This window comes from Pistacia vera, unplaced genomic scaffold (genome assembly GCF_008641045.1).
Source record: "Pistacia vera cultivar Batoury unplaced genomic scaffold, PisVer_v2 Contig1055, whole genome shotgun sequence".
In the NCBI taxonomy this organism is placed as follows: Eukaryota; Viridiplantae; Streptophyta; class Magnoliopsida; order Sapindales; family Anacardiaceae; genus Pistacia; species Pistacia vera.
The window spans coordinates 117,526-256,620 of record NW_022195088.1 but is presented as its reverse complement, the minus strand read 5'-3'; the positions used below and the strand labels follow the sequence as shown (position 1 = coordinate 256,620).

At 37.6% G+C, this 139,095-nt stretch overlaps 20 protein-coding genes and 5 pseudogenes across 25 annotated transcripts; 21 read left to right on the top strand and 4 right to left on the bottom strand.

Moving 5' to 3' along the window:
* Positions 1–10,343: 10,343 nt before the first annotated feature.
* On the bottom strand, positions 10,344–11,860 carry LOC116128704 (bifunctional dihydrofolate reductase-thymidylate synthase 2-like). Its single transcript, XM_031414460.1, has 4 exons — positions 11,830–11,860; positions 11,368–11,484; positions 11,100–11,209; positions 10,344–10,457 (listed from the first exon to the last, which is right to left on the bottom strand). Exons 1-4 carry the CDS (start codon positions 11,858–11,860, stop codon positions 10,344–10,346), a joined length of 372 nt encoding a protein of 123 aa, XP_031270320.1.
* A 20,304-nt stretch (positions 11,861–32,164) lies between these two features.
* Positions 32,165–35,943, bottom strand: LOC116128371 (annotated as a pseudogene).
* A 1,396-nt stretch (positions 35,944–37,339) lies between these two features.
* LOC116128487 (probable thimet oligopeptidase) lies at positions 37,340–45,153 on the top strand. Its single transcript, XM_031414204.1, has 20 exons — positions 37,340–37,673; positions 37,760–37,881; positions 38,100–38,263; positions 38,462–38,552; positions 38,803–38,982; positions 39,635–39,715; positions 40,102–40,182; positions 40,589–40,681; positions 41,260–41,340; positions 41,423–41,585; positions 41,716–41,836; positions 41,939–42,011; positions 42,992–43,099; positions 43,223–43,320; positions 43,400–43,445; positions 43,667–43,763; positions 44,056–44,129; positions 44,212–44,316; positions 44,526–44,609; positions 44,886–45,153. The coding sequence occupies exons 1-20, from the start codon at positions 37,523–37,525 to the stop codon at positions 44,994–44,996; spliced, it is 2,124 nt and encodes a 707-aa protein (XP_031270064.1). The 5' UTR covers positions 37,340–37,522; the 3' UTR covers positions 44,997–45,153.
* Positions 45,154–47,302: 2,149 nt separating this feature from the next.
* Positions 47,303–51,205, top strand: LOC116128526 (serine/threonine protein phosphatase 2A 57 kDa regulatory subunit B' theta isoform-like). 4 transcript variants are annotated; one of them, XM_031414265.1, is made up of 3 exons: positions 47,303–47,502; positions 47,741–49,402; positions 50,196–51,205. In XM_031414265.1, exons 2-3 carry the CDS (start codon positions 48,188–48,190, stop codon positions 50,553–50,555), a joined length of 1,575 nt encoding a protein of 524 aa, XP_031270125.1. In that variant the 5' UTR covers positions 47,303–47,502; positions 47,741–48,187; the 3' UTR covers positions 50,556–51,205. The 4 variants fall into 4 exon arrangements, with proteins under 4 accessions (XP_031270125.1, XP_031270119.1, XP_031270101.1 ...); XM_031414259.1 differs by having other exon boundaries at positions 47,303–47,506; positions 47,746–49,402; XM_031414241.1 differs by having other exon boundaries at positions 47,303–47,506.
* Positions 51,206–53,274: 2,069 nt separating this feature from the next.
* LOC116128354 (serine/threonine protein phosphatase 2A 57 kDa regulatory subunit B' theta isoform-like) lies at positions 53,275–56,446 on the top strand. Its single transcript, XM_031414069.1, has 2 exons — positions 53,275–54,676; positions 55,552–56,446. Exons 1-2 carry the CDS (start codon positions 53,459–53,461, stop codon positions 55,858–55,860), a joined length of 1,527 nt encoding a protein of 508 aa, XP_031269929.1. The 5' UTR covers positions 53,275–53,458; the 3' UTR covers positions 55,861–56,446.
* A 1,426-nt stretch (positions 56,447–57,872) lies between these two features.
* LOC116128698 (acylsugar acyltransferase 3-like) lies at positions 57,873–59,171 on the top strand. The gene is given in 3 exon segments (XM_031414457.1): positions 57,873–58,691; positions 58,694–58,826; positions 58,963–59,171. Coding segments are annotated over 3 exon segments (1,161 nt in total).
* A 9,370-nt stretch (positions 59,172–68,541) lies between these two features.
* LOC116128406 (serine/threonine protein phosphatase 2A 57 kDa regulatory subunit B' theta isoform-like) lies at positions 68,542–72,037 on the top strand. The gene is given in 3 exon segments (XM_031414125.1): positions 68,542–70,386; positions 71,262–71,549; positions 71,551–72,037. Coding segments are annotated over 3 exon segments (1,551 nt in total). The 5' UTR covers positions 68,542–69,168; the 3' UTR covers positions 71,596–72,037.
* Positions 72,038–72,755: 718 nt separating this feature from the next.
* On the top strand, positions 72,756–74,069 carry LOC116128689 (stemmadenine O-acetyltransferase-like). The gene is made up of 2 exons (XM_031414447.1): positions 72,756–73,402; positions 73,835–74,069. The coding sequence occupies exons 1-2, from the start codon at positions 72,756–72,758 to the stop codon at positions 74,067–74,069; spliced, it is 882 nt and encodes a 293-aa protein (XP_031270307.1).
* A 2,924-nt stretch (positions 74,070–76,993) lies between these two features.
* Positions 76,994–78,337, top strand: LOC116128681 (stemmadenine O-acetyltransferase-like). Its single transcript, XM_031414439.1, has one exon. It carries the CDS (start codon positions 76,994–76,996, stop codon positions 78,335–78,337), a length of 1,344 nt encoding a protein of 447 aa, XP_031270299.1.
* A 1,786-nt stretch (positions 78,338–80,123) lies between these two features.
* On the top strand, positions 80,124–81,510 carry LOC116128667 (annotated as a pseudogene).
* Positions 81,511–82,989: 1,479 nt separating this feature from the next.
* Positions 82,990–84,850, top strand: LOC116128580 (annotated as a pseudogene).
* A 1,191-nt stretch (positions 84,851–86,041) lies between these two features.
* LOC116128659 (GRAS family protein RAM1-like) lies at positions 86,042–88,040 on the top strand. Its single transcript, XM_031414424.1, has one exon. The coding sequence runs from the start codon at positions 86,042–86,044 to the stop codon at positions 87,584–87,586; it is 1,545 nt and encodes a 514-aa protein (XP_031270284.1). The 3' UTR covers positions 87,587–88,040.
* A 101-nt stretch (positions 88,041–88,141) lies between these two features.
* LOC116128235 (protein HHL1, chloroplastic) lies at positions 88,142–89,568 on the top strand. Its single transcript, XM_031413961.1, has 5 exons — positions 88,142–88,483; positions 88,568–88,705; positions 88,984–89,070; positions 89,228–89,275; positions 89,405–89,568. The coding sequence occupies exons 1-5, from the start codon at positions 88,217–88,219 to the stop codon at positions 89,549–89,551; spliced, it is 687 nt and encodes a 228-aa protein (XP_031269821.1). The 5' UTR covers positions 88,142–88,216; the 3' UTR covers positions 89,552–89,568.
* Positions 89,569–89,908: 340 nt separating this feature from the next.
* On the top strand, positions 89,909–91,523 carry LOC116128650 (probable carboxylesterase 11). The gene is made up of 2 exons (XM_031414413.1): positions 89,909–89,978; positions 90,468–91,523. The coding sequence occupies exons 1-2, from the start codon at positions 89,909–89,911 to the stop codon at positions 91,028–91,030; spliced, it is 633 nt and encodes a 210-aa protein (XP_031270273.1). The 3' UTR covers positions 91,031–91,523.
* Positions 91,524–92,505: 982 nt separating this feature from the next.
* On the top strand, positions 92,506–94,539 carry LOC116128771 (GRAS family protein RAM1-like). The gene has a single exon (XM_031414525.1). The coding sequence runs from the start codon at positions 92,541–92,543 to the stop codon at positions 94,083–94,085; it is 1,545 nt and encodes a 514-aa protein (XP_031270385.1). The 5' UTR covers positions 92,506–92,540; the 3' UTR covers positions 94,086–94,539.
* A 104-nt stretch (positions 94,540–94,643) lies between these two features.
* Positions 94,644–96,745, top strand: LOC116128780 (protein HHL1, chloroplastic-like). Of its 2 annotated transcripts, XM_031414535.1 has the most exons (6): positions 94,645–94,982; positions 95,067–95,204; positions 95,499–95,585; positions 95,744–95,791; positions 95,921–96,063; positions 96,232–96,745. In XM_031414535.1, the coding sequence occupies exons 1-6, from the start codon at positions 94,716–94,718 to the stop codon at positions 96,236–96,238; spliced, it is 690 nt and encodes a 229-aa protein (XP_031270395.1). In that variant the 5' UTR covers positions 94,645–94,715; the 3' UTR covers positions 96,239–96,745. The 2 variants fall into 2 exon arrangements, with proteins under 2 accessions (XP_031270404.1, XP_031270395.1); XM_031414544.1 differs by lacking the exon at positions 96,232–96,745 and having other exon boundaries at positions 94,644–94,982; positions 95,921–96,067.
* A 3,514-nt stretch (positions 96,746–100,259) lies between these two features.
* Positions 100,260–101,766, top strand: LOC116128640 (annotated as a pseudogene).
* A 1,445-nt stretch (positions 101,767–103,211) lies between these two features.
* Positions 103,212–104,705, top strand: LOC116128632 (annotated as a pseudogene).
* Positions 104,706–105,638: 933 nt separating this feature from the next.
* On the top strand, positions 105,639–106,988 carry LOC116128623 (BAHD acyltransferase At5g47980-like). The gene has a single exon (XM_031414379.1). It carries the CDS (start codon positions 105,642–105,644, stop codon positions 106,986–106,988), a length of 1,347 nt encoding a protein of 448 aa, XP_031270239.1. The 5' UTR covers positions 105,639–105,641.
* Positions 106,989–108,830: 1,842 nt separating this feature from the next.
* LOC116128823 (BAHD acyltransferase BIA1-like) lies at positions 108,831–110,301 on the top strand. The gene has a single exon (XM_031414588.1). The coding sequence runs from the start codon at positions 108,893–108,895 to the stop codon at positions 110,222–110,224; it is 1,332 nt and encodes a 443-aa protein (XP_031270448.1). The 5' UTR covers positions 108,831–108,892; the 3' UTR covers positions 110,225–110,301.
* Positions 110,302–110,836: 535 nt separating this feature from the next.
* LOC116128834 (probable carboxylesterase 16) lies at positions 110,837–111,765 on the top strand. The gene has a single exon (XM_031414600.1). The coding sequence runs from the start codon at positions 111,011–111,013 to the stop codon at positions 111,638–111,640; it is 630 nt and encodes a 209-aa protein (XP_031270460.1). The 5' UTR covers positions 110,837–111,010; the 3' UTR covers positions 111,641–111,765.
* A 1,485-nt stretch (positions 111,766–113,250) lies between these two features.
* On the top strand, positions 113,251–114,445 carry LOC116128734 (small heat shock protein, chloroplastic-like). Its single transcript, XM_031414490.1, has 2 exons — positions 113,251–113,621; positions 113,805–114,445. The coding sequence occupies exons 1-2, from the start codon at positions 113,387–113,389 to the stop codon at positions 114,272–114,274; spliced, it is 705 nt and encodes a 234-aa protein (XP_031270350.1). The 5' UTR covers positions 113,251–113,386; the 3' UTR covers positions 114,275–114,445.
* Positions 114,446–115,905: 1,460 nt separating this feature from the next.
* On the top strand, positions 115,906–120,998 carry LOC116128203 (protein WVD2-like 7). The gene is made up of 10 exons (XM_031413900.1): positions 115,906–116,255; positions 117,044–117,697; positions 117,778–118,086; positions 118,207–118,265; positions 118,374–118,448; positions 118,765–118,867; positions 118,961–119,032; positions 119,342–119,452; positions 119,749–119,859; positions 120,163–120,998. The coding sequence occupies exons 1-10, from the start codon at positions 116,187–116,189 to the stop codon at positions 120,520–120,522; spliced, it is 1,923 nt and encodes a 640-aa protein (XP_031269760.1). The 5' UTR covers positions 115,906–116,186; the 3' UTR covers positions 120,523–120,998.
* Positions 120,999–121,350: 352 nt separating this feature from the next.
* LOC116128210 (two-component response regulator ARR11-like) lies at positions 121,351–127,003 on the bottom strand. Of its 2 annotated transcripts, none has more exons than XM_031413911.1 (6): positions 126,956–127,003; positions 126,595–126,767; positions 123,857–124,009; positions 123,338–123,724; positions 123,136–123,212; positions 121,351–122,526 (listed from the first exon to the last, which is right to left on the bottom strand). In XM_031413911.1, the coding sequence occupies exons 2-6, from the start codon at positions 126,725–126,727 to the stop codon at positions 121,522–121,524; spliced, it is 1,755 nt and encodes a 584-aa protein (XP_031269771.1). In that variant the 5' UTR covers positions 126,728–126,767; positions 126,956–127,003; the 3' UTR covers positions 121,351–121,521. The 2 variants fall into 2 exon arrangements, with proteins under 2 accessions (XP_031269771.1, XP_031269765.1); XM_031413905.1 differs by having other exon boundaries at positions 126,929–126,998.
* A 2,413-nt stretch (positions 127,004–129,416) lies between these two features.
* LOC116128615 (two-component response regulator ARR11-like) lies at positions 129,417–130,283 on the bottom strand. Its single transcript, XM_031414368.1, has 3 exons — positions 129,974–130,283; positions 129,692–129,844; positions 129,417–129,559 (listed from the first exon to the last, which is right to left on the bottom strand). Exons 1-3 carry the CDS (start codon positions 130,104–130,106, stop codon positions 129,417–129,419), a joined length of 429 nt encoding a protein of 142 aa, XP_031270228.1. The 5' UTR covers positions 130,107–130,283.
* Between the last annotated feature and the right edge of the window lie 8,812 nt (positions 130,284–139,095).

Genomic DNA, 139,095 nt, shown 5'->3' with positions numbered 1-139,095 from the left:
TTCCTTTGTGAAAGTCGTGTATAAATAGCCCCAAAAGCAATGAGAAAGGGGTTAGCAAATTATTTTAGGCTGAGATTACTATTCTTTGTAATTTCCATACTCAATAAGATAACAATGGATGTAAGCTCAAGATCAAACTTGCCGAACCACTTTAAAAATTGTTTTTGTTCTTATTTCATTGCTCTTATATTATTTCTTTGTTAATTTTTGTTAATCACACACATATCTGTTCCGATTCCATTACGGTCAATCAGATCTCTCTAGTTGGTGCAATTTTTTGTATCAATAGAATCAATCTTGAATTTTGAAGCTTCTCATATATATCTACACGTGCATCTATTTCTCCTAAACGATATAAAATCTGAGATTTCAAGAGCATGGCAACAAAATTGCTCTCTTGTTTTTTCAATAACTCCAATGCTTCATCTAACTTGTTTTGCCTGTAGAAGCAGTATACCTATTTAGAAATAGCAGAAGGAAAATTAAATTCAACATGCAAAGTTTATGTCCACTTTAGAAGCATCTAACTCAGCCATGAATGATCCAAATTTTTTTGGCTTTTATTGGTGTTGCTGAGTGCACATTAATATTTTTTTTCATACGAAAGGACACACCTATTTTAAACTGAAAAAAAAAAAAAAAATTGTGAAGCTATTCAATTCATATGACCATTTAAATTTGCTCGATTGCGGGAATTGCATATTATTTTCTTGGTTACCAAACATATGAGGGAAGAGGCAAGTTTGGAGGGTTGAGTATCGAAAGCTGGGGGATTTAGGTTGTATCTGTAATATTGGCTATGGTGTTCATACAACATCTCTTCGGGTTTCTTTCTAGACCTGTGAAGCTTTATTATATAACCCGAATGAGGGATGAAACGGTTAATTAGATTCGTGATGATATGTCATAATATGTTTATTAAACCCTATTTGCCACTAGTGTTGGCTTAAAGATGTTAGAGGTATAAGGCCAGATCCAGAATTTGATGTACACTAAAAACAAACATCTATGTTAATGCGTGATTTTGACACCAATGACTTCGCATGTGTAAAGTGCTATGAAATTTCACATGAGATGATTATGAGAGTTGATTATGGTGCAATGGTGATATATTGTCAAAGAAATATAAGTAACAGATTGACAAGAGAGAATTTTATAGTGGTTCGGATGCTATAAGCAAATCCTACATCCATTGTTATTTTATCATTCTTTAGCTATTTTTATGATATCGCCTATAAGGTATACAAAGATGGAGTAATGCTTTGTTTACAGAGAAAAATAATGGGTGAAGCTCAAATGTATGTCCAGCTCTCATATGCCTCGCCCTCTCTTCCATGAAGAGAGTTGCTCATTTATACCTTTGAGCTCAATGTAATAAGTGTTTTTGTAAGTTGTCTTGACACGTAGAGAGCTCTCATTCATCTTGATCCTTTATTTTGATAAACTTCAGACAAGTGTTATATAATATCTTTTTGAGGTGGTTTGGGTTTTGACAGCTAATACCATTTTTTCTTTGGTTTCTTGCTAAACTTTGATTGGTGGGACTGCAGCTCATTCTGATTGGTGGTGCTAATGTCAGTGTAAATTTATCCATAACAAATGCCCCACAATTTTTGGAATTCAAAAATGAATTTCAAGAACTCAAAACTTGTGTTGTGATCTGGGAGCTAGGAACAACCTTATTACTGAGAATGATCTAATAGCTGAGAATGATCTAAAAGCTGAGAATGATCTGATAGCTAAGAGTGATATGATAGCTGAGAGTGATCTGATAGCTTGAGATCTCTTTGCAATATGAGAGCTTGAGATCTCATTGCGATCTGAGAGCTTGAGATCTCTTTTGTGATCTGAGAGCTTGAGATCTTACAAAGAGCTTGAGAAGCTTGAGATCTCTTTGAGCTTGAAATCTCTTTGAGATTGAGGTCTACATGAGAGCTCGAGAGCTTGAGAGCTCTTTGCAATTTGAGAGCTTGAGATCTTATTCAGATCTGAGAGCTTGAGAGTAGCACATTGAGATCTCATTATGATGACAGTGCCCGAAGGTATTAAGGCACTGTCATCATAATGGTTTTTTTTTTTTTTTTTGGGTGATAGTATACTATTTAATACAATACTGGAACTTTATGAATATATTAATGTTTCTAGATTTTGTATTAGTCTTCAACCTTATATTAGTAGTATTATAATAATTATACAAAGAGTAGACGACATTTTCTCACCCAAATAATGGCTTAATGATACTTTCCCACCCACAAACATTTAAAATACTACTTTACTACCTAAATTTATAATCTATTTCTAATTTTGACATTGTTGCAACCCCACACCACCACCATTCTCTTCCCCGATCATCACTTACCAAACCCCTCAAACCTTACTCCTGTCAACCCTGCCAATCTTTGACAATTGAATGATTAGGGTTTACACAATTGCCCCTCCTAAGTCAAATTTTGATCGATCCCAACCACCAAAATCCAACCTTCCACCATCAAAAGACTCATCGGCCTCCCCTCTTCAAAAACCCTAATAGTCTAGAGCGAGTTTGTTCTCTGTTGAGTGCCAGAATATAAATTTGGACAGTAAAGTAGTATTTTAAAAGTCTGTGGGTGGGAAAGTGTCATTAAACCATTATTTGGATAGGAAAAAGTTGTCAACTCTTATACAAATGGCATTTGGGTTGTGAATTCTGTACAAGTGTGAAAGTCAACTTATGGATATTTAGTTGATTTTAACCATTTTTAAGTAAGAAAATGTCTATGGAGGTAATTTGAGAGCAATGTCAGAAGTGCAAACTTTTGATGCAGCAATGCTCAGCAAACCCTTCATTAGATGTCATATTATCTGATTGTTGTTTATAAAAATAACTCAAAATAGAGCCCACAGCTTCTTGTGTTAGTTTCCAGTATGCTATCTTCAATATGAGCTGATTTGTCGTAAAATTTAAATGGTCATAAAGACGGTTCCCTTTGGCATCTACCTGAGCTTCATTCATGGCATGATAGGTTCGGGCATCGACAATGAAATTCCACGCTGATTCTGAGTTCATGCCATAGAAGAGAGTTCACAACTGTCTTGTAATTTAGCATCTAACATTTACTTTAATTGATCACTTGTTTCGGCTTTATCCTTTTTGGATAATTTTTTTGGTTTTTATTGGTGTTGTTGAGTGCACATTGACATTTTTGTTTTCATACGAAAGGATACACCTCTTTTTAGCTAAAAAAATTTTATCTAACAAGTTTTAATGGCCCTCCCTATTCATATTCTCGCAGTTACAGAGCCACTTGCTGAAATTAACTTTGAAATACAAAATATCGAAGACGATATTCAAAGAGGGCAACATAATATCGAAAGTCGAAACTTGGTGGATTAGGATCTAGAATTTGATATATCATAAAATAACTAAATTATAATTATAAGATAATATTTATAATTCTGCAATTCCAAGTAAATGCATCAACTACACAGCAAGGTCAAATTTAAACAGCAAGGTCAAATAGACAGTAATATTTGTTTTTGTTAAGCAGTGCACATAACAAGTAAAACTAAACAAACAAAACTAAAAACAGATAATTAACATAGATAGGAGTCTGATCTCCTCCAGTAAGCCCCGGAGTAGATATACACTAAGAAAAGACACAGAACACACATGAAAACAAACGTCTACAAAGACTTATTTAATTTAAACCTTCTAAAACTAAAAGGAGTCGACAGACTCTTCTATTCTAGTCTCTCCGGTCACGGAGGGTGGCAGCCCGCACAATGAGTGCTTGCTGCTCTTGGCGTAATGCCTGGATTCTTTCTTCTCGTTCATCAATTCTTTGATATTCTGCTTGAACTAGGCCTCTATAGTGTTGTCGACGTCGGGCGTTCAATGCATCGCTTACGTCTTCGCGACGTTGACGCTCCCTAATCCGCCAAGTTCCGATATTCTGTTGCCCTCTTTGAATATCGTCTTCGATATTTTGTATTTCAAGGTTAATTTCATCAAGTCGCTCCGTAATGGCGAGAATCTGAGCAGGGAGGGCCATTAAAACTTGTTAGATAAAATTGAAGAAAAGGTTACTTGGAAGAAACTTCACTCACTTCTCTATTTATTTGAAGAAGTTGAAGAAAATGGTAGTTGAAAGCAATTAAAATTCCATAAATTAACTGAGCTTTGCTGTTTGAAGTTCTGATGCAGTCTTTTTCTCCGATCCTCTATGTTTAACATTCTTGGTACGAAAGTTTCTAAAAACGTGATTGAATGGAGTAAATAGCTGCAATAACAATATATACCTGTCATGCCATAGAAGAAAGTTCACAGCTGTCTTATAATTTACCATCTAACATTTAATTTTATTAATCACTTGTTTGGGCTTCATTATTTTTGGATTATTTTTTTGGTATTTATTGGTGTTGCTGAGTGCACATTGACATTTTTTTTCACACAAAAGGATACACCTATTTTTAACTGAAAATTTTTGATGAGTTTCTTCTGAGGTTTTGAAGCTATTAAATTCATATAATCTTTCCCTTCTTATATATATATATTGTCATGCTTATCATAAATTTTTGGCTGGTGGCTTCTATTTTCTTATACTTTATGTGTGAGTCGTTTAAGTTTATAACTTCTTGTAAAGGTGGAGAGTTGAACTCTATGGATACTGATTTACTAGTTTTTTCAGAATTGGTCAGGAAACTCTGATGACAACTATGCTGAGGATGTCATAGAGACTAAATTGGCTCCTATAGCTGTCCAATTAGCGTATGTTCAGCGGGTAAAATAACTGGATTGTGCAAATATTGTACTGGCAGTGTGATGCCATTATTGCTTCAAGCTGCTGTCTTAGTGAGGAGAACAAGGCTGCATGAGCTGAAGAAATATTAGGGCAGCATACTGAGAAGTTTCCTGACCAGTCCAAAGTTGTTCTTTTGGCAAGGGCACAGGTTGCTGCTGCTGCCAACCATCCTGATATTGCAGTCGAGTCCCTGGCTAAGATACATGATATCCAGCACATGCCTGGTACTGTGGCCACCCTTGTGGCTCTTAAAGAGCGTGCTGGAGATATCAATGGTGCAGCAGCTGTGCTTGACGCTGCAATCACTGCTTTCTGTTTGGATATTTTCTCTGTTTCCTTGATTACCCATCGCTGCTTTCTTTTCTTAACTTTTTAAAAATTTTCTCTCTGGCCAAGCGGTATTCAGCCAATTGCTCAGTTGGGACTTGGAGGTAAATTTGTGTAGGTCTGGCGGAAAAAGCAAAAATGAAAAATTAAGCTAATTTATTCAGATATCATGCATAGGTTAGGTAAATATTAATCGACTTCTTTATTGATTAAATCAGAGTACATTTAAATGCCTTGAGGTTTGACTGATTAATAAATCGGGCGAAGAGTAGCAATAATAACTAAATTGTGGGCCTGTGTGCAAATTGTGAGGAGATTTGCCGTCGGAGAAATTGGTTTTCCCTATCATAGTCTAGGACTTATAAAAGTACTGAGAACTTGAGTTGAAGCAACCATTTGCTTTATTATCTACTACGGCCATTGCCGACGTGTCATCCACATTCTTGAAAAAGGAAATTTACACAGTTTTGCCTCTATCAATGAATTAGTTTTTACACAATGTGTATACAGAAGAAGTTAAGAGGCATGCAATATAGAAGATATTTCCCATGGGGGTTTTCCGGTTGCAAGCAGGCACCCAAAAAGATATACTAAATAAATAATCTTAGTGACTACTTCTCGTAGTATATACTATAAAGGAGAATAAACAAGTCCATTACTTTCCTATGAAGATTAGTGATGTGTGACATTGAGTAACAATAATTCATAAACGTAAAAAGGAATGGGGGAAAAATCAACCTTCAGGAACTCCGGTGGCAATCCAACAAGCTCAGCCTCCCATTGCAAGACTTATCCTTTACAAAACCCATTCTCCCACCGCCGATTCTCTTTGACCACCATCGTCGCCAGCTATCGTCTTCCACCACCAGTCGCAACCGCCATTTGCTCTTCCTCTTCCACCGCAAGGCTTATCCTTTACAAAACCCACCACCGCAGCCAACTATCCTCTACCACCACCACCGCCGGCTATCGTCTTCCACCACCACTCGCCACCGTCATTTGCTCTTCCTCTTCCACCGGAATCTGATGTGAGAACAACACTTCAAATATATTGGCAAACAGGTTACTCTCTCTGGGTTGTTGAAGTTCATTAATGGGTTGTGGTCAAGCAGCGTTGATGAGCGGATAGTAGTGTTGACAACTAATTACAAGGATCGTATTGACCCAGTGCTGCTAAGACCAGGACGAATGGATATGCATGTACCCATGTCCTACTGCTCGTTTAGCGGTTTCAAGACACTTGCGTCGAGCTACTTGAATATTCAGGAGCATTACCTCTTTGAAAACATTGAGAATTAAGCTGCTTCAGAAGGTCCAGGCATCACCAGCTGAAGTTACCTGTGAGCTAATGAAAAGTGCAGATGCCGAAGTTGCACTTCAAGGGCTTATCAGTTTCCTGCAGAACAAGGTTGCACCAGTAATACAGTGAGAAGGCTGAGGGCTTTAGTTCAGCAGGGGCGGTTGAGGAATTTAGTGTTTATGTCTGTTTGTTTTTCTGGCTAGGGTTGATTAGATTGAGTATCCTTGTGGTATTTTCTTGTTTGTTTGATTGCATAGCTTTTAACATAGGGAGTTAGAATGTCATCTTCATATGGAAAAGCCAACTTTCATTACATATTGCTTTGAACAGTTGCTGACAATAGTCGGATTAGAATGCCAAGAGAATGTTTCATCATATTTGTTATGCCTGAAGAATGCAGGGCCGACGTAAGACCCAATCAACATGCAAAAGTCAAAAAGTCAAAACATGGGTACACCCGCAGCTGAGTCATATGAGGAAAGAAGCAGCATGCTCCTGTCAGTGCAGTGGGTGCGCGTCAGACCAGCCAAGAGCTAGAGAGCTTTCATATGTCCAATTCTTGCACCAAATCGCGTAAATCACTCTGAAAGGTGAGCAATGAGACATAGAGGAAGATTTGTACGAATAATCCCACCAACTCACAGATTTAGTAACCATAACCTTAATCTATCCTACTATAAATTGAGGGTTCCTCTCTCAATTTGGGGATTAGCTAATCTCTTGAAAAACAACATATACTCTCTCCCTCTCTCTCACATTCTCTTGTAATCACTTTGTAAAAGTTAGGTCGCAGAACGCGACCTGACCGCTATCATTAAAACAACATTAGTGGATGTAGGACTTGTTTCCTTAAGCATCCGAACCACTTTAAAAATTGTCTAGTCATTTCATTCACTCTCATTTTTCTCTCATTCAGCGTGTGTCTTCTGAGCCAGCTCAGCATTTCACACGTGCGTTTGGTTGATGTCAAAATCACGTATCAAGAATATTCTTACCAATTATCTGAATCACACAACCAAACCCCGGAGAGATTGTAAAAGATGCTAAACTCACAATTTGAGTGCATTGGTCAAAATTACTTGAGACTGTTTTGAATGACAGCATTTACATAAGAGTCCTGATCAAAACCCTCTACAAAGGTGATGTGGTAGTGGGACTAGCAAAGCCGTTCAGGCTCGTGTTATATAGCAGGTGAAATCAAATATACAAGGAAAAGGATAAAAGAACCGCCTGAAAAGGGAACCAAAAAAAAAAAAAAGATACACATAAAATATATTGTTGCGCCTAAAAAATCGCATTGATGTCAGCACCAACCAATCAGAGTTTAGAAAGGTTTTGTGCTGTCTAAGAGCTACCACGTCACCCCAAGACAAAAGGGATAGGGCTATCCAGGGGTGGACCCAGGCCCCCAAGGGGCCTGCCCAGCTTTAAAAAAAAAAACTGAAAAGTTTTAGTAAAAGGTAAAAAAGAAAAGTTAAAAGTTAAAAAATTAAAAAGTTAGGTTTTATCTTTTTTATATTCAAGTTTTTCTTCCCCAATTCCCAACTTCTCTCTTACATGCGGATCTGAATTTGGAGTGATTGTTATCCATCTTTTTGTAAACTTTTGTGCATTTTATTTTTGTTAGAGTTGTGATTGAGCTCTAAATTTGTGTAAAATATTTTTGGTAGATTTGTGGCTGTTGCAAATGATAATCATATTTTTTCCTATGATTTTGCATTAAATTTCGATAGGATTTAGGATATTTCCATACAATTTGGGCCTTAATTGTTACCTAATTCTATTAATTTGTCTTTGTAGGCCTAATTGATGATTTTGAGCATAAATGACAATTTTGAGCATAAATTGCGTAACTTGAGGTTGGAAATTCAGAATGACCTGATTTTAGAAGTTTTGGAAAGCTAAGAACCAGAGCTGCAACTTTAATGTTTTGGGTTTCTCCTAATTCTGACTGGACAAGGGTGAAAACTTGGCTTGAAGTCGTGAACAGAATGTTGGAAACGGAAGAAAAACGTCTTTGAATGTGCTTTAGTATTTCTGCCATAACTTGAGCTTTAGACCTTGGATTGTGCTGATTCTTGAACGATTAGAAAGATAATTTAAAGGGCTATAATTAATATGTTTAACACTTTTCCAGATTCAGACTCCTTCATGCTCAAATTTGGCCCGAAAGATTCTTGTCGATGTAAGGAAAAAGCTTCGTCGCGGCGAAACTACGTCAGATGTGAAAAATAAAATGACGAGTTTTGGCTTGCTAAGGCTGCATCCTTAAGTAAAAGGGGTATAAATTAGCATGAAAATGAAAGAAAAAGGGTCTTGGTTCGTCATTTAGAAGGCAACTCTTGGAAGGAAAAGATTATTGAAGATTTGGGCTTCAAATTAGAGAAGTTTTCTCCATCTTTTGCTTGTTTTTCAATGATGAATCTTGATTCGGTTTGTTTTTGTTATTTTATTTTGTTTTTGAGTATGAATTGAGTTGTTTAACTAGGGTTTGATGTAACCTTGATACAATGATTCAAATTTATATGAATTGATTTATTTTGAGTTTTAATTTCATGATTGAGTGTTTATCTCTTTGCTTAATGACTTTTGGATACTTGATCACCATTCAAATGTGTGTTGTTGACAATGAGACTAAGAAGTGATTGATTATGCCTCTTGGGATAAATACCGTAGATTAAGCAAACGTTAGAGATAGATTTACCGATTTATGAAATCTAGATAGAATTTCATAAAGCTTAAAAAACTTTGAACTATTAATATTCATTTTGTTGGGTTTGAAAGCTTAATAGGGATAAGTAGAAAAAGATAGCTTGAGAAAGTATGTTTACAACTTAGGGAATTCGATTTTCAATCAAGGAATTAGAACTTGGGTAATAAATTCTATGATTTGGGTTAGCGTATCTAGGTGAAATCAACACCCTAGCATTTTTTTTAGCATTTTGTTTAATTAGTTAAGTTGTTGAGTTTTGCTTTAATTTCATTATAATTCATTTATATTTTCTTAAATTGTATTTAGTTCATTAATTTTCCATCAATCCAATTTATTGTTGCTTCAATTAGGACTTAAACTAGAGAAATCAGTACTTAGTAACACTATCCTCGTGGGAACGATACTCTACTTATCACTTTATTAATTTTTGCAACTAGTGCACTTGTTACATTTGCATGTTTGTCAAAAATACGCATCAGTAAACTCTTTTAATTATATTGGATTTAAGTGGATCGTTAGATTCCCGTGGTGTTTTTATCTCTTCACATTAAAGAGGTTTTTCCACGTAACAATTTTCTTGTGTTTCCTTGTAATGTTATTTTCTTATGTTTTCACTAGTTGATTGGCAACCAGTGGCAGAGCGAGGGGGCCTCCCCTGGGCAAAAATCCTAGGTCCGCCACTAGGGTTATCACCAACCCAACAGATTCACGTTTTATCTATGAGTGGATGAGGACTGCACACCTGTCCCAACTTTATCAAAATAAAGTTGTAAGGATTAAAGAGTGGTTCTCACATGTCAAGGCAATTTGCAAAAGCACTCGTTGACCTCAAATGTGTATAAACAAGCACCTCTCTTCACGAAAATGGAGGTTGGACATATGAGAGCTACACATAAATTTGAGCTTTATTATTTCTCTCTGTAAGCAAAATATTTCTTCATCTTTGTATGTCTTACGGGCAATATCATAGAAATATTCAGAGAATAATAAAATAACAATGGATGTAGAATTTGCTTTAAGCATCTGAACCACTATTACAACCTCTCTTGTCAGTCTATTATTTATGTTTCTGCAATATATATAATCTCAGCACCATATTCAAATCTCATAGATCCATCATATGTAATTTCTAAGACTCTCTTAGCACTTTACACGTGCAAGTCATTGGTGTCCAAAATCAAACATCAACATATATTATTAGCAATATACGCTTCCCGTCTTTTCAAAACTCCGGACAGCCATTTTCATCTCCTATCTTGTGAAGATTATAACCAACTAGTTCAAAGTCAGATGCCACAAATGAAACTATGTCCTTCTCTGGATTGATCCTCAAGATCTGCAGCGCAAATTGCACAAATTAAAGAAAGGGAAAGAGAAATTCCTTGTTTTGCAATATAATAGCAGCATGAAGGAAAAATTAAAATTGCCCAATACATTGGAATAAACAATAATTTCACTGTAAGTGCTACTTTTGTCGTTTTCGAGCTTCAAGTTATCTGATACCCTCCGTGACTGTTTTCCTAAAAATTGAAGGGGATGTTTAGAATCTCTATCAACAAGAGATTTATACTGAGGAGCTTCCTGTGTAAGCTATACATGCTCCTGGAAAAGTTGGGAGGGACAACGTCATTCTTTGCTGTTATTAATTAAAACTTCTCTCTTCACAGAAATATATATATTTTTCTGAAAGAAAAAAAGCAATGTAACATTGCTGAAGATTAAGAGTGTATTAAGGGGTATAATGTCCATGAATATGAAGAGCGAAAAGTAGTTCTTTCTGAGACCACAGGATTTCATAGGGTGAGATACTGAGATTATGACGAAAAGATTATGGCATCATAACAGAGGGTGTGTTCAACTATTGGCCTAGGGCCATGCTATTTAACAGAAACAAATTGAGAATCGTAAGCAAAAAGCAATAGTGGTGAAGCTATTTAATGTTACTATATTCATCCAATTCAACTGGCAGTCTACTTACAGGGAAGGCTTTAGGACGCTGCTGAATTAGCTGCTCCTGCAGCACCCTGATAAGGTTGTCGTGAACATAACCATCCCCAATAACACGAACAAAATCACCCGGAATAAGATCTGTACAGGAAAATTCACGTGGAAAGATTCTTTATGAGGTCATGAATGAGATCATCTTGAAAAAGCAAGCTACAAGGCAAAAAGAAAAGGAAACTAGCAACTAGAATTAAAAGCACTTAAAATACGTCAAATACTCAATAGTGAAAATAAATACACACCACAAACATGAGCAATCATGGATGTTAATAATGCATAAGATGCAATATTAAATGGAACCCCGAGAGCCATATCAACTGATACATTTGACAGGATAGCTCTCCATTGGCTATACAGAACTGCAAAGTAAAGAAATATAGCATTAAATAGAAAATAAAGGGAAAAAAATACTTAAAGAGAAGTAACGTGTCATGTCCCAGACCTGTGCAAATATGTGAGAAGGTAAACGGTTCATTAGTTCGAGGTCTGATGGATTCAATGCCGCGAGGATAATTCTTCAGTCATCCGGTCTATTCTTGGTTTTATCAATAACATCGAACAACTGATTATATCCATGGCCTGCGTAGTCAGCGTGCGTGTGTTGGTATATCTGCAAATTAAAACCATATATAAGAGAGGATGGTTGGAACTTGACTACTTAACAAAGAATTGCGATTCCTTTAAAAATAAAGAAAATAACTAACCTGGCACCAAAAAGTCTTCCCTGGAGTCCATCTATTGGTCCCAGGTCACCATCTTCTCTTTCTGACTGAGAAATATAAATACATCAATTGGGATTGCAAGGACAAAATATTATTTAAGTATGTGAAATCACATAGTCAAGTATTTGCCTCTCTAGGTGGTCCCTGGATTCTTTTCCATTTCATATATCAATTAGATGGAAGGGTCGCGCTTGATTATTGGATTTTTTTGAAACAGTTTGTAAACAATTTTATTGTAATAAAAGAAACCAATTATATTCAGCCATAACAATTGTTAAACATATTTTTTCCATAGGTAATATCATAGGTGTTGTTGGATTTGGTAATGAGTAACTCTGAGAGCAAAATAAAGTAGGATATAGAGAATCAAGTATTGAGTTTAATAGTGAGTAATCAGTAACTAGAAGTGAAATTTATTTAATATATTTTTTATTAGAAAGGAAATATGTACATGTTTTTCACTCTGTCAAGTAGGTTTAGATGATGTAGATGGTGTTTATTTTTTCATTTTTCTTAAGATTTTTCAGTTCATAATATTCATGACAGATTGCATGATGACTAACATTTGGTAAATGACTCTTTTGAATATTTGTCTGGCAGCATGTAGATCATCTAAGTTGGTGTCAACTTTTTGGAGAATGTTTGTCAATTCCGGTGTCCCTTTAACAATTGCTAAATCAATTGGAGAATAGAATTCAATCAAATTTTATAAATATATGAAAGTGGTAAATTTACAATAAACATAACATGAATTTGTAAATATAAACATGAAATGAACTTTCAAAGTACCAAGCAAGAATTTTTCTTTTTGGTTTTTACGTTACTAGAAATATGTATTACTATTTCGTTTGACGTTTTATTATTTTGTGTTCATACCTTTTAGTTTCTTTGGTAGAGAATTAGAGTTGTTACTGATATTCGTTGCAAACTCTTTTGGTTGCGATGTTTTGTTAGCCATTGTCAAATTAACCTAGGGAGAATCCATGAACAATGAAAGTGTAGAATTTTTGAAGCAAATTGAATGGTTGATTCTTTATCCTTATCTGTAGATAAGTGTCAAATGATTATTTATATGAGAATAGGATACGAAAAGGTGGAAAATGATATGACCTATCCCGTCCAGACCCTCCCTATCCCATAGGCTCCAGGCACACCCATGAGACTCAGGTGACCAAGACGTGCCATGTGGGAAACTATAAAACCTGTTTATGAATTAAAACATCATAAAACTCTTCTAGCAAAAAATTTATAAGCACTCATTTTTGTTTCTCACAAATAAATATAACATCATTTGTAAATAAACAAATGAAATTCAATTTTTACAAAATGAAATGTATGGTATCAGATTTTCCATATCTTTTACAATCCAAAACACAAAATAAATACATGATGAAGAAACATTTGCAACGAAAAATAAAACATGACTATGGCACATATGATGAAATGAAGTCGTGTGGCCAACCTTGAGTGGGATTCACTCCTTTGCACAATCTCCTTCTTGACCTGGTGGAAAAAACAAAAAACATTTGAAAATGAGGGGTGAGCTAGAAATGCTCAGTGAGTGGGGAATGAGTTCGTATGCAATAAATCATTTCAATATGCAATAAAACATTCATACTTATAAAATCTCATTTCCATATACGCATTTTATAATATAAATCATCTTTCATAACTAATGTTGAAATCTCTCATTACAAAACTTCTTTATAAAAACTTTTATGGTGAACAAATCAATACTCATGTTTCTTTAAAAATATCCATTCTGAAAACATTTATGTTTGTAGTTTTTGGGTTTCTTGGGTACATCTCTACAAGAACGGAAAACACGTCAACGCTTTATGAAGGGAAACAGGGGAATACATGAGAAAGCGAGTTAGTATACGCTTCTACCTTTCTCAAAGATAGTCCAAAAATTTGCAGAACCTGGACAAAACCCAAACTCAATCAGGCGAGGAAGCATGATTAGTTTGGTCACGTCACGATGACTTTCAAGTAGGTCGTTGAAAATTTTTAACTGCCTCCTATAGTCTTCTCCAACGAAGTTTTGGTTGACGTTCTCTACAAAGAAAGAAAAAACATAATTAGCAATCGACTAGTGGATACTTAACCACAACAGAAGGACAAGGATACCTACAAGCTTCATCTGCAAAAGAGTCGTTACCCCTAGAAAAGTAGGAAAATATTCGGAATCCAAATTTTCAAGTTTCTTGGGGACTCTGACCAATCCATTTAAATGGGTCTTTCTCGCTTTGGAAAGATAATAGGTTTGGTCCTGACTTTTTTTTTCTATACAGGTAGAAGAGCTTTTCTAAAGTTAGCTTGCCAATATCATTCAACATATAAGCTGTGTACATACCTACTATAATTATGTACGAGTTCCCTATCAACTGAAGGGGAGCAACATTGAAACGATTCAAAACGTCGGCAATAATGTTATTAGGTGGGATAGACATGCCACACCTCAAAAGGTCTCAGAGATAACCACCCAGTTTTTGGGGGGATCTTTTAGCAAGAACTTTTATGGAACGCGAAGAGAGTTTGGGTCGCATAACTCTCCTTTATGCACTCAAGGTCCTCTAAGACGATCGACGAAGTTGGATCTGTCCTAAACTTAATTGATCACGAGATCCTTGCATTAGTGGCTTCCTCGCTTATATTCCATGAGATTTCAATCCCACTACCTGTGCTCCTCTTAAGGACTTCGGTACTGAGCTCTTCCTGAGCTCTTGATAATCCCTGAATTATACACTTTTCATTATACCTTTTTGTTGGATTTCAGGTACTTTCTAGTGCATTTTGACCTGAATTGTTCCTTAATTCGTTACTTTTCGTATTTCAGGTTAAAATGGTCATTTTGAGCAAATAAGAACAAAATTGGATATTTTTTTACTCAGAAATTAGCAAATCTCAGAAGATAGGAGAGTTCCGGAGCAGGATAAAGCACAATGAAGCTTGTTTCCAAGGAAGAGCACCGAGAATCGAAGAATCAAACGAAGAAGCAAGCGGAGTGGTAGTTCTGTAATTTCAGAACTCAGGAAGAAGCTTCGCCCCGGCGAAGAAAATGTCTTCGCCGTGGCGAAGTAAGCCAGGGACGAGATTATCTGCTTCATTCTTCGCCGCAGCGACAGTCACTTATTCCAGTTTTGTTAAATGCACAGTTTCGTGCTGTGCGTGTTTTGGCTGGGTTATTTGGACGAAGTATAAAAGAAAAACTTAGTCTTTTTGCCCAGGATCTTCGTCTTTATTTTAGGTTTAGCCACTTTTGCATTTTTCTAAGAACTTTGAGCGGTTTGGGTTGTAAAAGGAAGAAGATTTGATTTCCAACTAGAGGATTCATCTTTTGGGGAGATTTCTAATCTTTATTCTCATTTTCATTATGTTGAACATGTTTATTTCCTATTTTCGTTTTTGTGTTATTGATTTAATTATGAACTAATCTCTTTTGGGTTAGGGTTTTGATGGTAGTTTGGATTCTAAATGGCTTAAGGGTTTGATTGTGTTATTTTCATATGAATATGATTTGGTTGTGTGTTACTCTGATTTTTAAAGTTGTATGTGATGAACATGGTGAGATTGAGAAATGAATCATGTTAGGCTTCTTGGGTAATCACCGTTATAGTATTGGATGCTAGAGATAGATTCAAGAAATAATGAAATCATTATAGGATTCTTATGAATAATGAGTTTGAAATTATTAATCTTCAATTTGTTGGGTGCGGAAGGTTAATAAGGAAGAATAGGAAGGCATAGCCCGAAAGGGTATGTCTACATGTTAGTGAGTTTGATTTACAATCATTGCGTATGAATATGAGTTTAGTGTAATTATAGGCTTACCCCATAAAAGTCCAAATGAAGTCAAAACCCTACCCGTTTTACTTGAATTGATATTCCGTGTTTTCATATTGCTTTCTTAATTAAGTTTTAACCTTAGTAAATTTCATTTTGTTGTTTTTAATTTAAAATTTGCTCCCACCAATCCAAAGAATTCCATTGCTTCAACTAGAAAACATTAGGAAACTCAATGCTTTACTTACAATCCTCGTAGGAACGATACTCTACTCATCAATATATTACTTGTGCGATTAGTATACTTGCTACATTTGCAAGTTGTAGGAGCTCTCTCCCTACGATCAGCGAAAATTGTTAGGGAGCCCTCTTCGAATAATGTTGAGGTCAAGGGATGACATGATTGGTTGGCTCGCTTTTGGATACCTGAAACATGAAGAAACAAGTGTTATGACAGGTAACCTATCCATGCTTGCCTTCAGTTCAGGCATACAGAAAGCTCGAATGCAAGTGACCTAAAGTTAAACCCAGAAACACAAGCGAACTATAACGATTCCTAGCAACCAACCAAGAATTCTGGTGGAGGATTCTGGCAGCCACTTGTCTAAATGCTCTTAAAACCCAACTTAGTGGGTTTAAACCCCAGAACTAACTAGGCCATGGCAATGGCCATCCCAACAAAAAAAACTCAAGAACTCAAACAAAGAAACCAGAGAAAACAAGAGTAGAGTACTTACTTGTAAGTAGATGACAAAGAGGTTTGCCAAAAAGTCACCATGAAAAGAGTGAACAATGGTTTGCAAAGAAAAATGGAAATGACAGCCAAATAAGCTCAGGCAAATAATTTTCAAGTAAGGGTGAATTAAGGGTGAAAGAGCCCGTTTTATAGTGTTAAAAAGGTAGTCAAAATGGTGGTAAGCAATCTAAGCCATCTGTTTGTGACGAATCTCAACCCTCCGTTCGTTGAGCTATCTAGACCATTCAACGGTGACATGTGGTGATGATCTGTGATGGGCAATCAACTATTGGATTGAGTAATTATAATCGTCGATGCAAGTTGCCTCAACTTCGCGAGTGTCAAACATACGTCGCTTTGATTCCGCACGTCATCAGTTGTCACAGCGTACACATGACAAAAGTAACTGCAAAATCTGGCTGCATTTAATGCATGACATGCCAGCTCGAATACCCTTATGTTCTCCATTTCAAAATTCGAATTTGACATCATTAAATGAGAAGCCAAGTCTCGATCACATCGGGTGAAATTAAGGTTGCGCAATAAAGCTTGAAAAAAAATTCAACAACTTATGTGCCAATTAAGTCGACGAAAGAATTTAGTATTAGTGGCAAATCAAACAACTACAATTTTTAAAGCTCGTCACGACCTCCAAACACTGGAGGGCAAATATTGTGTGTGATTTTGCCAAAGCTCAAAATTCTTAGATCTCGCAGAATTATAGTTTGACCCAAAATCAATGCGGCCCAGAATAAGCGCAAGCCAGCAAAAGCTCGTCGCAACGACCAATCTTGATAGTTGTTCGACAAATCAGAGGATAAGCATCAATCTCTGATATTTCAGATAAGATAAGACCAGCATTGATTGCAACACGATCTCAACACACAATAGCAGAAATCATGGAATGCATACCAAGTCTGATCACAATCTTGGATTTATCTCTATTTCCTTTGTAAAAATCGTGTATAAATAGGCCCAAAAGCAATAAGAAAGGGGTTAGCAAATTGTTTTAGGCTGAGATTACTATTCTCTGTAATTTCCATACTTAATAAGATAACAATGGACGTAGGCTCAAGATAAAACTTGCCGAACCATTTTAAAAAAAAAATTGTGTTCTTCTTTCATTGCTCTTATATTATTTCTTTGCTGATTTTTGTTAATCATGACATATCTGTTCCGATTCCATTATGATCAATCAGATCTCTCTGGTTGGTGCAATTTTTTGTATCGATAGAATCAATCTTGGATTTTGAAGCTTCTCATATATATCTATACGTGCATCTATTCCTCCTAAACGATAAAAAATTTGAGATTTCAAGAGCATGGCAACAAAATTGCTCTCTTAATTTTTCAATAACTCCAATGCTTCATCTAACTTGTTTTGCCTGTATATGCAGTATAACTATTTAGAAATAGCAGAAGTAAAATTAAATTCAACATGCAAAGTTTATGTTCACTTTAGAAGCATCTAACTCAGCCATGAATTATCCAAAATTTTTTGGCTTTTATTGGTGTTGCTGAGTGCACATTGATATTTTTTTTCATACACAGGATACACTTATTTTAAACTGAAAAAAAAAAAAAAAATTATGAAGCTATTCAATTCAATCAGTTCTTGAACTAAACTTGAGAAAAGAAAGGAAAAAGTAAGTAAAAGGAAAGTAAAAGAAGCTTCACGAAAATGTATTTTATTCAGCTTAAAGATAACTGTACAGTAAGTAGCACTTTTATAGTGCTCTGTTAACAGAATTGTTGAAATGTAACTAAAACTAACTGTTGTAACAGATTGCTAACAACTTAGTAACTTAACAAACCTAACTGTAACAGATTAACAACTTAGTAACTAGACACATTTTACCTTTTCATTAACATCCTTCCGTAAACTAAACTGGGAGTTCTCATTGCTTACTTAGCTAACTACCTTAACATCCTCTCGTAAATTGGACTGGGAGTTTACATTGCTCACTTATCAACTTCCAGGTTGGTTTTTCGCACAACTACTGCAATTTACAACATCCTGTAGAAATCAACTCAGCAATCATTCATCAGGAAACTTGAAATTGAATCTACAGATCATTCATCAGGACTCTTGAAATTGAATCTGCAGTATCATTCAACACCTGTAATACACACCACATCAAAGCAGTATCATTCAACACATGCAACCACATCAAAGTAGTATCATTCAACACTTGCAACCACATCAAAGTAGTATCATTCAACACCTGCAATACACACCACATCAAAGTAATTCTTTTACACACCACACATATCAGACATTTCTTCTCTGTAAGGACAACCAACCAGTAGAGTACTTAATACAAGTAGAATCAAAACGGCACGTCACACATATCAGTAGATTCTTGCACTGGAGTAACAATCAACCAACCGAGTACTAATGCAACATTCAACCCCTACAATACACATTACATCAAAGCCATTCTTCTCTGTAGTAACAATACACACCACACATATCAAACATTTCTTCTCTGTGGTGACAGCCAATCCAACAGAGCACTTAATACATCCAACAAAAAGAAAATTAGCAGAACAATTAACCAAAAAGAAAAACAACAGAGCTCAACAGCAAAGCACTTATCACTGCAAAACACTAGCTTTTCATAATACTGCCACTTTTTCTTCAGAACAATATCACATCTTCTCTAATCACTGCATTTTTTTTTTTTTTTTTAACTAGTAAGTAAAAAATCATCAAAATACTTTTAGAGCACTATCACTTCTTCTTTAATCACTACAGTTTCCTTCTCCTCTAATAACTGCAGTTTCTTTTACAGAATTGCAAGTTTGAACACCAGCTTTCACAGGAGAAGCAGCTACTGTCAATTTTTCTCTAAGAATTTCAAATCGTGAGGCTGACAAAGATTTGGTGAAGATGTCAGCTTTTTGGTGTTTAGTTGGAACATATTGGACTTTTAAGTTGTTAGCAATAACTTGTTCTCTGATGTCGTGAACTTCCAGCTCAATATGCTTGGTCCTAACATGAAATACTGGATTTGAGGCAAGAGATCCAACACTCTGATTATCACACCACACAATCGGTATGGTAAGGAAACTTAAGTGCATTTCAGAAAATAGACTTTTGAACCATGCTATTTCTATAGCTCCCTGAGCAAGAGCTCTGTATTCTGCTTTTGTGGAGGACAAACCACTACCTTCTGCTTTCTAGCACTCCATTGAAGGAGATTAGGCCCAAGAAAAATGCAGTAACCACTGGTTGACCTGTGATCTTGAATATTTCCTGCCCAATCTGCATCAATGAAACACTCTAGACTGAATTTGTGAATTCTATGAAACTGAATCCCAAAGCTGGTTGTGCCTTTAAGGTATCTCAACAATCTCTTGCAAGCTTGCCAATGTAATTAAGTAGAAGCCTTGAGAAATTGACTCAACTTGTTAACTGAATAGGCAATATCAGGTCTGGACGAAGTCAAATACTGTAGGGCCCCAATGGTGCTCTTATACAGGGATGGTTTATCAAATAATTCACTATCTTCAAGAGTGAGTTTGTTTCCTAACACCATAGGAGTAGAGCATGGTTTAGAGTCTATCATGCCAGTTTTTATCAACAAATACTTGGCATATTTTTCTTGACACATATGGATATTAGAGGCTGATCTGCATACCTCAAAACCTAGAAAATATTTAAGGGATCCCAAGGTTTTCAAGGCAAATTCATTCTTTAGCTTGTGCACTATTTCTTGAACTAATTGGGAACTACTTCCAGTTAAGAGAATATCATCAACATAGACTAATACATAAACCACCAGATTATTGAGCTTGTAAATAAATAGACTTCGATCAGCTACTGAACTAACAAATCCCCATTTTAGAAATGCAGTTTTGAGTTTTTCAAACTAGGCTCTTGGAGCCTGTTTAAGTCCATACAGAGCCTTGACCAGTTTGCATACATGGAGTGGTTTGGCAGGATCAATAAAACCAGAAGGTTGAGTCATATACACTGTTTCACTGAGTTCCCCATTCAAAAAGGCATTGTTTACATCAACTTGTTGGATGTCCCATCCATAAGTGACAACTAGGCTAAGTACTACTCTAATTGTGGAGGATTTGATGACAAGACTAAAGGTCTCAAGATAATCAATCCCCGGAGTTTGTTGGAAGCCTTTAGCCACTAACCGAGCTTTATATCTTTGAATAGGACCATCCAAGTTGTGTTTAATTCGGAAAACCCACTTACAACCCACAACATTCATATGAGATTCTGTTGGAACAAGCTCCCAAGTGTTATTTGAGAGTAAAGCAGTAAATTCACTATCCATGGCAGCTTTCCAAGAGGGATGAGAGAGTGCTTCAGCAACACTTTACTGGTTCACTAGTGTCCAGGTGAGAAGAAATAGTGATAGAAAGGACCAACATAGAATTAAGAAGCTTGGCTTTGGACCTAGTAATCATGGTGTGATTATTTAAAGGTTTTGATTCAATTGGTAGGTCAACGACAAGGTTAATGCCCTCAGGTGAATCTGAATGTGAGTCTGGCTTGAATGATGATGTAACCAAAAGGAAGATCTACTGTAAGATGAATAGGTTCAGGTGATTTATCACAAGAAGAAGACTCACTAAGTTGATTATTGTGATTTGTGAAGCTGACAAATGTGTACTGATTGCTTTAACTTGTAGAGCTACTGCCAATAGTAGATTTACATGATTGATGTGTAGTAGGACTATCTAAACCTGAAGTGGACTTGATAGAACTATCTGAATCTGAAGTATCTGAAGTAGACTCACTAATTGGATTAGCACTAGGACTGACATAGGAGAATTTATGAACCTGGTTTGCTAAGCTAGGAGAGTGTAGTAGTGATGAGTTCTGCTGATCATTCATGGATGGACAGGAAAAGTGATTATCAGTTACAACATGAGATAAGGATTTCACAGGAAAAGAAGGTATTTGTGGAGTGGACTGATTAATAATAGAGCAGGAAGAGGTAGCTAAACCATTATCAATGAAAGAGATATTAGAGGATGTTTGAGATTGAAAAGATGAGGAGGAAGCAAAAGGGAAGGTAGTTTCATCAAATTTAACACTTTGAAAAATGTAAATTCTGCCATTAGAAGCCATGCATTTGTATCCTTTGTGATGCATACTATACCCCACAAAAGTGCATTGACTAGTGTGAAAATCAAATTTATGAGAATTGTATGGCCTAAGGTAAGGGTAGACTGCACAACCAAACACTCTAATAGTTGTATAATCTGGAACTTTGTTAAACAGGACTTGGAAAGGAGAAAGATTAGACAGAATAGGTGTAGGTAACCTATTTGTTAGGTAGGTGGCAGTTTGAAAGGAAAACCACTAGAATTTTAAGGGCATGCTGGCTTAAACAAGTAAAGTCAATCCTTGTTCAACTATTTGCCTATGTTTTCTCTCTACTCTCCCATTTTGTTGATGGGTATGTGGACATGGATGTTGAAAAATAATTCCATGATCACTAAAGTAAAAAACTAAGCTCCTATATTCCCCTCCCCAATCAGTTTAGACACACTTTAGGCTAGTATTAAACTGTTTTTTAGCTAATTTGTGAAACTGTTTAAAAATAAGTTGAGTTTCAGACTTTGTTTTCAAAGGAAAAATCCAAGTAAACGGCTATAATCATCTAAAAACTGAACGTAATACTTAAAACTTTCAGGTGAGGGAATGGGAGATGGTCCCCATAAGTTTGAATATACTAGTTCTAAAGGATGTGAAGCTCTAGAAGCAGATTTAGGGAAGACATTCTGATGCAGTTTTCCATATTGACAGGCAGTACAAAATTCAAAAGTATTAGTAACAGTGTGATTTAACCTTAGAGACTGTAGAATTTTTGAAGGACAGAGGCATTAGGGTGACCTAGGCGTTTATGCCATAGCAAACCACTACTTTTTGCAACTGAAATAGATGAAATGGTATGACTTTTATTGCTAATAGTGTCATCAGTACAAGAGGATACAAATGAAGTGGCAGAATTATTTAGTCCATCACTTGAAAAATTAGAAAGACAATTATTATTGGCATTATTATTACAAGCAGCAGAATATGGAGAAAACAGAATCTTGGTGGTTTGAGGTATAGAGAAAGTTGTGGAATTGAAGGCTGAGACTATGGTAGAAGGACCAGCAATCCTATTTGAGTTTGAAGTAGATTGTGAAGCTGAAATTTGGAGTTGATAAAGACCATCCTTAAGCCTTCCTTGAAGAAGAACAGCCTTGGATTGTTTGTCCTTAATCACACAATGGTCAGCAAAGAACTCAACTACTACACTATTGTCTCTAGTGAATTTGGAAATACTTAGTAAATTTTTAGTGATATGAGGTACACATAAAACATGTTTGAGATAAAGAGACCTAGAAAACCAAGGTAATGTAGTAAAACCAGTATGAGTAATTGGAAGTAACTCACCATTTCCAACCTGGAGCTGCTCATGGCCTTTGTAGGTAGAATTTACTGACAGTTGTGCTAGGTCTGATGTTACATGGTTAGTGGCTCCAGAATCCATATACCAAGATGTATCCTAGATAGTAGAAGGAGCAGCAATATAATTGGCAGTGGGATGTGAGTAGTGTTGTGGATAAGTCTGAGATAGGAACACTTGATTATGTCCAGTAGGTATGGATGAATAAGATTCTATAAGTATTTGTGATTGTGTGGAGCTGTATTGGACCCAGTTGGAAAGCAAGTTGAAGTGGTATTTTATGATCCTGAGTTAGGATAAGGTAATGAAGTGGAGTTATATGAGTTGTAGGGAAGTTGTGGTGAGGGTTGTGATGAGTTGAAAGGAAGATATGATGAGCCTTGAAAGTTTTCTGATATTCTGGGGAAATTGTTACTGCCAAACTGAGCTCTTCCTACTGAGTTACCTCCTCCCAAAAAGGTTGTATCAAAACGGTGATAGCAACTGAGGGCAAGATGCCCACTTTTGCCACAAACTTGGCAAATGATTCTACCTCTTCCAACTCCCCTACCTCGTCCTCTGCCACCAGCAAATTGAGAAGAATAAGGATGATTCTGTGATGTAAATGGACTAGTTCCAAAGCCAGGTTGGTGAGGCGTGTAGGTATGAGGAGTGAAACCAAGAGGCTGAGACTGTTGAAATTGATTCTACCCAGTATTGAACAAAGACTGCAAATTCTGGAATTTTTTGCTGGACTCATTAGTGGTGACATTGGCTAGATGTATAGATCCACCATGAAACTCAGTTCTTATAACCGTATTTAACGTTAAATTGGCTTTTTCTAACCTTAGTTCAAATTTCTGCAGAATTATTTGTGCTTCTTGGACAGAAAGGGGATCTAACTTAGACTCCAACCTTGTAGTGATATTTACTACAGCAGCATCATATTCAAAGTTTAACCTGTCAAGAATGTAGTTTAGTAACTCCTCATCTGTAACTAAAATTCCACTTGCAGATAAGATTTCAACAAATCCCTTCATTTTGACAAAGTACTCATGAATACTAAGGTTTATCTTTCTTGGTATTTTGCAATAAATTTCTAATGTGTAGGGTTTTGGTTCTTGACTCAGTAAGGAACTCTTTCTCTAAAGCTATCCACATATCAGTAGCAAATTGACACTTCGATACAACATTAAACATGGACTCTGAGATAGATCCAAGAAGCCAACTTACAAGTAACTTGTCAATTTTCTTCCAGTGATTATGAGCTGGATTGGGTTTCTTTTCAGTTGCTCCATTAGGACTCTCGACTTGAACTTTGATGAATGGAGCTGGACAAGAAACAAATTCGATGAGATGATCCTCTAAATCATGCGAACCAGCAGCAAATAGGATCTGCGATTTCCAAAATCTGAAGTTGTCTCTGGTTAATTTTGGGGAGATTATTGGAAGAGTAGAAGAAGGCATAGAGGATGTATTTGTGAGATTAATAGAATCGAAAGTCAATTTTTGGTCAGAGTTATTCGGATTGGGAGCAAGCTGTGATAGATCTACCATTTTCGACGTTAGTCTAATGGCTCTGATACCAAATCAGTTCTTGAACTAAACTTGAGAAAAGAAAAGAAAAAGTAAGTAAAAGGAAAGTAAAGGAAGCTTCACGAAAATGTATTTTATTCATCTTAAAGATAACTGTACAGTAAGTAGCACTTTTATAGTGCTTTGTTAACAGAATTGTTGAAATGTAACTAAAACTAACTATTGTAACAGATTGCTAACAACTTAGTAACTGAACAAACCTAACTGTAACAGATTAACAACAACTTAGTAACTGAACACATTTTACCTTTTCATTAACATCCTCCTGTAAACTAAACTGGGAGTTCTCATTACTTACTTAGCTAACTACCTTAACAAATTCATATGACCCTTTAAATTTTCTTGATTGTGGGAATTGCATATTATTTTTTTGGTTACCAAACAGATGAGGGAAGAGGCAAATTTGGAGGGTTAAGCATCGGAAGTCGGGGGATTTAGGTTGTATCTGTAATATTGGCTATGGTGTTCGTACATCTCTTCAGGTTTCTGATGTGTATTGACTACAACATGCATAAATAGCAAGTGCACTAGTCGCACAAAGTAATAAAGTGATGAGTGAGTATCGTTCCCATGAGTATTGGTTGCTAAGCACTAAGTTTTCTACTGTTTTCAAGTTGGAGCAATCGAATTCGTTTGGATTAATGGGAGAAAATTAAACTAAAACAAAAACTAAATTTCTAAGTATTCAAAACTAAATTATGAAAGCAAGATTAAAAACAAGGGTAAAATCAATTCAGACAAAAGGGTAGGGTTTTGACTTCATTTAGACTCTCTGGATTAAGCTTACGGATTATGCTATTTTCATATTCACATGCAATTACTTGTAAATCAAATTCTCCAAAGTGTAAAACATACCTTCTCAAGCTATGTTTTCCTACTCTTCCCTATTAAACCTCCGCACCCAACAAAAATTGAAGATTAATAGTTCTAAGTTCATTAAGCACATGGAATCCTAGATCGATTTTATTGATTCTCAAATCTATCTCTAGTATTCAATACTACAATGGTGATTACCCAAGAAGCTTAACACGATTCATTTCTCAATCTCATCATGTTCATCAAATAAAAGCAATAAAATCAGAATAATCACACAATCAAAGCAAAATAGCATGAAAATAGCAACAATCAATTACTCAATCCATGGGAATCTGAATTACATCAAAACCCTAAACCAAAATGGGTTAGTTCATAGCTAAATCAACAAAACAAATAAGAAAAACAATAAACTCAAAGTTCAACATAATGAAATGAGAGAAAAGACAAGAGATCTCCCCTAGTTGAAGAATCCACCAGATTCAATCCCAAATCTTCTCACTTCTTAATCAAAGTTCATCAAATCTAAGCTAAGGAAGATGAAAAAGCTGCTCTAGATTAAGAAAAACACGACTTCCTCTCAAAATGGCAAAGTTTTGTTTTTATACCTCGCCCCAAAAACCTAAAACTTTGCCTGAAAATGAAACTGTGCGTTTTACAGAAACTGGAATTCCCAGACTTCACCGCGACGAAGAAGGAATCTCGCCGCGGCGACAAAGTAAACCTAAATTTTGTGCGCAACTCATTTCGCCACGGCGAAGAACATCCTTCGCCGCGGCGAATCTTCATGAAGAATTTTGAACTTACAGAATTGCACTCCGCTTGCTTCTTTGCTTGAATCTTTGATCTTCGATGCTCTCCCATGGGAACAAGCTTCATAGTGCTTTACTCTGCTTCAGCACTCTCCCAACTTCTAAGATCCGCTTACTTTGTGTCCAGAGACTCCAATTCGCTCATTATTTGCTTAAAATGTCCATTTTAGCCTGAAATATGAAATGTAAGGAATTAAGTAACAATTCAGGCATAAATGAACTAAGAAGTATCTAAAACCCGGCCTAAAAGCCTAAATAAAACAGTATAATCCTCGGATTATCAGTTTCTTTGGTGACCCGTGAAGCTTTATTTTATAGCCCGAATGAGGGATGAAACAATCAATTAGATTCATGATGATATGTCACAATATGTTTATTAAACCCTATTTGCCACTAGTGTTGGCTTAAAGATGTTAGAGGTATAAGGCCAGATCCAGAATTTGATGTACACTAAAAAAAAAGGTCTATGTTAATGTGTGATTTTGACAACAACGACTTCGCACATGTAAAGTGCTATGAAATTTCACATGAGATGATTATGAGAGTTGATTATGGTGCAATGGTGATAAATGCTTGAAGAAATATAAGTAAAAAATTGACAAGAGAGATTTTTATAGTGGTTTGGATGCTATAAGCAAATCCTACATCCACTGTTATTTTATTATTCTTTGGCTATTTTTATGATATCGCCTATAAGGTATAAAAAGATGGAGTAATGCTTTGTTTACAGAGAAAAATAATGGTTGAAGCTCGAATGTATGTCCAGCTCTCATATGCCCAGCCCTCTCTTCCATGAAGAGAGTTGCCCATTTATACCTTTGAGCTCAATGTAATAAGTGTTTTTGCTAGTTGTCTTGACACGTAGAGAGCTCTCATTCATCTTGATCCTTTACTTTGATAAAGTTCAGACAAGTGTTATATAATATCTTTTTGAGGTGGTCTGGGTTTTGACAGCTAATACTATTTTGTCTTTGGCTTCTCACTAAACTTTGATTGGTGGGACTAGCAGCTCATTCTGATTGGTGGTGCAAATGTCAGTGTAAACTTATACATAATAGAAGCCCCCCAATTTTTGGAATTCAAAATTGAATTGTAAGAACCCAAAACTTGTGTTGTGATTTGGGAGCTAAGAACAACCTTATTATTTAGAATGATCTAATAGCCGAGAATGATCTGAAAGCTAAGAATGATCTGATAGCTAAGAGTGATCTTATAGTTGAGAGTGATCTTATAGCTTGAGATCTCTTTGCGATATGAGAGCTTGAGAGCTCTTTGCGATTTGAGAGCTTGAGATCTCATTGCAATCTAAGAGCTTGAGATCTCTTTTGTGATTTGAGAGCTTTAGATCTCACAAAGAGCTTGAGATCACTTTGAGCTTGAAATCTCTTTGAGATTGAGGTCTACATGAGAGCTCGAGAGCTTGAGAGCTCTTTGCGATTTGAGAGCTCGAGATCTCATTCAGATCTGAGAGCTCAAGATCTGATTCAGATCTAAGAGCTTGAGAGCAACTTATTGAGATCTCATTATGATGACAGTGCCCGAAGGTATTAAGGCACTGTCATCATAATGTTCTTTTTTTTTTTTTTTTTGGGTCACAATATATTATTTAAAACAATACTGGAACTTTAAGAATATATTAATGTTTCTAGATTTTGTATTAGTCTTCAACCATATATTAGTAGTATTCTAATAATTATACAAAGAGTAAATGACATTTTCCTACCGAAATAATGGCTTAATGATACTTTCTCACCCACAGACTTTTAAAATACCACTTTACTACCTAAATTTATATTCCGTTTCTGATTCTGACATTATTGCAACCCCATACCACCACCATTCTCTTCCCCGATCATCACTCACCAAAACCCCTCAAACCTTACTCTTGCCGATCCCGCCAATCTTTGACAATTGAGTGATTAGGGTTTACACAGCCGCCCCTTCCAAGTCAAATTCCAATCAATCCCAACCACCAAAATCCAACCTTCTACCATCAAAAGACTCATCGGCCTCCCCTCTTCAAAAGCCTCAATAGCCTGGACCAAGTTTGTTCTTTGTTGAGAGCCAGAATATAAATTTGGGTGTAAAGTAGTATTTTAAAAGTCTATAGGTGGGAAAGTGTCACTAAGCCATTATTTGGGTGGGAAAAAGTCGTTAACTCTTATACAAATGACATTTGGGTTGTGAATTCTATACAAGTGTGAAAGTCAACTTATGGGTATTTAGTTGATTTTAACCATTTTTAAGTAAGAATATGTCTATGGAGGTAATTTGAGAACAATGTCAGAAGCGCAAACTTTTGATGCAGCAATACTCAGCAAACCCTTCATTAGATGTCATATTATCTGATTGTTGTTTATAAAAATAACTCAAAATAGAGTCCACAGCTTCTTGTGTTAGTTTCCAATATACTATCTTCAATGAACTGATTTGTCGTAAAATTTAAACAATAATACTATGCGTACTTACGAGTGTACTAACCTTTGTAAATATAAAACATAGTACGGGTACCACAAGCATAATACGGGTACTATATGTAATTTTAACAAAGTTTAGTAAGATGGTTAGTAAGATCCGTGAGTACCCATAGCATTACTCAAATTTAAATGGTCATAAAGACAGTTCCCTTTGACATCTAACTGAGCTTCATTCATGGTATGATAGGTTCGGGTATCGACAATGAAATTCCACACTGATGCTAAGTTCATGCCATAGAAGAGAGTTCACAACTGTCTTATAATTTAGCATATAACATTTAATTTAATTGATCACTTGTTCGGGCTTTATCCTTTTTGGATAATTTTTTTGGTTTTTATTGGTGTTGTTGAGTGCACATTGACATTTTTTTTTTTTTTTTTTTCCATACGAAAGGATACACCTATTTTTAGCTGAAAAAATTTTATCTAACAAGTTTTAATGGCCCTTCCTATTCAGATTCTCGCCGTTGCCGAGCGACTTGCTGAAATTAACCTTGAAACACAAAATATCGAAGACGATATTCAAGGAGGGTAACATAATATCGAAACTTGGCGGATTAGGATCCAGAATCTGATGTATCTTAAAATATAATTATAAGATAATATTTATAATTCTGCAATTCCAAGTAAATGCATCAACTACACAGCAAGGTCAAATTTAAAGAGCAAGGTCAAATAGACAGTAATATTTGTTTTTGTTAAGTAATGCACAACTGCACATAACATGTAAAACTAAACAAACAAAACTAAAAACAGGTGTTTGCTTTTGTCTTTTAGTAAGCATGCATGTGATTGGATCAATGGATCTCTTCTCCCTTTCTTAAATTTAGACCTTGGCTTAGATTAATTTCTTGTCTTTTGGGCGTTAGATGTGGAGGAAGGGGAATCTTGAGGTTGTCTTTACACTTTCGGCTTAGCCTAAAAATGTGAGTGGAAAATGCATTAAATCCTTTTCTGAAGTTTGCATTTTTCAAGTTGCATGTTACTTGATGTTTATTGTTTCAAGCATTTAAAAGTTATGATTAAATTGATTATTTGGAATATTGATTGTACCATAGAGATGAGTTGTGGATGTTGTTGATTTGAAGAGTAGATGGGGAAAGGTTACAAAATGGGCACAATTAGAAATGTTGAACTTGGCATGCATGTGTGCATTTTATGCATATACATAATGTTTGTGAATAGAAAAGAAATTATGGGAAATTGTATGTTGGATATGGTGGCTGACTATTGTGGTTAACTGAAATTGGAGATTTAATGCAATAGGTTTTATATGGGTAGAGCATATATGTTGATCCTAAAGAACCAAAAGTTATTAAAGTATGGAGTAGTGCTATGCATACTCACGGATCTTACTAACCATCTTATTAACCTTTGTTAAAATTACATATGGTATCCGTACTATGTTTATGGTATCCGTACTATACTTTATATTTACAAAGGTTAGTAAGATGGTTAGTACACTCGTAAATACGCATAGTATTATTGTTAAAATATGTTTTTGGCTATAAAATGTTACGCTGTGAAATTTTGACTGGGGGGTAGGGGTATCGTTGAACATTGGGTTTGCGGAAATTTCTTCGACTCTGCTTAATTACATTCCATTATTGTTCTCCAATCCCCATGTTCTTTTGTTTCTCATTTCATCATGCCGCCGGAAAAATAAACAAATGTAAACGACGCCATTGTTTTCTCATTAACCATCTTATACGTCATCGTTGTGCTTTCATTGGATGACTTGGAACCTGCTTAACTGTTTTATTGCCCTCTCTGCCTAGAGAGGCAAATACTTGACTGTGTGATTGCAATCCCAAATGATGTATTTATATTTCTTAGCTTATCAGAAAGAGAAGATGGTGACCTGGGACCTATAGATGGACTCCAGGGAAGACACTTTGGTGCCAGGTTAGTTATTTTCTTTTGTCGTAAAGGAATCGCAATTCTTTCTCAAGTTCCAAACATCCTCTCTTATGGTTTTAATTTGCAGATATACGCAGGCCAAGGACATAATCAGTTGTTGGATGTTACTGATAAAATCAAGAATAGACCAGATGACAGAAGAATTATCCTCACGGCATTGAATATTTGAATCCATCAGATCTCGAACTAATGAACCGTTTACCTTCTCGCATATTTGCACAGGTCTGGAACATGACACATTACTTCCCTTGAAATTTTTTTCCCCTTATTTTCTATTTAATGCTATATTCCATCTCATTCATGACCTCATAAAAGAATCTTTCCACGTGAATTTGACTTAATGAAGTTCAACAATCCAGAGAGAGTAACCTGTTTCCCAATATATTTGAAGTGTTGTTCTTACATCAGATTCCTACAGAAGAGGAAGAGCAAATGACGGTGGCGAGTGGTGGTGAAAGACGATAGCCGGTGGTGGTAGAGGACAATCGATGGTGGGAGAGTGGGTTTTGTAAAGGATAAGCCTTGCGGTGGAAGAGGAACGACGACTAACAATGGGGATGGTGGTGGAAGACAATTGCCGACAATGGTGTTGGTAGAGGATAGTCGGCAATGGAGAGTGGGTTTTGTAAGGGATAAGCCTTGCAGTGGAAGAGGAACTGATGATGGAGGGTGGTGGTGGAAGACGATAGCCGACGACGGTGGTGGTAGACGACGATCGGCAGCGATGGTGGTAGAGGTGAGTCAACGGTGGGAGAGATTTTTGATTCAGGGTAAGGAGGAAATCGAAATTTTTTTTGACCTTTTGGTGGGGGGGGAACTGATGTGGCAAGGCTGTAATGTGACAGATGAGGTGGCATCTGCTATGTCAGTCAGGATGGTGGTGTTAGTAAGCGTAGTATTTCTGTTTTACCAGAAGCCCTGCAAGAAAGAATTCTTGTTTCACACTTTGGCCAAGTATTTGCCCAGGAATCGTTCCTAACTTGAAATTTTCAATAAACTCCTCTCAAAGTATTCACAAAGCGATTCTTCAAGGTAAAGTTAGAGATAACTTTGCATAGCCACCATCCGGGAATGACCAGAATGATGGAAACCACCCCAAAACTCACCCAAACCGTTAACAATAGCAGCCAACAGCCAAGTAAACCAGATGAACAATCACAACCACAACCACAACCAAATCAACACACACAAACCACAATAATCAAGGTCAATCGAGCACACACAATGAGAAATTAGAGTAACAATGAGCAAAAGAAAAGAATATTCATTGAATGGAAAATAGAGCCAACTGGTATTCGAGGGCCAGCACCTCCCAAGAAGTCACACAAATAAATCTCAGCACAACCTCTCACTCGCTCGTAATCTCTCTTTTATTCTGATATTCAGATTCTACTGATGGCCTATGCCACCTGTCCATATGGCTAATTACCCTTTTTGCCCCCATTTCCCTAACGATTGTACCACGTAGAAATACCAGGTCCATCACAGAACCAAACACTACTCAACCTACAGGAATCTCAAACATGTTTCCAATCTTCTAAATAGCTCACCTTCACCTAGCTCACTGTCAAGGGAAACAATGACCCGTGCTCCAAATAGGATAATAAAAAATCCCCATTGCCGTGACTGTTTTAAATTAAATTTAGTGTGAGTTAGCACAGAGGCCAAAAACTTACATATCAAAATCTCAGTTGAGTCAAGACAACAAAAATGCAAAGTAAAATGTGAAAATATTTAAAATGTTTAACTAAAATTATGGTTCCTTACCAATTAATTCCTAGACTTCTTTCTTGAAGACTTGGATGAAGCCTTTGATTGCTGTCCAGCATTCTGTGAAGCTCCTTTAGAACTACTAACTTGGCTTGATGTTGAATTTGAAGCATTAGAATTAGTACCTGAGGCACCAGCTTCATGTTTGTCTTTAGCAACTGCACCCTGAGAGCCTCTCACTTGAGCAGCTCTCTTATCCTTTCTCTTAGGCCTGTAACTTGACCTCTCTCTCCTGGGGAGCCACCTTTCTGGGTCTGGTGGAGGACCAGGGTTGGCAGGGTCAAATCCTTTGGGATACCTTGGCTTTCTCTTTCTCTTTTTCTTCGGTTTCTCCCTCCTTACTTCCTCATGTGCTTCAGGGACAACATGAGCAGCGCCTTCAACATGTTTTGCACCAGAAGTCTTCTCCAAACTATTCACATCAACCCCCTTGAAACCAGGCAATGGCTTCAGTTTCTTCTCATAAGCTTCAGCCTTGTCAACATCCACATGAGCAGCTGTAGTGACCAGCCCAACCAATGCCTCAACGCTTCCATGTGTTTTCACAAGCTCCTCATAGAGATGGAAGGCATCCTCCTTTCGACCATGTCTGAGCTTGAAGGAAGCAGCCTCCTGCATTATAACACTTAGCTGATTGTCCTCGGTCATGGAATTTAACCACCATTTGATTGCAGCGTCAAGCACAGCTGCTGCACCTTTGATATCTCCAGCAGCTCTTTAAGAGAACACAGGGTGGCCACAGTACCAGGCATGTGCTGGATATCACGTATCTTAGCCAGGGACTCAGCTGCAATATGAGGATGGTTGGCAGCAGCAGCAACCTGTGCCCTTGCCAGAAGAACAACTTGGACTGGTAGGGAACTTTCAGCATGCTGCCCATATTTCTTCAGCTCTTGCAGCCTTTTTCCTCCTCACTAAGACAGCAGCTTGAAGCAATACTGGATCACACTGCCAGGAAAAGGTCTGGCAATGTGGCAACAAGTTCTTGGGCCTGTAAAGTTTCAGCAATGAAACATATAAGACATCATGTAACCAGGAATCTTGAAGCAGTGGTTTGCTCATAGAAGTAAAAAAAAATGGGACATATCACAGAGAAATTTGCAAACCCCAGAGTATACCTGATCCATCTTATTTGCATGAAGAAGTAAAAGCACCCGATTTGCATATATTGCCTCTTTTTGCTTTGATGAAAGCTTCAAGTCAAGCACACCAGCAAGCTGAAAGTTTTGCATGCCTTTCTCTTTGATGCGATCAAGTTTCCTTAAGCTATCTGAAACATCTTTTGGACCCTTTAGTGCAACGAGGTTGTTCACTGCCACAGCAAGTGATGATCATCTGCCAGATTTCGTTTGATAATGTCTGCATAAGCTCCAATAGCCTCTTGTTTGTTTCCAAGAAGCGATTAAAGAAACTAATTTGCATTACTGACCATTGTATAACTCCCATCGCAAAATAGAGAGAAAAATTAAAACAGTACAATATTTGCAAAGGCCGTTGTTTTACCTGCTGAACATACACTAATTGGACAGCTATAGGAGCCAATCAATCTCTATCTCATCCTCGACATAGTTTTCATCAGTCAGTGTTTCCTGACCAATTCTGACAAAAACAGTAAATCAGTCCATAGAGTTCAACTCTCATCTTTACCAGAAGTTCTGAACTTTAATGACTCACACATGAAGTATAAGAAAATAGAAGCCACCAGCCAAAAATTATGATAAGAAAGACAAAAAAAAAAAAAAAAAAAAAAATTATAACAGACAGAAAAGATCATATGAATTGAATAGCTTCAAAATCTCAGAAAATTCCCACTTAGAAACTCATCCAAATTTTTCAGTTAAAAATAGGTGTATCCTTTCATATGAAACAAATGTCAATGTGCACTCAGCAACACCAATAAAAACCAAAAAAATTATCCAAAAATGATAAAGCCTAAACAAGTGATCAATAAAAGTAAATGTTAGATGCTAAATTATAAGACAGTTGTGAACTCTCTTCTATGGCATGAACTCAGCATCAGTGTGGAATTTCATTGTCCATGTCCGAACCTACCATGCCATGAATGAAGCTCAAGTAGATGTCAAGGGAACCATCTTTATGACCATTTAAATTTTATGACAAATCAAGCTCATTGAAGATAGCATAGTGGAAACTAACACAAGAAGTTGTGGACTCTATTTTGAGTTAATTTCATAAACAACAATCAGATAACATGACATCTAACGAAGGGTTTGCTGAGAAGTGCTGTATCAAAAGTTTGCACTTCTGACATTGCTCGCAAATTACCTCCGTAGACACTTTCTTACTTAAAAATGGTTAAAATCAACTAAATATCCATAAGTTGACTTTCACACTTGTACAGAATTCCCACGCAAAATGTCATTTGTACAGTTACTAGAATACTACTAATATAAGGTTGAAGACTATTACAAAACTAGAAACATTAATATATTCATAAAGTTCCAGTACTGTAATAAATAATATACTGTCACCAAAAAAAAAAAAAAAAAAACCATTATGATAACAGTGCCTTAATACCTTCGGGCAGCCAACAAGAGTTGTTCTGCATCAGAGTACTTATTCCTTTCAACTAGAGAACAAGCTGTGTTGTATGCCAATTCAAAGCTGCTAGTTGCTTTCACCCTAAGTCCATCCAGTGTTTTTTGCACTTCAGAAGCCCTTCCAGCCGAAATCAAACCAGCCACAAAATTTATTTCTAAAGAATCAATCTTGGATTTTTGAAGCTTCTCATATATATCTACACAGGCATCTATTTCTCCTAAACGATATAAAATCTGAGATTTCAAGAGCATGGAAGCAGAATCGCTCTCTTGGTTTTTCAATAATTCCAATGCTTCACCTAACTTGTTTTGCCTGTATAGGCAATACGCCTATTTAGAAACAGCAGAAGGCAAAATTTATGTCAACTTTAGAAGCATCTAATTCAGCCACAGATCATCCAATATTATTAAAAAAAATATAGAACAATTGAGAAAATGCAGAGGCCGCAAAACAGTTGTAAGAAATATAGATGTATTACCTCACGTCATTATTGAAGAACTCAAACGAATGGAAAAAATGCACTTCAATAATGTGATGCAAAGAATCAACAAAAATTGAACGAATTTCAGAAAATAAAATAAATAAATACTCTATCATGGCGGCTAGCATGGAAATGCAATAAAAAAATTTCTCCAAAAATTAACCACGTTTTAACACAATATGTCAAGAATCGACCATGGCAGCGTATTATAATTAAGAAGATAAGCACAGCACGAAATACTTTAGAAAATTAAAAACCTTGAAGTAACTAAAGTCGATAGGGAGCTTCTGAGACGATTGAATTGTAGAGAGGGCTCCGTCAATGTCGTCCGCCTTTATCAAAGCCACCACTTTGCACCGCATCGCGTCCTCGTCGCCGGGCGCAATTGAGAGAACTGCAAAACAGTTACATGCAACATTTCCATAAATAAGAGAACATAAAATGTTAAACAATAAAAAAGAAATGAATAGCCTGAAAGCTTCAGAACGTACCTTGATCTGCGACTTTGACGGCTTGTTCGAATTCGGATCCCTCAATATGTCTGTTAAGCAAGGTGAATAGATCTTCGATAGCAGGTGGTGGCTGCGACGGCGCGGGCTTTGGTTTTTCTTTAGTTTTAGGAGCCATTGATCGAGATTTTGTTCGTTGTGGGAATTGCTTGAATTATTTTCTCGGTTACCAAACAGATCAGAGTGGAGGCGAGTTTCAAGGTTTGAGTATCGGAAGTTGCGGGTTTAGGCTGGCTGATACCTGTACTCTGAGTTTTGGCGTTCCTACCAACTCTTCGGGTTTCTTCAGGCTGGGCCGAGCGACCCGTGAAGCAGCCCAAATGTATTTTAGATTGATGTTGGAATTTGGCCCGAAACTTATAGGTGCGTTTGGTTTATTATTTTGAATATGATTTTGGGAATAATATTGGGTAGTTGAATATAGGAGTATTATAAGGTAAAATTTAAAAATTTATAAAAAAACCCTTAAGTTTGCTAATTTATTAAACACCCCAACATATAAAATGACAAAAACACTCACATCACCCGCAGTGTCAGATTCCGGCCACCACCACTGGAATATGGTCAGAAAATTACGTTACGACACAGATCAGTCGAATCTGTGTCGTAATGTGTCGATATGGCCTTTTCTGGCCAGATCCGTGATTTTTCCGACCATATCCATCACGGATCTGGCCAGAAAAGGCCAGATCTATAGTCAGATGTGGTTGTCGACGGATCGATGAACTACCAACAATTTTTGGTCGTGGTGTAGGCCGTTTTACAGATTCTGACTACCACCGATGATAGTTGCCAAAATCTGACAAGTATGAGTTGATAGAGGTCTTTTTGTTAATTTTTAAACTTTTTTTCTGAGGGTATTCAATAAAATTAATAAACCTAAAGGGTCTAAAATTAATTAAAAAAATATAATAATATTTCTAAAATAATATGTCAAACAATATTTAGAGAATATAATTAAAAATATAGATAAAAATAGAAAACCAAACGCGTCCTATAAAATTAGGCTGCCAATTGCAACCATTCCCGATGCATATGATTGCGTACATTTTTTTCCTGACAACATAAACACTTCACCTACTACCTACCATTCACCCATCTATGCCAAAATTACAAAATATATTTTTAAATTAATAATTTCATGAAACTATTACACCAATAATTCCTTACAGCATGTTTTTATTATGACTAGTATCTGCGAAGAAATTAAAATAAAAGGAAAATGAAAGCCAAATTATTTTTGTTTCTAAAGTATATTTTTGAATCCCAAGAGACTGGTTACTAATGAGATTTCTTATCTATCTTAAGTTTTTGAATTCAAAATTTAAATCTTAGGATTATCTATCACAATAATTTAATCTTTTGAGTTTATAGGATGTTTAATATGCACAAACTGATCCAGACAATCCAATTACCCAAAAAAAAAAAAAAATGTATACTTTTGACAAAAATAAATGAAATAAGTCTTTATGTTATTTTTATTGGTTTGGTAGTTGGAATTTAAAAATAGTTTTTGATTTAAAAAAAAAAAAAAGGATACTGTTTAATTTAAAAATTTGGGGCTTAAATGGTCAAAGGGCCGGCCCATCTAAACCGTAACGCCTGTTAAGCGAAGTGATAACGATCGCTCTTCCGAAGGGTGATCGTAAGAGTAATGAATCATTCACATTTTCAAACTTTTTGAAGGAATAAAAATAGTCAATTTTTCATTTTTGCTTTTTCCGCCGAGACATACACAAATTTCCCTCCCAAGTTCCAACTTCCAACTGAGCAATTGGCTGAGAAAATAAGAAAAAGAAAGCAGCGATGGATAGTCAAGGAAACAGAGAGAAAATGTCCAAACAGAAACGAGATAGGAACCTCCTCGCCTTCACCGGAGCTACCGCTATTGCCGTCCTCGCTGTCAACTTCGCTATTGCCGCTTTCAACGCTCACAAGAAAAAACAAAAGAAGAAAGGTTCTCTCATCATTTCAAAATTTACTTTCTTCCGAGTTCTTATTGTATTTCTGTATAACTTTGCTTTTTGTTTTCTCAAATTACAGATCTTCAAGGCTCTAATGTCCGCGTTAACTTGTCGGCTTCTGAAATTCTAAAATTAGCAGACCGAATCATTGCTAAGTCAAAACAAGTCCACGATGCAGTGGCTTCAGTTCCTTTTGACAAGGTATTAATGCATTTTTAGCGGTCGCTTGTTTTTGCAATTTATATTATGCTATAATCAAATTCTGGCACTGTATTCTGTTTGGGATTAAAATTCAAGGTCAATCATTGGTGTAGTTTGTGTATTGTAGCTTGTATCAGTTTTCTTGTAGCAAAAATCCATAGTGCTGAGTTGAAATTCGAACTTTGCAGCTGTCTTTAATGTTTATTCTGTAAATGCAGGTTACATATTTGAACGTTATTTCACCTCTAGCAGAGTTGGAGGCAGAGCAATTTCCGCAAGTCCAATCTTGTGTGTTTCCGAGGTTGGTGTCCAGTTTGGATGATGTGCGTAAAGCGAGCACTGAAGCAGAGAGGAGAATAGATGCTCATGTTTTGTCTTGCAGGTTTCACTTTTTCATTATGTACACAACTTTACATAATTCACCTTGGTAGAAGAATAGTCATAATTGAATGTTTCAACATGTTATGATTAAAATGGGTTGTAGATATATGATTGTTGGAAGATGGAACTGAGAGTAGCTTTGCATTCATTTGATAAAGTTTGGAATTAATCATTGTGTTCTTTCGTGCAAGTTGATCAGCAAGCGTGAAGATGTGTACCGTGCTGTCAAAGCTTATGCTTCTAAGAGAGAATGGACAAGCCCTGAAGTTAAACGTTATATCCAATCCTTGGTAAGGAGAGACTTACTTTATCATATGTTACTTCTGTGGAACATGACTTGGGGTTATCAATTTTTAACTAACTATTTTTACCTGCTTGGAATTTGGAACCTCTGTATATACAGCTAAGTAACTGACCTAGATTTTGTAATTCATGTCTGTTGAACTATTAGTATTATACCAGGAACATTAATAATTTTGGTTTGATACTCATACATCAGTTCTTCAGTCCAAATGTTAATCTCTTTCTGATCAGTGACAGGTCAGAGACTTTGAGCGGAATGGATTGAACCTTACTGTAACAAAGAGAGAGGAAGTGCAGAGATTGAGAGCTCAGATTGACGAGCTAAGCTTGCGGTATGTACGAAATTTGAGTGATGATAATACTTTTCTTCTTTTCAACGAGGCTGAGCTTGTTGGATTGCCACCGGAGTTTCTGAAGGTTGATTTTTCCCCATTCCTTTTTACGTTTATGAATTATTGTTACACAATATCACACATCACTAACCTTCATAGGAAAGTAATGGACTTGTTAAGTCTCCTTTACAGTAAATACTATCATGAAGTAGTCACTAAGATTATTTATTTAGTATATCTTTTTGGGTGCATGCTTGCAACCAGAAAACCCCCATGGGAAATATCTTCCATATTGCATGGCTCTTAACTTCTTCTGTATAAGTGTATATATATTGTGTAAAAACTAATTCATTGATAGAGGCAAAACTGTGTAAATTTCTTTATTCAAGAATTTGGATGACACATGAGCAATGGCTATAGTAGATAATAGAAGCAAATGGTTGCTTCAACTCAAGTTCTCAATATTTTTATAAGTCCTAGACTATGATAGGGAAAACCAAATTCTCTGATGGCAAATCTCCTTACAATTTGCACACAGGCCCATAATTTAGTTATTATTGCTACTATTTGTCTGATTATTAATCAGTGAAACCTTAAAGCATTTAAATTTACTCTGATTTAATCAATAAAGAAGTCGATTAATATTTACCTAACCTATGCATTATATCTGAATAAATCAGATTAATTTTCATCATAAATATCATTTTTTATTAAGGTGTGATTTTTTTCTTGTGCAGAGTTTAGATAAAGCTGAAAATGGAAAGTTCAAGGTCATGCTGAAAGGTCATCACGTTCCAGTGGTGTTAGAGCTATGCAAGGTATGCTTTTTTGCATTGATCATTATAATATCTCTCCCTTTAGTGGGCCATTTAACTATTAATTATTCGTTGCAAGGTCTGTTATCAATTTTTCTGCAACAATGTTTTTTAGATTGGGCTGGTTTTGTTCACCAAAATAATTTATTACTTCATATGCACAACTTTATATGGGAGGAAATTGAGGGGTTACTAGCTAAGTCAATTGCTCTGTGTTGAGCTTTATATCAACTGCATCACTTTGTCAACTTCTTAATTCTGGTTATCATTTCTCTATGTGGAACCTTTATTCTCTTTTTTTGCCATTGTTTTGGCTACACTTAATGGATTGAGTGATTATAGGATATATGATCATGTAATTCACTATTTTTTCTTTGAGTGTTTTGAAGGTAGGAAGAACAAGAAGATTAGTAGCTGAAGCACATGGGAAGAGGTGTGGAGATATCAATCTGTCTGTCTTGGAATGTTTGGTAAGTATTTAATAAAACATTATTTCCAGATTTTATTGTAGGTGTTGCTCTAGGTCTGGTTCTGTTATTAAATTTAATATCTGCTCTATCTTGTTGGAATCCTGAAATGTCAAATTTTTCCATAACGTAATTTTGCTAGCTGGAAATGGAGCAATGCTCAATGGTTGAAATATATGTTTGATGTTGAAAATAATTGCAACTGTTGTTTTTTATGCGGTTTGCTTATTAAAATTATCCAATTTGAGTGGTTTGCTTGCAATTTGTTGAGAAGTTCTTTTTTACTGTTTGAAGTCTTGGTAAAACAGGTTGAATTGCATGGCCATTTACTCATTTTTCTGACTGTTTTGACTTTGAATGGATTGCCGTGAAAGGCTATTGACATTTATTCTTTTTTCTTCTGATTTAGGTTGAAACACGCCATAAATTAGCCCGTTTGCTTGGCTATTTGAACTATGCAGACTATGCAGTTGATCTTAGAATGGCAAAGACGTCATCTAAGGTTTGTATGATTCATCCCCTCAGGATATTATAACATTACAATTTTCATTGTAGGAACAAAGACGGGGTTAAAAATGGGTGTCACATCTTTCAGTCCATTTTGGCCTGTTGGCTTGTTTGGATTCTTTATGCAATGGCTTATGAATCCAACTCAGCTAATATTAGATGCTTGTGTTATTGTATACTATTTCAGTTCACAAGGTATTTAGTGATTTGAGTCACTGATTTATATTTTTCTTTTCAAATTGGACTTTGGTCAATTACATTTTGATCATTATTTTTTTCCCTTTCCTTTTCGCAATTTAACTTTAGGACTGACAGACATCCCTGCTATTTGCCTTATTTCTTTATGGATCTGATAATAATATTGCCTCATCCCAAATTAGTTCAATGTATTTCCAGAATCCTGCAAAAGGTTTCCATGACATTTGCATTATTCCTTGTAACCGCTGAGTATATGGCCTTAGGCTTATAACTACATTGTTGGATGTGATGATCAGTTAAATGATTAGGACCTCAAATATTAAGTCTGTCTTGATCTGTGAAGCTGATATTTACACGAGGTGCTTTTATGTCCAGGTATTTGAGTTCTTAGAGGAAATCTCTGCCAGTCTGACTGACTTGGCAACTAAAGAACTTATGATGTTGAAGGATTTAAAGGTTAGCATCTGCTTGTACATTATTTACCTCTGCCATGATTCGTTTCATCTCTGATTGGTTTTGGGTGTAATGGGGGCATCAGAAGAAAGAAGAAGGGGAGCTTCCTTTTGGAGTTGAGGATCTGTTATACTACATTAAGAGGATTGAAGAGCAGCAATTTGATCTGGACCTTGGAGCTGTTAAACAGTATTTTCCTGTCAATTTGGTTCTATCTGGGGTCTTCAAAATATCCCAAGACCTTTTTGGTAACTGTAGTTTTCTCTATTTTATTAGATTAGAAGTCTCCTCAATATTTCCTTTATCTGTTTTGACTGAAGTCTGGGTTGAATTGTTAATCTAACGTATGATAAACTGTACTATCTGTGCTTCATACAGGCTTAAGATTTGAGGAAGTTGTAGATGTTGAAGTTTGGCATAGTGATGTTCGAGTTTTCTCAGTTTTTGATTTAAGTTCTAGTGAACTTCTGGGTTATTTCTACCTTGATATATACAAAAGGTTCACCGATCACTTCGATAGCTACATGTTTTACCATTTTTTTTTTTTGGTTTGATGTTTTGCTTGTATGAAAGGAACTAATAGGTTTCTATTTTATGACAGGGAAGGGAAATATGGTCACACCTGCGTTGTCTCGCTTCAAAACGGTGCAATATCTTCAACTGGTGTACGACAGGTTATTATTGATGTTTAATCCCTGTGTATATTAGGACTGGAATTACCTGAATTTAAATGTTCTCTGATCTGTAGCATGGTTATACTTGAGACTCCAGTCAAACATATTTTTCTCGAAGTTTTCCTTTTGAGGCAATAGAGAAATATTTATGCCTGGAAATAAGAATTAGGAGTAATTTCGAAGCAAAGAAGTTTTGAATCTTATTTTGCTACTGGAAGAAACCAATTTATCTTTTGTTATATTCTTATCAGTTGCCACTGGAAGAAAATAATTTGCCTTCTAGTCATAAAATTGCTGTCAGTTGCCATAATAATTGCAGTATTACTACAACATTATGACCACTGTATTACCTCTCATTGGTGATGTCATTCAGGGACAACAGTAGTTTTTATACAGCTATGTTACTGTTCCCACTACCACTACTGTTGCTGCCTCCATTTGATGGCATTTTTGACATATTGCAAGTATTCACGAGTTACACTGATCTGGTCAGCACTGTTTATTCATTCCCATCAACCCTGTTGATGCCATGCCTTTAGTGCCATAAAAAATTTATAGCTTCGGCCACTACTAGTCCACTACTACCTCCTTGAGCACTTTCCTGAGGATAGGTCTAAAGTAGTACACGGGAAAATTGTAGCAGGGATAAATATAGGGTTGTTGGAAACAAAAATTTTCTTCATTTATAACCATAATGAGGTATTCAAATGCTGAAATTTTTTTTGCTGTATGCATGAGTACTATTTTCTTATTATTATTATTTTTTTTTACATGAAAAGTATTTGAATAAGGTTTTCAAATTGCTGATTTGTACTCAAGGAAATTCCCTTTGTGTTTCCATTTATCTGCTTGGATACAGCTGCATGATGATACTTGATATTTGTGATTGTCATCTGCATATAAATTAACATGTGACATGTGATCATTTTAGAAAACAGAGATTGACATGTAATATTTTTTATCCTCTGTTCTTAAAATAGATACCAGTGGCGCTACTGATATCTCAAATTCAAAAAGACGTTGTTGGTCTTCCAAGTTTATTGAGATTCTCTGAAGTGGTTAACTTTTTCCATGAGTTTGGCCATGTGGTACGTTCATTTTTGTTTCGATCTTCTGTTAACATATGTTCTCCACAAAATAAGAGGCATGCCATATGCTTTCTAATGTGCTTATCGTAAATAGCGTGGTTTTTTATTATGATGAACATTTAGGTCCAACATGTTTGCAACCGTGCATCATTTGCTAAATTCTCTGGCCTACGTGTTGATCCTGACTTTGTGGAAATCCCTGGTCAGTTGCTAGAAAACTGGTGAGTGATGAATCATGTTGGGCCTTAATTCTAATCAGTTGAAAACAAACTCAACCTGTTACATTTTGAAAAAATTTAGGTGTTACGAGAGCTTCTCGTTGAAGCTGATATCTGGTTTCCATCAGGTGATGCTTTTGACATCTTTTTGATGGATTTTTTTCTCCCTTGCTGTCCATGTCTACGTATAAGATTATGTACACACATCCAATTTGTTGTTGTTTTGGTTTGGTTTTCACCTAATAACTATGTTTCTTGAAGTCTTGGCAATTGGCAAGTACTTTGTTGGATTCCTTTTTACATTGACTTTGTTAGTTGAGATTCCATCTTTGACATTTGTTATCTGTAGGATATCACAAAGCCAATCAAGGATGAAGTATGTAAATCTCTTAAAAGATGGAGATATGCTTTTTCTGCACTGAAATTGAAGCAAGAAATCCTTTATTGTAAGTTTTCTTACTATATCTCCATTCTTGGAACTAGAAATTTATTTTAGTCTCTTGAAAACTTGTTCCTGATTGGAACATTTTTAGAAACCTGATGGTGATTATTATCTACAATCACAAGTGTCTAGCATTAGAAAATAAGTCAAATTTAAGGTTTCTACCGTAGAGACAATGGCTAAATAGTTGTTTCTAGAACATTTTTAATTGCTATTTGGAAATATTCCTAGATGAATCAGGATAGGCAGTTATTTTTTTCCATATTCAGTCAATGATATTATTTTATTGTTTTCAGGTATTTTTGATCAAATTATACATTCAGCCGACAATGTTGACATTGTAGAGTTATCCAAGCATCTTCATTCGAAGGTAAGTAACTATTGCAAAATTTCCTTTACAAGGTGCATTTCTGGGTAGTATGGGCATTTTAATTTTATCTCTGTTTCCACAGGTAATGTTAGGTTTGCCAATGTTGGAAGGAACAAACCCAGCTTCATGTTTCCCACGTAGTGCAATTGGTTTTGAAGCTGCTTGTTACAGCCATATTTGGAGCGAGGTTAATTCAATATCTTTGTTCACTATTTCATGTTTGTTTTTAAGATTGTTATATCCTCTATAATTAACCCTAATCATTATTCTTTTTATTCAATCATTCGCATTGAGCTATTTTGATCCCTGCTACTGGCTTTTCATTGCTGAGGATTTTCCTGTCATCTGTGACCATTTTAGCTATCATTTTTCTGATATGATAAATATGATTTATAGGTTTTCGCAGCTGATATATTTGCTTCTAAATTTCGTGATGATGGTATTCTGAATCAGTATGCTGGGATGCAGTTCAGGAACAAAGTAAGTGGCTTTGATGAAACAACTTTTGGTTATAATATTTTGCGACTTTTCTCAAAATTCTTTTTTATTAGAGTTGACTTGCAGCCTTTTAGTGCTCTTATGTCTTTTGTGCTTTTAAGACGTCTCTTTTTAGTTTCCTAAGCACTTGCATCAGTGCAGGGTATCTTTTGAAAGTTGTCTGCTTCATTTATTTCTGCCTGGATAGTAATTATAGGTGCTATTGACAACTTATGTTCTTTGCTTTCGCCCATATTTTTTTTTTAAATTTCTTGGCAGGTATTGGCCCCTGGAAGTTCAAAGGATCCCATTGAAATTCTCTCGGACTTTCTTGGAAGAGAACCATCAATTCAGGCTTTTGTCAACAGCAGATCTGAATATGGTTTGTGATGATATATGTTTCACATGCGGAAGGGATTTTTTGTTTCTTTAATCTTCCCTTCTGATACCACTAAGTAAAATTTAGCAGCATTTTGCAATTTTAGGTTGCCAGCAGAAATTATAAAAGTTTCTATTTCTCGATGCCTTTCATGCTTAGCGTTGGGTATGCAGATTCAATTGCCTCTCAGCGCCCTGCATTTTTGGTAATTTTCCATTTGTGTATATATATTTCAATAGTCAGGCTTCCATAGTTCCATATTGAAAATTATGGTTCTTGAATTGTCTATTCCATTTAAAAGTTACTTTGCTTCTGCTGAGAGAAATGATAATAAGGAAATAAAGAAAAAAAAAGTTAAAGAAAAGGAGAAGGAAAAATTATTCGCTTTATCAAACGACATGTTTTCATTTCAGCCACTCAGACTCAGCTGCTAGCCTTTGTTCTTTAGCCAGAAAAACAAGGATAGTGCACATTCCGTAAATAACGTTAAACGGTTAAAGAGTCTTTTAATAAATTTAGGATCTTGCAGTGACCCACTAAATTAAGCTACACGATTGTGGACCTGAACTGGGAAAATTTTTCTTGGGCCCTAAAAATAAATCACTTTAATCGTGTTATTTATAGGATTAGAAGCAAGGATGGAATTGTATTTTTCCCGATTATAAATCTTAATTAATTCTTGGTTGTTGCATTCGTACCAGACCACAAAGATAGTTTTCACTGAACTTCCAACTTTCTCAGGTTTCCAAAAGAAGGAACAATTTTCAGTGTAAAGCCAACACCAGGACACTGAAAAGATTAGAGTTATCCTCATGGTTGAGAGTTTCATAGAATCCAAGGGATTTGCAATTATGGACTTTGCGCCGTAAAGATTGTTTCATTTGACAAGGTGAGGTGGTGGCAAAAATCAATGGCCACAACGGGCCAAAGAGATAGAAATCAATGGACAATTTTCGGAACTCACTAGGATGAGACTTTAGAATCTATAACGAGTTAATGACTTCTTCCCACCCAAATGATGGTTTAATGACACTTTTTCACCCATAAATTTTTAAAATATTATATATTACTTAAATTTATATTGTGATGGTGAACAGAAAGCAAACGCGGTCTAGACTATTAGGGTTTTTGAAGAAAAGACACCAATGAGTCTTTTGGTGGTAGAATGTTAGATTTTGGTGGTTGTGATTGATCAAATTTTGACTTAGGAGAAATGATTGCATAAAATTTAATCGCTCGATTGCGGACGATCAGCGGGAGTAGGGTTTTAGTAAGTAATGATTGATAATGGTGGTGGTGGTATAGGGTCGCAACGATATCGGAATCTAAAACAAAATATAAATGTAGGTAGTAAAATAGTATTTTAAAAATTTGTGGATAAGAAAATATAATTAAACTATTATATGAGTAGGAAAGTGTCATTAAACTATTTTTTGGGTGGGAAAAGTGGTTTACTCATCCATAATTAACGATACCAAATAGATCTAAATTTGTTGCTTCGTGTCAAATGTATTTAATTAGTGTAATTATTTCAAATAATAAAGCTGGTCTGTGCTTTTGGTTTTGGTGGGTGGTTGAAGAAATGTATCATCTTTTGTTTATCCTTTTGGGTAAAATAATTGGTATAAATAATAATTCTTAATTTTATATTAGTACAAATAGTTGGCCAGAGAACCATTGGACCATTGGAGCTTGACTTTCATGTACTATTTATTGAGTAAACGACTTTTTCCTCCCAATTAATGATTTAATTATATTTTTTTATAAGTAAACTTTTAAAATATTATTTTATTATCTAAATTTATATTTTCTTTTCGATTATGACATTATTGTGACCTCTCAAACACCATTCCCACCGACCTGGCTAATAACCGATAATCGAACTATTATGGTTTGGATAGTCACTATTCTCAAGTTAAATCCCCGATCAATCCCAACTATCAAAATCAAATATTTCACTACCAAAAGATCCATCAATCTTCCTATTTTAAAAACTTCAACAGTTTAAATTGAATGTACTTTCTGTTTGTAGTTGAAATATAAATATAAATAATAAAATAATATTTTAAAAATATGATAAAAAAATATTTAAACCATTATTAGGGTTGGAAAAAATCATTAACTCCTATTTACTCATTCCCAGATAAGTTTTCTCACCACTCAATTACAGGTGGAATAGGAAGGTCCTCAAATTCCAATTTAAATGACATTATTTAACTAATATATTTAAAAAAAAAAATGACAGTGTCAAATCATAGTGTCGAAACGATGTCGGAGTAGAAACCATGTTCTGTTTTTAAGGGGTCTGGTTTCCAGAATCTTGTTCTGGTTTTCTCTTTTGACTTCACTTCTCAAAACAGCCCAGAATATTGTAGAGAATACAGAGAGATTAAATGCTTTATCTGAGCAAATAATTGAACCCAGTCACGAGAGAAAATAATGAACTAATAATTTTCCCAGTCAACAATCAACACCAAGTAATAGCACTACAAGATTGAATTCTCACATCTACCTTCTGTCAGTCAGTATTTTCTCACTTTAAAATTATTATTATTATTATTATTATTATTATTATTATCAGTATTATTATATTGGACCTCTATATTTGCTTGCATGTGCTTTATTTAAAATTTTCGTGCACGAGTACTCCAATCTTTCATTTTTATTATATTTCTTTTTCTTCAAAGCATTTCCTGATCACAATTCATTAATGTGGTGAATGTGCTTTGCTTTTTTTTTTTTTTTGCAAGTGAAGAACAGAGAAGGGAAAGGGGGTTTCTCAATTTGATGCCCAAGTTGCTGCTAATCTCGTGCTTTTAGTGATTTTATTCATCTGGGTATTTGAATTCTACTTAAAAGTTCAAATTTTGGCAACTGGGTTTTTTGGTTAGAGAGAAGGGTAAAGTAACTAAGCTAAGGGTTTATGTTTTTGTTGATTGAGAATGGAGAGATCAGGGTTGGTTCTGAACATAAGGTGGTGGAGCTTTCACTTAGGGGAGTTTTGAGCTCCTACTTTGGGTTCAAACATTTGGTTTTATGTTCTTGGTTATGTTGAAGTGGGTTTTCAGATTCTGGGTGTTCTCTGTATATGGCTTAAAGGGTTGGTTTTGTTTTTATGTGATGGATTCTGATTAGCATTGGATCGAAATTTGGTGATTACTTTTGTGGATTCTAGAGGTGGTGTTGTGTATTTTCATGAATTATGATCAAACAGATACTAAAGAAGCTTCCTCGGAAGTCGTCTAAGACGACTGATAATCATGAGGTTGGTGGAAACTCTATCGCCCATTCAATTGCCTCTACTGGTTCAAGAAGCAGTGAATTGGGGAAAAGTAAAGCTGGGAATTCCAACATTGTGTCTTCTCAAGGGATTGATTCTGCTACAGATTTGGCACAGAATTATGGTAATAAAATCCAGCGAGGTAATTTGAAGCTCAATGGGAGTTCGATGCTTTCTTCTTATGAAGCATTGCCTGCATTTAAGGATGTTACAAACGCAGAGAAGCAGAGCTTGTTTATAAAAAAGCTTAACTTGTGTTGTGTTGTATTTGACTTCACTGACCCAACAAAGAACCTCAAAGAAAAGGAGATCAAGCGCCAGACACTGTTAGAGTTGGTGGATTATGTGACTTCTGCAATTGGAAAGTTTACTGAAACTGTTATGCTGGAAGTTGTGAAAATGGTATCTGCAAATTTGTTTAGGACACTCACTCCTCAACCACGAGAGAACAAGGTTGCAGATGGTCTTGATTTAGAAGAGGAGGAACCTTCGATGGATCCTGCATGGCCTCACTTGCAAATTGTCTATGAGTTCTTATTAAGGTTTGTTGCATCACCTGAAACAGATGCAAAATTGGCCAAAAGATACATTTCTCAGTCCTTCATTGTCAAGTTACTGGATTTGTTTGACTCTGAAGATCCTAGAGAGAGAGAATACTTGAAAACAATTCTTCACCGCATATATGGAAAATTTATGGTACATCGCCCATTCATCAGGAAAGCTATAAATAACATTTTTTTCCGATTTGTTTTCGAGACTGAGAAGCATAATGGAATTGCTGAGCTTTTAGAAATTTTGGGCAGTATAATTAATGGGTTTGCTCTGCCACTGAAAGAAGAACACAAAGTATTTCTAGTTCGGGCTCTGATTCCCTTGCACAAACCAAAATGCTTAGCAATGTACCATCAGCAGTTAGCTTACTGCATAACACAGTTTGTGGAGAAAGATTGCAAGCTTGCAGATACTGTGATCAGGGGTTTATTGAAGTTCTGGCCTGTGACAAATAGTTCAAAGGAAGTCATGTTCCTGAATGAGTTGGAGGAAGTTTTAGAAGCTACCCAGCCACCAGAGTTCCAGCGGTGTATGGTGCCCTTGTTTCAGCGAATTGCTCGTTGTTTGAACAGTTTGCACTTTCAGGTTGTGAGTTTAAAATTCAGTTCTGCTTTGCTTTTAAATGTCTGATTCTGTTTTGCTTATCCTTCTCATTTTATGGGTATCAAACACATCTCTTTTCTGAAATATCCTTGAAATTTGATAAGGATTTTGTATTCAAGCTTGAGATTTCTTTTAGTAATCAATATTGAAATCATACTGCCCAATAGTTTGAAATTTTACTTTGCAATGACCCTAAATGTTTGGATTGTTGTTTTCTTCTCATCTTTGTTTAATACATTTAGACGTAAGAGTAATGGGGAACCACTATATACGCTCAGAAGAAACGGTCAGCCATAATAAATATGAAGTTGTTATTTTTCAAGCATCAGAAAATTAAAAATAGGAGGGTTGTTGCGTGCTACAGCCTGAGTGGTCGCCTTAACGCTTACAATTCCTAGTCTGGTATCTATACAACTGAAGCTCAAGTTCTTACTGAAAGCATGATTGGATTTCACCTTATTATATTGCACCAAGGTGATATATCACGGATGGATTCAGTTGAAGAACTTACAGTGTGCTTGGACAAGCTTAAAAAGCATCACACTTTAGTAAGAAATAGGATCAAAACCACTCCGACAATACATAAGAATATTTATCATACTAAGAAACTCATTTCTGCTTGAATATTTTCATGGGAAATAATAATGCTTCTTGATATATAATTTAAGCATATTAATCTTTATGTTGATATTGCTGTGATAAGCTGATAGCTTCGAGCAGCTGCCGTCCTTCTTCTCTGAAACTCAACTTATGCAATTGATGCTTGATTTTTCAGGTTGCGGAGAGAGCTTTGTTCTTGTGGAACAACGATCACATTGAGAACTTGATTATACAAAATCGTAAGGTTATACTGCCCATTATCTTCCCTGCCCTGGAGAAAAATGCTAAAAATCATTGGAATCAGGCTGTCCACAGTTTGACTTTGAATGTCCGCAAGATTTTCTATGATATTGATCCAGAGCTGTTCAAGGAGTGCTTACTTAAGTTTCAGGAGAATGAATCAAAGGAAAATGAGATTGAAGCAAGACGTGAAGCCACATGGAAACGTTTAGAAGAACTTGCTGAAGAGAAAGGTGCAAGTGATCAGACAGTGCTTGTTCCCGAAAAAGCACATCCTTCCCCCTCTTCAGGTTAGGGAGGGAGACATATTTGTTGATAGTTCCAATGTCTCATAATTTTTTTATTTATGTGGTAAAATCGTTCAGGTGGTATGTTCATACATTGTTAATTTTTATATCATACCCTATTAAAATCCAAGATATGATGGATGGATTCTGGCCTATAACCAAGGCCCAATAAACATTTTGGTGAGATTGATCCTTTAATCTTAGCTTTTACGGTTTTACCTTGCATATCAGTTTAAATAAATGACAGTGTGATACCACCTATTAGAAAGCTAAAAATGCATTAGTAGCACAAAGAGGAACAAAATAATAAAAAATTATAAATCTTAACCAGCAGGTACAATGCTTAGATACATTGTAGTAGATCTATATTCATTGGTAGTTACCTTCTGTTCTCTTTATTCCTCTGTTTGTACTAAAGAATTTGTGTAGAAGATTAAAATTGTGAAAAGAAATTTTTCTAGGGTTAGTACTGCCTTCCCTGTTCCCCATCACCAGTGCATGACAATTTTTCACACCTGGGTGGGGGAGTCTGTCAATTCGTAAACAGAGTTCTTTGTATTCCTCTGATAGTGCAATGAAATTGCAACAGAAGAAGCTTAAGACAAAAGGATCAAGTTTGCTAGATGCTTATTGAGCTGACCTTATAGGCCACAGACTCATCACATTTGGAGACTTCGATATATTGTCTTCCTCTTGCTTTATCTGTATAAGATATGAAATTGTGTTGATTAATGCAATTACTCTTTCCAGCATGTAATATTCAGACTTGTAGGAACCCTGCTGATGATTGCTTACTTGCTTTTGAGCCTGTAACCATAAAATTCATCTCCAAGTTTTGGCTTGAAAGTGCCAACACCCAGATTGGTGATTGAAACTCTTGAAAGAACTAATTAGCTTGCTCTGCATTCTTGAATAACCCTGTATATTATGGATGTTTAGAAGATCTTAACTCCACTCAAGCTTCATGAGTACTGACAATCATGAAGTAGCCATTTTTGCAATGATGTAGCTCCACTAAACTGATTTTTTCAAGTATGGAATGTTCCTTAAGATATAGCTGCAAGAGCAGCTTCACATTAAGATAATTAAAGCTTTGGTTCCATTCGCTTCAAGTTTACACAAAAGATGATGAATAATCAAATATTCAATCCCCACTAACTCAACTCACCTAACATCGCTAGTCTAGGATAGGCTCCACCTGTTTAAGCACCAAGTCCAGACAGGGTCATTCTCAGGGAGCCTGAGGTTTTGACTTTTGATGATTCTTGTTTGAAAATAATGAAAAATACAAACAGCCACAGCCCACCTGAAGCTGTAGCTGAAGGGGCAGCATCCTTATTCCTATTGCCTGAAAATCGATGCCCTATTTAATATAAAAGGTACAGAAAGATATGATTCCACTATAGCTTTAATTTAATCTACCTTCCTGCTTGGAATTTTGATAGGGGTTAGTCTTGGTCTTGCCAAAAGAATTTCAAATTTGGAAGAAAAAAATAAAAGTTATACGGATTCTATTTCATCTTGTAAAGCTTGTCACCTTACTTGCGAATTCCCCAACTTTAAGGACTTGAATTCATGTGGCGGCAGGAATTGTCTTTGGTTTGGATCCTGATTGAAGACGACTTTGTATAAATCCTAAATCAAACAGATTTAAAGATATCAAATAAGCCTTAAAGACCATTCCTTTTTTGATGGGTTTTCATACTACATTCAAATATTACAAAAGCTAAAAAAAGAAAAATCACTGGTGACCTGGTGACTGGTCCCAAGAGCTGAACAGTGTTGATGACAATATGATTTGGTAAATTTGGTACAGATAATGTGTTTGATAACGTTAGATAAAGCAAATAGCGACATCTTATAAATGTAAATCAAAACAAAAATACATTATAAAACTAGTTTACTAGTTTAAGGTTGTGATTGTATAGAGACTCAAGAGAGAGAGAACTAAATATTCTCTAAACCAAAATGGAGTAAAGAGAGAGAAGAGTTGTTTTAAAAGATCCTCACTTTTGTCAACTTTTTTATCCTCTTAGATGTTCCATTTACGGACAGTGAATCTTCCTTCTATCGACGGCCTCCTTTGCTACGTTTCAATTTATTATTATTATTATTATTATTATCTCTCTCTCTATATGCCTCCTAAAGTGATTTTTTAATAAAATATTTTAAATTAAATAAACAAAATCTTAAAAGTCTTTCTTGCTGGCTGCCCTGCCACACCTCTCTCAAGCTTTTCAGTGTATTTGTAACTTGTAAGTATTTATCATCCTAGTCTCTTGTTACGGTATCTGGGTTTTGCTTCATCTTCTATTTCTATTATACTTTTTATTTGTTTTTTTTTTTAACGTATTTTCTCATGATATTATTGTAAAGAATGCTATTTTGATGTTTTTGATGGAACCCAGATCGTGTTATCGCTTGACCGAGCTGAATTAGGTGCTAGTTGTAGAGAAAACAGGAAGAAGAATCTCAAGAGGTGAATGGGAGAGTATAGGTAATAGGAGCTTCTAGTCTGTGTATTTGTTGTATATAAAGTTCTTACATTCTTATTGTTTGATTTGGGCATCTGGGTACTTGAATTTAAGTCAAACGATGTTATTTCTTGTTCTTGAACTCTGTACACTTGAAGAAAATTCTCCAATTTATTAGAGAATTACGTTTTGTAACCGGTGCTAATACGTTGACGCTTCGATGTGGTGCTACTGGGGTTTGTTTTCTGGTGTTAATATTCGCATAATTGGGTTTGTTAATTCTCTGGATTGAAATTGATTCTGTGCATCTGGGTTTTCCTTATTTGTGATGTGGAGGTTCTTGTCTCTCTCATGGGCTGGCTTCTACTTTGAAGTTGCCTGTGGTCACGGCTGGGTTTAAGCGAATAGTTTTTCTTAGGGTGTATAAATTTTGAGCTATGATCAAGCAGATACTTGGTAGGCTTCCACGGAAGCCAGCCAAGGCATCTGAGAGTCGTGAATTTGGGGGTCCTTCTGCCCCTTCTTTAAATGCTTCTGCCAGTTCTAGAAGCAGTGATCTTGTGAGTGATAGGCCGATAGATTTGGACCATATGACTATTTCGGGTACCAATTCTGCTGTCAATTTTGGGTACAGTCAGGAAAATAAATTTCCCCGAGTTGGAAATCTGAAACTGAATGGCAATGCAGTTGTTACTCCCTATGAAGCACTACCAGGATTCAGGGATGTTCAGAGCTCTGAGAAGCAAAACTTGCTAATTAGGAAACTGAACTTGTGCTTTGTTGTGTTTGACTTCTCTGATCCAACCAAGAACTTGAAAGAAAAGGACATCAAGCGGCAGACATTGCTTGAGCTTGTGGATTATATTACTTCTGCAAATGGGAAATTCACAGAGACTGTCATGCATGAAGTTATAAAGATGGTATCAGTTAATTTGTTTAGGTCTCTTGCACCTCAACCTCGAGATAATAAAGTTTTAGAAGCCTTTGACCTGGAGGAGGAAGAGCCTCTGATGGACCCTGCATGGCCTCATTTGCAAATTGTGTACGAGTTTCTTCTGAGATTTGTTGCATCACCAGAAACAGATGCAAAATTGGCTAAAAGGTATGTTGATCACTCATTTGTTCTCAAGTTGTTAGACCTCTTTGATTCTGATGATCCTAGGGAGAGGGAGTATTTGAAAACTATTCTACATCGCATCTACGGAAAATTTATGGTGCATCGCCCATTTATTCGGAAATCCATCAATAATATTTTCTTTCGATTTATTTTTGAGACGGAGAAGCATAATGGGATTGCTGAGCTTTTAGAGGTTTTGGGTAGTATAATCAATGGTTTTGCTCTGCCGTTGAAAGAAGAACACAAATTGTTCTTGGTATGGGCTCTAATTCCCCTTCACAAACCAAAATGCCTTCCGATGTACCATCAGCCATTATCATACTGCATTACACAGTTTGTGGAGAAAGACTGCAAACTTGCAGAAACAGTTATAAGAGGTTTGTTGAAGTATTGGCCAATCACTAATAGTTCAAAGGAGGTTATGTTTCTTAATGAGCTGGAGGAAGTTCTAGAAGCAACTCAACCAGCAGAATTTCAGAGATGTATGGTACCCCTCTTTCGTCAAATTGCTCGTTGCTTGAGCAGTTCACACTTCCAGGTAATATGTCTTCAAACTTCAATCTTCAAGTTCTTTACAGTTTTGTTCTGTTACCTTAAATGCTACTTCCTGCCTTTGCACACTTTCAAACGTTTATGCGTTCTACACTTGCCATATTTGTGTTACCATCTGTTGTGGTTCCTGTAGTTTTTTCTTAAAAAAAGTGGAACATGCTCTATTATTGTGTTAGTAAATGATAATTATTTTGTTTTTAAGTGGGAAGGAGTTAAATTTGTTTTTAAGGATGATTTCCTATTTTCTTGCTTTAGACTTTTCATTTGGACAATTGTACTTCATATATATTTCTATATTAAGTTGATTAAGACATGATCTTTCGTTTTTGAAATTGTTATCGTTATTGATAATCTTTTTGTCACTTTCTTGTCTCTAGTGACTATTTTGCTGAGTAAGGTTTGGTTGTAAGCCTGTGGTGGGTTGATGCTGAGCTGGGTATCAACGAACTAGAAGGGTTCATTAAACCGTTTGTTCATACATACAGTAGACTATGTTTTAATGTTGGTTCCAACTGTTTTTTAAAAAAGTTTCCTAATTACTTCCATAATCTTGGATTTGTTATCATGGTCAACCTTTTTTTCTTAAAATAACACAACCTAAATTTTTAATAATTTTGTTTGAGTCAATCAAATGTCAAAAACTTTTCACTATCCTTCCTTATACAGGCAATTTTTTCGCTGGAATCCTTATTAGATTCAGGTTCCCCAGATCAAATTGATTGGAGCACCATGCCGTTATGCCATGTTCATATATGTTCATACAAGGATCTTAGTTTTACCTCAGATGAAATGTTGATAATTTATACCACTGCTTTCCTGAATTTGATTTCAGCTACTTTATGCTTTATGCTTGTTTATCAGGTGGCAGAGAGGGCTTTATACTTGTGGAACAATGATCACATTGAGAGCTTAATCAGACAAAACCGAAAAGTCATACTGCCCATTATCTTCCCTGCCTTGGAGAAAAATGGTTGTAATCACTGGAATCAGGTGGTCCAGAGCTTGACACTCAACGTCCGCAAGATGTTCTCTGAAATTGATCCTGAGCTATTTGAGGAGTGCTTGCGCAAGTTTCAGGAGGATGAATCAAATGTGGAGGAGATCAAAACAAAACATGATGCTGTATGGAAGCGCTTGGAAGAGATTGCTGCAGAAAAAAGCTGCAACTAGTGAAGCAGTTGCTGTACCTGTATGATACCTGCCCTAACATCTTCAAGCTAGTGATAAGAGGATATTTTGTTCAGTTAAAAGATTGCAATTTTTATGGACTGGTGTGGTAACTGCAAGATGGTTGGTGTGCTTTAAGAGATCAAATGCTTGTGGTTTGATGTCCATACTCTTTGCTGCTTGTCCTTTGAACCATCAATACTCTTGATGGTCATTATTTCTCAATGCAGCAGTGCAGTCCATTTGCATGGATGCCATCTACTGCTTACTCCCCAAAGTGGAACTATTACTGTAGCCCAGATTCCCATTAGGGGGTATGAGAGTGGTTTTGGCATTGTTATAGTTGATTTTTGAGGAGTTACATGAAGGATTTAGCTACAATGACAGGTGAGTTAGGCACTTGGCCTTGATTTTGATCAGTTCTCCTGTACTTGCTGAACTGCTCAATCTCATTTCCTATGTTGTATTTGTTATATATTTGTCCATTGTTCTACAAATGAAACCTTTGGTTTGTGTGTATTCTTATTTGTACAAATTGTAATAGAAGTGAATGGGTTTTAAGTGGGGATATCATGATTGTTCTTTGTTACTGTAGTCTGGTGATAATGTTAAAAACTAATAGGCTAATATTGTTCCATCCAGAAAACAATGTTCTTGATGGGTACAGGTACACTGCAATGTCCATTAGGGGCCTTCATTAGCATTTGAATTGTGACACCGGCGTGGAATAGGTCAGATTAGATGGATAATAATGAATAGGCAATTTTGGGCTGCGTTTGTTTCAGTTTTGGGAATACTACTTTTAGTATTCCCAAAAAAGTTAAACAGTAAAATACCCAAAAACTCAGATTTTTTGGAATACTACTCCCAATATTATGCAACTTTTTTTAAACCCCTTAAATTTGATAATTTAATTAAATACCCCTAAATATTTTTTTTAAAATTACAAAAACACTCCAATAATCCACATTTACCAGATTCCGGCCACCACCACCGAAAAATGGCCGAAATCTGGTAGGATGGCGCACTACCGGCTGAATCTGGCCGGTAGTGCGCCGATCTAGCCTTTTCCGGCCAGATCCACGGTGGATCTGACCGGAAAAGGCCAGATCTAAGGCCAAAGATCTGGCCGTTGACGGCCAGATCTTTGACCGTAACAGTCGGTCACAACGCCAACAACGGTCTCGTTGACCACAACGACGACCGTTTGTTGGCCGTCGTTGAGAGCAATACGGCCAGATCTGGCGGTTACGGCCATCTGGCCGTAGATCTGGCCTTTGCCGCCAGATCCACCATGGATCTAGCCGGAAAAGGCCATATCGGTGCATGACCGGCAAGATCCACCGGTCATGCGCCCATAAGGTGACTTCGGCCACCTCCGGTGGTGGTGGCCGACTGGGGGTGTTTGAGGGTAGTTTAGGGGTATTTTGTTAACTTTTAATGTTTTATTATAGGGGTATTTTGTAAAAAAATAAATATATAGGTATTTTATTAATTTATAAATCCTACATCGTAATACCCGCCCAATTAACTTTTTTAACTTTTTTCAAAAAACTTTTCCCAAAACCCCCAAATTTTGAACAAACTGAGCCTTGATATTTGAATAAAAATTTTGCTCCCAAATTGCTACAAAACCCTCTTGTTACTATGAAAGCTCTGAACTAGCTTCTACTCCTTTTCAAATCTCTTTTCTGTTTCAAAGAAAGCAGCGATTGTACCTATATGCAGCATAGAAGGTGTAGAATCTGGACACAGGAATGAAAGTTAAATTGCCCACTTTATAAGTCACAATATATATGAGCCACGCGATTTCTTACAAGAATCTAAATTTAGCTGCCTCGTATTTCACTCAAGCTGCAATTGTACTGGACTTACATGTATGGCTTTTCGCTCAAACATTATTCTCACCAACACTATAAAGCTACTAAATACGCGTGATGACAATATTCAGCAGAAAAACCACAGCTAAATTTATCGTAAACTAACTGCAGAATAAGGTTATGGTGATGGCAACTATGGAAGTTGAGATTATATCTAGAGAAGTCATTAAGCCTTCCTCTCCAACCCCACCTCACCTAAGGCTTCACAATCTATCATTTTTTTATCAGTTCATCCCTTCCTGGTTTGTTCCTGTTCTCCTATTCTACCCCAACAAAGCTTCATATTCCGCCACCAAAAGATTGCATTTGCTCAAAACGTCCTTATCTGAAACACTAGTCCGATACTACCCACTTGCAGAAAGGATTGGAGACTCAGAATCTATTGAGTGTAACGATGAGGGTGCTGTAATTTGGGAAGCACGAACCAACTGTGGGCTATCTGAAATTTTGAAGCACCCAGAGAATGAGACACTGGACCAGTTGTTGCCAGACGATCTGCAGTGGACTACTAATTCAAACATCCCTTTAGTTATTCAAGTCACCTTCTTTGACTGCGGAGGAATGGCCATTGGCTTGTGCTTGTCACATAGGATATTGGACATGTCAAGCATGGGCAAATTCATCAACAACTGGGCTAACACTGCCCGTGGCACAGGTGATCATCAAAACGTTTTGCCGGATTTTAGTGCAGCGACTCTGTTCCCACGTGGTGATCTACCAGTGCCACCACCACATAAGCTTCCAGGAGGGACTGTTGTCACCAGGAGGTTTGTGTTTAGTGCCTCAAAAATAACATCTCTCAAGGCCATAGCCAGTAAAAATGTGCAAAATCCCACAAGGGTTGAAGTGGTAAGTGCTCTAATCTATAAATGTGCAAGCTCTGCCTCTAGAGCAAACTCAAATTCGTCAAATCCGACTCTCTTTGTCCAATCACTGAATTTGCGTTCAAGGACGATGGACCGCCATTGCCTGAAAATTTTATGGGAAACGTAGTTTTTATATTTTCAGTATTGACAAGTGAGGAGAATAAAATAGTTTTACATAGTGTAGTTGGACAGAAGAGGGAAGAATTAGCGAAATTCTTGATAGGCATGCAAAAAACTTTAAAAAGAATGGTTCTCAGCAATTTTAGAGTGTTTGAAAGATGGAAGGAAAGTATATTATTCAAACAAAAATTTAGATGTGTATACTTGTACTAGTTGGTGTTGGAATCCTGTATACCAAGTGGATTTTGGTTGGGGGAGACCGGAATGGGTAACCACTACTAGTAATGGGATGAAGAATTCTATTCTGCTGTTGGATACAAGAGATGGGCTCGGGATTGAAGCACCGGTGACTTTGGAAGAACAAGACATGGCTATATTTGAGCGTGATGATGAACTGCTTTCGTTTGCTACTGTTAATCCTGGTGCTGTGGAGGCTGCCACTACATAAGCTGTTTATGTTGATAATGGTTCCATGATTAGCGCAGGAGTCAATTACGCGGATGAACCTAAAGAACTGTAGTGAATCCAATGTACAGTTTGATATAGCCATTTCTTGTACGTGTCTATGTTAGGATCCCACATTGAAAGGAAAAATGGTGGACATGTGGATTATAAAGGCTTGGGCACCCTTCTTTGGCAAGCCGGTTTTCTAAGGAGAGTTCTACCCAAGCCCATGAAAGACCCATGACCTAGCCTAAATTGTTGAGTTATTGTAGTGGGTTCCTATCAATTGGTATCAGAGCCAGGTTGTTATGGGAACCAATAAAGAGCGTATTGAACAGTTGGAGGCTGGGCTCGGTGAAGTGCAAGATGGGCTACACCGGATGGAGCTCAACATGGCGGACAAGCTGCGACATTTAGAAACTCTTAACCATCTCTCTGATGTACTCCTTGCAGACCAAGAGCCTCCAAACTAGGGTAACCCACACCGTGAAGGCCACAATGGGGGACGACTTATTGTATCCCTCCAAAACGGCAAAACTAGAGTTTCCTAGATTCTTCGGAGATGACCCGACGGAGTGATTCAACTGTGTGAACCAATTTTTTGAATTCCAGAATACTCCTGAAACCTAGAAAGTTTCCTTAGCCTCTTACCATTTGGAAGGAGAGGCCAAACAATGGTGGTACTGGATCCACAAGATGTTCCAAGAAGAAGGACGTGCTCTCTCATGGGCAGATTTTGAAGATGAGCTCTGGGCATGCTTTGGGCAGTCGGAGTGCGGGGATTTTGATGAAGCCCTTTCAAGGATACAGTAGGACGGTTCATCGTGTGATTATCAGCGGGAATTCGAGCGCTTGGGCAATCGCGTACGAGGTTGGACGTAGAGAGCTCTTGTGGGAACATTTATGGGTGGCTTAAAAACGAACATTTCAGATGGTATCCAAATGTTTAAGCCTCGGACATTAAAGGAGGCTATCAGCTTCGCGTAAATGAAAAATGATCAACTATCGAGACAAGGGACGTGTGTACATCCTCCACCACTAGTGAAAGCCCCGTTAGCTCTTCCGCCAGCAACTCGGGCAGCACCAGCCGCACATGCAGCTCCTGTTCGACGACTGACTTGGGATGAAATGCAGCGGAGGCGAGCTCAAGGTCTATGTTTTAATTGTAATGAGTATTTTATTGCAGGTCACTGGTGTCAAGGGCCATGACTACTTATGCTGGAAGGACACGATGGCAAAGGCAACATTATTTGTGAAGAAGTCACCAGAGAGCAACCAATTCAGGGGGGATGTGTCGTTCGAAATCGGCAATATGGTACTTTTGAAGCTGCACTGATACCAGCAGCAAACAACCTTTAAACAGGTCTAAGTCCACCAGAAAATGGCTAGACGAAAAAGCTCCTGGAAATATTTCCAACTGTGGACCTTGAGGACAAGGATCCACTTGATTGGGCGGGGGGGAGGGGAATTGATAGGCCACGACATTAGGATGAGCTGGGACGTGCATGCAACGTAAATAGTAGACGGAGTCCATGCAGGAATGGACTGGGTCGTGGCAGTTTAAGTGTAGAAGGAAATGCAGTTTACATGCAAAAGGAAATGGTCATCCATAGTTGCAAGTTTTACGTCATTTTATTTCAGTTTGTTATTACTCTGTTGTTATGTGTTTGGGTTCTATTTTACGTGTTTGAGTTCCGATTGCTAGTTTCCCTTCATTTTCGGTTTGTTTGTACGTGGCTTTGCTTATTTAAGCAACCAAAGGTTATCAATGAAAGGAAGCAAAAATTATCTGAACTATTGTGGTACTTTCTCACCCAAAGAGGAAACTATTTATCTAAGTGTGGTACGTTCTCGCCCGAAGAGAACATTTGCTTAAGCATTATCTGTGTTTGGGACCTATGTGTTAACTAATAAAATTCTGATAACATATGTGTTGATGTGGCTTATGATTTGCCACGGTGGAAGTTAGCACTTTGTTAAAGAGTCAAAGGAGCATGCAACATCGTTTCAGTCCTGGACCAAGATGTATATCGTGTCCTTTGATCCTTGAGTCTTGCAAAAGCTTCTCATCTCTCTCTCTCTTTTCCTCACACAATGCATGGCTGAAGAATCTTCTGGATTGTTGGCCATCACACGACTATGATGAAATCAAAGACAGGTGTAGGCTGTTTAAGAGAAGGATGATTGTGTATTTAAGTGTGGCTGCTGGAAAAGAGGAGATAGATCCCAATTGCAAAACTTAGGGTTGTCAATTTGGGTGTGTCCCTTCCTTTGTATTCTTCTTTGTTCTTTGTTCATCTATTGTACATTCTTGGTGAGTGAGTAATGAAAATGCCCTACTGTGATCCTTGGAGAGTGGATTTAGGCTGCAAAGCTGAACCACTATAATCTACTGTGTTCTGTGTTCTTCTTTGCTTGCTTATTTCTTTCCTTTTGGTTAATCAATTAGTCTATTGATTGTGTTTTTGGGTTGAAAGTGTTAATTAGTAAACCCTAGGATCCTGACAACATAAATAATGTATGTTAGAATAGTCTCGCTGGTTGTTCTTTGTTGTGGCCAGGGCCCCGAAGGCCATTTGAATTGATTTATTTGATATGATTTAACAAATTCAACTATTACCAACTACTCCGTTTGCAAATCTCTATGCATCCCCTTTGTTTTTTCTCGGATGTACAGTTCAATCACTTATATTTTATGGAAACGTGGGTTAATTTCAATTACTCCATACCATTTAAAAAATGATGAATACACCCCCAAAAAATTACAAATACACCTCCAATAGTTTACAAAAATTATAGTTCAGTCCCAGTTCCTACTTAGGTACCCGGACCTCGGTTCTGATTCCAGATCCAGTTCTGGTTCCAGCATTGTTGGAATCAGATCCGGACCCAGAAATTCTCGGTTCCAATTTTCCATAACTGGAACTAGACCCCAATAGGGTTGATTCTGGTTCTACCCTTTACCCATGCTTACCCCTTACGCATACCATTTCATCAATCTGCAGAGGTACAAACTAAGAGATTATTATAGTAAAATGTTAACTACAACATGAATCACAATTCTAAGACTAGATCTTATGCACATCATGTCCACTAAAAACCATGCAGCCATGCTGAATTAGGTGAAACATAGTCATAATGGGTTGCCCGGGACTCGAAATCGGAACTAGTCAGATGGAGTAGAAATATTCTTTATTCAATAGTCAATTTAAATTAAGTAAAAAAAAAACCTCCCTAAGCCGTGCCTGCATTTTTCATTGCAAGTAATATTAGGTTCACAATCTAATCTCACAATCCTTGACGTAATAATTTGTCATTGGTTAGCTCGTAAATGGCACGTGGGACTCATACAAATAGGCGAGACCTATTTTTTGAACTGACCAATGACGAGTTACCACGTCGAAGGCTATAAGAAAAGGTTATGGATTGAGTTGTAGACCTAACATTACTCTTTTCATTGCACACAACTTTTCTTACGTATAACATTGAAAAATCTCTTTCTTCCCCTGACTATGTAAACCAATGGATCGCCTTGCTCCTATTAAAAACACTAGTGTAAGCGGATTCGCTTGCAAATGATAAGGATAAAAAATTCATAATTGGGGTGATAGTAAGAGTATAGTTACAGTAACGTTGATCATTTCATTTTTTAAATCAAATCCAAATAAATCATTTTATCTAGGATTCGGTGTGGGATGCTTCACTGAAACAAAACAAAAAGGGAGGCCCGGCTGGGTACTGCCAGGCCAAGTCATGGAAATAAAAATGGCCCTGGAAACAAAATTAAAGAGATATTCTTTATTATTATTATTATTATTATTTTTATTCGAGATATCTATTTCATGAAGAGTTGACTTTATATATATATTCAACCAATCGATTTGTTATCATCTAAACTTACTTCGTCCCATTCAATTATAATATATGATTGTCTTGTTTTCAATTATCCCAATCAAGTATGGAGACGGGGTTCCAATGGTTTTTTAAAAAAGTTTCCTAATTACTTCCATAATCTTGGATTTGTTATCATGGTCAACCTTTTTTTCTTAAAATAATAAAACCTAGATTTTTATAATTTTGTTTGAGTCAATCAAATGTCAAAAACTTTTCACTATCCTTCCTTATACAGGCAATTTTTTCGCTGGAATCCTTATTAGATTCAGGTTCCCCAGATCAAATTGATTGGAGCACCATGCCGTTATGCCATGTTCATATATGTTCATACAAGGATCTTAGTTTTACCTCAGATGAAATGTTGATAATTTATACCACTGCTTTCCTGAATTTGATTTCAGCTACTTTATGCTTTATGCTTGTTTATCAGGTGGCAGAGAGGGCTTTATACTTGTGGAACAATGATCACATTGAGAGCTTATCAGACAAAACCGAAAAGTCATACTGCCCATTATCTTCCCTGCCTTGGGAAAAATGGTTGTAATCACTGGAATCAGGTGGTCCAGAGCTTGACACTCAACGTCCGCAAGATGTTCTCTGAAATTGATCCTGAACTATTTGAGGAGTGCTTGCGCAAGTTTCAGGAGGATGAATCAAATGTGGAGGAGATCAAAACAAAACATGAGCTGTATGGAACGCTTGGAAGAGATTGCTGCAGAAAAAGCTGCAACTAGTGAAGCAGTTGCTGTACCTGTATGATCCTGCCCTAACATCTTCAGCTAGTGTAAAGGGATATTTTGTTCAGTTAAAAGATTGCAATTTTTATGGACTGGTGTGGTAACTGCAAGATGGTTGGTGTGCTTTAAGAGATCAAATGCTTGTGGTTTGATGTCCATACTCTTTGCTGCTTGTCCTTTGAACCGTCAATACTCTTGATGGTCGTTATTTTTCTCAATGCAGCAGTGCAGTCCTTTGCATGGATGCCATCTACTGCTTACTCCCCAAAGTGGAACTATTACTGTAGCCCAGATTCCCATTAGGGGGTATGAGAGTGTTTTGGCATTGTTATAGTTGATTTTTGAGGAGTTACATGAAGGATTTAGCTACAATGACAGGTGAGTTAGGCACTTGGCCTTGATTTTGATCAGTTCTCCTGTACTTGCTGAACTGCTCATCTCATTTCCTATGTTGTATTTGTTATATATTTGTCCATTGTTCTACAAAACCTTTGGTTTGTGTTATTCTTATTTGTACAAATTGTAATAGAAGTGAATGGGTTTAAGTGGGGATATCATGATGTTTCTTTGTTACTGTAGTCTGGTGATAATGTTAAAAACTAATAGCAATATTGTTCCATCCAGAAACCAATGTTCTTATGGGTACAGGTACACTGCAATGTCCATTAGGGCCTTCATTAGCATTTGATTGTGACACCGGCGTGGAATAGGTCAGATTAGATGGATAATAATGAATAGGCAATTTTGGGCTGCGTTTGTTTCAGTTTTGGGAATACTACTTTAGTATTCCCAAAAAAGTTAAACTAAAATACCCAAAAACTCAGATTTTTTGGAATACTACTCCCAATATTATGCAACTTTTTTTAAACCCCTTAAATTTATAATTTAATTAAATACCCCTAATATTTTTTTTAAAATTACAAAAACACTCCAATAATCCACATTTACCAGATTCCGGCCACCACCACCGAAAAATGGCCGAAATCTGTTAGGATGGCGCACTACCGGCTGAATCTGGCCGTAGTGCCCGATCTAGCCTTTTCCGGCCAGATCCACGGTGGATCTGACCGGAAAGGCCAGATCTAAGGCCAAAGATCTGCCGTTGACGGCCAGATCTTTGACCGTAACAGTCGTGTCACAACGGCCAACAAACGGTCGTCGTTGACCATCAACGACGACCGTTTGTTGGCCGTCGTTGAGAGCATACGACGGCCAGATCTGGCGGTTGACGGCCAATCTGGCCGTAGATCTGGCCTTTGCCGGCCAGATCCCCATGGATCTAGCCGGAAAAGGCCATATCGGTGCATGACCGGCAAGATCCAGCCGGTCATGCGCCCATAAGGTGACTTCGGCCACCTCCGGTGGTGGTGGCCGACTGGGGGTGTTTGAGGGTAGGTTAGGGTATTTGGTTAACTTTTAATGTTTTTTTATAGGGGGTATTTTGTAAAAAAATAAATATATAGGTATTTTATTAATTTATAAATCCTACATCGTAATACCCGCCCAATTCAACTTTTTTTTAACTTTTTTCAAAAAACTTTTCCCAAAACCCCCAAATTTTGAACCAAACGGAGCCTTGATATTGAATAAAAATTGCTCCTAAATTGCTACAAAACCCCTTGTTACTATGAAAGCTCTGAACTAGCTTCTACTCTTTTTCAAATCTCTTCTGTTCTAAAGAGGCAGCGATTGTACCTATATGCAGCATAGATGGTGTAGCATCTGGCAACAGGAATGAAAGTTAAATAGCCCACTTTATAAGTCACAATATAATGAGCCACGCGATTTCTTACAAGAATCTAATTTAGCTGCCTCGTATTTCACTCAAGCTGCAATTGTACTGGACTTACATGTATGGCTTTTCGCTCAAACATATTCTCACCAACACTATAAAGCTCTAAATACGCGTGATGACAATATTCGAAAAACCACACTAAATTTATCGTAAACTAACTGCAGAATAAGGTTATGGTGATGGCAACTATGAGTTGAATTATATCTAGAGAAGTCATTAAGCCTTCCTCTCCAACCCCACCTCACCTAAGGCTTCACAATCTATCATTTTTTTATCAGTTCATCCCTTCCTGGTTTGTTCCGTTCTCCTATCTACCCCAACAAAGCTTCATATTCCCCCCCAAAAGATTGCATTTGCTCAAAACGTCCTTATCTGAAACACTTAGCCGATACTACCACTTCAGAAAGGATTGGAGACTGCAATCTATTGAGTGTAACGATGAGGTGCTTAATTTGAGCACCCAACTGTGGGCTACTGAATTTTGAAGCACCCAGAGAATGAGACACTGGACCAGTTGTTGCCAGACGATCTGCAGTGGACTACTAATTCAAACATCCCTTAGTTATTCAAGTCACCTCTTGTCTGCGGAGGAATGGCCATTGGCTTGTGCTTGTCACATAGGATATTGGACATGTCAAGCATGGGCAAATTCATCAACAACTGGGCTAACACTGCCCGTGCACAGGTGATCATCAAAACGTTGCCGGATTTTAGTGCAGCGACTCTGTTCCCACGTGGTGATCTACCAGTGCCACCACCACATAAGCTTCCAGGAGGGACTGTTGTCACCAGGAGGTTTGTGTTTAGTGCCTCAAAAATAACATCTCTCAAGGCCATGCCAGTAAAAATGTGCAAAATCCCACAAGGTTGAAGTGGTAAGTGCTCTAATCTATAAATGTGCAAGCTCTGCCTCTAGAGCAAACTCAAATTCGTCAAATCCGACTCTCTTGTCCAATCACTGAATTTGCTTCAAGGACGATGGACCGCCATTGCCTGAAAATTTTATGGGAAACTAGTTTTTTATTTTCAGTATTGACAGTGAGGAGAATAAAATAGTTTTACATAGTGTAGTTGGACAGAAGAGGAAGAATTAGCGAAATTCTGATAGGCATGCAAAAAACTTTAAAAAGAATGGTTCTCAGCAATTTTAGAGTGTTTGAAAGATGGAAGGAAAGTATATTATTCAAACAAAATTTAGATGTGTATACTTGTACTAGTTGGTGTTGGAATCCGTTATACCAAGTGGATTTTGGTTGGGGAGACCGGAATGGGTAACCACTACTAGTAATGTGAAGAATTCTATTCTGCTGTTGGTACAAGAGATGGCGCGGGATTGAAGCACCGGTGACTTTGGAAGAACAGACATGGCTATATTAGCGTGATGATAACTGCTTTCGTTTGCTACTGTTAATCCTGGTGCTGTGGAGGCTGCCACTACATAAGCTGTTTATGTTGATAATGGTTCCATGATTAGCGCAGGAGTCATTACGCATAAACCTAAAGAACTGTAGTGAATCCATGTACAGTTTGATTAGCCATTTCTTACGTCTATGTTAGGATCCCACATTGAAAGGAAAAATGGTGGACTGTGGATTTAAAGGCTTGGGCACCCTTCTTTGGCAAGCCGTTTTCTAAGGAGAGTTCTACCCAAGCCCGAAAGACCCATGACCTAGCCTAAATTGTTGAGTTATTGTAGTGGGTTCCTCATAATTGGTATCAGAGCCAGGTTGTTATGGAACCAATAAAGAGCGTATTGAACAGTTGGAGGCTGGGCTCGGTGAAGTGCAAGATGGGCTACACCGGATGGAGCTCAACATGGCGGACAAGCTGCGACATTTAGAAACTCTTAACCATCTCTCTGATGTACTCCTGCAGACCAAGAGCCTCCAAACTAGGGTACCCCACACGTGAAGGCCACAATGGGGGACGCCTTATTGTATCCCTCCAAACGCAAAACTAGTTTTCCTAGATTCTTCGGAGATGACCCGACGAGTGATTCAACTGTGTGAACCATTTTTTGAATTCCAGAATACTCCTGAAACCTAGAAAGTTTCCTTAGCCTCTTACCATTTGGAAGGAGAGCCAACAATGGTGGTACTGGATCCACAAGATTTTCCAAAAAGGACGTGCTCTCTCATGGGCAGATTTGAAGATGAGCTCTGGGCATGCTTTGGCAGTCGAGTGCGGGGATTTGATGAAGCCCTTTCAAGGATACAGTAGGACGGTTCATCGTGTGATTATCAGCGGAATTCGAGCGCTTGGGCAATCGCGTACGAGTTGGACGTAGAAGCTCTTGTGGGAACATTTATGGGTGGCTTAAAAACGAACATTTCAGATGGTATCCAAATGTTTAGCCTCGGACATAAAGGAGGCTATCACTTCGCGTAAATGAAAAATGATCAACTATCGAGACAAGGGACGTGTGTACATCCTCCACCACTAGTGAAAGCCCCGTTAGCTCTTCCGCCAGCAACTCGGCAGCACCAGCCGCATGCAGCTCCTGTTCGACGACTGACTTGGGATGAAATGCAGCGGAGGCGAGCTCAAGTTCTATGTTTTAATTGTAATGAGTATTTTATTGCAGGTCACTGTGTCAAGGGCCATGACTACTATGCTGGAAGGACACGATGGCAAAGGCAACATTATTTGTGAAGAAGTCACCAGAGAGCAACCAATTCAGGGGGATGTGTCGTTCGAAATCGGCAATATGGTACTTTTGAAGCTGCACTGATACCAGCAGCAACACCTTTAAACAGGTCTAATTCCACCAGAAAATGGCTAGACGAAAAAGCTCCTGGAAATATTTCCAACTGTGGACCTTGAGGACAAGATCCACTGATTGGGCGGGGGGAGTGGGAATTTTTTCTTGCTGGCTGCCCTGCCACACCTCTCTCAAGCTTTTCAGTGTATTTGTAACTTGTAAGTATTTATCATCCTAGTCTCTTGTTACGGTATCTGGGTTTTGCTTCATCTTCTATTTCTATTATACTTTTTATTTGTTTTTTTTTTTAACGTATTTTCTCATGATATTATTGTAAAGAATGCTATTTTGATGTTTTTGATGGAACCCAGATCGTGTTATCGCTTGACCGAGCTGAATTAGGTGCTAGTTTTAGAGAAAACAGGAAGAAGAATCTCAAGAGGTGAATGGGAGAGCATAGGTAATAGGAGCTTCTAGTCTGTGTATTTGTTGTATATAAAGTTCTTACATTCTTATTGTTTGATTTGGGCATCTGGGTACTTGAATTTAAGTCAAACGATGTTATTTCTTGTTCTTGAACTCTGTACACTTGAAGAAAAATCTCCAATTTATTAGAGAATTACGTTTCGTAACCGGTGTTAATACGTTGACGCTTCGATGTGGTGCTACTGGGGTTTGTTTTCTGGTGTTAATATTCGCATAATTGGGTTTGTTAATTCTCTGGATTGAAATTGATTTTGTGCATCTGGGTTTTCGTTATTTGTGATGTGGAGGTTCTTGTCTCTCTCATGGGCTGGCTTCTACTTTGAAGTTGCCTGTGGTCACGGCTGGGTTTAAGCGACTAGTTTTTCTTAGGGTGTATAAATTTTGAGCTATGATCAAGCAGATACTTGGTAGGCTTCCACGGAAGCCAGCCAAGGCATCTGAGAGTCGTGAATTTGGGGGTCCTTCTGCCCCTTCTTTAAATGCTTCTGCCAGTTCTAGAAGCAGTGATCTTGTGAGTGATAGGCCGATAGATTTGGACCATATGACTATTTCGGGTACCAATTCTGCTGTCAATTTTGGGTACAGTCAGGAAAATAAATTTCCCCGAGTTGGAAATCTGAAACTGAATGGCAATGCAGTTGTTACTCCCTATGAAGCACTACCAGGATTCAGGGATGTTCAGAGCTCTGAGAAGCAAAACTTGCTAATTAGGAAACTGAACTTGTGCTGTGTTGTGTTTGACTTCACTGATCCAACCAAGAACTTGAAAGAAAAGGACATCAAGCGGCAGACATTGCTTGAGCTTGTGGATTATATTACTTCTGCAAATGGGAAATTCACAGAGACTGTCATGCATGAAGTTATAAAGATGGTATCAGTTAATTTGTTTAGGTCTCTTGCACCTCAACCTCGAGATAATAAAGTTTTAGAAGCCTTTGACCTGGAGGAGGAAGAGCCTCTGATGGACCCTGCATGGCCTCATTTGCAAATTGTGTATGAGTTTCTTCTGAGATTTGTTGCATCACCAGAAACAGATGCAAAATTGGCTAAAAGGTATGTTGATCACTCATTTGTTCTCAAGTTGTTAGACCTCTTTGATTCTGATGATCCTAGGGAGAGGGAGTATCTGAAAACTATTCTACATCGCATCTACGGAAAATTTATGGTGCATCGCCCATTTATTCGGAAATCCATCAATAATATTTTCTTTCGATTTATTTTTGAGACGGAGAAGCATAATGGGATTGCTGAGCTTTTAGAGGTTTTGGGTAGTATAATCAATGGTTTTGCTCTGCCGTTGAAAGAAGAACACAAATTGTTCTTGGTACGGGCTCTAATTCCCCTTCACAAACCAAAATGCCTTCCGATGTACCATCAGCCATTATCATACTGCATTACACAGTTTGTGGAGAAAGACTGCAAACTTGCAGAAACAGTTATAAGAGGTTTGTTGAAGTATTGGCCAATCACTAATAGTTCAAAGGAGGTTATGTTTCTTAATGAGCTGGAGGAAGTTCTAGAAGCAACTCAACCAGCAGAATTTCAGAGATGTATGGTACCCCTCTTTCGTCAAATTGCTCGTTGCTTGAGCAGTTCACACTTCCAGGTAATATGTCATCAAACTTCAATCTTCAAGTTCTTTACAGTTTTGTTCTGTTGCCTTAAATGCTACTTCCTGCCTTTGCACACTTTCAAACATTTATGCGTTCTACACTTGCCATATTTGTGTTACCATCTGTTGTGGTTCCTGTAGTTTTTTCTTAAAAAAAGTGGAACATGCTCTATTATTGTGTTAGTAAATGATAATTATTTTGTTTTTAAGTGGGAAGGAGTTAAATTTGTTTTTAAGGATGATTTCCTATTTTCTTGCTTTAGACTTTTCATTTGGACAATTGTACTTCATATATATTTCTATATTAAGTTGATTAAGACATGATCTTTCGTTTTTGAAATTGTTATCGTTATTGATAATCTTTTTGTCACTTTCTTGTCTCTAGTGACTATTTTGCTGAGTAAGGTTTGGTTGTAAGCCTGTGGTGGGTTGATGCTGAGCTGGGTATCAACGAACTAGAAGGGTTCATTAAACCGTTTGTTCATACATACAGTAGACTATGTTTTAATGTTGGTTCCAACTGTTTTTTAAAAAAGTTTCCTAATTACTTCCATAATCTTGGATTTGTTATCATGGTCAACCTTTTTTTCTTAAAATAACACAACCTAAATTTTTAATAATTTTGTTTGAGTCAATCAAATGTCAAAAACTTTTCACTATCCTTCCTTATACAGGCAATTTTTTCGCTGGAATCCTTATTAGATTCAGGTTCCCCAGATCAAATTGATTGGAGCACCATGCCGTTATGCCATGTTCATATATGTTCATACAAGGATCTTAGTTTTACCTCAGATGAAATGTTGATAATTTATACCACTGCTTTCCTGAATTTGATTTCAGCTACTTTATGCTTTATGCTTGTTTATCAGGTGGCAGAGAGGGCTTTATACTTGTGGAACAATGATCACATTGAGAGCTTAATCAGACAAAACCGAAAAGTCATACTGCCCATTATCTTCCCTGCCTTGGAGAAAAATGGTTGTAATCACTGGAATCAGGTGGTCCAGAGCTTGACACTCAACGTCCGCAAGATGTTCTCTGAAATTGATCCTGAGCTATTTGAGGAGTGCTTGCGCAAGTTTCAGGAGGATGAATCAAATGTGGAGGAGATCAAAACAAAACATGATGCTGTATGGAAGCGCTTGGAAGAGATTGCTGCAGAAAAAAGCTGCAACTAGTGAAGCAGTTGCTGTACCTGTATGATACCTGCCCTAACATCTTCAAGCTAGTGATAAGAGGATATTTTGTTCAGTTAAAAGATTGCAATTTTTATGGACTGGTGTGGTAACTGCAAGATGGTTGGTGTGCTTTAAGAGATCAAATGCTTGTGGTTTGATGTCCATACTCTTTGCTGCTTGTCCTTTGAACCATCAATACTCTTGATGGTCATTATTTCTCAATGCAGCAGTGCAGTCCATTTGCATGGATGCCATCTACTGCTTACTCCCCAAAGTGGAACTATTACTGTAGCCCAGATTCCCATTAGGGGGTATGAGAGTGGTTTTGGCATTGTTATAGTTGATTTTTGAGGAGTTACATGAAGGATTTAGCTACAATGACAGGTGAGTTAGGCACTTGGCCTTGATTTTGATCAGTTCTCCTGTACTTGCTGAACTGCTCAATCTCATTTCCTATGTTGTATTTGTTATATATCTGTCCATTGTTCTACAAATGAAACCTCTGGTTTGTGTGTATTCTTATTTGTACAAATTGTAATAGAAGTGAATGGGTGTTAAGTGCGGATGTCATGATTGTTCTTTGTTACTGTAGTCTGGTGATAATGTTAAAAACTAATAGGCTAATATTGTTCCATCCAGAAAACAATTTTCTTGGTGGGTACAGGTACACTGCAATGTTCATTAGGGGCCTTCGTTAGCATTTGAATTGCGACACCGGCGTGGAATAGGTCAGATTAGATGGATAATAATGAATAGTCAATTTTGATATTTGAATAAAAATTTTGCTCCCAAATTGCTACAAAACCCTCTTGTTACTATGAAAGCTCTGAACTAGCTTCTACTCCTTTTCAAATCTCTTTTCTGTTTCAAAGAAAGCAGCGATTGTACCTATATGCAGCATAGAAGGTGTAGAATCTGGACACAGGAATGAAAGTTAAATTGCCCACTTTATAAGTCACAATATATATGAGCCACGCGATTTCTTACAAGAATCTAAATTTAGCTGCCTCGTATTTCACTCAAGCTGCAATTGTACTGGACTTACATGTATGGCTTTTCGCGCAAACATTATTCTCACCAAGACTATAAAGCTACTACATACGCGTAATGACAATATTCAGCAGAAAAACCACAGCTAAATTTATCGTAAACTAACTGCAGAATAAGGTTATGGTGATGGCAACTATGGAAGTTGAGATTATATCTAGAGAAGTCATTAAGCCTTCCTCTCCAACCCCACCTCACCTGAGGCTTCACAATCTATCATTTTTTGATCAGTTCATCCCTTCCTGGTGTGTTCCTGTTCTCCTATTCTACTCCAACAAAGAGCTTGATGATCTTGCTTCATACTTCGCCACCAAAAGATTGCATTTGCTCAAAACGTCCTTATCTGAAACACTAGTCCGATACTACCCACTTGCAGGAAGTATTGGAGACTCAGAATCTATTGAGTGTAACGATGAGGGTGCTGTAATTTGGGAAGCACGAGCCAACTGTGGGCTATCTGAAATTTTGAAGCACCCAGAGAATGAGACACTGGACCAGTTGTTGCCAGACGATCTGCAGTGGACTACTAATTCAAACATCCCGTTAGTTATTCAAGTCACCTTCTTTGACTGCGGAGGAATGGCCATTGGCTTTTGCTTGTCACATAGGATATTGGACATGTCAAGCATGGGCAAATTCATCAACAACTGGGCTAACACTGCCCGTGGCACAGGTGATCATCAAAACGTTTTGCCGGATTTTAGTGCAGCGACTCTGTTCCCACGTGGTGATCTACCAGTGCCACCACCACATAAGCTTCCAGGAGGGACTGTTGTCACCAGGAGGTTTGTGTTTAGTGCCTCAAAAATAACATCTCTCAAGGCCATAGCCAGTAAAAATGTGCAAAATCCCACAACGGTTGAAGTGGTAAGTGCTCTAATCTATAAATGTGCAAGTTCTGCCTCTAGAGCAAACTTAAATTCGTTAAATCCGACTCTCTTTGTCCAATCACTGAATTTGCGTTCAAGGACGATGGACCGCCAATGCCTGAAAATTTTATGGGAAACGTAGTTTTTATATTTTCAGTATTGACAAGTGAGGAGAATAAAATAGTTTTACATAGTGTAGTTGGACAGATGAGGGAAGAATTAGCGAAATTCTTGATAGGCATGCAAAAAACTTTAAAAAGAATGGTTCTCAGCAATTTTAGAGTGTTTGAAAGATGCAAGGAAAGTATATTATTCAAACAAAAATTTAGATGTGTATACTTGTACTAGTTGGTGTTGGATTCCTGTATACCAAGTGGATTTTGGTTGGGGGAGACCGGAATGGGTAACCACTACTAGTAATGGGATGAAGAATTCTATTCTGCTGATGGATACAAGAGATGGGCTCGGGATTGAAGCACTGGTGACTTTGGAAGAACAAGACATGGCTGTATTTGAGCGTGATGATGAACTGCTTTCGTTTGCTACTGTTAATCCTGGTGCTGTGGAGGCTGCCACCACATAAGCTGTTTATGTTGATAATGGTTCCATGATTAGCGCAGGAGTTAATTACGTAGATGAACTTAGAGAATTGTAGTGAATCCAATGTACAGTTTGATATCGCCATTTCATGTATGTGTCTATATGTTAAACTAATAAAATTCTGATAACATATATGCTGACGTGGCTTATGATTTGCCACGGTGGAAGTCAGCACTTTGTTAAAGAGTCAAAGGAGCATGCGGCATCGTTTCAGTCCCGGACCAAGATGTATATCATGCCCTTTGATCCTTGAGTCTTGCAAGAGCTTCTCATCTCTCTCTCTCTTTTCCTCACACAACGCATGGCTGAAGAATCTTCTGGATTGTTGGCCATCTCACGGCTATGATGAAATCAAAAACAGGTTTAGGCTGTTTTAAAGAAGGATGATTGTGTATTTAAGTGTGACTGCTGGAGAAGAGGAGGTAGATCTCAATTGCAAAACTTAGGGTTGTCAATTTGGGTGTGTCCCTTCCTTTGTATTCTTCTTTGTTCTTTGTTCATCTATTATACATTCTTGGTGATTGAGTAATGAAAATGCCCTACTGTGATCCTTAGAGAGTAGGTGTAGGCTGCAAAGCTGAATCACTATAATCTACTGTATTCTGTGTTCTTCTTTGCTTGCTTATTTCTTTCCTTTTGGTTAATCAATTAGTTTATTAATTGTGTTTAAATAATGTATGTTAGAATTGTCTCGCTGGTTGTTCTTTGTTGTGGGCAGGGCCCCGGAGGCCATTTGAATTGATTTATTTGATATTTTATCTAAAATGTCTTGATTAACAGATAGTTGGCAGTCGTTTTCCGAGGGATATGTTTTGTTTATTTGGAAGATGGGATATGATTTAAGAAATTCAACTATTTCCAACTACTCTGTTTGCTAATCTCAATGCATCCCATTTTTTTTTTTATCGGATGTATAGTTCAATCACTTATATTTTATGGCAACGTGGGTTAGTTTTAATTACTCCATACCATTTAAAAAATGACGAATACACCCCCAAAAAATTACAAATACACCTCCAATAGTTTACAAAAATTATAGTTCAGTCCCAGTTCCTACTCAGGCACCCGGACCTCGGTTCCGGTTCCAGTTCCAAATCCGATTCTGGTTCCAGCATTGTTGGAATCAGATCCGAACCCAGGAATTCTCAGTTCCATTTTTCCAGAATTGGACTGGACCCCAATAGGGTCGATTCCGGTTCTACCCTGTACCCATGCTCACCCCTTACGCATACCATTTCATCAATTTGCTGAGGTACAAACTAGGAGATTATTATAGTAAAATGTTAACTACAACATGAATCACAATTCTAAGACTGGATCTTATGCACATCATGTCCACTAAAAACCATGCAACCATGCTGAATTAAGTGAAACATAGTCATAATGGGTTGCCCGGGACTCGAAATCGGAACTAGTCAGATGGAGTAGAAATATTCTTTATTCAATAGTCAATTTAAATTAAGTAAAAAAAAAACCTCCCTAAGCCGTGCCTGCATTTTTCATTGCAAGTAATATTAGGTTCACAATCTAATCTCACAATCCTTGACGTAATAATTTGTCATTGGTTAGCTCGTAAATGGCACGTGGGACTCATACAAATAGGCGAGACCTATTTTTTGAACTGACCAATGACGAGTTACCACGTCGAAGGCTATAAGAAAAGGTTATGGATTGAGTTGTAGACCTAACATTACTCTTTTCATTGCACACAACTTTTCTTACGTATAACATTGAAAAATCTCTTTCTTCCCCTGACTATGTAAACCAATGGATCGCCTTGCTCCTATTAAAAACACTAGTGTAAGCGGATTCGCTTGCAAATGATAAGGATAAAAAATTCATAATTGGGGTGATAGTAAGAGTATAGTTACAGTAACGTTGATCATTTCATTTTTTAAATCAAATCCAAATAAATCATTTTATCTAGGATTCGGTGTGGGATGCTTCACTGAAACAAAACAAAAAGGGAGGCCCGGCTGGGTACTGCCAGGCCAAGTCATGGAAATAAAAATGGCCCTGGAAACAAAATTAAAGAGATATTCTTTATTATTATTATTATTATTATTTTTATTCGAGATATCTATTTCATGAAGAGTTGACTTTATATATATATTCAACCAATCGATTTGTTATCATCTAAACTTACTTCGTCCCATTCAATTATAATATATGATTGTCTTGTTTTCAATTATCCCAATCAAGTATGGAGACAGGTTTAATCTTGTTCTCAAGTGACTTGTACAGTCCGCTCTAATATTGTTTACATTCTCTAGAAGGAAATACAGTATTACAACCATCATTAAATGGTTTGGTGGTAAAATAGTAAAATGAGATTTTATAAATTTTTGAGTTTGAGTCCACAGAGGCCCTAATAGAGGTAGTCACTGAGGAGGTTACTTGGTCGTCAACTTCAGGGTCTTATAGGATTGATTGAGGTGTACCCAAGCTAGTTCGAACACCCTCGATCGGAAGATTAGTTGAGGTGTGCGCAAATTAGTTCGGATACCACCAGTTGGGAGATTAGTTTAGGAGATTAGTTGAGATGTGCGTAAACTGGTCTAAACATCCCTAGTCGAGGGATTAATTGAAGTGCGTGTAAACTGATCCAGACACCCCTGATCAAGAAATTAGTTGAGGTTCGCGTAAAAGCACTGCCGGCTGCCTAGCTCTTATATTCTTCAACGCTATGAAAATTCCTTGCAACATATGGCACACTAAAGCTTTGTTTCATTAACTTTATTAATCATTTTCTGAATTGTTCTACGAAACTTATTCCTGCTTGAATTTTGTGCACAGCCTGCAGAGACTTAATGTTGAATCGATTCCAGGGGCTATTTAATCCTTGAATTATAACACAACAGCGTACGAAAAAACAAGAGATTGTGAGAGTAATTCTAATTGGCAAAGATGAAAGTTGACATCGTTGCAAAAGAAATTATCAAACCGTCCTCTCCAACCCCTGATAATTTAAGAAGTTTCAAGCTATCCCTTCTTGATCAGCTCGCTCCTGCAGTTTATGGACCTATGATTTTCTTCTACCCAAATGGTGACACAACTCACCATGCCTCCATTGCTGAGCATTCCCACCACCTAAAGAAATCGCTAGCCGATACGTTAACTCGCTTTTTCCCACTAGCCGGAAGAATAAAAGACAATTTCACGATTGACTGTAACGACTATGGAGTTGGTTGTGTGGAAGCACGAGTCAACTGTCTTCTGTCGGAAATTCTGGAACATCCTGACTTGGAAGCACTTAATCAGTTCTTGCCATTTGAGCTGGATTCGACTGAATCAAGCACAGACTCTCTAATACTTGTTCAATCCACCTTCTTCAATTGCGGCGGTGTTGCCATTGGGGTCGGCCTTTCGCACAAGTTAACAGATGGAGCCACGTATGGCACGTTCCTGAAGGGCTGGTCCGCCACAGCTCTTGGCGTAGGCGATACCGTGGTTCCATTATTCAATGCATCATCCTTGTTCCCGCCGAGGAATTTATCTACCATGACTTCTATGGCACTTAACTTCTCGAAAGAGAAGTGTGTTTTACGGAGATTAGTTTTCGCTGCGCCAAAGATTGATGCTCTTAAGGCCATAACTGCCAGTCCAGGCGTGCAAAATCCAACACGAGCCGAAGCTGTGACCGCACTCATTTGGAAATGTGCTTTGAACGCTGCAAGATCAAACTCAAGGATTTTGAGGCCATCTCTCTTGTCCCAATCTGTGAATTTACGTAGACAGATTGTACCACCGTTGCCTGAAAACACTATCGGTAACCTCGGCGCTCACATTTCAGCCCACAAGGACGAGAGTGAGATAGAATTACAAGGGTTGGTTCGTGAGATTAGAAGAGGAAAACAAGATTTCAGTAAGAAGTATGTGAAGAAACTTCAAGACGACGCATTCAAGGCGATTACGGAGACATTCAAAGAGGCAGTGAGCATGTTTAAAAGCCGTGACATAGAATTCTACAAACTAACAAATATGTGTAATTTCCCATTTTATGAAATTGATTTTGGGTGGGGAAAGCCAACGTGGGTGACTATTCCAGGCGTGACTCTGAAGAATCTGGTGAAGCTGATGGACTCTAGAGAAGGCGATGGATCAATAGAGGCTTTGGTGATTCTGAGTGAAAAGGACATGACATTATTTGAACGTGACAAGGACCTTCTTGCTTATGCTTCTTTGAATCCAAGTATCTTGGAGCTCAACCCAATGAGGCCAATGACACCTTTATTAACATCTTCCTTGTAAATTTTAATTCTAATAGGCTATCGACCAGATTAGGATCATTATCAACGTATCCAAAAGAATCGATATCCCCCCTGTTTGGTACACTTTAATTCTAATAAAAAATTATTGTAAATTGTGAGCATGTAATTGTAAAAATTACAAATTAAAGTAAACAGTATGGATATCCATGAGTCCACCCATGCCCGCATAGGGTAGGGTCCAGATCTAGTTTTTGGACCCATATTGTTGGGCTCGAGCCATACCTAGTCCATCCGCACGTTTTGCCAGGTCTATCCATGACACTATGTAAGACTTATACTAAATTAATCTTTAATTAGGCAATTCGTTTCTCTTTAATTAATAACATGGGTCGATTATTAAATTTAAAATCTAATACTATAGTCAATGGTTATGTACCACACTCAAAAGAAAGCAACATAATAAAATAATAATATATATAATTTTTTTTCCAAATTCTAAATCAAATCTTATCCTCTTTTTGATTATGGGTTTTATTTGGTCAACTTTAATGGACAGATGGGATAATCCAATTTGTTTCTCTGTTACATCTACAATTTTTTTCTTAAAGCAGTTTCTCAAATTTCAAAGGTGAATTATTGTCAAAAGATATTGTTTTAAAATTTTCACATGTGATTTGTGTTATTAATTTGTACTTTGAAAATCTAACTTGGGCTTTAAAGGTAATTTGGTCAGAACAGGTGTCTGGTAAAGTTGTACTTTTGTGACCAAAGTGGAATAGAACAGTTGTATATATTGTTCAAAATTATTACATCAAAGTATTCTCCTAAGTTTATACATTAAATATATGGATAAAGATTTTAATTTATTAGTAATTAAATTCCTAATTAGAACCGTCAACGCCATGCCGCCTCCCACCAACATATAAAGAAAGACACATGGGAAGGCCAGCTAATTCTTTAACGAGTAATGCTACCGTTATCAAAATAGTGTGTCGAATTTATATACTAAATGATGTGAAAAAATTTTAACCGTTGATTAATATTAAGTTAAAATTAATCAACAGTTAGGATTTTACCACGTCATTCGGTGTATAAATTCGGTATACTATCGTCAGTGACTGTATTATTTTCCTTCTTTAATTAAGCTGAAAATTAAGTCAAGCACTCTTCAATCTTTATTAGTTTATTCTATGATAAATATATTAAGAATAATATTTGTTAATGGGTTGAATTACTGTTTTTTTTTTTTTTTAATCAAGAGTAAACTATTTTTTTCACCCAAATAATGACTTAATAACATTTTCTCATCTACTGACTTTTAAATATCATTTTACTATTTAAATTTATATTCTATTTTCGATTTTGGCATCTCTATGACCCTACACTACTATCATTTTCTTCTCCGATCATCACTCACAAAAACTTTTTAAATCCTATTTTTATTGACTCTGTCAATCACTACAATCGAATGATTAGGATTTGTCCATTCACTCCTCGCAAGTCATAACTACCAAAATCTAACCTTTTAGACCTATCAATCTCCCTTCTTCAACAACCTTGATAGTCTGAACTGAAATTGCTTTATGTTCGTCATCTCATTATAAAATCAAATTTGTTTTATGTTCGTCATCTTAGATAGTAAAGTGAGAGGGTGCCAATAACCCATTATTTCGGGTGGAGAAAAGTCGTCGAGTCTTAATTAATTAATAAAGTCGGTGCACTGAACGCTTGATTTACGGCAGAACTGGACTTTCAATATTAAAGCAAATGCTTTACATCAGTATAGCTTGACAGATTGCAGGAGAGATTATCCAACCAGATTTCCGAAGATGAAAGTTGAGATTACAGCTAAAGAAATCATCAAACCCTCTTCTTCAACTCCTCATAACTTGAGAAATTTCAAGCTATCCCTTTTAGATCAGCTCGCTCCTCCAACTTATGAACCTCTACTTCTCTTCTACTCCTTCAATGGTGACGCAGCTGATTCCCATGGGTTAAAGAAATCACTCTCTGATACGTTGACTTACTTTTTCCCACTTGCAGGAAGAGTAAAAGATAACATCGAGATTGATTGTAGCGACTATGGAGCTGTTTATGTCGAAGCTCGAGTGGCCTGCCTGCTATCAGACTTTCTTAAACAACCCAACGCAGATGCACTTAAAGAGTTCCTTCCTGTTGAGGTTGACTCCACAGAAGCCGCAGGCAGGGACGCTCTACTACTTGTTCAATCAAATTTTTTCAGTTGTGGTGGTGTTGCGATCGGCGTGTGTCTTTCTCACAAATTAGGCGACGCAGCCACGTTAAGCACGTTCATCAAGAGCTGGGCCGCCGCGGATATTGGCTCTGAGTTGCAGCAGCGGCCATTATATATTGCATCGACCTTATTCCCACCCAGGAGTTTCTCTGAAGGCGTTTTACCACCACCGGCTCTACTCAACTTCACGAAAGGCAAGTGTGTTGTAAAAGTTTGTTTTTTATGCGCCAAAATCGCTGCTCTTAAGTCCATACGCCAGCGCGAGCGTGCAGCAACCTACACGCGTTGAAGTTGTAACAGCCCTCATTTGGAAATGCGCTATGAATGCATCAAGATCGAATTCAGGGTTTTCAAAGCTCTCTTTGTTATCACAATCTGTGAATATACGAAGAAAACAGAACCACCGTTGCCTGACGACTCAATCGGGAGCCTTGTAGGGTACTTTCCGGCGCAAAAAGATGAGAGTGATATAGAACTACAGGGTTTGTTCGTGAATTAAGGACTGGAAAACAAGATTTTAGTAGGAAGCATGTGAAGAAACTTCAAAGTGAAGTTGCATACGAAGAGATTACAGAGTCATTGAAAGAGGAATTATGCATGCTTATAAGCCACGACATGGAATTTTACATTTGCACCAGTTTGTAATTTTTCATTTTATGATATTGATTTCGGGTGGGGGAAGCCAACGTGGGTGACTATATTTCTGGAGGTCCTCTCAAGAACGTTGTGAAATTGATCGACACAAGAGGAGGAGACGGAGCAATAGAGGCTTGGGTGATTCTATGAACAGACATGGCCTTATTTGAAAAAGACAGAGCTGCTTGCATATGCTTCTTGAATCCAAGTGTGTTAAATTTTCCAGCCATAGATTGTGTTAAATCTTGTCTTTAATTTAGCAGAGTTGGGTTAATTTGTTGCAACTTGCAGTGTTGTCTGGTTCGGGGGCAGCTGGAAACTAAGTCATAGCTACCTTTGCACTTTTACTTTCCGGGTTCTTTTTTTATTTTATTTGAGAGGGCCTGAGCCTCACAGGATGGGGGTTGTTAATTGGAAAGGGGATGTATCCAATAATAAAATATGATACTAAAGATGTTATAAAAATCATTCAAAAACTCTCATTAGCTTGAACACTGAATACTGAATAGTAGCCATTTGAAAGAGCTTGAGGACTCTTACGTTTGGTTGCATTCAGGAATACTACTTTTAGTATTCCCTAAAAAGTTAAACAGTAAAATATCTAAAAATTCACAATATTATTCAACTTTTTTTAAACCCTTTAAATTTATTAATTTAATTAAATACCCCTAAATATTTTTTAAAAAATTACAAAAATACCCTGGCAATCCACATTTACCAGATTCCGACCCACCACTGCCGAAAATGGTCGAAATCTGGTAGGATGGTGCACTACCAGTTGAATCTGCCGATAGCACCGATCTAGCCTTTTTCAGCCAGATCCACGGTGGATCTAGCCGAAAAAGTCAGATCTAAGGCCAAAGATCTAACCATTGACAGCCAGATCTTTGCCGTAACCAGTCGGTAACCGACACAACACACTCGTCATTGACCATCAACAACACCGTTGTTTGCCGTCGTTGACTAATAACTACCAGATCTAGTCGTAGATCTGGCCTTTGCCGATCAGATCCATAGTGGATCTGGTCGGAAAAGGTCATCTTGCAACGACCACAAAATCCAGCCGGTCTACACCGATAGGGCGACTCTGGCTATCCTCTGACGGTGGTGGCCTGCTGTCCGTATTTGAGGGTGGATTGGTGTTTTTGTTAACTTTTAATTTTTTATTAAGGGGTATTTTGTAAAAAAATAATATAAGGGTATTTTATTAATTTATAAATCCTACATCATAATATTCACTTAATTTATTTTTTCTTAATATTTTTAAAATCTTTTTTCAAAAAAATACAAAATTGTGAACCAAGAGCCTGTATCTTTTTCTCCAGGGAAGAATGGGCTTTGTGAATCTAAAGATTGGATTCGTATCGTGGCCCAGGTTGGGAAACCATGTGCTGTTATGGAAGTAAAAGGTAAGATTAATCATTCCAGATGGCAATCACGCGGCCCGCAATCGGGACCCACCCATGTAACACCGCTGACAACCAAGAAGCTCCATTTCATCATCCCCCACATCAGGGGCTGTCAAACTCTAAACCAACAGCGTCTGCGGAACCTTCCAGCTTCCATTTGGACTTTGAAAGTACAATCATCCTCGGCATAATTAACAAAACTTTCTTTTTAGACATCCTCATCCAGTCCAGTCACAGACGCCATCGAGAAAAAGATTATAATTACGATTCAACTTGAAGAACCAGTCTCTTCCTCCTCTTTTCCCTCGTTCTTGTTAATGACTGCTTCACGAAACCAAAAAAAATCTCGATCCTCGTCCCCATTAATCTTTCTCAGCATCTTGCTCACAAGCAATGCCAAGTTTAACTGTCAAACTCTACAGTATCTTCTTCAAACTCCAAGAAACGTCAACTACACAATCTAACTGTCCAAGCACAAACTCAATTATCTTCCTTTGTCACCACTTCAAGGCCCGACGGACCCGTAGCCCCCAACAATCCCACTTCCGTTGATGGGGTGGCGACTAAAGATATCCACATAGATCCCTATTCTGGTCTCACTCTCCGTATATTTCTTCCTGATACAGTTGTTGACTCGTCTTTGGATAATGTCATGTTTACAAGGCTATTCTCTCTCACGACGGAAGAAATAATGCTACAAGAAACTGCCTGTTATGTTGCAGTTTCATGGTGGGGGTTTGTGAGTGGGAGCTGGACTCGTTTGCAAACGATGCTTTTTGTAGAAGATTGCCAGTTGTGTGATGTAATTGTTATAGCGGTTGGGTATAGGTTGGCGCCAGAGAGTAGGTATCCTCGTCGTTTGAGGAGGGATTTAAGGTGTTGAATTGGTTAAAAAAGCAGGCTAATTTGGCACAGATTGGAATGGGGAAAAAGAGAGGCATGTTTTTGATGGTTTTGGTGTGTCTATGGTTGAACCTTGGTTGGCTGCTCATGGTGATCCCTCTAGGTATATTTCCTATCCCCTGGCTTAAAATGAAATTTATCTGTTCTTGGTTTTGATTAATTTCTGGCATGTTTATGTGTTTGTATATGTTTAAGAAGCCTTGAATTACGTTATGTATGAGAGTCAATGATCCAATGGCTGTAATTGCAATTTGCAATAGTTGATATTTTATAAGGAGCTTCCTGGCATGCTTTATAAAAGGAGCATCTTAGTGTGCCAACCTTATAGGATGCACTGTTTTGCTGCAAAACCTTTCGCAGTACTCTGTTCAATGTTCCTGGCATGCTTTATAAAAGGAGCAATCTTATTTGCTTATTACTTGTGTTGTGTTCTTTTCATCATGTTTTTATGAGAGGTGCTTTATGAGTAACTTGGTCCTGTTGTCAGAACAGGTGTGTACTCCTTGGGGTGAGCTGTGGTGCAAACATAGCTGACTATGTGGCCAGGAAGGCTGTAGAAGCAGGAAAGCTTTTGGATCCTGTGAAGGTTGTGGCTCAAGTTCTCATGTATCCTTTCTTCATGGGGAGTGTTCCCACGAATTCGGAAATTAAGCTGTCGAATTCCTACTTCTACAACAAGCCTATGTGCTTACAAGCATGGAAACTTTTCCTACATGAGGATGAGTTCAACTTAGATCACCCTGCTGCCAACCCTCTTATCCCAGGGAGAGGTCCACCTCTGAAGCAGATGCCCCCAACACTGACAGTTGTTGCAGAACATGACTGGATGAGGGATCGAGCCATTGCTTACTCAGAAGAACTACAGAAGGTTAATGTAGATGCGCCCCATCTTGATTACAAGGATGCTGTGCATGAGTTTGCTACTCTTGAACTTCTTCTGCAAACACCGCAAGCCCTGGCCTGTGCAGAAGACATTGCTATTTGGGTCAAGAAATATATATCAATAAGAGGCCATGAGTTTTCATACTGAACGGATTAGTAGGCAGAGGAGCTAGCATGGTTTTTGTGCGTTGAGGGGTTGGCCGAGTTGTCTGTTTTAAGGCAAGGTCTTTCGAAACCTGTTCTTTCCTTGTAAAGCATGATGTGTTTGTCTGTTTATAATAGATTAGGAGATTCCATTGAACTTTGAGATGCATTATTTCCCTCCTTGTTAAAGGTCTTCTGGGAACCTTAATTTGATTTATTCATATTCTTTCCCATACCATTTTGACGTCTTATATCTGTTGTATACGCATTCGCTGGCTACAGAATTATTTATTAGAACAAGCCATGCGACCTAAAAGGTTGTTTTTCTCGGTGGACAATGGTGATAGCGATGAATAAATTAAACTGCATGATAGCAACACCTGAGCTGGCCGCCGGCTAACATATGCACCTGATCATCATTTTTTTATTTTCTTCTTGTAACTAAGCACATAAACTATACATACTAAATCGAACATTTAATAAATTGGGTCTCCATCATTGCCTTCTCCAAGACCAAACAGGCCACTACAGTGGAAACCGATTTTGTGATATACACTGAAAACAAAAATTAGATTAAAAAGAAATAAAGACGTATAGACAAGGCAATTTGTTCTCATTTTTGTGTCTATGCTATGGCACTAAGGATTCGGGTCGAGGGTTGAGACCTGGTAAATGAAATGAATGTTAATAATATAAAAGCCGAGTAAATGCCTTTGTCCTACCCACAAACTTTTAAAATACTACTTTATTATTCAAATTTATATTTCATTTCCGATTTCGGCATCGTTATGACCCCATACCATCACTATTCTCTTTCTCGATCATCATTCACCAAAATCCTTTAAACCTCACTCTTGTTGACCCTGTCAATCATCGACAATCGAGCGATTAAGGCTTGTACAGTCGTCCCTCCCAAGTCAAATTTCGATCAATTCCAACCACCAAAATCCAACATTCTACCACCAAAAGACTCATCAATCTCTCATTTTCAAAAGCTCCAACAGTCTGAACCGAATTTGTTCTCTGTTCGCTGTTGAAATATAAATTTGGGTAGTAAAGTGATATTTTAAAAATTAGTGAATGTGAAAGTGTCATTAGACCATTATTTGGGTAGGAAAAAGTGTCGTTAACGCAAAAAAATACTGCATATCAGGAAATGACAGTAACGTATGGATAAACTGTTTCAGCTGGATAAGAATATGAAGCCTAGGGTAAATTAACAAGGGAATAAAGTTCCGAGGCTGTAGGGATTCTGTGATAATGAATGTGAAAGAATGTACTCTGAGTGCACTATGTTAACATTGTTCTAGGGCTTACATTGTCGACTTTGCGCAAGACAAAGTTATTAAAATGATTTCTCTTTCAATATTTTCTCATTGTTTAGCTTTCAATATGTGACCTTGTCCTTGTAAATGTCACCCAAACAAGGAAACACAATAAATATCCCTTGAACTCTGCAGCTGGGTCTCAGAACATTTTCCCAGAATGTTCTAAGCAATAGAAGGCAAGATATATAATGGAACCTGCTCATCTCCGATGTCGCCCTGGATTGTATGGTGATGATGAAAATTATGAGGGCGAAGCCCTTGACCTCAACTTCTTGGCAATAGCATGTCATCCGTTCTTCAATGTTGCCACTGCGGAGAATGGTTCTTGCACATTGTCAGACATTTTAGATGAAACTAAAAGCCATAAGAGGCTGAAGTTGACACTATTAGCTGATGATTCTAGCGAAAGTAGTAGTCTCTATAGTGGTGGTAACAATGGGAGTAGTAGTAGCTTGAATACCTTGCCAAGACTCCAATTCCGTGACCATATATGGGCTTACACGCAGAGATACCTAGCAATTGAGGCCATGGAGGAAGCAGCCTTATCCATGATGGGAGCCGAGGAGACAGGAGTCAAGGAGGAAGGGAATGGAGATGGGATGAAATTAGTCCAACAACTCATTGCTTGCGCAGAGGCTGTGGCTTGCCGTGATAAAGTGCATGCTTCAGCTTTACTATCAGAATTGAGGGGTAATGCCCTTGTCTTTGGAACATCGTTTCAGCGAGTGGCTTCCTGCTTCGTTCAAGGACTTTCTGATCGCCTTGCTCAAGTTCAACCACTTGGAGCTGTAGGAGTCATAGGCCCCATGACGAAAACAATGGATATTACATCAGAGATGGATGAAGCCTTAAGCCTTGTTTATGAAATTTGCCCACAAATCCAATTCGGTCATTTCGTAGCGAATGCGTCGATACTGGAAGCCTTTGAGGGAGAGAGTTTAGTTCATGTTGTGGACTTGGGCATGACACTAGGCCTGCCCCATGGCCACCAATGGCGCAGTTTAATGGACAGCCTAGCCAACCGTTCAGGCAATAATAAACCACCAAACCGCTTTAGAATAACTTGTGTTGGAAACAACATTGAACGCCTCCTAGCAATTGGAGAACAGCTAGATAGCCATGCAAAGAGCTTGTATTTGAAGTTCGAATTTTTAGTGGTGGAAAAGAGTCTTGAATCCCTGCAAGCCAAAGACATCCGCGTGGAAGACGGTGAAGTTCTGGTGATCAATAGCATTCTCCAGCTCCATTGCGTAGTGAAAGAGAGCCGAGGTGCATTAAACTCTGTTTTACAAAGATTACACGAGCTATCACCAAAAGTGTTCGTTTTAGTTGAGCAAGACTCAAGCCATAATGGGCCATTCTTTCTAGGGAGGTTCATGGAGGCATTGCATTACTATTCAGCTATATTTGACTCACTAGATGCAATGTTACCCAAGTATGACACGAGACGTGCCAAGATGGAGCAGTTCTTTTTCGCAGAAGAGATAAAGAACATAGTGAGCTGTGAAGGGCCAGCCAGGGTGGAGAGGCACGAGAGGGTTGACCAATGGCGCAGGAGAATGAGTCGTGCTGGGTTTCAACCGGTGGCAATCAAGATGATAATGCAGGCCAAGCAGTGGCTGAAGAAGGTCAAGGTTTGTGAAGGCTACACCATTGTTGAAGAGAAAGGGTGCTTGGTTCTTGGGTGGAAATCTAAGCCCATCATTGCAGCTTCTTGCTGGAAATGCTCCTAAAACAACTCCCTTAACTTAACATAAAATAATAACACTCACACGTCTGCAATTACGACATGCTACTGCAACTGGGTTCAAGAAAAACCAATTAAATAAAGAAGAAGTAGTCTAATGTACAAGTGAGAGTTTCAGAGAGAATGTACATTAGACGTTCTTTTGCTTCTCTTTCACTTCTGCAGTTGAAACAATCTCTAAACTGCCACTGTAAAATTAAGCAAATAAATTTGAGCAAACCAATGCTTAATTGTGTAGAAATCTCATACATAAATGACTTGGTCAAACCTGGGTTTTCCAAAAGCCCTTCAAATTTCGGTTTAAGCATTTGGTCAAACTTGTTATAATCCATCTCCGTAAACATCTTGATAACCTCGCCGCCACAGAGGAGAAGATAATCACGAAAACAATTTACAGTGAAACGACATCGTTTCTTGTCAAAAGTTAGCGACTCATTTGCCAATTATATATCTGCCACGTGTATGGTGCAAATGTCACCGTAACTCTCGGGCCATTCCAGCGACAGTACTCTGTATGTGGATAAGAAATACACACGCAGAGATCAAGTGAAGTAACACTAACACAAAAAAATAAAAATAAAGAGAAACAGAGAAAGAATAGCGAAGAAACGCAAAAATGGAGGTGGGAATGTCTCTAAACGCGCTGGTTCGGCTTCCTTTATCGAGTTCAAGAACCCACGAAGACGTGCTTGTTAAGCACTCGCTTTTCTCTTCTAGAATCACAACCCTAAAGTCCCCTCGTCAGAGACAAATGTTGGTAGTTGAAGCTAAGGGGAAAAGAGGAATGCAACCTCGCCAGTTTCAAAGACCTCCTCCTCCTTCCTTGCCCAAGATTGAAGACGATGGCAACCCTCGTTTTGTTATCTTCATTCGTATGGCCAATGTTAGTAGTAATCTTTTCAAATTGTACTCTTTACAGTGATGTTGATTGAGTGTTTATTGTGTTAAAGTTCTCGTTTTTGCGTAGGTTTATCTTTGGTACCCACTTAGTATAGTATCAGGGGGCACCACTGCCAAAATCATGGTTGCTGCAAAAGATAATTTTCTTGGCAAATATATATACAAAGATACACTTGCTAGAAATCTTGCTGCTGTTATTTACAGGGTAAGTTCTCTTTCCACTTTTTCCCTTGTTCGCCAAAACTTTTACTCTTTTGATGGCTTGACAAAACTTTAACTTTCATTGGCAATTCGTGATTATACTTTTAAGGATTCTAATGGTGTAAAGCTTGGTTCAGATAGCTTACTCTGTGTTAAGCTAATTAAAGTTAATTCTTTGACTGGCATAGAGCTCACACACTGGATTATCTTCCTAGTTGAGATTGCCGTATTTTACTTGTAATTGTCATATTGTACTCACTGCTGCTCCTCTTTTCCAAGTAGGATGAGAAGGAGATACAGAAGACAGCATTCAAGCAATTTCGTGTATTGCGGTCGGCTACTGAATTCAGATACGGATACAAACTTGTGGTAATACTCCTGTGCCCTTTGCTTCACACCAATTAGCATTTAACTTTTCACTTAGGTTGTATTTAATCTCGATCAAAGCTATTTATTTGTAAAACCATGGTGAAGGATAATTTTTATCTGTTCATTATCTTGGTTCTTATACACGGTGAATATGTAGGAAAATGGCAATTTGAGAGCTGCACTTTCTACTACTGATGTCATTGAGGTGAGCATTAATTTTCTTGGATTTTGGTCATCTATCTTGTTTAACTAGACATTAGGTTCAATTTTTAGGGCTACACAGGTGGTTGACGTTCAATCTAATCTGTTTGTGCCATTTTAATCCGATTTTCAGCTTCCAACTCCAGACAAGCTAAAGACAGTGTTTGATAAAGTGAAAGACATCTTTGGGGATGCAAAAGAATCATTCGGGAAGCTAACAGCACTAGATGCCAACGCCACTGAGGACTCAGAGGAAAATTCTAAGAAAAAAGCCAAGTGAGTTAAACGGATATAAGCATTAGACAATTCCGTGACCATATATGGGCTTACACGCGGATACCTAGCAATTGAGGCCATGGAGGAAGCAGCCTTATCCATGATGGGAGCCGAGGAGACAGGAGTCAGGAGGAAGGGAATGGAGATGGGATGAAATTAGTCCAACAACTCATTGCTTGCGCAGAGGCTGTGGCTTGCCGTGATAAAGTGCATGCTTACTTTACTTCAGAATTGAGGGTATGCCCTTGTCTTTGGAACATCGTTTCAGCGAGTGGCTTCCTGCTTCGTTCAAGGACTTTGATGCCTTGCTCAAGTTCAACCACTTGGAGCTGTAGGAGTCATAGGCCCCATGACGAAAACAATGGATATTACATCAGAGATGGATGAAGCCTTAAGCCTTGTTTATGAAATTTGCCCACAAATCCAATTCGGTCATTTCATAGCGAATGCGTCGATATGGAAGCCTTTGAGGGAGAGAGTTTAGTTCATGTTGTGGACTTGGGCATGACACAGGCCTGCCCCATGGCCACCAATGGCGCAGTTTAATGGACAGCCTAGCCAACCGTTCAGGCAATAATAAACCACAAACCGCTTTAGAATAACTTGTGTTGGAAGCAACATTAAGCTCCAAGCAATTGGAGAACAGCTAGATAGCCATGCAAAGAGCTTGTATTTGAAGTTCGAATTTTTAGTGGTGGAAAAGAGTCTTGAATCCCTGCAAGCCAAAGACATCCGCGTGGAGACGGTGAAGTTCTGGTGATCAATAGCGTTCCCAACTGAGGATGCACTGTTTTGCTGCAAAACCTTTCGCAGTACTCTGTTCAATGTTCCTGGCATGCTTTATAAAAGGAGCAATCTTATTTGCTTATTACTTGTGTTGTGTTCTTTTCATCATGTTTTTATGAGAGGTGCTTTATGAGTAACTTGGTCCTGTTGTCAGAACAGGTGTGTACTCCTTGGGGTGAGCTGTGGTGCAAACATAGCTGACTATGTGGCCAGGAAGGCTGTAGAAGCAGGAAAGCTTTTGGATCCTGTGAAGGTTGTGGCTCAAGTTCTCATGTATCCTTTCTTCATGGGGAGTGTTCCCACGAATTCGGAAATTAAGCTGTCGAATTCCTACTTCTACAACAAGCCTATGTGCTTACAAGCATGGAAACTTTTCCTACATGAGGATGAGTTCAACTTAGATCACCCTGCTGCCAACCCTCTTATCCCAGGGAGAGGTCCACCTCTGAAGCAGATGCCCCCAACACTGACAGTTGTTGCAGAACATGACTGGATGAGGGATCGAGCCATTGCTTACTCAGAAGAACTACAGAAGGTTAATGTAGATGCGCCCCATCTTGATTACAAGGATGCTGTGCATGAGTTTGCTACTCTTGAACTTCTTCTGCAAACACCGCAAGCCCTGGCCTGTGCAGAAGACATTGCTATTTGGGTCAAGAAATATATATCAATAAGAGGCCATGAGTTTTCATACTGAACGGATTAGTAGGCAGAGGAGCTAGCATGGTTTTTGTGCGTTGAGGGGTTGGCCGAGTTGTCTGTTTTAAGGCAAGGTCTTTCGAAACCTGTTCTTTCCTTGTAAAGCATGATGTGTTTGTCTGTTTATAATAGATTAGGAGATTCCATTGAACTTTGAGATGCATTATTTCCCTCCTTGTTAAAGGTCTTCTGGGAACCTTAATTTGATTTATTCATATTCTTTCCCATACCATTTTGACGTCTTATATCTGTTGTATACGCATTCGCTGGCGACAGAATTATTTATTAGAGCAAGCCATGCGACCTAAAAGGTTGTTTTTCTCGGTGGACAATGGTGATAGCGATGAATAAATTAAACTGCATGATAGCAAAACCTGAGCTGGCCGCCGGCTAACATATGCACCTGATCATCATTTTTTTATTTTCTTCTTGTAACTAAGCACATAAACTATACATACTAAATCGAACATTTAATAGATTGAGTCTCCATCATTGCCTTCTCCAAGACCAAACAGGCCACTACAGTGGAAACCGATTTTGTGATTTACACTGAAAACAAAAATTAGATTAAAAAGAAATAAAGACGTATAGACAAGGCAATTTGTTCTCATTTTTGTGTCTATGCTATGGCACTAAGGATTCGGATCGAGGGTTGAGACCTGGTAAATGAGATGAATGTTAATAATATAAAAGCTGAGTAAATGACTTTTTCCCACTCACAAACTTTTAAAATACCACTTTATTATTCAAATTTATATTTCATTTCCGATTTCGGCATCGTTATGACCTCATACCACCATTATTCTCTTTCTCGATTATCACTCACCAAAACCCTTTAAACTTTACTCCTGTCGACCTTGTCAATCATCGACAATCGAGCGATTAAGGCTTGTACAGCCGTCCCTCCCAAGTCAAATTTCGATCAATCCCAACCACCAAAATCCAACTTTCTACCACCAAAAGACTCATCAACCTCTCCTTTTCAAAAGACCCAACAGTCTAAACCGAATTTGTTCTCTGTTCGCTGTTGAAATATAAATTTGGGTAGCAAAGTGGTATTTTAAAAATTAGTGGATGTGAAAGTGTCATTAGACCATTATTTGGGTGGGAAAAAGTCGTTAACTCAAAAAAATACTGCATATCAGGAAATGATAGTAACGTATGGACAAATTATTTCAGCTGGATAAGAATATGAAGCCTAGGGTAAATTAACAAGGGAATAAAGTTCCAAGGCTGTAGGGATTCTGTGATAATGAATGTGAAAGAATGTACTCTGATTGCACTATGTTAACATTGTTCTAGGGCTTACATTGTCGACTTTACGCAAGACAAAGTTATTAAAATGATTTCTCTTTCAATATTTTCTCATTGTTTAGCTTTCAATATGTGACCTTGTCCTTGTAAGTGTCACCCAAACAAGGAAACACAATAAATATCCCTTGAACTCTGTAGCTGGGTCTCAGAACATTTTCCCAGAATGTTCTAAGCAATAGAAGGCAAGATATATAATGGAACCTGCTCATCTCCGATGTCGCCCTGGATTGTACGGTGATGATGAAAATTATGAGGGCGAAGCCCTTGACCTCAACTTCTTGGCAATAGCATGTCATCCGTTCTTCAATGTTGCCACTGCGGAGAATGGTTCTTGCACATTGTCAGACATTTTAGATGAAACTAAAAGCCATAAGAGGCTGAAGTTGACACTATTAGCTGATGATTCTAGCGAAAGTAGTAGTCTCTATAGTGGTGGTAACAATGGGAGTAGTAGTAGCTTGAATACCTTGCCAAGACTCCAATTCCGTGACCATATATGGGCTTACACGCAGAGATACCTAGCAATTGAGGCCATGGAGGAAGCAGCCTTATCCATGATGGGAGCCGAGGAGACAGGAGTCAAGGAGGAAGGGAATGGAGATGGGATGAAATTAGTCCAACAACTCATTGCTTGCGCAGAGGCTGTGGCTTGCCGTGATAAAGTGCATGCTTCAGCTTTACTATCAGAATTGAGGGGTAATGCCCTTGTCTTTGGAACATCGTTTCAGCGAGTGGCTTCCTGCTTCGTTCAAGGACTTTCTGATCGCCTTGCTCAAGTTCAACCACTTGGAGCTGTAGGAGTCATAGGCCCCATGACGAAAACAATGGATATTACATCAGAGATGGATGAAGCCTTAAGCCTTGTTTATGAAATTTGCCCACAAATCCAATTCGGTCATTTCATAGCGAATGCGTCGATAATGGAAGCCTTTGAGGGAGAGAGTTTAGTTCATGTTGTGGACTTGGGCATGACACTAGGCCTGCCCCATGGCCACCAATGGCGCAGTTTAATGGACAGCCTAGCCAACCGTTCAGGCAATAATAAACCACCAAACCGCTTTAGAATAACTTGTGTTGGAAACAACATTGAACGCCTCCTAGCAATTGGAGAACAGCTAGATAGCCATGCAAAGAGCTTGTATTTGAAGTTCGAATTTTTAGTGGTGGAAAAGAGTCTTGAATCCCTGCAAGCCAAAGACATCCGCGTGGAAGACGGTGAAGTTCTGGTGATCAATAGCATTCTCCAGCTCCATTGCGTAGTGAAAGAGAGCCGAGGTGCATTAAACTCTGTTTTACAAAGATTACACGAGCTATCACCAAAAGTGTTCGTTTTAGTTGAGCAAGACTCAAGCCATAATGGGCCATTCTTTCTAGGGAGGTTCATGGAGGCATTGCATTACTATTCAGCTATATTTGACTCACTAGATGCAATGTTACCCAAGTATGACACGAGACGTGCCAAGATGGAGCAGTTCTTTTTCGCAGAAGAGATAAAGAACATAGTGAGCTGTGAAGGGCCAGCCAGGGTGGAGAGGCACGAGAGGGTTGACCAATGGCGCAGGAGAATGAGTCGTGCTGGGTTTCAACCGGTGGCAATCAAGATGATAATGCAGGCCAAGCAGTGGCTGAAGAAGGTCAAGGTTTGTGAAGGCTACACCATTGTTGAAGAGAAAGGGTGCTTGGTTCTTGGGTGGAAATCTAAGCCCATCATTGCAGCTTCTTGCTGGAAATGCTCCTAAAACAACTCCCTTAACTTAACATAAAATAATAACACTCACACGTCTGCAATTACGACATGCTACTGCAACTGGGTTCAAGAAAAACCAATTAAATAAAGAAGAAGTAGTCTAATGTACAAGTGAGAGTTTCAGAGAGAATGTACATTAGACGTTCTTTTGCTTCTCTTTCACTTCTGCAGTTGAAACAATCTCTAAACTGCCACTGTAAAATTAAGCAAATAAATTTGAGCAAACCAATGCTTAATTGTGTAGAAATCTCATACATAAATGACTTGGTCAAACCTGGGTTTTCCAAAAGCCCTTCAAATTTCGGTTTAAGCATTTGGTCAAACTTGTTATAATCCATCTCCGTAAACATCTTGATAACCTCGCCGCCACAGAGGAGAAGATAATCACGAAAACAATTTACAGTGAAACGACATCGTTTCTTGTCAAAAGTTAGCGACTCATTTGCCAATTATATATCTGCCACGTGTATGGTGCAAATGTCACCGTAACTCTCGGGCCATTCCAGCGACAGTACTCTGTATGTGGATAAGAAATACACACGCAGAGATCAAGTGAAGTAACACTAACACAAAAAAATAAAAATAAAGAGAAACAGAGAAAGAATAGCGAAGAAACGCAAAAATGGAGGTGGGAATGTCTCTAAACGCGCTGGTTCGGCTTCCTTTATCGAGTTCAAGAACCCACGAAGACGTGCTTGTTAAGCACTCGCTTTTCTCTTCTAGAATCACAACCCTAAAGTCCCCTCGTCAGAGACAAATGTTGGTAGTTGAAGCTAAGGGGAAAAGAGGAATGCAACCTCGCCAGTTTCAAAGACCTCCTCCTCCTTCCTTGCCCAAGATTGAAGACGATGGCAACCCTCGTTTTGTTATCTTCATTCGTATGGCCAATGTTAGTAGTAATCTTTTCAAATTGTACTCTTTACAGTGATGTTGATTGAGTGTTTATTGTGTTAAAGTTCTCGTTTTTGCGTAGGTTTATCTTTGGTACCCACTTAGTATAGTATCAGGGGGCACCACTGCCAAAATCATGGTTGCCGCAAAAGATAATTTTCTTGGCAAATATATATACAAAGATACACTTGCTAGAAATCTTGCTGCTGTTATTTACAGGGTAAGTTCTCTTTCCACTTTTTCCCTTGTTCGCCAAAACTTTTACTCTTTTGATGGCTTGACGAAACTTTAACTTTCATTGGCAATTTGTGATTATGCTTTTAAGGATTCTAATGGTGTACAGCTTGGTTCAAATAGCTTACTCTGTGTTAGGCTAATTAAAGTTAATTCTTTGACTGGCATAGAGCTCACACACTGGATTATCTTCCTAGTTGAGATTGCCGTTTACTCAAGGCCAATCATTTTACATGTAATTGTCATATTGTACTCACTGCTGCTCCTCTTTTCCAAGTAGGATGAGAAGGAGATACAGAAGACAGCATTCAAGCAATTTCGTGTATTGCGGTCGGCTACTGAATTCAGATACGGATACAAACTTGTGGTAATACTCCTGTGCCCTTTGCTTCACACCAATTAGCATTTAACTTTTCACTTAGGTTGTATTTAATCTCGATCAAAGCTATTTATTTGTAAAAGCATGGTGAAGGATAATTTTTATCTGTTCATTATCTTTAGTTCTTATACACGGTGAATATGTAGGAAAATGGCAATTTGAGAGCTGCACTTTCTACTACTGATGTCATTGAGGTGAGCATTAATTTTCTTGGATTTTGGTCATCTATCTTGTTTAACTAGACATTAGGTTCAATTTTTAGGGCTACACAGGTGGTTGACGTTCAATCTAATCTGTTTGTGCCATTTTAATCCGATTTTCAGCTTCCAACTCCAGACAAGCTAAAGACAGTGTTTGATAAAGTGAAAGACATCTTTGGGGATGCAAAAGAATCATTCGGGAAGCTAACAGCACTAGATGCCAACGCCACTGAGGACTCAGAGGAAAATTCTAAGAAAAAAGCCAAGTGAGTTAAACGGATATAAGCATTAGACTTGTCTTGTTGATTATTTGTTCTTGCAGAAACTTGTTACAGAAAGCTGTCCACACATCTTGAATATCAACTTAATAAATAATTTCTTTCGGAGTCTGATTTTTTTTTTTTTTTTGGTCGGGTTTCTTTCTCATTAACCAGGGTTTAAGGCTGAAGGTCAAGCAAGCATTTGATAGACATATTCCAGTATCCCGTGCTCAGTGAGATTGGAAAGTATTGTGGTTTATAGAAAGTTGCACAGAGGTGGTGGATGCAAACACTGATTATACAATTTTGTTTGTAGACTTTGTTTACGGAACCAAATATTTGTTGTCAGTATCATCTGAATGCAAATTCTGCTTGTTTCTCAAAACAGTGAAATTTTTATAGTATTACATTTGTTGTCGAAGAAGTATATCATCACGAAGCTCCCAGTGATTGCTTCTAGATAAAAACTATGTTTTGTCATCCTTTTAAAAATATAACTTGAAATCATAAACCCCGATTAACCATCATTTTCCTTGGGTTCATAATCCTTGTTAGCTGTTGGGACAAGTCCCAGAGCAGTTTTTTTCCTTGTGGCAAGCCCAAAAATCTCTTGAAGGTCAACGTCCTCGGCCTCAACTCCTTGAGGCAATGCCCAATCGAAATGCTGTATAAGTCTAGCAAGTGCCAACTCTATTGTCGCGAAATGAGCCAAGCCGAGCCGAGTTTTCGACTTAATGAGCTCGGCTCATGAGAGAAAGAGATTAATCGAGCGAGCCATGAAATTTGCGACTGGCTCAGAAAAGAGTCTAAGATATATCGAGCCGGCTTATCGAGCTGACTCTCAAAAATTCAATTTTTAGGAAAAAAATCAAACTGTTTTTAGCCAAGCTCGGCTCGTGAGCCTAACGAGCCGAGTCAGGTATGGCCGAATTCAGCTCGTTTTGACTCACGAACCAAGTCAATCCATTAACGAGCTAGACTCGAGTTGAGTCGAGCTGGCTTACGAGCGGCTCGGCCCGTTAAGCACCCCTCCTATAGTCAATGGTTAAGTACCACACTCGAAAGAAAGCAAAATAAAAAATATAATATATAAATTTTTTTCCAAATTCTAAATCAAATCTATCCTTTTGATTATGGGTTTATTTGGTCAACTTTAATGGACAGATGGGATAATCAATTTGTTCTCTGTTACATCTACAATTTTTCTTAAAGCACTTTTCTCAAATTTCAAGGTGAATTATTGTCAAAAGATATTGTTTTAAAATTTTCACATGGATTTGTGTTATTAATTTGTACTCTGAAAATCTAACTTGGGGCTTTAAAGGTGATTGGTCAGAACAGGGGTCTGATAATATAGGATAAAGATTTTAATTATTAGTAATTAAATTCCTAATCAGAACCGTCGAACCATGCCGCCTCCCCACCAACATATAAAGAAAGACACATGGGAGGGCCAGCTAATTCTTTATATAAATGAAAATTACGTAAAGCATTCTTCAATCTTATTAGTTATTCTATGATAAATATATTAAGAATAATATTTGTTAATGGGTGAATACTGTTTATTTTTTAATTAAGAAAATTATTTTTTTCACCAATATGGTAATAATACTTTATCATTCCACATACTTTTAAATATCATTATATATTCAAATTTATACTATTTTTAATACCTTTTAAGCAGGATTTCAAGTCTTTCTAGTCAATCCTGATATAAAAATCACTTATTTTACCACCTATCGTTTCTTCGTATTACTCTCTAAAACCCTCTATTAATCTGACCTTGTGAGCTTGTCGATAATCATTTATCTCTCCTAATGATTTGTCTTGAAAGATAAGAAAAATAGGTTTAAATAGTTTTTAATATTTTTCTTATATTATAGAATGATAAAAATAACTTTTACTTAACGTCACACATTATGACCGCTTATCGTCATCTCATTATAAAATCAAATTTGTTTTTGTTCGTCATCTTAGATAATAAAGTGAGAATGTGCCAATTTGTGGTGGAGGAAAGTCGTCGAGTCTTTAATTAATAATAGAGTTGGTGCACTAAACGCATATTAAAGCAAATGCTTTACATCAGTATAGCTTGAGTGCGACAGATTGCAAAGGAGATTATCCAACCAAATTTCCGAAGATGAAAGTTGAGATTCAGCTAAAGAAATCATCAAACCCTTCTTTCAACTCCTCATAACTTGAGAAATTTCAAGCTATCCCTTTTAGATCAGCTCGCTCCTCCAACTTATGAACCTCTATCTCTTCTACTCCTTCAATGGTGACGCAGCGATCCCCCCGGTTAAAGAAAATACTCTGATACGTTGACTCAATTTTTCCCATGCGGAAAGAGAAAAGATAACATCGAGATGATTGTAGCGACTATGGAGCTGTTTATGTCGAAGCTCGAGTGGCCTGCCTGCTATCAGACTTTCTTAACAACCCAACGCAGACGCACTTAAAGAGTTCCTTCCTGTTGAGGTTGACTCCACAAGAGCCGCAGGCAGGGACGCTCTACTACTTGTTCAATCAAGTTTTTTCAGTTGTGGTGGGGTTGCAATCGGGGGGTGTCTTTCTACAAATTAGGCGACGCAGCCACGTTAAGCACGTTCATAAGAGCTGGGCCGCCGCGAATATGGCTCTGAGTTGCAGCAGCGGCCATTATACATTGCATCGTCTATTCCACCCATGAGTTTCTCTGAAGGCGTTTACACCACCGCTCTACTAACTTCACCGAAGGCAAGTGTGTTGTAAAAAGGTTTGTTTTGATGCGCCAAAAATCGCTGCTCTTAAGTCCATAGCGGCCAGCGCGAGGTGCAGCCACCACACGCGTTGAAGTTGTAACAGCCCTCATTTGGAAATGTGCTATGAATGCATCAAGATCGAATTCAGGGTTTTCGAAGCTGTCTTTGTTTCCCATCTGTGAATATACGAAGACGGACCGAAACCACCGTTGCCTGACGACTCAATCGGGAACCTTGTAGGGTACTCGGCGCAAAAAGATGAGGTGATATAGAACTACAAGGGTTGGTTCGTGAGTTAAGGACTGGAAAACAAGATTTTAGTAAGAGTATGTGAAGAAACTTCAAAGTGAAGTGCATACGAAGAGATTACAGAGTCATTGAAAGAGGGATTATGCAGCTTATAAGCCACGACATGGAATTTACATTTGCACCAGTTTGTGTAATTTTCATTTATGATATTGATTCGGGTGGGGGAAGCCAACGTGGGTGACTAATATTTGGAGGTCGCTCTAAGAACGTTGTGAAATTATCGACACAAGAGGAGGAGACGGAGCAATAGAGGCGTGGGTGATTCTGAGTGAACAGACATGGCCTTATTTGAAAAAGACAAGGAGCTGCTTGCATATGCTTCTTTGAATCCAAGTGTGTTTTAATTTCAGCCATAGATTCTTCTAAAATCTGTCTTTAGGTTTGCAGAGTTGGGTTAATTTGTTGCAACTTACTGTGTTGTCTGGTTCGGGGACAGCTTGAAATTAAGTCAATAGCATACTGTGCACTTTTACTTTCCGGGTTCTTTTTTTTATTTTTTTATTGAGAGGGGCCTGAGCCTCCAAGGATGGAATTGTTAAGTGGAAAGGAGATGTATCCAATAATAAAATATGATCACTTAAAGATGTTATAAAAAATCATTCAAAAACTCTCATTAGCTTAAACACTGAATAGTAGCCATTTGAAAGAGCTTGAGGACTTGTCCTTTTCTCCAGGGAAGAATAGCATTGTGAATCTAAAGATTGGATTCGTGTCGTGGTCCAGGTTGGGAAACCATGTGCTGTTATGGAAGTAAAAGGGAGAAGATTAATCATCCAGATGGCAATCACGCGGCCAAGCAATCGGGACCCACCCAGTAACACCGCCGACAATCCAACGAAGCTCCATTTCATCATCCCCTACATCAGGGGCTGTCAACTCTTAACCAAACACGCGTCTGCGGAACCTTCCAGCTTCCATTTGGACTTTGAAAGTACAATCATCCTTTTCATAATTAACGAAACTTTCTTTTAAGACATTCATCCAGTCCAGTCACAGACGCCATCGAGAAAAAGATTATATAATTACGATTCAACTTGAAGAAACAGTCTCTTCCTCTCTTTTCCCTCGTTCTTGTTAATGACTGCTTCACGAAACCAAAAGAAAATCTCAATCCTCGTCCCCATTAATCTTCTTAGCCATTGCTCACAAGCAATGCCAAGTTTAACTGTCAAACTCTATAGTATTCTTCAAACTCAACAAGAAACATCAACTACACAATCTAACTGTCAAGCACAAACTCCATTATCTTCCTTTGTCACCACTTCAAGGCCCGACGGAGCTGTAGCCCCCAGCAATCCCACTTTCGGTGATGGGGTGGCGACTAAAGATATCCACATAGACCCCAATTCTGGTCTCACGCTCCGTATATTTCTTCCTGATACAGTTGTTGACTCTCTTTGGATAATGGTCATGTTTACAAAGGCTATTCTCCTCTCACGACGGGGAGAAATATGGCTACAGAAACTGCCTGTATGTTGCAGTTCATGGTGGGGGGTTGTGAGTGGGAGCTGTGGACTCGGTTGCAAACGATGCGTTTGTAGAAGGATTGCCAAGTTGTGTGATGTAATTGTTATAGCGGTTGGGTATAGGTTGGCGCCAGAGAGTAGGTATCCGTCATCGTTTGAGGATGGATTAAGGTGGTGAATTGGTTGAAAAAGCAGGCAATTTGGCACAGATTGGGAATGGGGAAAAGAGAGGCATGTTTTGATGGGTTGGTGGGTTATGGGTGAACCTTGGTTGGGGCTCATGGTGATCCTTCTAGGTAGTATTCTTATCCCCTGGCTTAAAATGAAATTTATCTGTTCTTGGTTTTGATAATTTCTGGCTGTTTAGTGTTTGTATATAGTTTAAGAAGCCCTGAATTACCTTATGTATGAGAGTCAATGATCCAATGCCAGTAATTGCAATTTTCAATAGTTGATTTATAAAGGAGCTTCCTGGCATGCTTATAAAAGGGGCAATCTTAGTGTGCAACCTAGGATGCACTGTTTTGCTGCAAAACCTTTCGCAGTACTCTGTTCAATGTTCCTGGCATGCTTTATAAAAGGAGCAATCTTATTGCTTATATGTGTTGTGTTCTTTTCATCATGTTTTTATGAGAGGTGCTTTTGAGTAACTTGGTCCTGTTGTCAGAAAAGGGTGTGTACTCCTTGGGGTGAGCTGTGGTGCAAACATAGGGACTATGTGGCAGGAAGGCTGTAGAAGCAGGAAAGTGTTGGATCCTGTGAAGGGTGTGGCCAAGTTCTCATGTATCCTTTCTTCATGGGGAGTGTTCCCACGAATTCGGAAATAAGCTGTCGAATTCCTCATTCTACACACAGCCTAGTGTTACAAGCATGGAAACTTTTCCTACCTGAGGTGACTTCAACTTAGATCACCCTGCTGCCAACTCTTATCCCAGGGAGAGGTCCACTGAAGCAGATGCCTCCGACACTGACAGTTGTTGCAGAACATGACTGGATGAGGATCGAGCCATTGCTTACTCAGAAGAACTACAGAAGGTTAATGTAGATGCGCCCCATCTGATTACAAGGATGCTGTGCATGAGTTTGCTACTCTTGAACTCTCCTGCAAACACCGCAAGCCCTGGCCTGTGCAGAAGACATTGCTATTGGGTCAAGAAATATATATCATAAGAGGCCATGAATTTTCATACTGAACGGATTAGTAGGCAGAGGAGCTAGCATGGTTTTTGTGCGTTGAGGGTTGGCCGAGTTGTCTGTTTAAGGCAAGGTCTTTCGAAACCTGTTCTTTCCTTGTAAAGCATGATGTGTTTGTCTGTTTATAATAGATTAGGAGATTCCATTGAACTTTGAGAGCATTATTTCCTCCTGTTAAAGGTCTTCTGGGAACCTTAATTTGATTTATTCTATTCTTTCCCATACCATTTTGACGTCTTATATCTGTTGTATACGCATTCGCTGGCACAGAATTATTTATTAGACAAGCCATGCGACCTAAAAGGTTGTTTTTCTCGGTGGACAATGGTGATAGCGATGAATAAATTAAACTGTGATAGCAAAACCTGAGCTGGCCGCCGGCTAACATATGCACACTCATCATTTTTTATTTTCTTCTTGTAACTAAGCACATAAACTATACATACTAAATCGAACATTTATAGATTGGTCTCCATCATTGCCTTCTCCAAGACCAAACAGGCCACTACAGTGGGAACCGATTTTGTGATTACACTGAAAACAAAAATAGATTAAAAGAAATAAAGACGTATAGACAAGGCAATTTGTTCTCATTTTTGTGTCTATGCTATGGCACTAAGGATTCGGGTCGAGGGTTGAGACCGTGGTAAATGAGATGATGTTAATATATAAAAGCTGAGTAAATGACTTTTTCCCACCACAAACTTTTAAAATACACTTTATATTCAAATTTAATTTCATTTCCGATTTCGGATCGTTAGACCTACCACCATATTCTCTTTCTCGATTATCACTCACCAAAAACCTTTAAACTTTTGTCGACCTGTCAATCATCGACAATCGAGCGATTAAGGCTTGTACAGCCGTCCCTCCCAGTAAAATTCGATCAATCCCAACCACAAAATCCAACTTCTACCACCAAAAGACTCATCAATCTCCTTTCAAAAGACCCAACAGTCTAAACCGAATGTTCTCTGTTCGCTGTTGGAATAAATTGGGTAGCAAGTGGTATTTTAAAAATTAGTGGATGTGAAAGTGTCATTAGACCATTATTGGGTGGGAAAAAGTCGTTAAATCAAAAAAATACTGCATATCAGGAAATGACAGTAACTAGGACAAATTTTTCAGCTGGATAAGAATATGAAGCCTAGGGTAAAACAAGGGAATAAAGTTCCAGGCTGTAGGGATTCTGTGTAATGAATGTGAAAGAATGTACTCTGATGCACTATGTTAACATGTTCTAGGGCTTACATTGTCGACTTTCGCAAGACAAAGTTATTAAAATGATTTCTCTTTCAATATTTTCTCATTGTTTAGCTTTCAATATGTGACCTTGTCCTTGTAAGTCACCCAAACAAGGAAACCCAATAAATATCCCTTGAACTGCTAGCTGGGTCTCAGAACATTTTCCCAGAATGTTCTAAGCAATAGAGGCAAGATTATAATGGAACCTGTCATCTCCGATGTCGCCCTGGATTGTAGGTGATGATGAAAATTGAGGGCGAGCCCTTGACCTCAACTTCTTGGCAATGCATGTCACGTTCTTCAAGTTGCCACTGCGGAGAATGGTTCTGCACATTGTCAGACATTTTAGATGAAACTAAAAGCCTAAGAGGTGAAGTTGACACCATTAGCTGATGATTCTAGCGAAAGTAGTAGTCTCTATAGTGGTGGTAAACATGGGAGTAGTAATAGCTTGAATACCTGCCAAGACTCCAATCCGTGACCATATAGGGCTTACACGCGGAGATACCTAGCAATTGAGCATGGAGGAAGCAGCCTTATCCATGATGGGAGCCGAGGAGACAGGAGTCAAGGAGGAAGGGAATGGAGATGGGATGAAATAGTCCAACAACTCATTGCTTGCGCAGAGGCTGTGGCTTGCCGTGATAAAGTGCATGCTTCAACTTACTATCAGAATTGAGGGTATGCCCTTGGCTTGGGACATCGTTTCAGCGAGTGGCTTCCTGCTTCGTTCAAGGAATTTTGATCGCCTTGCTCAAGTTCAACCACTTGGAGCTGTAGGAGTCATAGGCCCCAGACGAAAACAATGGATATTACATCAGAGATGGATGAAGCCTTAAGCCTTGTTTAGAATTGCCCACAAATCCAATTCGGTCATTTCTAGCGAATGCGTCGTATTGGAAGCCTTTGAGGGAGAGAGTTTAGTTCATGTTGTGGACTTGGGCATGAACATAGGCCTGCCCCATGGCCCCAATGGCGCAGTTTAATGGACAGCTAGCCAACCGTTCAGGCAATAATAAAAACACCAAACCGCTTTAGAATAACTTGTGTTGGAACAACATTGAACGCTCCAGCAATTGGAGAACAGCTAGATAGCCATGCAAAGAGCTGTATTTGAAGTTCGAATTTTAGTGGTGGAAAAGAGTCTTGAATCCCTGCAAGCCAAAGACATCCGCGTGGAAGACGGTGAAGTTCTGGTGATCAATAGCTTCTCCAACTGCATTGCGTAGTGAAAGAGAGCGAGGTGCATTAAACTCTGTTTTACAAAGATACACGAGCTATCACAAAAGTGTTCGTTTTAGTGAGCAAGACTCAAGCCATAATGGGCCATTCTTTCTAGGGAGGTTCATGGAGGCATTGCATTACTATTCAGCTATATTTGACCACTAGATGCAATGTTACCAAGTATGACACGAGACGTGCCAAGATGGAGCAGTTCTTTTCGCAAGAGAGATAAAGAACATAGTGAGCTGTGAAGGGCCAGCCAGGGTGGAGAGGCACGAGAGGGTTGACCAATGGCGCAGGGGAATGAGTCGTGCTGGGTTTCAACGGTGGCAATCAAGATGATATGCAGGCCAAGCAGTGGCTGAAGAAGGTCAAGGTTGTGAAGGCTACACCATTGTTGAGAGAAAGGGTGCTGGTTCTTGGGTGGAAATCTAAGCCATCATGCAGCTTTTGCTGGAAATGCTCCTAAAACAACTCCCTTAACTTAACAAAAATAACACTCACAGTCTGCAATTACGACATGCTACTGCAACTGGGGTCAAGAAAAACCAATTAAATAAAGAAGAATTAGTCTAATGTACAAGTGGGAGTTTCAGCAGAATGTACATTAGACGTTCTTTTGCTTCTCTTTCACTTCTGCAGTTGAAACAATCTCTAAATGCCACGTCTGATTGTCTTGTTTTCAATTATCCCAATCAAGTATGGAGACAGGTTTAATCTTGTTCTCAAGTGACTTGTACAGTCCGCTCTAATATTGTTTACATTCTCTAGAAGGAAATACAGTATTACAACCATCATTAAATGGTTTGGTGGTAAAATAGTAAAATGAGATTTTATAAATTTTTGAGTTTGAGTCCACAGAGGCCCTAATAGAGGTAGTCACTGAGGAGGTTACTTGGTCGTCAACTTCAGGGTCTTATAGGATTGATTGAGGTGTACCCAAGCTAGTTCGAACACCCTCGATCGGAAGATTAGTTGAGGTGTGCGCAAATTAGTTCGGATACCACCAGTTGGGAGATTAGTTTAGGAGATTAGTTGAGATGTGCGTAAACTGGTCTAAACATCCCTAGTCGAGGGATTAATTGAAGTGCGTGTAAACTGATCCAGACACCCCTGATCAAGAAATTAGTTGAGGTTCGCGTAAAAGCACTGCCGGCTGCCTAGCTCTTATATTCTTCAACGCTATGAAAATTCCTTGCAACATATGGCACACTAAAGCTTTGTTTCATTAACTTTATTAATCATTTTCTGAATTGTTCTACGAAACTTATTCCTGCTTGAATTTTGTGCACAGCCTGCAGAGACTTAATGTTGAATCGATTCCAGGGGCTATTTAATCCTTGAATTATAACACAACAGCGTACGAAAAAACAAGAGATTGTGAGAGTAATTCTAATTGGCAAAGATGAAAGTTGACATCGTTGCAAAAGAAATTATCAAACCGTCCTCTCCAACCCCTGATAATTTAAGAAGTTTCAAGTTATCCCTATTTGATCAGCTCGCTCCTGCAGTTTATGGACCTATGATTTTCTTCTACCCAAATGGTGACACAACTCACCATGCCTTCCTTGCTGATCAGCAATCCCACCACCTAAAGAAATCGCTAGCCGATACGTTAACTCGCTTTTTCCCACTAGCCGGAAGAATAAAAGACAATTTCACGATTGACTGTAACGACTATGGAGTTGGTTGTGTGGAAGCACGAGTCAACTGTCTTCTGTCGGAAATTCTGGAACATCTTGACTTGGAAGCACTTAATCAGTTCTTGCCATTTGAGCTGGATTCGACTGAATCAAGCACAGACTCTCTAATACTTGTTCAATCCACCTTCTTCAATTGCGACGGTGTTGCCATTGGGGTCGGCCTTTCGCACAAGTTAACAGATGGAGCCACGTATGGCACGTTCCTGAAGGGCTGGTCCGCCACAGCTCTTGGCGTAGGCGATACCGTGGTTCCATTATTCAATGCATCATCCTTGTTCCCGCCGAGGAATTTATCTACCATGACTTCTATGGCACTTAACTTCTCGAAAGAGAAGTGTGTTTTACGGAGATTAGTTTTCGCTGCGCCAAAGATTGATGCTCTTAAGGCCATAACTGCCAGTCCAGGCGTGCAAAATCCAACACGAGCCGAAGCTGTGACCGCACTCATTTGGAAATGTGCTTTGAACGCTGCAAGATCAAACTCAAGGATTTTGAGGCCATCTCTCTTGTCCCAATCTGTGAATTTACGTAGCCAGATTGTACCACCGTTGCCTGAAAACACTATCGGTAACCTCGGCGCGCACATTTCAGCCCGCAAGGACGAGAGTGAGATAGAATTACAAGGGTTGGTTCGTGAGATTAGAAGAGGAAAACAAGATTTCAGTAAGAAGTATGTGAAGAAACTTCAAGACGACGCATTCAAGGCGATTACGGAGACATTCAAAGAGGCAGTGAGCATGTTTAAAAGCCGAGACATAGAATTCTACAAACTAACAAATATGAGTAATTTCCCATTTTATGAAATTGATTTTGGGTGGGGAAAGCCAACGTGGGTGACTATTTCGGGCGCGACTCTGAAGAATCTGGTGAAGCTGATGGACTCTAGAGAAGGCGATGGATCAATAGAGGCTTTGGTGATTCTGAGTGAAAAGGATATGACATTATTTGAATGTGACAAGGAGCTTCTTGCTTATGCTTCTTTGAATCCAAGTCTCTTGAAGCTCAACCCAATGAGGCCAATGACACCTTTATTAACATCTTCCTTGTAAATTTTAATTCTAGTAGGCTATCAACATTTTCAAAAGAAACGATATCCCCCCTGTTTGGTACACTTTTTAATTCTAATAGGGGTTGTTTAGGTGATCGGATTATGATTGTAAAAAATAAAAAATGTATAAATTGTGAGGGTGTAATTATAAAAATTGAAAATTAAAGTGAACAGTATGGATACCCACAAGTCCACCCATACCCGCATAGGGTAGGGTTGGGTTCAGATCTAATTTTTGGACCCATGCTGTTGGGCCTGAGCCATACTCAGCCCACCTGCATGTTTTGTCAGGTCTACCCATGACACTATGTAAGACTTATACTAAATTAATCTTTAATTAGGCAATTCGTTTCTCTTTAATCAATAACATGGGTTGATTATTAAATTTAAATCTAATACTATAGTCTAGGGGTGTTAACGAGCCAAGCCGAGCCGAGTTTTCGACTTAATGAGCTCGGCTCATGAGAGAAGAAGATTAATCGAGCCGAGCCATGAAATTTGCGACTCGGCTCAGAAAAGAGTCTAAGATATATCGAGCCGGCTTATCGAGCTGACTCTCAAAAATTCAATTTTTTAAGGAAAAAATCAAACTGTTTTTAGCCAAGCTCGGCTCGTGAGCCTAACGAGCCGAGTCAGGTATGGCTCGAATTCAGCTCGTTTTGACTCACGAACCAAGTCAATCCATTAACGAGCTAGACTCGAGTTGAGTCGAGCTGGCTTACGAGCGGCTCGGCCCGTTAAGCACCCCTCCTATAGTCAATGGTTAAGTACCACACTCGAAAGAAAGCAAAATAATAAAATAATAATATATATAATTTTTTTTCCAAATTCTAAATCAAATCTATCCTCTTTTTGATTATGGGTTTATTTGGTCAACTTTAATGGACAGATGGGATAATCCAATTTGTTTCTCTGTTACATCTACAATTTTTTCTTAAAGCACTTTTCTCAAATTTCAAAGGTGAATTATTGTCAAAAGATATTGTTTTAAAATTTTCACATGTGATTTGTGTTATTAATTTGTACTCTGAAAATCTAACTTGGGGCTTTAAAGGTGATTGGTCAGAACAGGTGTCTGATAATATATGGATAAAGATTTTAATTTATTAGTAATTAAATTCCTAATCAGAACCGTCGACACCATGCCGCCTCCCCACCAACATATAAAGAAAGACACATGGGAGGGCCAGCTAATTCTTTAATTAAAATGAAAATTACGTAAAGCATTCTTCAATCTTCATTAGTTTATTCTATGATAAATATATTAAGAATAATATTTGTTAATGGGTTGAATTACTGTTTATTTTTTTAATTAAGAGTAAATTATTTTTTTCACCTAAATAATGGCTTAATAATACTTTATCATTCCACATACTTTTAAATATCATTATACTATTCAAATTTATATCTATTTTTAATACCTTTTAAGCAGTGACTTTTCAAGTCTTTTCTAGTCAATCCTGATATTAAAAATCACTTATTTTACCACCTATCGTTTCTTCGATATCTACTCTCTAAAACCCTCTATTAATCTGACCTTGTGAGCTTGTCGATAATCATTTATCTCTCCTAATGATTTTGTATCTTGAAAGATAAGAAAAATAGGTTTAAAATAGTTTTTTAATATATTCTTATATTATTAGAATGATAAAAATAACTTTTACTTAACGTCACACATTATGACCGCCTTATCGTCATCTCATTATAAAATCAAATTTGTTTTATGTTCGTCATCTTAGATAATAAAGTGAGAATGTGCCAATTTGTGGTGGAGAAAAGTCGTCGAGTCTTTAATTAATTAATAGAGTTGGTGCACTAAACGCATATTAAAGCAAATGCTTTACATCAGTATAGCTTGAGTGCTTGACAGATTGCAAGAGAGATTATCCAACCAAATTTCCGAAGATGAAAGTTGAGATTACAGCTAAAGAAATCATCAAACCCTCTTCTTCAACTCCTCATAACTTGAGAAATTTCAAGCTATCCCTTTTAGATCAGCTCGCTCCTCCAACTTATGAACCTCTACTTCTCTTCTACTCCTTCAATGGTGACGCAGCTGATTCCCACCGGTTAAAGAAATCACTCTCTGATACGTTGACTCAATTTTTCCCACTTGCAGGAAGAGTAAAAGATAACATCGAGATTGATTGTAGCGACTATGGAGCTGTTTATGTCGAAGCTCGAGTGGCCTGCCTGCTATCAGACTTTCTTAAACAACCCAACGCAGACGCACTTAAAGAGTTCCTTCCTGTTGAGGTTGACTCCACAGAAGCCGCAGGCAGGGACGCTCTACTACTTGTTCAATCAAGTTTTTTCAGTTGTGGTGGTGTTGCAATCGGGGTGTGTCTTTCTCACAAATTAGGCGACGCAGCCACGTTAAGCACGTTCATCAAGAGCTGGGCCGCCGCGAATATTGGCTCTGAGTTGCAGCAGCGGCCATTATACATTGCATCGTCCTTATTCCCACCCATGAGTTTCTCTGAAGGCGTTTTACCACCACCGGCTCTACTCAACTTCACGAAAGGCAAGTGTGTTGTAAAAAGGTTTGTTTTTGATGCGCCAAAAATCGCTGCTCTTAAGTCCATAGCGGCCAGCGCGAGCGTGCAGCAACCTACACGCGTTGAAGTTGTAACAGCCCTCATTTGGAAATGTGCTATGAATGCATCAAGATCGAATTCAGGGTTTTCGAAGCTGTCTTTGTTATCACAATCTGTGAATATACGAAGAAGAACAGAACCACCGTTGCCTGACGACTCAATCGGGAACCTTGTAGGGTACTTTCCGGCGCAAAAAGATGAGAGTGATATAGAACTACAAGGGTTGGTTCGTGAATTAAGGACTGGAAAACAAGATTTTAGTAAGAAGTATGTGAAGAAACTTCAAAGTGAAGTTGCATACGAAGAGATTACAGAGTCATTGAAAGAGGAATTATGCATGCTTATAAGCCACGACATGGAATTTTACATTTGCACCAGTTTGTGTAATTTTTCATTTTATGATATTGATTTCGGGTGGGGGAAGCCAACGTGGGTGACTAATATTTCTGGAGGTCCTCTCAAGAACGTTGTGAAATTAATCGACACAAGAGGAGGAGACGGAGCAATAGAGGCGTGGGTGATTCTGAGTGAACAAGACATGGCCTTATTTGAAAAAGACAAGGAGCTGCTTGCATATGCTTCTTTGAATCCAAGTGTGTTAAATTTTCCAGCCATAGATTTGTTAAAATCTTGTCTTTAGATTTAGCAGAGTTGGGTTAATTTGTTGCAACTTGCAGTGTTGTCTGGTTCGGGGGCAGCTGGAAACTAAGTCAATAGCTACCTTTGCACTTTTACTTTCCGGGTTCTTTTTTTATTTTTTTATTTGAGAGGGGCCTGAGCCTCACAGGATGGGAATTGTTAAGTGGAAAGGAGATGTATCCAATAATAAAATATGATCACTTAAAGATGTTATAAAAATCATTCAAAAACTCTCATTAGCTTAAACACTGAATAGTAGCCATTTGAAAGAGCTTGAGGACTCTGTATCCTTTTCTCCAGGGAAGAATAGGCATTGTGAATCTAAAGATTGGATTCGTGTCGTGGTCCAGGTTGGGAAACCATGTGCTGTTATGGAAGTAAAAGGGAGAAGATTAATCATTCCAGATGGCAATCACGCGGCCAAGCAATCGGGACCCACCCATGTAACACCGCCGACAATCCAACGAAGCTCCATTTCATCATCCCCTACATCAGGGGCTGTCCAACTCTTAACCAAACAGCGTCTGCGGAACCTTCCAGCTTCCATTTGGACTTTGAAAAGTACAATCATCCTCGGCATAATTAACAAAACTTTCTTTTTAAGACATCCTCATCCAGTCCAGTCACAGACGCCATCGAGAAAAAGATTAATAATTACGATTCAACTTGAAGAACCAGTCTCTTCCTCCTCTTTTCCCTCGTTCTTGTTAATGACTGCTTCACGAAACCAAAAGAAAATCTCAATCCTCGTCCCCATTAATCTTTCTTAGCATCTTGCTCACAAGCAATGCCAAGTTTAACTGTCAAACTCTATAGTATCTTCTTCAAACTCAACAAGAAACATCAACTACACAATCTAACTGTACAAGCACAAACTCAATTATCTTCCTTTGTCACCACTTCAAGGCCCGACGGAGCTGTAGCCCCCAGCAATCCCACTTTCGTTGATGGGGTGGCGACTAAAGATATCCACATAGACCCCAATTCTGGTCTCACGCTCCGTATATTTCTTCCTGATACAGTTGTTGACTCTTCTTTGGATAATGGTCATGTTTACAAAGGCTATTCTCCTCTCACGACGGGAAGAAATAATGGCTACAAGAAACTGCCTGTTATGTTGCAGTTTCATGGTGGGGGGTTTGTGAGTGGGAGCTGTGACTCGGTTGCAAACGATGCGTTTTGTAGAAGGATTGCCAAGTTGTGTGATGTAATTGTTATAGCGGTTGGGTATAGGTTGGCGCCAGAGAGTAGGTATCCGTCGTCGTTTGAGGATGGATTTAAGGTGTTGAATTGGTTAAAAAAGCAGGCTAATTTGGCACAGATTGGGAATGGGGAAAAAGAGAGGCATGTTTTTGATGGGTTTGGTGTGTCTATGGTTGAACCTTGGTTGGCTGCTCATGGTGATCCTTCTAGGTAGTATTTCTTATCCCCTGGCTTAAAATGAAATTTATCTGTTCTTGGTTTTGATTAATTTCTGGCATGTTTATGTGTTTGTATATAGTTTAAGAAGCCTTGAATTACCTTATGTATGAGAGTCAATGATCCAATGGCTGTAATTGCAATTTGCANTTTGGGTTTGTTTGCAACAATTTCAGGTTTGTGGGAATATAATATAATTTTGAAAAGATTACATAATACTTCATTAATCCTAATTAAGCACTAATTACCCTTAATCAATAATATGGCTATTTAGTTAACACTTTAAAACTTGATAGCCTTTTAATTAAATGCAAACTTGAGATGTCCTTCTAGTAAACTGCCCCCCCTGAAATGGTGGTGGTGGTGGTGGTGGTGGTGGTGGTGATGGTGTAAATATGAAAAGGGTGGAGGGAAGTGCTGAGTGTTAAGCTTTGAATGAAGAAGATGAGTGATATGCATTTATTTTGCGACGGTGGTACAGTCAAAAGCTGACCATAAATCTGACATCATACTAATTTCGAACTGTATGAATACACGTGTTATATATATATTATTTTTTATTTTAAAAATTAACTAATTAGAAGAATGACTTGTATTAAAAAAAAAAAAAAAAAAAATGCCCTTTTCCACTTGGCCCGAGTAAGAGAAACTATGGAGATGGGCTTAACTGCGTAGCGTATATTTATTGCTGGGCCTGAATGGGGGCAAGAGTGTAATTTTGTACATAATTTATACAAGAGTGGTAATTTAAATGGAATGGTGTTATTTAAGTTCCACCTAAATTCTTTTTTAGCTCCAAAGTCAATTAAATTTAAATAAATTTTGTTTTATTCCAAAATTAACATTTTCTTAATCCTTTTAATCTCCACTTTCCTGATCTTTTTAATTCTTTTAACTTTTTTATTTAATTATGACTAATAAACAATAAACTTATAATCGGAATCTTTCCAATCTTGTTTTGGTTTCTTTAGTTCATTATTGGGGTGCTAATAAGTAATAACTCCACTCAAATTTTATTTGTAAAATAATATTGTATAAAGAGTGGTGTTATTTAAACCGGACCCTATCTCTTTCTAACCCCCCAAATGAATTAAAAATAAATAAATTTCATTGTATTCTAGAAAGAGTAAGGCTAAAGAGTAATGTTACATTTATACTACTCTTTTATACCATATTTATTACAACATGATGTGACATTTATTACAATCACACAAAGTTTATTATACTATTAAAAATTCAAAATAATTAAAAATTTGTGTGGTTGTGACATATGCCACGTCATAATGTAATGAAAATTGTGTAAAAGAATGGTGTAAATGTAACATTACTCTTTCAGAAATTACCCTTTTTTTTAAATTTTTTTAACTTTTTAATTTTTCTAATATTATTTAATTTCTTTTCTTTCTCAGAAACCTCATGATTTAGAAACATTTACGGAAAACTCATAAAAATAAAAGAAACAGAGGTTGGAAAAAATATTTCTGATCCCAAGGAAAGTTCCTCAACCTTTTGTTATCGGTAGAGTGAGTGAGAATACTGAAAACGACGTCGTCCCTCCCATCTGCAGAAGTCCTCTGGAGGAGTCTAGAAATTCTGCACTCTCTGTCCAATTCTATCTCATTTCTCTTTCTAGAAATGTCTTCTCTTCTCTTCTTTTCCATATATAAATCAACCAAACTCCTCCTTTCCGGTGGCTAATTGAATTGATATCAACTTCACTGTATCAACAAACACCAATTCCAAAATGTCTCAGGCTCTCTCCAGTATAAGCATCTCCCTTCCTTTATCTTACAAAACTACCATAAATTCAAGAAAACCCCACCTTTTCTCCCCAAATAATGGAGGCTTCAGCCGCAACAATTTCACCGTCAAGGCCTTGGCCGGAGAAAACCGAGACAACCTGGATCATTTGCAGCGAGCCAGCTCCAAACACCAACAACCCCAACCCCGGAAACGCGTTGCCCCTGTTGCACCAATAGGTACTCTTACCATTTTATCCCTATTTCTTTAGCAAATTTTGAATCTTTCTACTTAATGTTCAAAGGAAAACTCAGTCACATGCAACACTTTGAATATTTAAATTTGGGAGTTTTAAGTTTGTTTAGAATATACACTGACTGGTTTTTTTATTTTATTTTATTTTATTTGAATGTATTGTTCAGGGTTATGGGACCGGTTTCCTACGGCAAGAACGGTGCAGCAGATGATGGAGACGATGGATAGGATGGTGGAGGATCCATTTACATATTCCGGGACATGGCTCTCACCTCTACCAAGCGAGACAGGTGGTTACAGCAGAGGAAGAACGCCATGGGAGATAAAAGAAGGAGAACGCGAGTACAAGATGAGGTTTGACATGCCTGGAATGACTAAAGATGATGTCAAGGTTTGGGTAGAGGAGAAGATGCTGGTTTTGAAGGCTGAAAAGGTGGGTCGAAATAAGGAAGACCATGAGAATAATGGTGAAGAAGAATGGTCTGCTAAAAGCTATGGAAAGTATAGCTGTCGGATTGCGTTGCCTGAGAATGTTGAGTTTGAAAAAATTAGAGCTGAAGTCAAAGATGGGGTGTTGTATATAACCATCCCCAAGTCAAGTAGTGATGGTAAAATCTTGGATATCAATGTTAAATGATCAATTACAGTGGTGTCTTGAAGCTCTAAGTTGTGCCCTTTTTGTTTTACAGTATTACAGGAAATAAAATTCTTTTTTCTGTAAGGAGAATCAGTTGTAGAGTTTGCAGTATGTCAATGGAGTTTCCAGTGTAGCAAAGTCTAAATCCTGAAAGGTGATAAATGGTTTGGCTCAAGAGTTTTCTAGATTTTACTTTAAAGATTATCCAGCATGTTAACCGTCTGTCTTAAAATTTAATATGTGTCTGTTATATGATCTCCATTAAAGCTGCAGAAGCTCAATTGTTCATTAATTATTAATTTATTGTCAAGTTTTATAATTATTACAAAATTACGATTAATTGTTAAGATTATAATTATATATGAAAATTATAGTGGGAAGCACCTTGACTAATAAAACAAGACCAACGTTCACGTGAATATATTTTTTCTTATTTTTTTAATAGCACATGTAGATGTCCCAGTTGTTGAGCATTGGGCTTCAAAAGTCAAAACGTTAAAATTAAATGTTCAATGTATGAGTAAACGGTCTTTTCCCACCCAAGGTTTGCTAAAAAAACATTTTTCACCCAAAAAATTTTAAAATACTACTTTTTCATCCAAAGTTTATATTACGTTATTATCCAAAATCGATTTTAATAGTAAAAATTCTTTTCATCACCACTATTTAAATCTCTGATCTTTTCTCTATAAAATCTCTCTTATTTTGAAATTTGATTTCTCATCAATTCTCGATCATCGTAAAGTTAGGGTTTTTTGTTCTTAGCTGTTTTTTGGTTGATTTCTATGGTAAATATTTAATCGGTCATCACTATTAGAGGTGGAAAAGCGGGTGGCTCAGCCCGTGTTGGGCCTGGGCAATTTGCGGGCCAAGTTGGATTTGATCGACTCTTTTTTCAAAAGGGCTAGCTTGGCTCGATCGATCCGATGGGTTTTTTTGCGAGCCCGCCCAACAAAAAAAGAAATGGCCAACCTCGCCGGGCTCGACAAGTTTGAAAAAATAAAAATAAACCCGTTGAGGGATACCCAGGCCGAGCCCAACTCGACCCGCCCTTAAGCCGAGCCTGGGTTTAGTCAAGCCGACTTGCCTAACCCAGCCCATTTTTTCACCTCTAACCACCATTCGATTCAATGGTCTCTACTCTGTAAAACTCCTGTTACCCTGGTTTTCAATAACTCGCACAACACCAGTTGAGAAAATGAAATGTATTTTGTGTTAATAGAATATAAACTTTGGGTGAAAAGTAGTATTTTAAAACTTTTTGGGTGAAAAAAGTAATTAAGGTAAACCTTGTGTGGGAAAAAGTCGTTTACTCTTTAATTCATATTCATTCCTTGTAGACAAAAGCCGTTGCAAAACCCCCCAATTATTCGAGGAGAAATGTCTCTCTCTCTCTCTGCTTCAAATTCAAATTACAACTTATAAACTAATGCAATAAAGTTTGATACTTTCTCTCACCCACCTCACATCTTGTTTACCATCTTCACATCACACACACACACATATATAACCCAAACAAAAAAGAGAAGTAGACGTTGGGAAAGCTTTAATGGGTCCAACTCATAGATTCATTTTTTTCATAGCAAAGATTCAATCTTTTTTAGAAGAAAACAGTAGTGAATATATATACTAAAGGCAAACCGAAAAACCCCCACATTTAAAAGTTTCTTTCTATTCTGCGTGTATCATTTTGTGTCTCAGTTACATGGTGTTGCTTTGCTTCTCTGGACCACGAGAAACGGACCCATATGAGCCTATGAGTCAGTGATTCAAATTCCCGAGTGAATATTGTCAGTGAACTTCATTCTGGGTAGTGAGCTCGCTTGATAAATATTATCATTTTTAACCAAGAAAGGAAGAAGAAAGAAAGAAAGAAAAGATAAGAAAGGGTTTTAAGTCTATACATAAAGAAATGGGTGAATCAGCTGTGCTCTTGAGATCGTTTTCTCATCCATCTGACGCTTCTTGTGAAGCCAAAGAGGTTTGTTTTGAAATATTTTTTTAAGTTCTGCGTTTCTTGGTTTTCTGTCTTCTTGTTCTGTTATTTTCTATTGAAATCTTTAGATACATATTAATATATATCTTACAAATGAAGTCTCCAATACATGTTCCCTTTTTTTTTTTTTTTTTAATTTGTTCTTATGGTTTCTTTTGGCTTCTGGGAGATATTGGAAATTGCATTCAATTCTTGGTTGTGTTAGATTGGATACATAACTTCCGTTTGTGTTCTTGGGAAGGAGCAGAAGAAATGAAGAGAAACTGCTGAAACTGCCTAATAACTACTAAAGGAAGTTACTTTCAAGCAGTTTCTTTTCCTTAATAACTTCCTAGAACCAGACAGGAATATCTCTTTCTTTAATTTTCTAAATGATTCTTATGTTACAATTTGATTCCTTTGCTGTCTACTGTTTATTTGATGTAATCAGGTTGCGATTGATCTTTGGTGTTGTGTCTTCTATTGTCCATTCTGTTTTTATTTATAGTCACGTTTTCATGTGCTCCTTATTGGGGCTAGCGAAATTCTGTTGTTTTGTAATTACAGTAGCAAAAAACTGGGTGGGGTTTCAATATCATGGATAATTATGAATTTTCTACTCAAGTATGAGATGATTTAGTGAAATTTTTTCATATTTCCCTGTTCAATATGCATTTAGATATATTTGGATAAAAATCCCCATTCATGCTTAATGTTTTTGGTTATTACTATCAGTAGAAAATCTATGTTGTATGGCTTTGAAGAGGAAACTCATAAGTTGTTTTACATTACAGGGTGATCCTATTCATGCTCTTACAGAATCAATATCATTCGGGCGATTTGTGTCAGAATCTCTGGCTTGGGAGAAATGGTCAACATTTTCTCACAATCGTTACTTAGAAGAAGTTGAGAAGTTTTCTAAACCAGGTTCTGTAGCTGAGAAGAAAGCATATTTTGAAGCTCATTATAAGAGAAAAGCTGCCATGAAAGCAGCAGCAATTGAGGAAGCAAAATCAGCTGCTAATGATGCCCCTGATTTAAAAACTACTGGTGAAATTCACAATGACTCCCCCACGGATACAGAGTCAGTAGAAGCAAACAGCCACCTGGTCATCGACAAACAACAAGAACAATATATTTCCAATACTGACAATGGCTCTTCCACAGATTTAGAGTTAGCAAAGAAAAATAGCCATGTAGTTAGTGATAAACAATGTGAAAAAAATCTTCCTGATACTGAGGTAGCCAATTCTCTTGATGCAAATGCATGCAATTCTATCAATGTAAATAATGAGGTAGAAAATGCTGATTCGAAAGGAGCTGCACCGGTAATAGAATGTGCTGTCAATGTGGAGAAACCTATCCAAGCTGATAGCTTGAAGCAGATTCAGAATGCTGATTTCCTCAACGAGATTGTGGCTTCCCCTGTTGAGAACATGCTCAACAAGGTTATATGTCTAGCCAATCCATTTTTTTTAATCCTGTTTAACTTAGTATATTATATTTATTATTGTTTTGTACAATGCAGGAAGTTGTAGATCAAGAGAATTTGGCTTCGTCAAGCAAGAAAAAAAGGTCAAGTTGCTCAGCAAAGTCATCAACTCAAAGCAGAGAATCAGGACTGGCATCATATCCTTCCAAGCAAGCTCGTTCCTTACCACCTAGAAATGTAAATAATGTTGCTAAGAAGTCTGTAGGAGACTCACATGAGAAAAAGAGAGTAGTTCCAAAAACCCTCCATATGTCAATTAATTTCACTTCGCATGCTAGTGAAACCAGTAAAGGTTCCCCCAAAATACCCAAAGACAGTTCAACTCCCATACGAAATCCAATCAGAGTAACTTCTATTCCCTGTACACCTTTTCGAACCTTATACATGTACACACACATCTAATTGTTCATCATACTAGGAAGAATATGTTAAATCAACAAGATGATTTTTATTTACAATCTGCAGGCTTCTGTTAATGGGGTATCTAAGCATCTTTCCAAAATTTTCCAGTCAGAAGATAAAAGGTATTCTACCCTAAAAATTGTCTCAGCCAATATGAAACACTCTCTGTTTTTACTGCATGCAGAAAAAAACTATATCTGTTACTAACATGATAAGAATCATTGTTACAGGAATAAAGCACTTCTCAATAAGTCAGTTTCCGGAGGAATGGCTGAATTCGGGAAATTGCATTCCCTCCCTACGGAGTAAGAATTTTTGCTACTTAATTTTCCTTGTGTATGCATATCCTGTAATTGTTGCTTTATAAATCATGTTATTGCTACTTTTTTTATTTTCAGGTCTAGTTATTTTTAACTATGCACATCTCTTTGATCTCATGTTATAAAATTTGAAAAGTATTTAACTGTCCTGATCTTAAGTACCTCATCCAACATCGGTTATACTATATTTACTGATTTCACCTTCTATATGAGTATTAAATGTTTATTGACTGGACAAGGAAGTAGTGATAACACTTTCACATGGAAACTTCTAAGTTATATTTTACTGGTTGTATGGCAGTGGCTCAGAATCTGCGAAAATCAATGGAAGCAAAGTACAATCTCCAAATATATCCTCTCCTTTTAGCTTCAGAAGTGAAGAAAGAGCAGTAAAAAGGAAAGAGGCAAGGATTATGTAATATGTTTTATTTCTTATCATGTCATGAGTTGTAATGTTACCAACCTTTGATACCTTTTATCTGTTTGCTACATGTCAGTTCTATCAGAAGCTGGAAGAGAAAAGCAAAGCAAAGGAAGCAGAAAAGGCACAACTGAAAACTAGATCGAAGGTTTATTTTACTTGACTTTATAGTAGTGTTGTTGTGTTTATTAGGCAGTTGCTGAATGAAAAAAAATACAACCATCTTAGCTTTTGAATGGGGCCAAGATCTAAAAAATGTGGAAATATGTTGAAGGTTGCAAGTTTTCTTAATAATGTGAACCAATAAATAAAGATTTGAGTTGCCCCAGGTGATTGTAATATAATATGTTAGGTTTGATGTACCTTCCTTTAGTGGTTAGTAAGGGATTGTACGATTTATCTCCCTTGCATGGTCAGACAATGAACCTTTACTAATTTTTCCTTTCATTTTATGCAGGAGAAAACAGAGCATGGCATTATAAAACTGAGGCAGAGTACTGGCTTTGGTGCTAAAAAGAATGAACTTTTGAATTGTCGACCTAATTTCCAGAGTAATCAGGCAAAAAAGGTTCTTACCTATCTTCTCTGTTTATACTGTTGCAGTGAATTATGATTTTTATTAATCTGCTGTAGTTGTCTGTAGTCGTAACCCTTTCTTTTTAGTATTCTTTTTTGAGGCCTTATGTTGGGGATGCCTTTTGTTATGAGTTCATTTTAAAAGGCATTAAACAATACGTTGCCAATTTAAGCTTGTAACATGACCTATTTCTTAAAGGGGACCTAAGAAGACAGTCAATTTTTTTCTGTTCAATCATTTGCTTTGTGGCCCTAGCCAACCGATAACTTTTCTCCCATGTTATGCAGGGGAAAGCTGAGCATGATGCTGAAAAGTTGAGGCAGAGTACTGGCTTTAAAGCTAAACTAAATGGAGATCTTCGTTGTGGTTCGCCTTCCCCGAGCAATCAAATGAAGAAGGTTCTTATATTATCTATATTTATTTTACTATGATACCAAAATCATTATCGTGGAATGAACTATTTTTTGTGATTTCAAGCTTGTTACAAAAGCCTATTATATTCAGTTTCATTTTGTTGTATTACCTATGATCCTCCTCCCTATATCTCTTTTGGTGGTGGATACATAAGGGCGCAACATCTATAGACACCTTTCCTAGAGTTAAAAGTCTTGATTCTTAAATTATTTTATATTATTTTGTTCTTTCATGTTCGTTTAGATGCTTATCTGGTTGGTGGTAATTTGATGAACCATATATTGTAGATCCCACTTACTCAGCCTTGGTCACCGAAACGTGGAGGGAAGCCAACTCCAACTGCAGTTCAGGATGCAAGCTCACGGCCTCCTAGAATGCCTTCAATCAGTAAAGAGAGCTCCAAGCTTGTTAGGGAGCAAAATTACAGAAGCACAACACGTCCAGTCACTTCTCTACCAAAATTTGCAAGGAAGCAAACTGCTGACACTGTCCAGGATGCAAGTAATAGACCACCATGGAGGTCTTCTATGAGTACTGCAAGCTTTAAGCGTGTTATGGAGAAAAATAACCAGAGCACAACTCTATCAGTTACTTCACTGCCAAAGAAAAATGCACATGAGAATGCTTCTCCAAATATACAGTGTTGAATTTCTAAATAGAGGGTGTTTTGGTATAAGTATGGCCATGGAGATTCAGTTGAAATTGACCAAACTGTTGCCCACCTTGAAGAGCTACTATTGTAAATTACACTTTTATGGGGATGGAAGAAAATCTTTATGGTGTTTAACACGATTCAGATTAGAGAGGATATTAGTGGAGATTTGTAATTTCTGTTGAGCAGCTTTCAACATCAATAAGAAGTCAAATTTTTGTACTGGTTCTTTACCTGCCGCTATGGTCATGTATGAATATAAGAGTTTGTGTATGGCTGCCGCAGTTAGTGAAAGTGAAATAATATCAGATAGGAGCCTGGACTCATAAAGTACTTGTGTCTGAATTATAAGTGGTACGGGTGAAAATCTCTTCATTGTGAGAGCAAGTGTGTATGATCATATCAAGAAGGAAGTTGAAGCATGTATAAATATATTAAATCAAATTTGCAAGTTATAACCTGTGTCAATAGCCCTTAAACGCTCGCTCACGGATGGTTGAACGCTGGTGAACATTATTTGAAATTTTGAATCACTTGTCTGCCACAAATTTTGCAAATGGAATCCTTTCTTATCTTGCAATGCCAGAATTAAAATCTTCCATCCATGATTAGTCAAATTGAAAGGGCAATGACCAAAGGTAATGACATTCAGGTAGCATGTTAGAAACAGCGGTCAGCAAGGACATTTGTTTTCTATTTAGGTAATAGCACTCATACAGAATCTGCAATGACTGATGACAGTTTGAGCATTGCCACCCATAGTCCCATTGCTTCTTTAACATACATATACATCAGTAACCAATGCCAACCTGATGTCAAGAACTTCATGTAGCAAGAGTATTATGCTTAATGATTGTCATCACTCATATTATACATGCGAAAATAAGATCCCTATTCTTAAAGAGTTGTAGCACTCCATTTATAGAATCATTACCTAATACGAGATAGCAAAATATCCATTATGCATCACAGACATACGATCGGCAGAGTAAGGTCATGCTATGAACAAACTTTGATCAACAACAGAATATTCTGCTGGGTCACAGGGATGCTCGTAGTCAAACCTAGAGTCGTACAAGTGAAATGGCACTTCATTGATGAGCAGTGGATCATCGTATAGTGAAAAATCAATATCCTGGAGTCCAAGATTCATTGCTAAACAGTCACCTTGAAGCAAATACAATTTTAAGTCCTCATCCAGTGTTGCTAGAGATGACCCAATTCCCCGGTTTATGTTTCTCTGCGCAGAATCTAAATTAGAGATGGAACTCGGATTAAAGCCCTGATTTTTCATGCTCGATGCCGTGGTGGAGATAGGCTCAAAAGCTTGATGACTAGCAATAGGAACCTCTGCTTGGCCAGAGAAAGAGTCAATCATAGTTCCTGTTGGACTTGCATGATTGGAATGATGGCTTCTGCACGTGGCATCCAAAGGCTTAATTTCAATGTCCCTGTCAGCTACAGAAGATTTGGAGCTTACGGATGGAACTGACTGTTTATGATCATTTTGTATGGGATGCTGAGGGCCAGGCAGAGGTAGCTGGCTGAAGCCATCCTGAAGTGGTTTGCATTCATGCTTGAATGGTGATTCTGGAACTTTACACCAAGAAAATTGGGTTGGAATAGTAGAATCAAAAGCTGTGAAGCTTATATCTGCTTCTGGTGGGACAAAACAGTCAAAATCCCTTTGCGAACTCCTGGCCTTAAGGGGATCAGGTACATCAACACTTAAAGCTCTTTTCGGTTCTGTTACAGGCACTGAAACAATCCCCTGAAGGTCACCTTCAACGCTCTTGGGACTCACATTCTGGATAAGGGAGTTACTGCAAGAAAACTCATAGCTGCCATTTGAAATATCAGTTTGTTGCATGCTGATCGGGTTCTGAATTCCAAAACTTCCATTGGAATCTTTTGGCGCAGAATCTGTATGCTTTACCCCACCAACAGAAGTTTTAAATTCATTTTCCTTCTGTAGCCTACTCAAATAGAGGCGGTACTTCTGCATAAAGGAAAAATTCCTTCAAGACACTTTTCATCTTGTTAAGACATTATTGATCATTATACAACACTTTAATTTTTTTCTCCTTTCATTTTCCTAGTTTTATGGTGAAAAACATACTTGTTCATCATAAATTATAAGTAAATGTCTACATTGATTGTGAAATATTAGCACTATGTGGTGGACATTCAACCTTTTTTATCTACCTTAGCCAAAAAGAAAATATGAGCAACATGATAGCTGGATAGACTCTCACATGAAATCTGTTTTTAGATTCAGGGGAAAAAAAAAGGATAGACTTTCAAATTAAATACCACCATTGATATTATAAGAGAAGTCATGAAATGGATGTTTAACTGAAAAAGATATAAGAGTATAGTTTTTGTAAGCATTTCCTCAAACAATTAAAATAACAGGATATAAAGCAGATAAATAAGGGTAGTATATATGCCATCCTACTGCAGTGTAGAATAGTTTTTTTGCAAATTAAATATGTGATAAATAATCAACCACAATTTTTCTTGAACAAACCTAGAAGGCAAAGAATAACTTAATATGGTTAGAAAAAACCCCTCGTATTCGTCAGCAAAATCTAATAGTGAGGTTTACCTGCAAATGGCTTGCAACATTTTCTCTTGTCAGCCATGGCACGTTCATCAAGTCCAGAATTTTTTTAGGACCAACTTCTGTTAAACAGACATCACATGTCATGGCTCTGTTGAAGCATGCTAAAGATGGCAGTTATATCATTGAAAAACACGTAACTTTCATGAAGTTAATTAAAAATTTTTAGTTCATGATGATCACTTACTATCAAATCCAATCTGATTTACAGCTTTCACAAACTTTTGGTGAAGGTCGACCGACCACACCACTCTAGCCTTTTTGGTTGACAAGGGATCCCCATAATCTTTGTCGTCGTCCTTGTTTTCAAAATCTTTTCTTTTCTTTATAGAGGTCAGATCTTCTCCTGTAAGCAAGTGTCCATCATCAGACTGATCTGATATATTTCTGGACATTTGGATAGTTTCAAACCCTTCAAGACACTCAATGTCTCGAATCTCATGTATCCTCTTTCTGAGGACATGCTGCCATATATTTCTAAGTTCTTTCATTCGTATGGGCTTCAGAAGATAATCGCATGCTCCATGTTGCACACCCTTCATTACACGGCTTGTCTCTCCATCAACAGACATCACTGCTCAGTCCATATATATGAGTCATCAAAAGCAGAGTTTCAGTGAATGTGGAAAAAAACAAAATGAGGCAAGGAAAATGTTTGAATTCAGGACAAAGGTTCATGTGTTACAAGTTATAACAAAGAACTTACTGATAACAGGAAGGTCCATTTCAAGGCCAACATGCTCAAGGAGTTTGAAACCATCCATATCAGGCATATTAACATCACTAATTACGATGTCATAACCGTCCTTTCTCTCCCGAAGCAAGCTTAAGGCATCTCGGGCTAAACCACACGTGGTTACTGAAACATAACAAAGCAGAAGAATAATTAAAATGAACCTTGAAATTTGTAAGAAAATATGAGGTCAGTATGCTGAACAGCTGAGAATATTTTCCAAAAAGCAAAATCAACATGTACAATAAAAATTTTACCAATAAAAAAGAAAAAAATCTGTATGATAAAATCCATGGCAAACCAAGTTTTATGTTATAATTTTTTATGACTCAAATTCTTAATTGTGTTTCAATTTTATAATCAACCATTTTAACAAATAAGATAGTTACTAGCTGTTGCACAAGGAAGATCTGACAATTAATTCCCTTAAAAGTATAGGAAGGGAAAAGATATCCTCAGCACTGAAAGACTTTAAGTGAGTGCAGTAAGACTAAAGAGGATGTTGTACAGTAGATCAACAGTACAATTTTAACTTTAGAAAGCGCAAAATATAGTCTAGGGTGTTCGTAGAGAAACATACAGATAGGATACTAGAATGACTCTCCAAAACAAGAATGCCAAGACTGAAATAGTAATCAACAGAACTTCTTAAAAATTCAATAGTGACTGGTAATAAACTGGAAGGATGATTGAGAAGGTTTGATCACATGCACTAAGTAAAAGTATTGGACAGCACCAGGAGAGAAAAAGGAACTAAAAAGAAACTGAAAATAAAGATACTACAGAGAAAAACTTGAAAGTCAAGGAGCCAGTTAAATGAGGTAGATGCAAAGATCTCAACATATTTACATCAATGGTGCAAATAGGCCTAACATTGATATCATGAAGAGAATTTACAAAGCCAACACATGGCTTCTGCAGGCTTAGCCAAGCCAGATTTGGTCTGCTCAATTCTGGCTCGGTTAAACTTATATCAAGGTTAAGCTTACATCACACATTTATATGATCTCATATATCAATTAGTAACATCCAACCTTAATTTCAGTAGTTCAGGCCACAATATCTAAATCATAGGAGAGATCACATTGATTTAACATAATTGTAGAAACCCAACAGCATAATCAGTAGCACACTAATTATTTCTATTACAACATATTTGAAAATTTCACTAAAATTCTTCATCATGTAGTTCCCACACTAAAATTAGATTACCCCATAATCTGCATGATGTCTAACTCAAACGTTCAGAAGCCTTACTGCATCTTGATTCTGTACAAGTTTGGCTTGTCATCAGCCTGAACTAGGCATCTTCAGTGAACAAACTAAGCACTACCATAAAGTTTCAGAGGCCATAAGGGATGTTAATTGAGTGAAATTAAAGTCTAATTTTCCCCATGTGATTATTTTCCTTGTGCACATGCCTTAAAAAACAAAGTTATATACTTAGATACAATTTTCTTAAAATAAAAAAAAATAAAAATTAAGATAAAGAATAGGCTCGAGGTTTAAACTCAGCTCAATCATTGATAAAGACCTATTAACAAGCCAAGCATAAAACACGAGAAGTTGGTGCTGGGGTCATGCTAAGTGCAAGGCATTTCATTGCTTAAGAATTAGCGCAATATCAATTATACTAAACTTCCTATTTAGAATTTGTAAATTGCATTCACAAGATTAAATAAAAACAGTCTCATTCCACTATCTTGTATAACACTTTCCAGTAGAAATTGAGTGCATCCATTGATTGGTCTTTACAATGGGCTTTCTGAATTGGAACTTGACTAGAAGAAATTTTTTGAGGGGTTTGGGCATAGGAACTAATGGAAGCCTTCATAACCATAGTTCACCTACTACAATATTTATTTGAACAAAAGATTTATCCTAAATTGCTTTCCAGCAACAGATTTATGCTCTTTAAGTAAAAGAATTTGGGTGATCTTGATCAATTACTGCAGAAATCAGTATCCAACACCAACATCTAGCAAACATTCTTACACATATCCGTGAATCTCAAATGCTTCCCTATAACAACCAGAAAGGTGTTCCCTAAGGCCTGAGCCTGGAATAACAGTCTAGCTGAGACTCAGCATATGGGTCAGAACACAACAATTACTGAAGCTTGAACACAAAATATATTTTTCAATTGACTTCAATCAATCTGACAGCCGATTACACTATTAACAGTCAAACTGGATTTATAACATTCTTATAGTATGTACTCAATATGAGAAGATCAAGCTCATAAATTTAGACCTACCATCTAGAAAATTCTACCCTTCGAAGAAAACCATAAGGTTAAATTCTCAGTAATTGCCACTAATGTTGAAATCAGAAAAGCGAAAAATAAAAGAAAACAAGGACATCATGACATGCAACTCAACCTTATTTCTTGCACTCTCATCGTTCGAGAGAAATATTACCAGCTACTCACATGCAAAGCTGGGATTTTAATGAAATAATTACATAAAAACGGATTTATCTTCAAGGACTCAACCAAAAAGAACCCCAAAATAGAAATGGCTAATGCCTTAGAATCTATGTATCAAACTTCAGTAGTAACCCAAAACACAGAAAATATCATCCAGCAATCAACAATTATGGTAAAAGAGAATCTTATAGCCTTCATGTAGCAAATTATATGAATGGTAAAACAGAAAGAGAGATATTAGCAAATAAAAACAGTAACAAAGTAAAGTTAGCTTCAATTTAACCTTCATAAGAACACTTTTTGAGCATCTTTTCAAGGATTTTAAGCCAAGTTGGGTCATCATCAACCACGAGAACACGAAGACCAGCAGGGTTAAACGTGTCGTTTCGAGGAGAAGAAGTGAAACCATTCTCCATCGTGGAAGAGTAAAAATGATCCAAGGGAAGATCAAGCAAACTAGACAAAGAAAGATATATAAAGAAGAGAACAGTTAGTGACTACACAAAGAGAGAAGATTAGTTTAAAGAGAATGAAAAGACAAAGTGTTCAAGGCTTAAGGGGTTTTAAAAAAGAACACTCGGGTTGCCACGGGTTTTAAGAGAGGAAGAGGAACAAACAACGAATATTGGCGTCGGCTACTTAACGGTTGCTGTGCTACGCGATGGCTTTATCTTCTTTCGGCTTCTTGTTTCTTCTCTCTCTCTCCCTCTCTCTCTCTCTCTTTTCTTCCAATAGGGATTAAGAAAGTGAAGGATACTAGTAGTAAAATAGTAAACACAACACAACGAGTAAGAGAAAGTGTTATGGGGATTGAAGTAGAATCTTTGAAAAGAGTTGGAAATTTAGAACCTAAAGTGGGTGTGAAAGAATATTTGAATAATCATGTTAGCTTATTAAAACAAATATTAATCTTTTGACAACAAAAGTTTGATTATTGACCTTATCATATTGGTGTAAAAATTTACAGGGTCCTGGAACAGGGTTTCCAGGCAGCTTACCGTCATGAGAGTGGAGGGATTCAAAACTAGGATCATGCGTCTTAACCACACATTCTGACATTCATCCTACCACTTAAGCTACCCAAAGGTGATTTTGGTGCAAAGATGGAATATGGAAACATCAGTTTAATAGCAATGTTTCTATGAAGAGTGTAATATTTGAGTTCATTGAAATTGGAATTTTTTCAATTTAAGAGGCGTGTTCACTGACAAGCTGGAATGAAAAATATCTCAAAATTGGATGTGATTTTCTTTTCTTGTTATGTTCGAACACTGAAGATAAGTGGTGAGACGTGTCTTTGGTTCTTTTGCTAGGGACATTGCTATGATTAATGTATGATAAAACTGGACAAGATAAGGTATTCTTTCTCTTTCATTTGTTTTATTGAATGCTTAATTCATTGTATTCCTAAGAAACATTTCATTGAGACTAATCAATATGTGCAAATAATTACCCTTTTATCTTCAGCCTATCAACAACTTTTTCTTTTTCCATTTTCATTTGAAGTTTTTCACCTTAGGCCTCCTAAATTTAGATAAGTATTAGAAAAACCAATATTAGTGTATACCACATGTAAAAGCAATGCTTTCACTTCGTAGAGAAGAAAACAAAAACGGAAAGATAAGCAAGTAGAGCAACAGCAAGTTCGTGGGGAATTATTGGATGAAAAGTTTGTTTAGTGCAATAACACGTGAGTTGCGTCTAAGAAGACATCATCAAACGTTGATTAGACCTGTAGAGGAATGACTGGATAAGGTAAGGATCATGTCTTGTTGGAGACAAACTGAAATGGGATTGGTACAAAATCCGAACTTTGAAATACCCTTTGGGTTTTTCATTTGACTTGGAATTGTTTAAACTTTAAACCAATGCAGCATTGACATCTCTGAAGGTGTTTGAAGCTAAGTGGGATAAAAAAGTAAATGAATTGAGTCAGGAAACCATAAAATAATGTAGTGGGAGCACAGAAGCCTATAGATTCTCGATAATTCTGCTACTATAAAGTATTCTTCTCTGTACTTGTTGGGAGAGAGAGTCAGAGGGAGGCAGGGTTTTTGTTGAATATAAAAATGAGCTTCAGGACAGGACATCCACACAATTTCACTTTCTTTTTTTCAACAGTTTATGGACTTCACTTGGTTGGATTAGACCCTGAAAATGCTTCAAAGCAACACATGGATCCATTTGCAGAGGGACAAAATATCTCTGTCAAGTCAACTTAGATATCTCAGAATGTAGATAACTGTCTCATTGTCATTGGGCCGTGCTTTCCACGCTTTGAATTTGACATTTCTTCAACATGAAAAAAATATTGCAAATGGAATTAGGAGAAGATTCTAAAACCAACATTAAATTTTTGCATGTTGTAATTTTTATAATGCTCAGGATTTATCTATACTCTGTTTCCACGCTGCATAGATTTAGTCACCAAGGAATAATGGAATATGTATCTTTTCTATTGTAACATAAAAAGAAAAAGGTTTAAGCAACAAAAGACGTCTAATATTAATAAAAATTAAAACATAAGATCAATTTTGAAAATGAGACTGAAGTAGACTTCAGTGCAAGTTTTTTTTTGGATGAAAGCCTCAAGATGTCCCCACACATAAAAGTATGAGACTAATTCTCGATCAAGGCTTGAGTAAATACCCCTAGTCACAAATTGTTTTCAGTGAGATTCGAATAGTTGGCCCACCGAAAGTCTAGTTACAAGCTAAATCACAGCTCATGGTTTTTTGGTGCAAGTGTTATGTTGAGTGAAGCTTAAGCGGTGTCGTACTGCGCATGACTGAAACGCTGACGTTTTAGTATTAGCTCAAGTGATAATCCTCAGCCATTGAATCCATTCAAATCTGACGGCTATTATCAGTCCATTAAGTCAAAGTATAAAAGGCAACAGATCTGAGGAAGTGCACAGCAACTTTATCTTCTTCTCTCTCGCGTTTTACATTAGATTTCAGGTTCTTATTTTCTACTCTTTCAAATATTGTAATCAGGTTTTAGATTCTTGAGAATCTTGTTAGCAGAAATTACAGGGTGATTTTTCTGGGATAGGCTTTCGGTTTTTCTGGTTAGCTTATTGTGATTACAGGAAAGTTAGAGTGATTATTGTAACAGTGTAAGAGTTGAGCGATTTGGGTTGTGATTTTGTGTGTCTTCTTTCATTCGTATGGGCTTCAGAAGATAATCGCATGCTCCATGTTGCACACCCTTCATTACACGGCTTGTCTCTCCATCAACAGACATCACTGCTCAGTCCATATATATGAGTCATCAAAAGCAGAGTTCTAGTGAATGTGGAAAAAAACAAAATGAGGCAAGGAAAATGTTTGAATTCAGGACAAAGGTTCATGTGTTACAAGTTATAACAAAGAACTTACAGATAACAGGAAGGTCCATTTCAAGGCCAACATGCTCAAGGAGTTTGAAACCATCCATACCAGCCATATTAACATCACTAATTACGATGTCATAACCGTCCTTTCTCTCACGAAGCAAGCTTAAGGCATCTCGGGCTAAACCACACGTGGTTACTGAAACATAACAAAGCAGAAGAACAATTAAAATGAGCCTTCATGTAGCAAATTATATGAATGGTAAAACAGAAAGAGAGATATTAGCAAATAAAAACAGTAACAAAGTAAAGTTAGCTTCAATTTAACCTTCATAAGAACACTTTTTGAGCATCTTTTCAAGGATTTTAAGCCAAGTTGGGTCATCATCAACCACGAGAACACGAAGACCAGCAGGGTTAAACGTGTCGTTTCGAGGAGAAGAAGTGAAACCATTCTCCATCGTGGAAGAGTAAAAATGATCCAAGGGAAGATCAAGCAAACTAGACAAAGAAAGATATATAAAGAAGAGAACAGTTAGTGACTACACAAAGAGAGAAGATTAGTTTAAAGAGAATGAAAAGACAAAGTGTTCAAGGCTTAAGGGGTTTTAAAAAAGAACACTCGGGTTGCCACGGGTTTTAAGAGAGGAAGAGGAACAAACAACGAATATTGGCGTCGGCTACTTAACGGTTGCTGTGCTACGCGATGGCTTTATCTTCTTTCGGCTTCTTGTTTCTTCTCTCTCTCTCCCTCTCTCTCTCTCTCTTTTCTTCCAATAGGGATTAAGAAAGTGAAGGATACTAGTAGTAAAATAGTAAACACAACACAACGAGTAAGAGAAAGTGTTATGGGGATTGAAGTAGAATCTTTGAAAAGAGTTGGAAATTTAGAACCTAAAGTGGGTGTGAAAGAATATTTGAATAATCATGTTAGCTTATTAAAACAAATATTAATCTTTTGACAACAAAAGTTTGATTATTGACCTTATCATATTGGTGTAAAAATTTACAGGGTCCTAGAACAGGGTTTCTAGGCAGCTTACCGTTATGAGAGTGGAGGGATTCAAAACTAGGATCATGCATCTTAACCACACATTCTGACATTCATCCTACCACTTAAGCTACCCAAAGGTGATTTTGGTGCAAAGATGGAATATGGAAACATCAGTTTAATAGCAATGTTTCTATGGAGAGTGTAATATTTGAGTTCATTGAAATTGGAATTGTTTCAATTTAAGAGGCGTGTTCACTGACAAGCTGGAATGAAAAATATCTCAAAATTGGATGTGATTTTCTTTTCTTGTTTTGTTCGAACACTGAAGATAAGTGGTGAGACGTGTCTTTGGTTCTTTTGCTAGGGACATTGCTATGATTAATGTATGATAAAACTGGACAAGATAAGGTATTCTTTCTCTTTCATTTGTTTTATTGAATGCTTAATTCATTGTATTCCTAAGAAACATTTCATTGAGACTAATCAATATGTGCAAATAATTACCCTTTTATCTTCAGCCTATCAACAACTTTTTCTTTTTCCATTTTCATTTGAAGTTTTTCACCTTAGGCCTCCTAAATTTAGATAAGTATTAGAAAAACCAATATTAGTGTATACCACATGTAAAAGCAATGCTTTCACTTCGTAGAGAAGAAAACAAAAACGGAAAGATAAGCAAGTAGAGCAACAGCAAGTTCGTGGGGAATTATTGGATGAAAAGTTTGTTTAGTGCAATAACACGTGAGTTGCGTCTAAGAAGACATCATCAAACGTTGATTAGACCTGTAGAGGAATGACTGGATAAGGTAAGGATCATGTCTTGTTGGAGACAAACTGAAATGGGATTGGTACAAAATCCGAACTTTGAAATACCCTTTGGGTTTTTCATTTGACTTGGAATTGTTTAAACTTTAAACCAATGCAGCATTGACATCTCTGAAGGTGTTTGAAGCTAAGTGTGATAAAAAAGTAAATGAGTTGAGTCAGGAAACCATAAAATAATGTAGTGGGTGCACAGAAGCCTATAGATTCTCGAGAATTCTGCTACTATAAAGTATTCTTCTCTGTACTTGTTGGGAGAGAGAGTCAGAGGGAGGCAGGGTTTTTGTTGAATATAAAAATGAGCTTCAGGACAGGACATCCACACAATTTCACTTTCTTTTTTTCAACAGTTTATGGACTTCACTTGGTTGGATTAGACCCTGAAAATGCTTCAAAGCAACACATGGATCCATTTGCAGAGGGACAAAATATCTCTGTCAAGTCAACTTAGATATCTCAGAATGTAGATAACTGTCTCATTGTCATTGGGCCGTGCTTTCCACGCTTTGAATTTGACATTTCTTCAACATGAAAAAAATATTGCAAATGGAATTAGGAGAAGATTCTAAAACCAACATTAAAATTTTGCATGTTGTAATTTTTATAATGCTCAGGATTTATCTATACTCTGTTTCCACGCTGCATAGTTTTAGTCGCCAAGGAATAATGGAATATGTATCTTTTCTATTGTAACATAAAAAGAAAAAGGTTTAAGCAAAAAAACACGTCTAATATTAATAAAAATTAAAACATAAGATCAATTTTGAAAATGAGACTGAAGTGGACTTCAGTGCAAGTTTTTTTTTGGATGAAAGCCTCAAGATGTCCCCACACATAAAAGTATGAGACTAATTCTCGATCAAGGCTCGGGTAAATACCCCTAGTCACAAGCTGTTTTCAGTGAGATTCGAATAGTTGGCCCACCGGAAGTCTAGTTACAAGCTAAATCACAGCTCATGGTTTTTTGGTGCAAGTGTTATGTTGAGTGAAGCTTAAGCGCTGTCGTACTGCGCATGACTGAAATGTTGACGTTTTAGTATTAGCTCAAGTGACAATCCTCAGCCGTTGAATCCATTCAGATCTGACGGCTATTATCAGTCTATTAAGTCAAAGTATAAAAGGCAACAAATCTGAGGAAGTGCACAGCAACTTTATCTTCTTCTCTCTCGCGTTTTACATTAGATTTCAGGTTCTTATCTTCTACTCTTTCAAATATTGTAATCAGGTTTTAGATTCTTGAGAATCTTGTTAGCAGAAATTACAGGGTGATTTTTCTGGGATAGGCTTTCGGTTTTTCTGGTTAGCTTATTGTGATTACAGGGAAGTTAGAGTGATTATTGTAACAGTGTAAGAGTTGAGCGATTTGGGTTGTGATTGAGTTGTACTTGTAATACTTTGATCCTTATAGTGCAGTGAGTCCCAATTTGCTTGGAGCTCAACGTGGATGCAGTTTATTCCACTGGAATAAGCGAACCACGGTAAAAATCTTGTGTTCTTGATTGTGTTCTTGGTAGATTAAGTCTTGTGATTGTGTTTGTGAGTGTTGATTGATAGGTTTGAATTCTGTTTTAAATACAACAGTGGTATTAGAGCGAGATTAGGGTTTATTCGGTCTGATTTGAGTGATTCTTGAAACCTAGGGTTTATACAAATTGGGGGTTTCAGTATAATCAGTCAAATTAGTGGCTTAGGGCTTAGAAAACCTTATAATATCCAATCAACTTCATGAAATTATTCGAATTCAACCTTAACCAAGATTAGGGTTTATGAGTCAATCCTAGATCCAAACAGTAATCCGTCACTATGACTACTACAAGAGTCAAAATCACCCAATTTGATGGGAAAATTGATTTCAACAGTTGGAAAAAGAAAATGAAGGCGTTGTTATCTCATAACAAGGTAGCCATCGCACTAGAAAAGGACGTGACCAAATGGTCAGAGGAGAAAGTGAAAAAGAAGGCAGAGCTGGAGGAGGAGGCGTACAATCTGATAATCATGAACCTCTCCGACGCGGTCCTGCGGAAGGTAGACAGTTTTGAAACTCCGGCAGTGGTATGGGGTAAACTCGAATCTCTTTATACATTACAATCTGCTCCTAATCTAGCTTACTTAAAAAATGTTTTATTTGCATATAAAATGGATAGCTCTAGGACTATTGATGAGAATATTGATGAGTTCTTGAAACTGACCCAAGTGTTGAAGGGTGCGGATCAAGAACTCGAAGACTCGAGTTTAGCTATGATTCTTTTGAATTCTTTAACTGAAGATTACCAGGTTGTAAAAAATGCCTTTCAATATACTGATACTATCCCAAGCGTCGATTTAATAGTTTCAGGATTAAAAGCTAGGGAATTAGAGATTAAAGTGTAGAGAAGAACTGTTAGTAATCTTTTTGTTAAAGGAAAGGGTAATTTTAATCAGATTAGTAATTCTGTCCAGTCTGATAGTGGGCTTAGGAATAAGAAAAAGGGAAGACAAAAACGTAAAGCCAAAGGAGAAACCAGGAAGTGTTTCTTTTGTAACAAGGTTGGCCATTTGAAAAAGAACTGTTATGCCTGGCTTAAGAAACAGAAACAAGGGAATACTGAAAGCAACCTAGCAACCTCTAAGTCCAGTTTAGAAGAATTTGAAGTTTTAACTGTTTCTAAAACAGAAAAGATAAATGATTGGGGTAATGGACTCTGGGTGCTCTTTTCATATGTGTCCCAATAAAGACTAGTTTCAGGACTATGAGGAGAATAGGTTAGAAACTGTCTACATGGGGAATAATAATGCTTGTAGGGTTGAAGGGATAGGCAGCATCACATTAAAACTAAACAGTGGTAAAACTGTCAAGTTGACTAAAGTGAGGTACATTCCAGAATTAAAAAGAAACTTAATTTCATTAGGTGTCTTAGATGAATCTGGTTGTAGTTATAAAGCTGAAAATTGTTGCCTTTATGTTTATAAAAATAATTGTGTTTTGCTTGAAGGGATTAAAAAAATGGCTTGTATATTCTGTCTGGATCCTATTATGCTGATTGTTTAAATTCTGCTTTGGTTTCGACTAACTTGAATGTTACTGAAAAATGGCACTTAAGACTAGGCCATATGAGCCAAAAGGGCCTAGACATCCTTCATAAGCACGGCCTGGACATCCTTCATAAGCAGGGCCTGTTTGGTAAGGACCCTATTAAACCTCTTGAATTCTGTGAGACCTACATTATGGGCAAGCAACATAGGTTGAGTTTCCAATAAGGGACTTACCTGGCTGCCAATTGCTTAAAATACTTGCATGCTGACTTGTGGGGACCTGAAAGGGTCAAATCACATGGGGATAGTAGTTATTTTCTGTCCATAGTAGATGATTACAGTAGGAAGGTGTGGGTTTTCTTGCTTAGGACTAAGGATGAAGCTTTGGGTAGGTTTAAAAGTTGGAAGGTCCTTGTAGAGAACCAAACTGACAGAAGAATTAAAACCCTTAGAACAAACAATGGTTTAGAGTTCTGTAACCAGGAATTTGACTTTTATTACACTGAACATGACATCCTAAGACATAGAACTGTTAGGAGAACCCCTCAGCAGAATGGGGTTGCTGAAAGAATGAACAGAACCCTTTTAGAGAATGTGAGATGCCTCCTCTTTACATCCTGCCTTCCTAAGTCATTTTGGGGAGAAGCCCTAAACACAGCTGCCTATCTTATTAACAAAAGTCCCTCAAGTGCCATCAGCTTTAAGTGTCCTGAGGAAAAATGGAGTAATAGGAAACCTAGTTTAGGACACTTGAGGACCTTTGGATGTGCTGCATACGTCCATAACAGTGAAGGGAAATTAGATCCTAGGTCACTTAGGTGTGTCTTCCTAGGTTATCAAGAGGGAACCAAAGGGTATAGGCTTTGGGATAGAAGTACCCCAAGAGTCAGAATAATAATCAGTAGGGATGTAATTTTCAATGAAAATATATTTCCTTGCAAGGTTGCTAACCCTGATGCAGGATCAACAAGCAACAATCCTATGAACCAGGACCAGCCTGAGAGAGTCCAAATTGAGGTGGAGCCTACTGAAATTCAACCTGGATTGGAACATCAGGAAGCTAAAGTAAATGAACTAGATCTAGACCCTGACTTGGAAGAGGAAAATGCAACAGAACCTGCAGAACCCCATCCTGATCCTTTAGCCCAGTACCAGCTAGCCAGGGATAGAAGTAGGAGAGAAATCAGGCCACCATCAAGATACTCTTATGCAGATTTGATTTACACAGCCCTGGTGGTAGGGGCTCAAGTAAAGAGGTCAGAATCAGACTGCTATAAAGAAGCAGTCAGATCCAAAGACATAGCACAATGGCAAGCTGCAATGAAGGAAGAGATGTTGTCCCTTAAGGTAAATGGAACCTGGTCTTTGGTTCCAAATACCAAAGACCAAAAACTAGTTGAGTGTAGATGACTATTCAAACTTAAGAAAGGTATAACCTCTTCTGACCCTCATAGGTATAAGGCTATGTTGGTAGCTAAAGGTTACACACAGCGGGAGGGAATAGACTTTAACGAGATATTCTCCCTCGTTGTGAAATATAAAACCATTAGGATAATGTTAGCCATTGTTGCCCATAAGGACCTAGAATTAGAACAGTTAGATGTCAAGACTGCCTTTTTGCATGGGAATTTGGATGAAAAAATTTACATGAGACAGCCCATAGGTTTTGTAGATAGAAACCTGCCCAACCATGTATGCTTACTTCACAAATCCTTATATGGACTGAAACAGTCCCCTAAACAGTGGTATAAATGTTTTGATGTTTTTATTCTTAGTATTGGCTTCAATAAAAGCAAATATGACAGTTGTTTCTATTATGCTTTATATGATGATATGCCTTTGTATTTGCTACTGTATGTTGATGACATGCTTTTAATTTGCAAGTCTAAATCTAGGATAGAAGAGTTAAAGAAAAAATTAAACTCTGAATTTGATATGAAAGATTTAGAACATGCAATAAGGATTTTAGGCATGGTCATAGATAGAAACAGAAAGCATAATGAACTAAAGGTGCATCAGACTTCATATTTACAAAAACTAGTGACCAAATTTGGCATGACAGGTTCTAAAGTAGTAACAATACCTTTGGATGGACATTTCATGTTAAGTAAGAGTCAATGTCCCAAAACAGATGCAGATTTAATTAAAATGGAAAATGTTCCCTATGCTAATGTAATTGGGTCTGTTATGTATGCCATGATCAGCACTAGACCTGACCTCTCCTTTTCAATTTCCCTTTTAAGTCGATTTATGTCAAATCCTGGTTTTAAGCATTGGCTTACCCTCAAATGGTTGTTTAGGTATATTAATAGTACATTGAATGTTGGCCTGGAATATGGAAAAAGATTTGACTCACTTGATCTTGTAGGTTTTGTAGACTCTGATTTTGCAGGTGAAAAGGACTCAAGAAAGTCAACTACTGCATACTTGTTTACCTTTGGGGGGGGAATTGTGTGAGCTGGAAGTCCTAGCTTCAGCCAATTGTTGCATTGTCCACCACCGAGACAGATATGTGGCTGTCACAGACGTATTCAAAGAAGCCCCTTGGCTCCAAGGATTACTATCAGAGGTAGAGTTACTGGACGGTACAGTTACTGTCTATTCAGACAGCCAAAGTGCCATCCACTTGTGCAAGAATCTTGTGTACCACGAACGGACCAAACATGTTGATGTTAAGTACCACTTTGTGAGGGAGCTAGTTCAGAAAGGAGTGATCAGCCTGAAAAAGGTACCAACTGAAGACAATCCTGCTGACATGGGAACAAAGGTAGTCACTCCGGTTAAGTTCAAGCACTGCTTGAACTTACTGCATGTCAAATGACCTGCAGCAATCGAGCTGTGATAAGCAATTTGTGGTGAAACTGCACTGATAAGGTTACTTGGTTCTCTTGATTTGATGGTGTGTTAAAGCTTCAAGGTGGAGATTGTTGAGTGAAGCTTAAGCGGTGTCGTACTGCGCATGACTGAAACACTGACGTTTTAGTATTAGCTCAAGTGACAATCCTCAGCCGTTGAATCCATTCAGATCTGACAGCTATTATCAGTCCATTAAGTCAAAGTATAAAAGGCAGCAGATCTGAGGAAGCGCACAGCAACTTTATCTTCTTCTCTCTCACGTTTTACATTAGATTTCAGGTTCTTATTTTCTACTCTTTCAAATATTGTAATCAGGTTTTAGATTCTTGAGAATCTTGTTAGCAGAAATTATAGGGTGATTTTTCTGGGATAGGCTTTCGGTTTTTCCGGTTAGCTTATTGTGATTACATGGAAGTTAGAGTGATTATTGTAACAGTGTAAGAGTTGAGCGATTTGGGTTGTGATTGAGTTGTACTTGTAATACTTTGATCCTTATAGTGCAGTGAATCCCAATTTGCTTGGAGCTCAACGTGGATGTAGTTTATTTCACTGGAATAAGAGAACCACGGTAAAAATCTTGTGTTCTTGATTGTGTTCTTGGTAGATTAAGTCTTGCGATTGTGTTTGTGAGTGTTGATTGATAGGTTTGAATTCTGTTTTAAACACAACATGTTAACTAAAGCTGGAAGTGGGTTTGGCCACCAAACTTGAAAGAGAAAGAAATCACAGAAAACAGAGGCCTGTAAATAGGTGACATGAACACAAATGAAAGATGACATAAGGGTTGATGCGTGAAAAAATGACAGTAGAAAGATTAATGATTCCAGTGGATGATAATTGGAAGAACGATGATAAATGTGTGTAGTGGTTTGGACATGAAAAAGATGGGAACCAACCAGTTAATCTAGAAGAAATTTAATTTAGTTAAATATATAAGGGAACCTACATAAATCACGTTTATCCATGATTTCCTGTCTGTCAATACCTTTGTATAGCAACTCTATATTCTTTGATTGCATATTTCTTAAATAGTTGTAGCTCTGTTTATGGTTGTACATTCCTTAATTAGCCGTAGTCTTGTAATATATTAAGACTTATTGTAATGCAAAGTATTATTCTGAATTTTACCAAATCACTTGCGTAATCTCTGTATGGTATCAAAGCGTTCTTTTCCCACGAGATCAGAAACCTCTTCCAAATCCATGTCGTCTGGTGTTAACTCTCTTCCCCCAGAGCCCACTAGCTCCAACTCTACGTCTACACTTCCTCTCGTTACGATCAACACTTTCAGCCAATTGCCCTACAAACTCACTTCCTCAAATTATCCTTCCTGGCGTGCAACTTTCCTCACCATTGTCATTTGATATGATCTAATGAAATATGTGGACGGCACCCTTAGGTGTCCTCCTCCACCTACTGCGGATTCTTCTACCTCTGCTGTGGCACTCTATGCGCACTGGTACAGACAAGATTAGTTATTGCTGAATGCCATTTTTGCTTCAGTTTTTGAAGCAGTTATGCCCCTTATTGCTATGGCAACTACAAGTCGTGATGCCTGGCAGCATCTCGCCCACTTGTTTGCTAGCAAATCTCGGGCCCGGATCATGCAGTTGAAGGAAGATCTTACTCTTATTCAAAGGGGTTCCCGTACGGTGTCTAAGTTCCTTCATGCAATTAAGGTAATTGCTGATGAACTTTCATTGATTGATGCACCTGTTTCAGATGATGATTTGACGTTATATGTGCTTAATGGCCTTGGCTCTGAG

Excerpts from the sequence above, each read along its gene's own strand:
- LOC116128704 (XM_031414460.1), bottom strand. The coding sequence starts at position 11,860 with ATGGACTCCAGGGAAGACTTTTTGGTGCCAG. Across the intron at positions 11,210-11,367 it reads CATGATTGCTCATGTTTGTG|ATCTTATTCCGGGTGATTTT; the intron begins GTGTGTATTTAT and ends TTTCCTGTACAG. Across the intron at positions 10,458-11,099 it reads AGCGTCCTAAAGCCTTCCCT|ATCTTGAGGATCAATCCAGA; the intron begins GTAAGTAGACTG and ends TTTGCGCTGCAG.
- LOC116128487 (XM_031414204.1), top strand. The coding sequence starts at position 37,523 with ATGGATAGTCAAGGAAACAGAGAGAAAATGTCCAAACAGAAACGAGAT. Across the intron at positions 37,674-37,759 it reads GAAAAAACAAAAGAAGAAAG|ATCTTCAAGGCTCTAATGTC; the intron begins GTTCTCTCATCA and ends CTCAAATTACAG. Across the intron at positions 40,183-40,588 it reads TGTCTGTCTTGGAATGTTTG|GTTGAAACACGCCATAAATT; the intron begins GTAAGTATTTAA and ends CTTCTGATTTAG.
- LOC116128526 (XM_031414265.1), top strand. The coding sequence starts at position 48,188 with ATGATCAAACAGATACTAAAGAAGCTTCCTCGGAAGTCGTCTAAGACG. Across the intron at positions 49,403-50,195 it reads TGAACAGTTTGCACTTTCAG|GTTGCGGAGAGAGCTTTGTT; the intron begins GTTGTGAGTTTA and ends TTGATTTTTCAG.
- LOC116128354 (XM_031414069.1), top strand. The coding sequence starts at position 53,459 with ATGATCAAGCAGATACTTGGTAGGCTTCCACGGAAGCCAGCCAAGGCA. Across the intron at positions 54,677-55,551 it reads TGAGCAGTTCACACTTCCAG|GTGGCAGAGAGGGCTTTATA; the intron begins GTAATATGTCTT and ends CTTGTTTATCAG.
- LOC116128689 (XM_031414447.1), top strand. The coding sequence starts at position 72,756 with ATGGAAGTTGAGATTATATCTAGAGAAGTCATTAAGCCTTCCTCTCCA. Across the intron at positions 73,403-73,834 it reads GGGACTGTTGTCACCAGGAG|TTGGTGTTGGATTCCTGTAT; the intron begins GTTTGTGTTTAG and ends TACTTGTACTAG.
- LOC116128681 (XM_031414439.1), top strand. The coding sequence starts at position 76,994 with ATGAAAGTTGACATCGTTGCAAAAGAAATTATCAAACCGTCCTCTCCA.
- LOC116128659 (XM_031414424.1), top strand. The coding sequence starts at position 86,042 with ATGGAACCTGCTCATCTCCGATGTCGCCCTGGATTGTATGGTGATGAT.
- LOC116128235 (XM_031413961.1), top strand. The coding sequence starts at position 88,217 with ATGGAGGTGGGAATGTCTCTAAACGCGCTGGTTCGGCTTCCTTTATCG. Across the intron at positions 88,484-88,567 it reads TCTTCATTCGTATGGCCAAT|GTTTATCTTTGGTACCCACT; the intron begins GTTAGTAGTAAT and ends GTTTTTGCGTAG. Across the intron at positions 89,071-89,227 it reads GATACGGATACAAACTTGTG|GAAAATGGCAATTTGAGAGC; the intron begins GTAATACTCCTG and ends GTGAATATGTAG.
- LOC116128650 (XM_031414413.1), top strand. The coding sequence starts at position 89,909 with ATGGATATTACATCAGAGATGGATGAAGCCTTAAGCCTTGTTTATGAA. Across the intron at positions 89,979-90,467 it reads TTGCCCACAAATCCAATTCG|TAACTTGGTCCTGTTGTCAG; the intron begins GTCATTTCATAG and ends GTGCTTTATGAG.
- LOC116128771 (XM_031414525.1), top strand. The coding sequence starts at position 92,541 with ATGGAACCTGCTCATCTCCGATGTCGCCCTGGATTGTACGGTGATGAT.
- LOC116128780 (XM_031414535.1), top strand. The coding sequence starts at position 94,716 with ATGGAGGTGGGAATGTCTCTAAACGCGCTGGTTCGGCTTCCTTTATCG. Across the intron at positions 95,205-95,498 it reads TTGCTGCTGTTATTTACAGG|GATGAGAAGGAGATACAGAA; the intron begins GTAAGTTCTCTT and ends TTTTCCAAGTAG. Across the intron at positions 95,792-95,920 it reads CTACTACTGATGTCATTGAG|CTTCCAACTCCAGACAAGCT; the intron begins GTGAGCATTAAT and ends TCCGATTTTCAG.
- LOC116128623 (XM_031414379.1), top strand. The coding sequence starts at position 105,642 with ATGAAAGTTGACATCGTTGCAAAAGAAATTATCAAACCGTCCTCTCCA.
- LOC116128823 (XM_031414588.1), top strand. The coding sequence starts at position 108,893 with ATGAAAGTTGAGATTACAGCTAAAGAAATCATCAAACCCTCTTCTTCA.
- LOC116128834 (XM_031414600.1), top strand. The coding sequence starts at position 111,011 with ATGCCAAGTTTAACTGTCAAACTCTATAGTATCTTCTTCAAACTCAAC.
- LOC116128734 (XM_031414490.1), top strand. The coding sequence starts at position 113,387 with ATGTCTCAGGCTCTCTCCAGTATAAGCATCTCCCTTCCTTTATCTTAC. Across the intron at positions 113,622-113,804 it reads TGCCCCTGTTGCACCAATAG|GGTTATGGGACCGGTTTCCT; the intron begins GTACTCTTACCA and ends TGTATTGTTCAG.
- LOC116128203 (XM_031413900.1), top strand. The coding sequence starts at position 116,187 with ATGGGTGAATCAGCTGTGCTCTTGAGATCGTTTTCTCATCCATCTGAC. Across the intron at positions 116,256-117,043 it reads CTTCTTGTGAAGCCAAAGAG|GGTGATCCTATTCATGCTCT; the intron begins GTTTGTTTTGAA and ends TTTACATTACAG. Across the intron at positions 118,266-118,373 it reads TTCCAGTCAGAAGATAAAAG|GAATAAAGCACTTCTCAATA; the intron begins GTATTCTACCCT and ends TCATTGTTACAG.
- LOC116128210 (XM_031413911.1), bottom strand. The coding sequence starts at position 126,727 with ATGGAGAATGGTTTCACTTCTTCTCCTCGAAACGACACGTTTAACCCT. Across the intron at positions 123,725-123,856 it reads AATGGACCTTCCTGTTATCA|TGATGTCTGTTGATGGAGAG; the intron begins GTAAGTTCTTTG and ends TGGACTGAGCAG. Across the intron at positions 122,527-123,135 it reads ATGTTGCAAGCCATTTGCAG|AAGTACCGCCTCTATTTGAG; the intron begins GTAAACCTCACT and ends TCCTTTATGCAG.
- LOC116128615 (XM_031414368.1), bottom strand. The coding sequence starts at position 130,106 with ATGGAGAATGGTTTCACTTCTTCTCCTCGAAACGACACGTTTAACCCT. Across the intron at positions 129,845-129,973 it reads CAAAAAGTGTTCTTATGAAG|TAACCACGTGTGGTTTAGCC; the intron begins GTTAAATTGAAG and ends GTTATGTTTCAG. Across the intron at positions 129,560-129,691 it reads AATGGACCTTCCTGTTATCT|TGATGTCTGTTGATGGAGAG; the intron begins GTAAGTTCTTTG and ends TGGACTGAGCAG.